General features: G+C 44.3%; 2 protein-coding genes across 2 annotated transcripts; both read right to left on the reverse strand.

Annotated features, from left to right (window-relative positions):
* Positions 1–33,930: 33,930 nt before the first annotated feature.
* Positions 33,931–53,733, reverse strand: LOC106572833 (putative glutamate receptor). The gene is made up of 10 exons (XM_014147356.3): positions 53,452–53,733; positions 50,990–51,067; positions 46,465–46,496; positions 45,315–45,494; positions 41,896–42,122; positions 41,024–41,121; positions 40,309–40,526; positions 36,179–36,398; positions 35,148–35,395; positions 33,931–34,578 (listed from the first exon to the last, which is right to left on the reverse strand). The coding sequence occupies exons 2-10, from the start codon at positions 51,048–51,050 to the stop codon at positions 34,480–34,482; spliced, it is 1,383 nt and encodes a 460-aa protein (XP_014002831.3). The 5' UTR covers positions 51,051–51,067; positions 53,452–53,733; the 3' UTR covers positions 33,931–34,479.
* A 2,443-nt stretch (positions 53,734–56,176) lies between these two features.
* On the reverse strand, positions 56,177–116,033 carry LOC106572832 (1-phosphatidylinositol 4,5-bisphosphate phosphodiesterase eta-2). Its single transcript, XM_014147351.3, has 21 exons — positions 115,870–116,033; positions 110,134–110,377; positions 107,664–107,793; positions 103,237–103,407; positions 101,201–101,294; positions 100,462–100,665; positions 98,632–98,752; positions 90,740–90,911; positions 82,834–82,941; positions 81,331–81,486; positions 80,198–80,296; positions 77,690–77,790; positions 77,443–77,528; positions 75,822–76,007; positions 75,510–75,617; positions 75,173–75,297; positions 74,724–74,808; positions 72,017–72,163; positions 71,239–71,318; positions 64,676–65,060; positions 56,177–59,858 (listed from the first exon to the last, which is right to left on the reverse strand). Exons 1-21 carry the CDS (start codon positions 116,003–116,005, stop codon positions 58,135–58,137), a joined length of 4,662 nt encoding a protein of 1,553 aa, XP_014002826.2. The 5' UTR covers positions 116,006–116,033; the 3' UTR covers positions 56,177–58,134.
* Positions 116,034–139,059: the final 23,026 nt, after the last annotated feature.

The raw sequence follows: 139,059 nt of genomic DNA on the forward strand, positions 1-139,059 counted from the left end.
TAAGCCCATTTTAGCATTGGCAGCGTCATTGCAGGCTTTCACCATTTTAAGGTGGTCAACTCAATGGATTCTCTTTCCAACTCTCTCTATGAATGTAGCCTATAACTTACAATGCTCAGCTTTGTTATTGACTTTGCATGGCATTGCAGATCTCCAAACCATCCACATGAATCATGAAGAAGTTAAAGATGGAGGTGTGTGAACGAGAGGCATGATTACCTGAGAAGGACAAAGTGATAGAGGTCGATTCACCTTCTCCTGACTGATTCTACTACCCACTTACTTCCTTTCATGAGCAGCGAAGATACACTAAACTTAACCACGGTCCTGACATGCAATTAAGAAAGTGTTCAGGAAGTATTCAGAAAGTATTCAGAAAGTATTCAGACCCCTTCCCTTTTTCCACATTTTGTTACGTTACAGCCTTATTCTAAAATGGATAAAATTATTTTTTCACTCCTCAATCTACACACAATACTCCACAAAGACAAAGCAAAAACAGCATTTTAGAAATGTTTGCAAATATATTAAAAATAAAACACAGAAATATATTATTTACTTAAGTATTCAGACCCTTTACTATGAGACTTGATATTGAGCTCAGGTGAATCCTGTTTCCATTGATCATCCTTGAAATGTTTCTACACCTTGATTGGAGTCCACCTGTGGTAAATTCAATTGATTGGACATGATTTGGAAAGGCACACACCTGTCTATATAAGGTCCCACAGTTGACAGTGCATGTCAGAGCAAAAACCAAGCCATGAGGTCGAAGGAAATGTCCGTAGAGCTCCGAGACAGGATTGTGTCGAGGCAATGATCCGGGGAAGGGAACCGAAACATTTCTGCAGCATTGAAGGTCCCCAAGAACACATTCTTAAATGGAAGAAGTTTGGAACCACCAAGACTCTTCCTAGAGCTGGCCGCCCAGCCAAACTGAGCGGTCGGGGGAGAAGGGCCTTGGTCAGGGAGGTGACCAAGAACCTGATGGTTACCCTGAGAGAGCTCCTGAGTTCCTCTGTGGAGATGGCAGAACCTTCCAGAAGGACAACCATCTCTGCAGCATTCAACCAATCAGGCCTTTATGGTAGAGTGGCCAGACAGAAGCCACTCCTCAGTAAAAGGCACAGGACAGCCCGCTTGGAGTTTGCCACAAGGCACCTAAGGACTCTCAGACCATGAGAAACAAGATTCTCTGGTATGATGAAAACAAGATTGAACTCTGGCCTGAATGCCAAGCGTCACTTCTGGAGGAAACCTTGCACCATCCCTACGGTGAAAAATGGTTGTGGTAGCATCATGCTGTGGAGATGTTTTTCAGCGGCAGGGGCTGGGAGACTAGTCAGGATGGAGCAAAGCACAGAGAGATCCTTAATGAAAACCTGCTCCAGAGCGCTCAGGACCTCAGACTGGGGCAAAGGTTCATCTTCCAAAAGGACAACGACCCAGCAAAGCACACAGCCAAGACATCGCAGGAGTGGCTTCGGGACAATGTCCCTGAGTGGCCCAGCCAGAGCCCGGACTTGAACCCGATCCAACATCTCTGGAGAGACCAGAAAATAGCTGTGTAGCGACGCTCCCCATTCAACCTGATAGACCTTGAGAATATCTGCTGAGAAGAATGGGAGAAACTCCCGAAATACAGGTGTGCCAAGCTTGTAGCGTCATACTGTCACATGTGTCGTCGTGGAGAGAAGACCAAGGCGCAGCGGTTATGTGGATACTCATATTCTTTTAATGAAAACACACAAAGCATCCACAGGGAAAACAATAAACAGTACTCACGACAACAGGAACAGTTTTGCAGGCTCACAAAACGCAGTGCAAAAACAACTACCCACAACCCCAAAGAAAAACACACACTACTATATAGGACTCCCAATCAAAGGCAACTAAACACACCTGCCTTCAATTGGGAGTCCAATCACCAACACAACACTTAACACACAAAAACCTGCCACGTCCTGACCAAAACTAATACAATTGCTCCCTCTGCTGGTCAGGACGTGACACATACTCAAGACTGGAGTCGTTGCCAAAGGTGCTTCAACAAAGTACTGAGTAAAGGGTCTGAATACTTATGCATATTTGATATGTAATTTCTTCAATTTTTTTATACATTTGCAAAAATTTCTAAAAACCTGTTCTTGCTTTGTCATTGTCTGTAGATTGATGAGGGAAATAAACAATTTCATCAATTTTAGAATAAGGCTGTAATGTAACAACATGTGGAAAAAAGCCAATTTTTTGTCCATTAAAATAATGTTGAAACTGGTGTTTTGCGGGTACAATTTAATGAAGCTGCCAGTTGAGGACTTTTGAGGCATCTGTTTCTCAAACTAGACACTAATGTACTTGTCCTCTTGCTCAGTTGTGCACCGGGGCCTCCCACTCCTTTTTCTATTCTGATTAGAGACAGTGAAGGGAGTAGTACACAGCGTTGTACGAGATCTTCAGTTTCTTGGCAATTTCTTGAATGGAATAGCCTTCATTTCTCAGAACAAGAATAGACTGACAAGTTTCAGAAGAAAGTCTTTGTTTCTGGCCATTTTGAGCCTGTAATCGAACCCACAAATGCTTCAGGTGCTCAACTAGTCTAAAGAAGGCCAGTTTTATTGCTTATTTAATCAGAACAAGTTTTCAGCTGTGCTAACATAATTGTAAAAGGGTTTTCTAATGATCAATTAGCCTTTTAAAATGATAAACTTAGAGTATCTAACACAACATGCCATTGGAACACAGGAGTGATGGTTTCTGATAATGGGCCTCTGTACGCCTATATAAATATTCCATTAAAAATCAGCCGTTTCCAGCTACAATAGTCATTTCAAACATTAACAATGTCTAAACTTTATATCTGATAAATTTTATGCTATTTTAATGGACAGAAAATGTGCTTTTCTTTCAAAAACAAGAAAATTCATAAGTGACCCCAAACTTTTGAACAGTAGTGTAGTGTATATATATACACACTGAGCAAAAATATAAACGCAACAAGCAACAATTGCAAAGATTTTACTGAGTTACAGTTCATAAGGAAGTCAGTAAATTGAAATAAATAAATTAGGCCCTAATCTATGGATTTCACATGACTGGGAATACAGATATTCATCTGTTTGTCACAGATGCCTTTAAAAAAAAGTAGGGCGTGGATCAGAAAACCAGTTAGTATCTTGTGTGACCACCATTTTTCTAACGCAGCGTGACATCTCCTTTGGAATAAAGTTGATCAGGCTCTTGATTGTGGCCTGTGTAATTTTGTCCCACTCATCTTCAATGGCTGTATGAAGTTTCTGGATATTGGTGGGAATTGGAACATGCTGTCATACATGTCGATCCATAGCATCCCAAACATTCTCAATGGGTGCCATGTCTGGTGAGTATGCAGGCCATGGAAGAACTGGGACATTTTCAGCTTCCAGGAATTGTGAACAGATCCTTGCAACATGGGGCCGTGCATTATCATGCTGAAACATGGGGTGATGGCGGCGGATGTACGGCACGACAATGGGCCTCAGGATCTCATCAAGGTATCTCTATGCATTCAAATTGCCATCGATAAAAGCCATGCCAGTGGCTATCGAAGGTGAGCATTTGCCCACTGAAGTCGGTTACTTCGCCGAACTGCAGTCAGGTCAAGAGTCTGGTGAGGACGACGAGCACGTAGATGAGCTTCCCTGAGACGGTTTCTGACAGTTTTTGCAGAAAATGCTTTGGTTGCGCAGACCCACAGATTCATCAGTTTTCCGGATTGTTGGTCTCAGACGATTCCAGAGGTGAAGAAGCCGGATGTGAAGGTCATGGGCTGGCGTGGTAACACATGGTCTGCGGTTGTGAAACTGTTTGGGCGTACTGCCAAATTCTCAAAAACAAAGTTGGAGGCGGCTTATGGTAGAGAAATGAACATTAAATAACCTGGCAACAGCTCTGATGGACATTCCTGCAGTCAGCATGCCAATTGCACGCCCCCTCAAAACTTGAGACATATGTGGCATTGTATTGTGTGACAAAACTGCACATTTTAGAGTGGCCTTTTATTGTCCCCAGCACAAAGTGCACCTATGTAATGATCATGCTGTTTAATTAGCTTCTTGATATGCCACACCTGTCAGGTGGATGGATTACCTGGGCACCACATTTTAGAGAAACACGTTTTTTGTGTGTATGGAACATTTCTGGGATCTTCTATTTCAGCACATGAAACATGGGACCAACACTTTACATGTTGCCTTTATATTTTTGTTCAGTATATACACACTGTGACGACCCTCCCACTCTGTCTGCCGTATTCTCTCTCTTTGTTCTTGTTTCCTTATTAGGATGCCGGTGGGCGGAGTTGGGAGGGTCGTCAGCTACATGGGAAACACCTGGGCCCGGGTGTGTCCTAGGATATATGAACCTCTTCCACATTCATTGGGGAGACTCTCTCCATGCAGACACCTTTATACATTTTGTTGTGGTATTTTTTGTGGTCTTTTGGTTGTTTGCTTTGGCACCTTTCAACACCCTGCATTATTACATTCATGCATGCAAAACACTCACTTACACTACTGATTACACACACCATTGTTAATTGTAATTAGTTTACTTTAGTTAATAAATATATATTTTCGTATTTCTTGTCTCCACGTTGTCTCCCTTTTGTTACGAGCTTTGAGCCGGTTCGTGACAAGTGGAGGCTCATCCGGGATCAAACTCAAACAAACTAACAAAATATGCAAACAGAGCACCTACAGAACTTAACATGAACTCCACGTTCTCTCCCAAACACAATCCGTTCAAGATCTCGGATGAGCCTCCACTTGTCACGAACCGGCTCAAAGCTCATATATATATATATATATATATATATTATATATATATATATATATATATATATATATATATATATATGTGTGTGTGTGTGTGTGTGTGTGTGTATATATATATATATATATATATATACACACACACATACACACACATATACACACAAACTACATGACCAAAAGTATGTGAACAACTCATTACAAAATCATGGGCATTAATATGGAGTTGGTCCCCCCCTTTGCTGCAATAACAGCCTCCACTCTTCTGGGAAGGCTTTCCACTAGATGTTGGAACATTGCTGCGGGGGACTTGCTCCATTCAGCCACAAGAGCATTAGTGAGCTCAGGCACTGATGTTGGGCGATTAGGCCTTGCTTGCAGTCGGTTTTCCAATTCATCTTAAAGGCAATGGGGTTGAGGTCAGGGCTCTTTGCAGGCCAGTCAAGTTCTTCCACTTCGATCGCAACAAGCCATTTCTGTATTGAACTCGGTTTGTGCACGGCGGCGTTGTCATGCTGAAACAGGAAAGGGCCTTCCCCATACTGTTGCCACAAAGTTGGAAGCACAAAATTGTCTTGAATATCATTGTATGCTGTAGAGTTAAGATTTCCCTTCACTGGAACTAAGGGGCCTAACCTGAACCATGAAAAACAGCCCCAGACCATTATTATTGCGCATGGTGATCTTAGGCTTGTGTGCAGCTGATCAGCCATGGAAACCCATTTCATGAAGCTCCCGATGAACAGTTCTTGTGCTGACGTTGCTTTGGAACTCGGTAGTGAGTGTTGCAACCGAGGACAGATGATTTTTACATGCTATGCACTTCAGCACTCGCCGGTCCCATTCTGTGAGCTTGTGCCACCCTACCATTTCCCGGGTGAGCCGTTGTTGCTCCTAGACGTTTCCACATCACAATAACAGCACTTACAGTTGACCGGGGCAGCGCTAGCAGGGCAGAAATTTTACAAACGGACTTGTTGGAAGGTGGCATCCTATGACAGTGCCACATTAAAAGTCACTGAGCTCTTCAGTAAAGTAATTATACTGACAATGTTTGTCAATGGAGATTGCATGACTCTGTGTTCGATTGTATACACCTGTCAGCAACGGATCCACTAATTTAAAGGTGTGTCCACATACTTTTGTATATAGTGTATGTAGAGATATACTGTATATACACAGTCTACAAAACATTAAGAATACCTGTTATTTCCATGAGAGACTGACCAGGCGAATCCGTTTGAAAGCTATGATCCCTTATTGATGTCACTTGTTAAATCCACTTCAGTCAGTGTAGATGAAGGGGAGGAGACAGGTTAAAGAAGGATTTTAAGTTCGAAACAATTGAGCCGTATTGTGTATGTGTACCATTCAGAGAGTGAATGGGCAAGACAAAATATATAAGTGACTTTGAACAGGCGCACCAGTTTGAGTGTGTCAAGAACTGCAACGCTGCTGGTTTTTCACGCTCAACAGTTTCCCTGTGTGTATCAAGAATGGTCCACCACCCAAAGGACATCCAGCCAACTTGACACAACTGTGGGAAGCATTGGAGTCAACATGGACTAGCATCCCTGTGGAACGCCCAACAAATTGAGGCTGTTCTGAGGGCCCAGTCAAAACTGTTCGCTGCCCTGGCACCCAATGGTGGAACAAGCTCCCTCACGACGCCAGGACAGCGGAGTCAATCACCACCTTCCGGAGACACCTGAAACCCCACCTCTTTAAGGAATACCTAGGATAGGATAAAGTAATCCTTCTAACCCCCCCCCCCCCCCCCCCTTAAAAGATTTAGATGCACTATTGTGAAGTGGTTGTTCCACTGGATATCATAAGGTTAATGCACCAATTTGTAAGTCGCTCTGGATAAGAGCGTCTGCTAAATGACGTAAATGTAAAATGTAAATGTTAAATGGGTGGGAGGGTAGCGGGGACTTCATGTTTTGTACACTCAGTGTATATGAGGATCTGGTATATATGATTTCATGCATCATGTCCAGATAGTACATCATCATTATCTGCCTCAATATGAGGAACCCAGAAACACAACTCTGTAGGTCATAGTGACAGTGATGCAGTCTGGTTAGGGAAATGGAATGTGTAGGTCAGACTATAATATGGATACTAGTCTACATAAGGAACAATTCCCTCACAAAATGAACAACAACCAACCACCCAGAACACTGACAACAGTAATGGAGTGCATAACCAAACAGCCCAACACAGATTCACTCTTTACTGCACTACACAATCATTAACACTCCAGACAGCGGGAGGCCTGGCCTCTTTCATCTCCATGAAGAGGAACCTTGTGTCTTTAATGGATGACCATATGAAATATTTATCACCCCTACATCCTGCCTGCCGAGGTAATTGTCTCCAGCATGCTAACGGTTAGAGAAGGGCAGCGAGCTAGTGACACGCTGGTTTTCAGAGTCAGGGTGGAGGGGCGGGCGGTTAGCGTGGAAAGTGGGGTGGAGCAGTGGCTTAAGGTTAAGGTGCTGTTATCCTGACAGCAGGTAAGTGACGTTTAGTGGAGATTAATGCCGTTCATCAAATACCTGAGCCTTCTGCCCGCCCTCTGCCCGCCCTGGATAGTAGTGAGCGACTGAATATGATGTGAATTGTGGAAAGCCTTTTTTAAAAGGGGGGCAACTTAGATGTTGTGATGAGTCGCATGATCTGTCGCAATAGGTTGAGCTATTGAATAATGTCTCAGTTAAATCAAATTTTACCGTGAAATGCTTTCTTACACGCCCTTAACCAACAATGCAGTTAAGAAAAATATTTACTAAATAAACTAAAGTAAAAAATGAAAGAGCAACAATAAAATAACAAAACAAAGCTATATACAGGGGGTACCGGTACAGAGTCAATGTGGAGGCTATATACAGGGGGTACCGGTACAGAGTCAATGTGGAGGCTATATACAGGGGGTACCGGTAGAGAGTCAATGTGGAGGCTATATACAGACGGTACCGGTACAGAGTCAATGTGGAGGCTATATACAGGGGGTACCGGTACAGAGTCAATGTGGAGGCTATATACAGGGGGTACCGGTACAGAGTCAATGTGGAGGCTATATACAGACGGTACCGGTACAGAGTCAATGTGGAGGCTATATACAGGGGGTACCGGTACAGAGTCAATGTGGAGGCTATATACAGGTGGTACCGGTACTGAGTCAATGTGGAGGCTATATACAGGGGGTACCGGTATTGAGTCAATGTGGAGGCTATATACAGGGGGTACCGATACAGAGTCAATGTGGAGGCTATATACAGGGGGTACCGGTACTGAGTCAATGTGGAGGCTATATACAGGGGATACCGGTATTGAGTCAATGTGGAGGCTATATACAGGGGGTACCGGTACAGAGTCAATGTGGAGGCTATATACAAGGGGTACCGGTACAGAGTCAATGTGGAGGCTATATACAGGGGGTACCGGTATTGAGTCAATGTGGAGGCTATATTGTTCCTTATGTTGCACCCTCGACAACTAATATGATTATTATTATTTGACAATGCTGGTCATTTATGAACATTTGAACATCTAGGCCATGTGCTGTTATAATCTCCACCCGGCACAGCCAGAGGAGGACTGGCCACCCCTCATAGCCTGGTTCCTCTCTAGGTTTCTTCCTAGGTTTTGGCCTTTCTAGGGAGTTTTTCCTAGCCACCGTGCTTCTACACCTGCATTGCTTGCTGTTTGGGGTTTTAGGCTGGGTTTCTGTACAGCACTTTGTGATATCAGCTGATGTAAGAATGGCTATATAAATAAATTGGATTTGATTTGATTTGATATATACAGGGGGTACCGGTACTGAGTCAATGTGGAGGCTATATACAGGGGGTACCGGTACTGAGTCAATGTGGAGGCTATATACAGGGGGTACCGGTACTGAGTCAATGTGGAGGCTATATACAGGGGGTACCGGTACAGAGTCAATGTGCAGCGGTACAGGTTACTTGAGGTAATTGAGGTAATATGTACATGTAGGTAGGGGTAAAGTGAATATGCATAGATAATAAACAGCGAGTAGCATCAGCGTAAAAAAAGGGATGGGGGGACAATGCAAATAGTCTGGGTAGCCATTTGATTAGCTGTTCAGGAGTCTTATGGCTTGGGGGTAGAAGCTGTTGAGAAGCCTTTTGGACCTAGACTCTGCGCTCCGGTACCGCTTTCCGTGCGGTAGCAGAGAGAACAGTCTATGACTAGGGTGGCTGGAGTTTTTGGCAATTTTTAAGGCCTTCCTCTGACATCGCTGACACAAGCTGTGAACTTATCAGTTAAAAGCTGTTAGTGAGCAGATATGATGATTATGCTTGTTTGTTCACAAGCACAAGCTTTCCCATGACAGAGACAAAAGTAGAGCCTGTGTATTTTGCTATAATTAAGCATATTATTTCATTTTGATACATCTAACGACAAACAACATTTTACTGCCATAGCTGATTGAGATGTCTGTGAAGCCACATAGACTTGTTAAATACATTACAACCAAAACAGTGACGACATCTTAACAGGTAGAGACTGCTCTCCCGACTGGTAGAGACTGCTCTCCCGACTAGTAGAGACTGCTCTCCATACTGGTAGAGACTGGTAGAGACTGGTAGAGACTGCTCTCCCGACAGGTAGAGACCATTCTCCCGACTGGTAGAGACTGCTCTCCCGACTGGTAGAGACTGCTCTCCCGACTGGTAGAGACCGCTCTCCCGACTGGTAGAGACCATTTTCCCGACTGGTAGAGACTGCTCTCCCGACTGGTAGAGACTGCTCTCCCGACTGGTAGAGACTGCTCTCCCGACTGGTAGACTGCTCTCCCGACTGGTAGACTGCTCTCCAGACTGGTAGAGACTGGTAGAGACTGCTCTCCCAACTAGTAGAGACTGCTCTCCCGACTAGTAGAGACTGCTCTCCCGACTGGTAGAGACCGCTCTCCCGACTGGTAGAGACTGCTCTCCAGACTGGTAGAGACTGCTCTCCAGACTGGTAGACTGCTCTCCAGACTGGTAGAGACCGCTCTCCAGACTGGTAGAGACCGCTCTCCAGACTGGTAAGGACTGCTCTCCAGACTGGTAGACTGCTCTCCAGACTGGTAGACTGCTCTCCAGACTGGTAGAGACTGCTCTCCAGACTGGTAGACTGCTCTCCAGACTGGTAGAGACCGCTTTCCAGACTGGTAGAGACCGCTCTCCAGACTGGTAGAGACTGCTCTCCAGACTGGTAGACTTCTCTCCCAACTGGTAGAGACTGCTCTCCCGACTGGTAGAGACTGGTAGAAACTGCTCTCCCGACTGGTAGAGACTGCTCTCCCGACTGGTAGAGACGGGTAGAAACTGCTCTCCCGACTGGTAGAGACTGCTCTCCCGACTGGTAGAGACTGGTAGAAACTGCTCTGCCGACTGGTAGAGACTGCTCTCCAGACTGGTAGAGACTGCTCTCCAGACTGGTAGAGACTGCTCTCCAGACATTTTCTGCAAAGAAGCTATTTTTTTCTCCAGCCTCAGCCAGAGAGAGCCACAGGCTCAGAGGTAATTGACCTAGTAAAAGGCCCTGGTATTAGCGGTTTCAGGAAGAGAGAGAGGAGGCGGGGGAGAGAGGGAAAAGGCATGAAGAGAAAGGGGGAGAGCGAGAGAAAGAGAGAAAAAAAATGTGTGTGTGTGAGAGAGAAAGGGAAAGAGAGAGAGGTGTGTAAAAATAACAGAAGGCTCAGTAAACAGAGAGAGATGGCGGCGTGTCAAATGGCTTGCCGTGACTATCTACCCATCCCTCACCATCCAGGTAGCTGGGGGTGCCCACCCCCGAGTGGCGGCCTGTCTGATCCGCTTCCAGACTTCCACTCGCCCTCGGGGAGCAGCGGCGAGTCAGCCTGCGCCGAGCTCGATTTAGCCGCCGCCACGGCAACCACAGCGAGGGGGGCTGCAGTGCCTCTGGAGTCCTGGCTTTCAAAGCCTCTCTCCATCAAAGGGTAGCTGACAACCTGAAAGCCACTGAGTGGGGGGGGGGAGAAAGAGAGAATAAGGAGGGATATAGAGGGAGACAGGACAGTGGAAGAGGGAGGTGGAGGAGAAATTCGAAGGGAGTAAGCCATAGGGAGTGTAAAGGGGAAGAGAAAGAGTGTGACAGAGAGAGGGGGAGAGACACAGATCGAGAGAGAGAGAGAGAGAGAGAGAGAGAAAAAATACACATCCATGTAATGCAACCCTAACCCCAACACTAAACGGGCAAAACATGGGATAAAGAAAATGGTGGAAGCTGTGGGAACATAGCTGTAGTTTGGCACTAGGTTGACATAATGCTAGTGTGTAACGGCTGTCTACGGAAGAAGTGGACCAAAATGCGGCGGAGTTAGGGTTCGTCATTTTTAATGTTACGAACACTATGCAATTAACAAAACAACAAAACTGACAGCCAACACAGTCCTGTCAGGTGCAACAACAGTGACAAGCACAATTACCCACACCACACAACGGAAACGTAGGCAACTTATGTGTGACTCCCAATCAACCACAACCCTCTACAGCTGTGCTTGATTGGAAGTCACACGGCCAAAATTAAATGAAACAATAAAACACTTACTCCCTTCTGCCACGTCCTGACCCAACTACACCCTCTACTGGTCAGGACGTGACATAGTGTCAGAGATGATAAACTAGGGCAGCTGATGTCATAGACCTGCATAGCTCTACAAAAGGGGCATGGGATGGGCAACACTGAGGCTTGAAAGCCACACCGGGACGTCAAAATCGAATGGAGGGCTGGGAAAAAAGTGGACATTCGTAACGTTAGCTAACAGTCTGAGAAGGTAGTGTGCGTGTGGCAAATAAAATTGTCTGTTTCGGGCCTGAACTGCCAATAGCAATAATGTGGTGGTGTAGGCTTTTATTTACATGTAGTAGGAATTGCTAAATCATTTGATTATTGTTGCTAAAATGCCACAATAATCCTTCCAAATATTAGCTGTTTGTTTCACCAGAACATTTTCAAATGTTCGTTCAAATTGTCCAATTGAAATTGTAGGGAAAGCCTTGTTGAATGCACCTCTGGTTTTAGGCGGTCAAGTATGGTCGTTTTTTTATCCAAAATAATTGTTTCCCCAATGCATTTGGAAAGTATTCAGACCCCTTGACTTTTTCCACATTTTGTTACGTTACAGCCTAATTTTAAAAAGGATAAATTATATATTTCTCATCAATCTACGCACAATACCCCATAATGACAAAGTGAAAACAGGTTTTTAGAAATTTTTACAAATGTATTCAAAATAAAAAACAGAAATAACTAATTTACATAATTATTCAAAACCTCAAAATTGAGTTCAGGTGTATCCTGTTTCCATTGATCATCCTTGAAATGTTTCTACAACTTGATTGGAGTCCACCTGTAATAAATTCTATTAATTGGACATGATTTGGAAAGGCACACACGTGTCTATATAAGGTCCCACATGTCAGAGCAAAACCAAGCCATGAGGTCGAAGGAATTGTTCGTAGAGCTCCGAGACAGGATTGTGTTGAGGCACAGATCTGGGGAAGGGTACAAAAAATGTCTGCACCATTGAAGGTCCCCAAGAACACAGTGCCCTTCATCATTCTTAAATGGAAAAAGTTTGGAACCACCAAGACTCTTCCTAGAGCTGGCCGCCTGGCCAAACTGAGCAATCGGGGGAGAAGGGCTTTGGTCAGGGAGGTGACCCAGAACCTGATGGTTAATTTGAGAGAGCTCCTGAGTTCCTCTGTGGAGATGGGAGAACCTTCCAGAAGGACAACCATCTCTTCAGCACTCAACCAATCAGTAAAAGATACATGACAGCCCGCTTGGAGTTTGCCTCTTTGGCCTGAATGCTAAGTGTCACATCTGGAGGAAACCAGGCACCATCCCTACAGTAAAGCATGGTGGTGGCAGCATCAAGCTGTGGGGGTGTTTTTCAGTGGCAGGGACTGGGAGACTAGTCAGGATTGAGGGACAGATGAATGAAGCAAAGTACAGAGAGATCCTTGATGAAAACCTGCTCCAGAGCGCTCAGGACCTCAGACTAGGGCGAAGGTTCACCTTCCAACAGGACAACGACCCTAAGCACACAGCGTAGGAGTGGCTTCGGGACAAGTCTCTGAATGTCCCAGCCAGAGACGAACTTGAACCCGATCGAACATCTCTGGAGAGACCTGAAAATAACTGTGCAACGACGCTCCCCATCCAACCTGACAGAGCTTGAGATGGTCTGCAGAGAAGAATGGGAGATAATCCCGAAATACAGGTGGTGCCAAGCTTGTAGCGTCATACCCAAGAAGACTCAAGTCTGTAATCGCTACCAAATGTGCTTCAACAAAGTACTGAGGAAAGGGTCTGAATATTTATATAAATGTGATATTTCAGTTTGCACATTTTGTATAAATTTGCTAAAATGTATAAAAACCTGTTTTTGCTTTGTCATCATGTGGTATGGTGTGTACAGTGATGAGAGGAAAAAACAATTTAATCAATTTTAGAATAAGGCTGTAATGTAAAAAAAATGTGGAAAAAGTCAAGGGGTCTGAATACTTAACGAATGCACTCCTATTTATTTATTTTGACTAAATAGACCGTATTTAATCATCTTGCCAGCCGCATCCTCCTATTGCCTGTCCGTGCTCTAGAATGTGCTGAAATAGGCAGCCAGCCATCTTGGTCAGGGATAAATTCTCTATTTAATTCTATGGTTGGCATAACATTGGCATAACCTACAGTGGTGTGGGCGTTGGCGGTTCCTTGATGTCTTCCATCATCTTCAGTAGGCTGGCTTGAGTCGTCGATGGGGAGAGATCACAGAGTCTGATAGCAGCTGATATTTGTAAGACTGCTGTCTTCACCTGGAAATAGAAGAGGGATTGAAGTACACGGTTCACAGTTCCCAACAAATTTATTGTCCAATAGTCAGTGTTGGAATTTCAGTTTACTTCCTGAATTGGAATGGAATTGACCCAATCCCCAACCCTGGTAACCGCAAGTGAAATTTGGACATATTCCTATCTGGCGTCCATTTTGTGTGTCACCCATTGTCTTCTCTCCCTCAATCCGCAGTTGCACTTCCTCCTTCAATAATTTTGATAGCATCACCTATCGTGGTATACAAACAGGCTTCAATGAATAATCAAGACCATTCAGTTTTCCATGCACTGCAACGCCAAAGAGACTTCTTTTCAATCCCACTCGACATCCAAAGCCATGCTCCCTTGATCGGGAGCTACACTGAGACAGGTCAACGTGTTATAACAAAAGGAAAGCGACCCCTCTCGCTCCTTCTCTCTTTGTCTCCCTCCCACCCCTGAGCTCCCTCTCTCCCTCCCTTTCCCGTCAGTAGGATAGGTGATTAGCATATGACACTGTTCGGAGTTGTGTCGAAGCGCCTGCCAGGTTCCATCTCATGAATAGATCACATCTACATCCCATCCCCGTCCATTGGTTAGCATGCAGAGCAGACCACTCCATTGGTTAGCATGCAGAGCAGACCACTCCATTGGTTAGCATGCAGAGCAGACCACTCCATTGGTTAGCATGCAGAACAGACCACTCCATTGACACACCCTGCCCTGTTATTTGAAGGAAGTCATCACATCACGTCATGTACGCTCATCTTCGCCGCATCAAATCTACAAGAACAAAAACAAATGCTGCCAGTCTAAGAGCTGGACCCGTATTCATAAAGTGTCTCAGAGTAGGAGTGCTGATCTAGGATCAGCATTGCCTTCCTGACATTCGTGATCATAATCAATACGATTACATGGACCTGATCCTAGATCAACCCTCAGACACGTTGTGAATACGGGCCCAGTAGGTTGTGTGAGGTGCACATGGCATTGTCATGCAGTACGGTACACTGTCTTAGCATTCAATAGCAGACGGCTGTAATAAGATCCATCGTCAGTCTGCTATCTCAGTGCCGAGAAGCCCTATGTGAACTACTATCCGCGTTGGTCATTAGCATTCAGTGCAGGGTGTGATGCACAGTAGTGTTATGATTGGAGATGATCACCCCAGAGTTAGGCGTCTCGTGAAAACAATGGGCAGAGATGAGAGGTAGATCAATAACGTTGGGAGTGATGGCTCCTCGCTGACAGCAGGCATTACAGGGAAGAGACACCAGATGCCAGGACTGTCGGAATCCTAATCGGAGCAATTTACACTCCTGTCAGGTAAGGCTCTTGTTCAAATGAATCAGGTGTAAGTACCCCCCGCCCACCAACACGTGCATGAGTTAATGCACGCACACAACAACAAAAACATACACACACACACACCAAGGTTTCAGTTAGCCGGTAATAGCCGTCTTTTGGCCCCGCAAAAAATGTTAAGTCGATAAATAAAGTTGGCACCGACCAATCGTCTGGGAGAAGAAAAAGCTCATTGCCAAATAATGTATTTTAGCCTATTGATTAAAATACCAGTCGATGAGAGCTGCTGCTGCTGCTCATCAAACAGCTGTTTGTTGCTGCTGAAGTGAAACTTGCTTTTATAAAAAACAGTTTTGATGGCCACAATTAAAAATAGCTACTATTTTTTTATTTCTCAACTGGTAGGTGAAGCGCGCTTCCCATTTGCCAGTCAAATGGATAGGCAACTAGGCAGGCTTCAGCACGTAACACACCACCTTGCAATGAGCTGGAGGCAGAATGCATTTTGAAAACATATACTTCATTGTTAGAAACCCGAACATTTTACAACATATGAGGCATGTCTTACCTTGCTTTAAAGTAGCCTAGCCAAAATCGAACCAAACGTGCAGGCAATTCTTATATAAAGACTTCCATTTGCCATTGAAACCAGTAGCCTTTTCTCTCATGTTCTAATGGTTTTCAAATCAACTATCTTTCATTCTCCAGCAGCCAAAAGGCACAATCCTAGTCTTATTAGTAACCCATGATAGTTGTTGCATCTTTAGATCTCCCCTCTTCCAAAGTGTCTAGAATACCGTGAGGGAAAAAAGTATTTGATCCCCTGCTGATTTTGTACGTTTGCCCACTGACAAAGAAATGATCAGTCTATAATGTTAATGGTAGGTTTATTTGAACAGTGGGAGACAGAATAACAACAACAAAAAATCCAGAAAAACGCACGTCAAAAATGTTATAAATTGATTTGCATTTTAATGAGGGAAATAAGTATTTGACCCCTCTGCAAAACATGACTTAGTACTTGGTGGCAAAGCCCTTGGCAATCACAGAGGTCAGATATTTCTTGTAGTTGGCCACCAGGTTTACACACATCTCAGGAGGGATTTTGTCCCACTCCTCTTTGCAGATCTTCTCCAAGTCATTAAGGTTTCGAGGCTGACGTTTGGCAACTCGAACCTTCTGCTCCCTCCACAGATTTTCTATGGGATTAAGGTCTGGAGACTGGCTAGGCCACTCCAGGACCTTAATGTGCTTCTTCTTGAGCCACTCCTTTGTTGCCTTGGTCGTGTGTTTTGGGTCATTGTCATGCTGAGGGAAGGAGGTTCTCACCCAAGATTTGACGGTACATGGCCCCGTCCATCGTCCCTTTGATGCGGTGAAATTGTCCTGTCCCCTTAGCAGAAAAACATCCCCAAAGCATAATGTTTCCACCTCCATGTTTGACGGTGGTGATGGTGTTCTTGGGGTCATAGGCAGCATTCCTCCTCCTTCAAACATGGCGAGTTGAGTTGATGCCAAAGAGCTCCATTTTGGTCTCATCTGACCACAACACTTTCACCCAGTTGTCCTCTGAATCATTCAGATGTTCATTGGCAAACTTCAGACGGGCATGTATATGTGCTTTCTTGAGCAGGGGGACCTTGCGGGCGCTGCAGGATTTCAGTCCTTCACGGCGTAGTGTGCTACCAATTGTTTTCTTGGTGACTATGGTCCCAGCTGCCTTGAGATCATTGACAAGATCCTCCCGTGTAGTTCTGGGCTGATTCCTCACCGTTCTCATGATCCTTGCAACTCCACGAGGTGAGATCTTGCATGGAGCCCCAGGCCGAGGGAGATTGACAGTTATTTTGTGCTTCTTCCATTTGCGAATAATCGCACCAACTGTTGTCACCTTCTCACCAAGCTGCATGGCGATGGTCTTGTGGCCCATTCCAGCCTTGTATAGGTCTACAATCTTGTCCGTGACATCCTTGGAGAGCTCTTTGGTCTTGGCCATGGTGGAGAGTTTGGAATCTGATTGATTGATTGCTTCCGTGGACAGGTGTCTTTTATACAGGTAACAAGCTGAGATTCAGAGCACTCCCTTTAAGAGTGTGCTTCTAATCTCAGCTTGTTACCTGTATAAAAGACACCTGGGAGCCAGAAATCTTTCTGATTGAGAGGGGGTCAAATACTTATTTCCCTCATTAAAATGCAAATCAATTTATAACATTTCTGACATGCGTTTTGTTGGATTTTGTTGTTGTTATTCTGTCTCTCACTGTTCAAATAAACCTACCATTAAAATTATAGACTGATCATTTTAATGGGCAAACGTACAAAATCAGCAGGGGATCAAATACTTTTTTCCCTCACTGTATATTTTCATCTCCGTCTCATAAAACCGCATATGCGGTGTGCTTTTGACAACGGTGTTTCCTGCTAATTGCATTATGGAATGCACATCTGCGCATAGCCTACTGCCTTGTTTGCATTGCTGCGCTTATAATGTGAAGAACTAATAGTGTTTCAACATTTTAAGCTAAACGCTCTGATCTGTTGCATGAGTTTTTTAACATGCAGCCTAGTCCTACTGGTTGTATGAATCTGGGATCTATCATCCTACAACTGTCCCAGAGTCAGTTTGGAATAGGCTATTTTCTCTCTCAGAACGACAAGCTGACCAATGGAATAGGTCAACTTTTCTACTATGGGGGATTGTAGACTGACATGCAGTTTACTCGTCTTGTTGGCTGAAGAAAAGGTCATGTGGACAGTTACATCTCCAAATTGCGCATCGGTAAAAAGTACGCACGCCATTGCATCATCGAGTTGCATGTTCCGTGAATATGAATGAACATAATCTAAATGTGATTTCTGTCATTCCGAGCACCGTGGGTGGACGCCCTAATCAGGTTACACACCCAATGCACATGGGTCCAGTAAATTCTTTATGTCTGGTAAATTAAAATGCTGCCTGTCAAATGTCCGGCGCCACATTTTCCGAACGGAAACCTTGACCCACACAGGAAATCCAGCGATGGGAGTGATCCCCACTCCCCACCTGTCTCATCCTGAGCAGCAGCAGCCTGCCAATGAGAGGTGACGTCAAGCCTGCTTAAAGTAGATTTCTAGAAAATATGACCTATAATTAATTACATTTAAGTCATTTAGCAGACACTCTTATCCAGAGCGACTTACAGTAGTGAATGCATACATTTCAATTCATTTCCTACATTTATTTTTTATCTCGTACTGGCCCCCCATGGGAATCAAACCCACAACCCTGGCGTTGCAAACACCATTGCAAACACCATGCTCTACCAACTGAGCCACAGGGAAATACTTTTCCTTCCAATGCTTTTTTTATGTTAAAAAGCAACTTTTCTGTGTTGGAATGTTGTGGGCATAACACAACAACAGAATACCAGTCATTAGAACTATTAATGTGAGTAGACAGCTGATTGGCCAGCTCATATAATGAGGCAGGATGACATTCTCTATGAGGAAATAGCAAGCCGGAAAGTTTGAGGTGATGTTTTTGAAGTGGTTTTTTTCTTCATTGGCCACAAATACTATTATAAGATGAGTCCACAATTAGTTTTGGGTATGAGTTAAAAGAATACCAACTTTTAAAAGTGAGATTTTTACTGGACAGTTACTTGATGCCCCAGATCCCTGCCAGCCTGCCTGCTTCCCAGAGGAGGAAGGCCCTTTCCTCCTGGTACCCCACCTCCCCACTCCTAACCCCAGACCTGTCCAGGGTCCTGCCACTAGCCCAACACCAACCAGGTGGGTGGGGGGGTCCAACATCGACCAGGAGTGTGGGGGGCTCAACCTGTGGATGTCTGCAGCGAGCTACACTATGGAATGTGTTAAAACATCTCTCTCTCTCTTCCCCGTTGCCAGTAGGCACACTTTCATCCCTCCCCAAGGACCATAAATAATGCAATACATCCATCCTTCCCTCCGCTATCCCTTCACTTTGTCCCTTCACTGTGTGATTGTTACACGTACCGTAGGGCTGTCGCTCTCTCTGCCATTACCATGCAGGCACATCTGCAGACATCAATAAATGACAGGCGGGGGACCTAGGGGTTACAGTGGAGGGGCTCACTCAGTGTCAGCGTCCGACAGGGCCGACCGACGGGGCCGACCGACGGGGCTGACCGACGGGGCCGACCGACAGGGCCGACCGATAGGGCCGACCGGAGGCTGGAAAGCAGCCAGCTTGGCCTGCCTAATATTTCACCACCTCCGCCAGTCAGTCATCCAGTCAGTCAGTCAGTCAGTCAGTACATTAACTAGCAAGTCAGTTAACCAGCAAGTCAGTTAACCACTCAGCCAGCCAATGGGTTAACCAGTCAGCCAGTCAATCAGCCAGCTAGTAGGTTATCCACTCAGTCAGCCCACCTGCCAGTGGGTTAACCAATCAGTCAGCCAGCCAGTCAGTCTGTCAGTCAGTGAATCAGTCAGCCAGCCACATGGAAAATAAAAAAAGGTCTGAGAGTAACTAGACATATTACTGTATACAGTCCTGGGGTGTGTTCAGAAAGGTCGCAGATTCACAACGTTGCAGATAGAAATGTAACTCATAGAGCTGACAAGATTGTCTGTTCTGTTACAAAGCAAAAAATCTGTTTTACATTATGCATTTCTACCTAAAAGTTCTTAGCGTTGAGAATTCTTGAATATGCCTCAAGTTTGACGTGTGTCAACGACAATGGGATCCACTCCACAGTCTGAGTGGTTTGGAGTACAGTGGTTTGTGATATGGCTGAGGCCAGGGTAACCACTAAGAGAATGCAGTATTTATTGAAAGTACCAAGATAAAGCTTAACAATGGTGCAGTTATAGTTGTCCTCGAACACCAATCAGGAGATGTACATCATCATGGAAGCTCCTCAGATTTTCCTGGGTGGAAAAAGGTTGCCATGCATGCCTGATGATGTCATTGCCATGACAACAGTACAAATCCCAAGATACTGTTATGCCAAGGTGTAGACTCATCATAATTCAAGGCCTAAACACAGCTAAATCAATGACTACTGAGTCTACTGTACAGCTAAATCAATGACTACTGAGTCTACTGTACTGTTAAATCAATGACTACTCAGTCTACTGTACAGCTAAATCAATGACAACTGAGTCTACTGTACAGCTAAATCAATAACTACTTAGTCTACTGTACAGCTAAATCAGTGACTACTGAGTCTACTGTACAGCTAAATCAATAACTACTTAGTCTACTGTACAGCTAAATCAATTACTACTGAGTCTACTGTACAGCTAAATCAATGACTACTGAGTCTACTGTACAGCTAAATCAATAACTACTTAGTCTACTGTACAGCTAAATCAGTGACTACTGAGTCTACTGTACAGCTAAATCAGTGACTACTGAGTCTACTGTACAGCTAAATCAATAACTACTTAGTCTACTGTACAGCTAAATCAATTACTACTGAGTCTACTGTACAGCTAAATCAATGACTACTGAGTCTACTGTACAGCTAAATCAATAACTACTGAGTCTACTGTACAGCTAAATCAATTACTACTGAGTCTACTGTACAGCTAAATCAATAACTACTGAGTCTACTGTACAGCTAAATCAATGACTACTGAGTCTACTGTACAGCTAAATCAATGACTACTGAGTCTACTGTACAGCTAAATCAATTACTACTGAGTCTACTGTACAGCTAAATCAATGACTACTGAGTCTACTGTACAGCTAAATCAATGACTACTGAGTCTACTGTACAGCTAAATCAATTACTACTGAGTCTACTGTACAGCTAAATCAATGACTACTGAGTCTACTGTACAGCTAAATCAATAACTACTGAGTCTAATGTACAGCTAAATCAATGACTACCCGTCTACTGTACAGCTAAATCAATGACTACTGAGTCTACTGTACAGCTAAATCAATGACTACCCGTCTACTGTACAGCTAAATCAATGACTACTGAGTCTACTGTACAGCTAAATCAATTACTACTGAGTCTACTGTACAGCTAAATCAATGACTACTGAGTCTACTGTACAGCTAAATCAATGACTACTGAGTCTACTGTACAGCTAAATCAATAACTACTGAGTCTAATGTACAGCTAAATCAATGACTACTCAGTCTACTGTACAGCTAAATCAATGACTACTGAGTCTACTGTACAGCTAAATCAATGACTACTGAGTCTACTGTACAGCTAAATCAATGACTACTGAGTCTATTGTACAGCTAAATCAATGACTACTCAGTCTACTGTACAGCTAAATCAATGACTACTGAGTCTACTGTACAGCTAAATCAATGACTACTGAGTCTACTGTACAGCTAAATCAATGACTACTGAGTCTACTGTACAAGGTGCAGTGTGTGGGAGACAGGCTCGTTGCTGTCATGTACGGAAGAGGGTAACCTTGGTAACTAATATAACATTCTGTTCCTGCTTTGTCACTGGCTGTGTCAAAAATGACACCCTATTGCTTTTGACCAGAGACTTATGGGTCCTTGGCAAATGTAGGGCACTAACTAGAGCATAGCGTGGTAATGGTCCATCCCAAATGGTAACCTATTCCCTTTCTGGTGCACTACTTCTTGATCAAGGCCCATAGGGCTCAAGTCAAATGTAGTGCACTAAATAGGGCATATGATGTCATTTGGGACACATACACGGTCTTCTTGGAATGGGCCAGAGCCACAAGTCTAGTCTTGTTGAATGGTTTATTCTGGGACAACAAGCTCTCACCCTGTTGTTTACACTCATGTGATCCTTACTGATCTATTAGATGGGCCTATTGGGCTAGGATCAAGGGGGCAGACAGGCTGACTAGGCAATGGGTGCGTGTGTACATGCATCATGAAGAGGTTATTACACCATGCTGTCAGGAAGAGGTTATTACACCATGCTGTCAGGAAGGAGGTTATTACGCCATGTTGTCAGGAAGGAGGTTATTACACCATGCTGTCAGGAAGGAGGTTATTACGCCATGCTGTCAAGAAGAGGTTATTACACCATGCTGTCAGGAAGGAGGTTATTACACCATGCTGTCAGGAAGGAGGTTATTACATCATGCTGTCAGGAAGGAGGTTATTACGCCATGCTGTCAGGAAGGAAGTTATTACACCATGCTGTCAGGAAGAGGTTATTACGCCATGCTGTCAGGAAGAGGTTATTACACCATGCTGTCAGGAAGAGGTTATTACGCCATGCTGTCAGGAAGAGGTTATTACGCCATGCTGTCAGGAAGAGGTTATTACGCCATGCTGTCAGGAAGGAGGTTATTACGCCATGCTGTCAGGAAGAGGTTATTACACCATGCTGTCAGGAAGAGGTTATTACACCATGCTGTCAGGAAGAGGTTATTACGCCATGCTGTCAGGAAGAGGTTATTACACAATGCTGTCAGGAAGAGGTTATTACGCCATGCTGTCAGGAAGAGGTTATTACACCATGCTGTCAGGAAGAGGTTATTACGCCATGCTGTCAAGAAGAGGTTATTACACCATGCTGTCAGGAAGAGGTTATTACGCCATGCTGTCAACAAGAGTTTATTACACCATGCTGTCAGGAAGAGGTTATTACGCCATGCTGTCAGGAAGAGATTATTACGCCATGCTGTCAGGAAGAGGTTATTACGCCATGCTGTCAGGAAGAGGTTATTACACCATGCTGTCAGGAAGAGGTTCTTACACCATGCTGTCAGGAAGAGGTTATTATACCATGCTGTCAGGAAGAGGTTATTACGCCATGCTGTCAGGAAGAGGTTATTACGCCATGCTGTCAGGAAGAGGTTACTACGCCATGCTGTCAGGAAGAGGTTATTACGCCATGCTGTCAGGAAGAGGTTATTACACCATGCTGTCAGGAAGAGGTTATTACACCATGCTGTCAGGAAGAGGTTATTACGCCATGCTGTCAGGAAGAGGTTATTACGCCATGCTGTCAGGAAGAGGTTATTACGCCATGCTGTCAGGAAGAGGTTATTACACCATGCTGTCAGGAAGAGGTTATTACGCCATGCTGTCAGGAAGAGGTTATTACGCCATGCTGTCAGGAAGAGGTTATTACACCATGCTGTCAGGAAGAGGTTATTATACCATGCTGTCAGGAAGAGGTTATTATACCATGCTGTCAGGAAGAGGTTATTACACCATGCTGTCAGGAAGAGGTTATTACACCATGCTGTCAGGAAGAGGTTATTACACCATGCTGTCAGGAAGAGGTTATTACGCCATGCTGTCAGGAAGAGGTTATTACGCCATGCTGTCAGGAAGAGGTTATTATACCATGCTGTCAGGAAGAGGTTATTACACCATGCTGTCAGGAAGAGGTTATTACGCCATGCTGTCAGGAAGAGCTTAAAGGGAGAGAGAGAGAAAGAGCGTGTCAAAGTCAATCAAATTGAGGAAGATCAATGCACAGACTGCCTGGCAGATCCAAGGGAAACCCAGACTCCCAGGTCTCCAGCACTACTTCAAAGTGGTGACACGTCCATTAGAATGTCTAATTCTGATCGCATCGACAGGCCTAAGGCTACCGCACAGGCAGAAATCTGCAGAGGAAATCTAGGCCACAGCTCAGTGAGCGTGAGAGTGTTTGTGTGAAAGAGAGAGATGGAGATAGAGAGAGAATTTTATGCATCTTTCCTTTGAACCTAAAGAAAATAAACATTAGCCTCGTCAATAATATAACCTTTGAGGACTTGAGAGGTAGTGTAGACAGAAAGTTGTTCAACAGGACACAGTACAGTCAAGAAATAAAGCTTTATTTGTTGCTGGACCATTGCCCAAGTGCAACAGGAATTTTGATGACATACCAAGTGGAAGAACTGGACGTTTGCGTCATAAACTCACTGCAAATATAGCAGTGAGTTCATATTGGTGAACTATCGTATTCAATTTCATCATACCAAACAAAATCACGTATTTCCACATTCATAATAATACATTTTCAGACTCTCTCTCAAATTCAGGTCAGAGAGGAGTTACGTTTCCTTTCAATTTTTTATAGAAATACTCGATTGAGGGTCAGGTGGGGCTAAATATCCTACTTTGAAAGTTGGTAGGTACTGTAGGGTAGGGGACCATTTTCACTGTGTATAACACTATTTCCAACAGACAAACAAATTGTTACAATTTGTTTCAATAGAAAGTGTACACAAGGCCTTTGTGTAGCTATCCCAGTTACTGCATCTTCACTGACTGTGTAAGTGCGTACTGTAGGGAGGACATCCGTAGCGTAGCACATTTACTGCAAACATTCAGGAGACTATTACTGATTTGTGCCTTAGAATTCATCATATTGTATCTAATATATAGCGCACATGTGAAACAGGGTTTGAGCATTGTCCTTCAGCCTATACTCAGACAATAAGACTTGCAAAACGTCTCCCTCAAAACGACTCCCTCAAAACGTCTCCCTCAAAACGTCTCCCTCAGTTCACTTCCATTCCTGAGAATGTGTAACAGATAGTAATTAATCAATAGTTAAAGTATCATTGTGACTTCCACCAACAGCAACCCGAGACTAGAGAAATCCATTCAAAATCACCTCAGATGAATCTTTTTACGGTCAATTCGTAAATTATTTTCTTCTCGTTTTTTTTTTTACTACAGTATAACAATGTCACTTTGAAATGGACTCAACTTTAACATTAAAAGCAAGAACACCTTTAAATGATCTAAAAGAAAGGCATCTGGCAACACAAAGCATCCCGGAGTAGGAGTGCTGATCTAGGATCAATTATCTTTTAAATCATAATGAATGAGAGAGGGTATCAGCAGCACTAGATCCTAGGATGCAGTGCCCCGGATGGTGCTCTCAGTAGAAATACAACAGCGACCCCCAGTGGCAATTTGGATGAATAGCAGCTAAATAAATGTTTTAACTATGAGTTCCTCAAAACACGTATGTATTAATGAATCCTTTACTGCTATTAGCCCACAGAAGCATATTGAATAACAGAGACAAATAATACATCAAAAGGAAGTGTCTGTCCTATATCTGAGAGAAACAGGGACTAAACAAATTGCATACAGTATACTTCCATACATTTTTTTAACTGGTACCAGGGCTACCTTTAGACGAGTCTTGTTGGGCTTGTGGGCCTAACAAGACTCACGAACACAACAAACACAAATGTACAGTACCAGTCAAAAGTTTGGACACACCTACTCATTCAAGGGTTTTTCTTTATTTTTACTATGATCTACATTGTAAAATAATAGTGAAGACATCTGTCACACCCATATCTGTTTCACCTGTCCTTGTGATTGTCTCCACCCCCTCCAGGTGTCTCTTATTTTCCCCAGTGTATTTATCCCTGTGTTTCCTGTGTCTCTGTGCCAGTTCGTCTTGTATGTCTTTCAAGTCAACCAGCGTGTTTTCCCATACTCCTGCTTCTATTCTCTTTTTGCTAGTCCTCCCGGTTTTGACCCTTGCCTGTTTTCTGGACTCCGTTACCGCCTGTCTGACCATTCTGCCTGTCCTGACCTCGAGCCTGCCTGCTACTCTGTACCTCCTGGACTCTGAACTTGTTTTGACCTTTTGCCTGTCCATGACCATTCTCTTGCCTACACCTATTGGATTGATTAATAAATATCAAAGACTCAAACCATCTGCCTCCCGTGTCTGCATCGAGGTCTTGCCTTGTGCCTTTATAACATCAAAACAATGAAATAACACATATGGAATCATGTAGTGACCAAAAAAGTGTTAAACAAATCAAATATATTTTTGATTTTAGATTCTTCAAAGTAGCCACCCTTTTCCTTGACAGCTTTGGTATACACTCTTGGCATTCTCTCAACCAATTCTCTCAAAATGTTTTTACAATAGTCTTGAAGGAGTACACATATGCTGAGCACTTGTTCACTGCGGTCCAACTCATCCCAAACCATCTCAATTGGGTTGAGGTCGGGTGATTGTAGAGGCAGGTCATCTGATGCAGCACTCCATCACTCTCCTTGGTCAAATAGCCCTTACACAGCCTGGAGTTGTGTTGAGTCATTGTCCTGTTGAAAAACAAATGATAGTCCCACTAAGTGAAAACCAGAAGAGATGGCGTATCGCTGCAGAATGCTGTGGTAGCCATGCTGGTTAAGTGTGCCTTGAATTCTAAATAAATCACGAGAGCCAGTTTCATCATAGTGCTCGCTGGTTTTTGCGACTGCAGTTGAAGAAACTTTCAAAGTTCTTGACATTTTCCAGATTGACTGACCTTCATGTCTTAAAGTAATGATGGACTGTCATTTCTCTTTGCTTATTTGAGCTGTTCTTGCCATAATATGGACTTGGTCTTTTACCAAATAGGGCTATTTTCTGTATACCACCCCTACCTTGTCACAACACAACTGATTGGCTCAAATGCCACTCCCACAGGAGGGGGTTGGCCTGTTTTATGACTTAAATACCTTGCAGAAACTCTTCCTTTGGCTCTGTAGAAATGGAAGGCTGAAAATCCTTTGTTACACAGAGAGACTTTGCAGCCAAAACGCCAACATCCAAAAGTAGATAATGAACCAATATTTCTAACATGAAGAATGTGGGAAATGGTCAGTGGGGATTGAAAGAACAATCCTGTCGAAGTGTTTCTTATTGTGATGTCATTAAGGATGTTATAACCAGATAACTGAGGGTGTACGCATTCTAGTTGTCAGGTTTGCATCTAAATGTTGTATAAAATATAAGATTAAGTATGACAATACTTGTGTGAAGACAGCAATGTGATTTTAGCCTTCGAAATGAGATAATGGATGAATAATCAACCATTGAGACCAGAGAATGTGAGGCCGTGGTCCACATGTTGAAATGGTGACAAACTTTGTTAACCAGACCAAAACATGCACTGTCTGCAGCTGACGAGAGGGAAGGGCAGATCCCTCTGAACACCGTGTGGTACATCTGAAGTATCTATTCTAACGAACACTCCAGAACAAAAGAGTATTCATACAACTAAGGACATTGTGACCTCTGGTGGACTATCAGAGACTTACATTGAACCATTTTCCATAGACGAATCGAGTGGTTTCAACAGAGAGACGACAGAGAAAGAAATGTATGCATAAATATATATTGCATTTCTTTTCCGAATGAACGGTCGTTCATGTTCAAAGTATTCATATTCCCATGAGCGTAGCTTCCAAATGTATGTACGAGAAGTTGACTCTGTCTCTCCCTCTCCTTACATACCCCATCACCTTTCCATTGCGTAACCAAACGGTCGTTCTTTTGTTAGTCCACTAGAGACCTGTTTTCATTTTATTATGTAGGTAATCAATAACCTATGCTGTGTTTGTTTACGTATTACGTGTGATGATTTAGTAAATAAATAACTAAGCCAATTTGTGTATCGCTGATTCATCACTTAGGTTACGGTTCGATGCAGATATCCAAGGATTATTGCGACGTTCAGAATGAGACTGATGATGATGAGGTGATGAGGTAATAATTCATAATTGACTGTTGATGTAAGAGATATTTAGATACTCTTTAGAGTTTAATTCGGGAGATAGTAACTTGGTAAACAACTGTTCCCGTGGTGCCCCAAATTCCTAATGAGTTAATTGTTACATGATGAATTTAAATCAAGTAATAATTAAACCTAAGTAGGTAATGAATAGATAAATAGCAGTCATCACATTAATGGTACTGTACGTGTTCGTGTGAGTCTCACCTTTCCATAGATGGGTCACAGTGTGTTCTGTTCCGATGCTACAGACAGAAGTTGGCAGATTGACTTCAGACGAGTCCTGTGATGCTTGTCGGGGGGAGGGGTCATAGAGCAAAACAGAGAACATCATCGTGTTCATGAAAGTCTCTTCTTTCCATAGGTGGGGTCATATTAGTGTAGTCCAAACTGTTCAACTGTGTAAGTGCCTACCGTTTTCGTGAGAAGACCGATTTTCGGATGTCTCATGGTCTGACAAACATCGCTGTAGCTTGGCCACCTTCCACTGCAGATGCGGAAGGCCACCATTGGGGGATGCGGTGGATTGAGACCAGTGGTGGTCAGTGCTGTTTTTTCATGAGCATGGCCTTATTTCTATTACAGCATATTGGTTGACTCACCCAGTTCAAATCAAATCAAAGTTTATTTGTCACGTGATCCGAATACAACAGTGAAATGCTTACTTACAGGCTCTAACCAATAGTGCAAAAAAGGTATTAGGTGAACAATAGATAAGAAAATATATAAAAACAACAGTAAAAAGACAGTGAAAAACAGTAGCGAAGCTATATACAGTAGCAAGGCTATAAAAGTAACGAGGCTACATACAGACACTGGTTAGTCAGGCTGATTGAGGCAGTATGTACATGTAGATATGTGTAACCGATGTGAAATGGCTAGTTAGTTAGCGGTGGTGTGCGCTAATGGCGTTTCAATCAGTGACGTCGCTCGCTCTGAGACTTGAAGTAGGGTTTCCCCTTGCGTTGCAAGGGCCGCGGCTTTTGTGGCGCGATGGGTAACGATGCTTCGTGGGGTGTCAGTTGTTGATGTGTGCAAGGGTCCCTGGTTCGAGCCCGGGTTGGGGCGAAGAGAGGGACGGAACCTACACTGTTACATTGATGCTGTTGACCCGGATCATTGGTTGCTGCGGAAAAGGAGGAGGTCAAAGGGGGGTGAGTGTAACCGATGTGAAATGGCTAGTTAGTTAGCGGTGGTGTGCGCTAATGGCGTTTCAATCAGTGACGTCGCTCGCTCTGAGACTTGAAGTAGAGTTTCCCCTTGCGTTGCAAGGGCCGCGGCTTTTGTGGCGCGATGGGTAACGATGCTTCGTGGGGTGTCAGTTGTTGATGTGTGCAAGGGTCCCTGGTTCGAGCCCGGTTGGGGTGAAGAGAGGGACGGAACCTACACTGTTACATATGGTTAAAGTGACTATGCATATATGATGAACAGAGAGTAGCAGCAGCGTAAGAAAAAGGGGTTGGGGGGCACAAAATGCAAATAGTCTGGGTAACCATTTGATTACCTGTTCAGGAGTCTTATGGCTTCAGGGTAAAAACTGTTGATAAGCATTTTTGTCCTAGACTTGGCACTCCAGTACCGCTTGCCATGCGGTAGTAGAGGTAAAACGAGTCCTATATCGACATAACCTGAAAGGCCGCTCAGCAAGGAAGAAGCCACTGCTCTAAAACCAAGATAAAAATACCAGACTACGGTTTGCAACTGCACATAGGGACAAAAATTTTACTTTTTTGAGAAATGTCCTCTGCTCTGATGAAACAAAAATAGAACGGTTTGGCCATAATGACCATCATTATGTATGGAGGAAAAAGAGGGATGCTTGCAAGCTGAAGAACACCATCCCAACCTTGAAGCACAGGGGTGGCAACATCATGTTGTGGGGGTGCTTTGCTTCAGGAGAGACTCTTCACAAAGTAGATGGCATCATGAGGAAGTAAAATTATGTGGATATATTGAAGCAACATCTCAAGACATCAGTCAGGAAGTTAAAGCTTGGTCGCCAATAGGTCTTCCAAATGGACAATGACCCCAAGCATACTTCCAAAGTTGTGGCAAGATGGCTTAAGGACAACAAAGTCAAGGTATTGGAGTGGCCATCACAAAGCCCTGACCTTAATCCTATAGAAAATTTGTGGGCAAAACTGAAAAAGCGTGTGCGAGCAAGGAGGCCTACAAACTGACTCAGTTGCACCAGCTCTGTCAGGAGGAATGGGCCAAAATTCACCCAACTTATTGTGGGAAGCTTGTGGAAGGCTACCCGAAACGTTTGACCGAAGTTAAACAATTTAAAGGCAATGCTACCAAATACTAATTGAGTGTATGTAAACTTCTGACCCACTGGGAATGTGATGAAAGAACTAAAAGCTGAAATAAATAATTCTCTCTACTATTATTCTGACATTTCACATTCTTAAAATAAAGTGGTGATCCTAACTGACCTAAAACAGGGAATTTGTACTAGGATTAAATGTCAGGATTTGTGAAAAACTGAGTTTAAATGTATTGGGCTAAGGTGTATGTACATTTCCAACTTCAACTGTATATATCTTGGTATATATTTTTTTTATTTTAATTTCTATTATTATTATCATTATTGTGTTTTGTGGTTGAGGGGTGGGGGGAGGTTGATGGGGATGGGGGAGGTGCTGGGGGTGTCCTATTGAGGCCCAAGGGACCTATTGGGGAGGGGATTATTCATGGGGCACATTCAGTCATAGTTTTGTTTATTATATTATTATTTTTAAAAAATCTATTATTATAACAGTTTACTGTGATTATGGATATGCACTCATGTTGACTATATATTTATTTTTCTCCCAGAGTACACATTTTTGATTTATTATTGTTATTTTATTGTTACTACTGTACCTACATTCTTAAAAACTAAAACAGAAAAAGTGTTTAAAAAATGTTGGAAAAGCCATAAGAGGATAAAGCACGATGGGATGGGGGATTGAGGGATGGGTAGAAAGAACAGTAGAGGGCTCTGAAAACTATTATTGTTGAAACAACCACTTCCTTTTGTGACTAGAGTCTAATACTTCCTGTGGCACACATCAGAGGGCATGATAGGTCACTAAAATTATTCTGAATCCCTCCTAATTTCCTTAATTTTGTGGCTAGAGTTAAATACACTCTGTGGCACACACTACTGGTCAACATGAGCTACCAAAATTATTTTGAAGCGTGCCAGGCCTTGCAGTCCCAAGATAGAAGGGGGGTGGGGGGATTTCAGCAGACAAGAAAATAGCCCAATTTTTGTAGCTCATGTTGATCAGTAGTGTGTGCCACAGAAAGTATTTTACTCTAGCCACAAAATTAAGGAAATTAGAAGGGGGGAGGGAGGATTTCGGCAAGGCCATTTTCTTGCTTGCTGAAATTCCCCCCCCCCCCCCTTCTATCTTGGGACTGCAAGGCCTGGCACACTTCATAATAAGTTTTGTGACCTATCATGCCCTATTAGACTCTAGTCAAACAAGGAAGTGGTTGTTTCAGCAATAATAGTTTTCAGAGCCCTCTACTGTTCTCTCTACCCATCCCTCAATCAAACCCTTTATCCTCTTATGGCTTTTCCTACATTTTTTAAACACTTTTTCTGTTTTAGTTTTTAAGAATGTAGGTACAGTACTAATAATAAAATAACAATAATAAATCAAAAATGTGTACTCTGGGAGAAAAAGAAAGTTCAACCCCAATGTAAAATGGGGTTTATGGATATAAATATGAACTTTATGGGCAGAGTATAGGAGCTCAGTTACTGAGTGGTCTGCCTGGCAACAAAGGGATTGGATATGCTCGGTCCCGCGAGCGCGCCCCTCCTTCTTTTTCTTCTTGAATGAATATGCTATTGTCCGGTTGGAATATTATCGCAATTTTACGTTAATACCATAAAGATTGATTTTAAACAGCATTTGACATGCTTCTAAGTACGGTAATGGAACATTTTGACTTTTCATCTCTCGTTCTGCGCTCGCGCGTCATGCCTTTGGATAAGTGATCTGTACGCACGAACAAAATAGAGATATTTGTACTTAAATATGGATTATTTCAAACAAAAACATTTCTTGTGGAAGTAGCAGTCCTGGGAGTGCATTCTGACGAAGATCGGCAAAGGTAAGAGCATATTTCTAATACAAATTCTGAGTTTAGGTTGCCCCGAACTTGGCGGGTATCTGAATAGCTATATGCTATCACGCTAATAGCTCACCGTGATGGCTGAGCTATGTACTCAGAATATTGAAAAGGTGCTTTCTCCGTAAAGCTATTTTAAAATCTGACACAGCGGTTGCATCGAGGGGTAGTCTATCTATAATTCTTAAAATAATTGTTATATATTTTGTCAACGTTTATGATGAGTATTTTTGTAAATTGATGTGCACATTCACTGGCAGTTTTGGTGGGAATACATTTTCTGAACATCATGCGCCAATGTAAAATGCTGTTTTTGGATATAAATATGAACTTTATCGAACAAAACATACATGTATTGTGTAACATAATGTCCTAGGAGTGTCATCTGATGAAGATCGTCAAAGGTTAGTGCTTCATTTAGCTGCGTTTTGGGTTTTACTGACACATGTCCTGTTGATAGCGTGTACCGCGGGTGGGACGCTAGCGTCCCAGATGTCCCAGAGATGTTATAGCTGTGTCGTTGTATACTTGTGATTATAATCTTAAGTGTAACATCATTTTGTTGGGGAAAACTGAAATGCCCATCAAATTTTTCCCCCAGTTTGCTGAATGTGTTCTGAAGGAGGAGTCGATTGTCTTTTCAAATACAAAGATGTTAACATTATGAGGGAAGAAATAGCAGTCACTCTCCTCCAAAACACTGGTATGTTCAATTTCTAATTTAATATAATTGTAGATAAAAAAAAAAGCATTTATATGGATTTTAAGGTTATCTTTGATCCAACTTCTGACTAGACGGCCACTAAAACACATGTATTTAAATAATTGTGTTACAAGAAACCTATACTATTCCCCTGTTCCCTGTTTGCTCAGAAAAAGACATGTATTGATATATAGACTACTTGACATTATGTTTTGCTAGATGACCTGAGCTAACTGTGCCACTTCGGTGGGGAGGTGGACAATAATGAGGAAGACACTAACTGGGTAATTGCTTGTTCACTTCTAAAAGGCACATTTTTAGGAGCACAAATTTGTATGAGCAGTAATATTTCTAGAGGTAGAATCATCAGCTTTGTCTGATAATGAAATAATTGTAATTCAAGAAAATGTATTTAATGTTTTTAATATATTAACATTTTTAATCATACATTTCAGATTGGTTGTGACCGCTGCCCACGATGGTTCCACCAGTCCTGTATGAAACCCATCCCATCATTGGAGGATTATGTCTGCGCTGCCTGTCAGGACTAGGTTAGGCTTGAGTTCCAGGCAACGGTATCACCTGGAAAACTTTCCATAAAAAGTTAACAAAATGTTCAGTCGAGCTGTTGCAGCTTTCCAATATTTGTTTATGTTATTTATTGTCTTTTTATATTTGATTTATTGTAATTTTATATCTTATTATGCAAAGATCAACATGTATTTCTTATTTAATGTTTAACAAAATTAACTTTCTGTGATGTTTTTGTGTTAGTGTGACAATATTTATGTATTATCATTATTTTCTTAAACATTACAAAACGTTCCTAATATAAAAGTTTGTTTCTTTGTACTCTAATTCTTTCTGTGGCACACACTACTGGTCAACCTGAGCTACCAAAATGATTCTGAAGTGTGCCAGGCCTTGCAGAGAATTTGGGCAGGCAAGAAAATAGCCTTGCCGAAATCCTCCCCCTTTCTAATTTCCATAATTTTGTGGCTAGAGTCAAATACTTTCTGAGGCACACATCAGAGTCAATTACTTTCTATAGAACAAACTTCACGTCAGGATAGGCAACTGAAATTAATAATGAATGTATGTGTGTTATATTAAACATAGAGGAGGGAGTAAAATGTAGGCAAGCAATAAACATTTCAGAACAACTACTAGTGGAATCAGAGATGCCACATTTTGGAAAAGAGATTTAATTATAGACTAATACACTTGAAACAAATAGCCAAACCGAAAACTGCTGCCTCCACTACGATCAAACCGATATAAAAATAAAAAAATTAAATGCAGCCTAACGTGATCAAAAAATTCCAACTAGCAAACAAGTCGCAGCAATGAAGAATTGAGTGCGTATGCATTCATGCGAAGGGGGGGGGGGGGATTCTGGCAGGGGGGAGCTTGTCGGCACAACACCGGCGTCCCTCCAGAGTGGTCGTGAAACATCTTTTAGAAAACACTACTGAAGCGGCAATATTCATAGAAGAAGAAAAAAAACGGTATGAAACCTAAAGTGCATGTTCATTCCCCCTTCCTTCCAGAAGCAACATAGAAGAAATGTAGGCCTATCAATCCATACCATTTTGTCTTTGCTTTCTATCCATCCAAATAGTTTTGAGAGAGAGGTTAGGTGTGAAATCATGTGACAACCAACATCTTAAAATCATGTCTAGGGATTTATTTGGTAGACAGTTAAACATTACACAGAACAGTTAATGAAACAACTTAAAAGCCAATCAGATGTGATTTAGTACAACATATTTTGGCAGTACAACAACAAAAAAGCTGTTCATATCAACAACAACAAATAGGCCTACAATAACATACGCTTGCATATTCATCTGGAGGTTAGTTGAAAAGCCTGTATCAACTTAATATTTAATCACTGTTAGTTAATTTATGCAGTGGCCCATGTCGTCTGAGGACAGGAAATGCTATTGTTGCTGTTTTCTTTAGTGGCTTAATAATACCTTTTCAGAGTGGAATCTATAGTGGAATCAACTCTAGTAAGAATATATTCTAACAAGCCTTTGTATTTACACGTAGGGAACTTGATAGCTTTGTGGTACGTTATGAAACAGAACATATAGCTGTAGATACACTGTGATAGGGAAGATACTGCTGCTCTCAAGGACACGACCGGATTTACACGGTCTTATTTGCATATCCAACTCTATGGTGTTGTTAGGAACCAGCCAGTGAAACGCATCCCTTACGCTTTGCTCTTCTCTGACGTCTCTGTGTCTGCAGTTGTCCTACGCAATCCCAAGCGCTGACTCAGTTCTCCCAACAACACTGAGCAGCAGGATTTCTGTGGGGAGAAGAGGGGAGAGGAGAGAGAGGGGGAGGAAAGAAGAGAGGGGAAAGGAGAGGAGAGAGAGGGGAGGAGGATAGAAGGAGAGAGGGGAGAGAGGAGAGCGAGGTGAAAAGAGAGGGGAGGAGGATAGAAGGAGAGAGGGGAGAGAGGAGAGAGGGGAGGATAGAAGGAGAGAGAGGGGAGGATAGAAGGAGAGAGAGGGGAGGATAGGAGAGGGGAGAAGAGAGGGGAGGAGGATAGAAGGAGAGAGGGGAGAGAGGTGAGAAGAGAGGGGAGGATAGGAGAGGGGAGAAAAGAGGGGAGGAGGATAGAAGGAGAGAGGGGAGAAGAGAGGGGAGGAGGATAGAAGGAGAGATGACAGAGAGGGGAGGATAGGAGAGGATATAAGGAGAGAGGAGAGAGAGGGGAGGATAGGAGAGGAAAAAGGTGTGATGAGTAAGAGGAATTGTTGGAGGAAAATTATTGTATTGGCTTTCAATATTCATGCGTAGATTTGAAAATCGCAATAAACAGAACATATTTTTAAAAGGTCCATTCTTTATCCGCTCCTCATGTCCCCTTACCTTCTGGTCCTTGGCTTGACTGCGGGCCTTGGAGGCAAGCTCCAGGAGGGCCATGAGGAGTCCCAGGCCCAACCCCAGGGCCAGGAGCAGGAAGAGGCCCCTCAGGAGGTGGGGCTGGAGGGTATGTGGGGCTTGGCCCCCCTTTGGCAAGCAGCTGCTGGCCCACCACTTACTCTGCAGGAAGGCCAACTCCCCAGACTCACTCAGTTGCAGTATGGCCACCGTTATGTTCTTCATCATTGGAAAGCCTGACAGGAGAGAGTGGGATGGAGGAGGGGGAGAGGGATGGAGGTGGGAGGGAGAGAGACGGGAAGGAGGGTGGGAGGGAAAGAGACGGGGAGGAGGGTGGGAGGGAGGGAGAGAGACGGGAGGAGGGTGGGAAAGAGATACAGGGAGGAGGGTGGGAGAGATACGGGGGGAGGGTGGGAGAGAGAAATACGGGGAGGAGAGAGAGATACGCGGAGGAGGGTGGGAGAGCAAGGAGTTAGTGTGTGAGTATTTTATGTGAGAGAGAAGGGGGTCAGTGTGTGTATGTGTGTGTGTGTATCAAGTAATGAATCACACTTCAAATACTCACCACCACAGCAGACCACCCATAAAAACACAAAGACAACATTCCCAATGTTCCTTTATTGACAGGACAGCGTTCCATTTATCATGCCCATCTATGGGGGGGTACCGTGGACCCAGCTGCTAGGGGCTCACCTAGGGGGTACCGTAGACCCAGCTGCTAGGGGCTCACCTAGGGGTACCGTGGACCCAGCTGCTAGGGGCTCACCTAGGGGTACCGTGGACCCAGCTGCTAGGGGCTCACCTAGAGGTACCGTGGACCCAGCTGCTAGGGGCACACAATGGGGTACCGTGGACCCAGCTGCTAGCGGCTCACCTAGGGGTACCGTAGACCCAGCTGCTAGCGGCTCACCTAGGTGTACCGTAGACCCAGCTGCTAGCGGCTCACCTAGGGGGTACCGTAGACCCAGCTGCTAGCGGCTCACCTAGGGGTACCGTGGAACCAGCTGCTAGCGGCTCACCTAGGGGTGCTGCAATGCTGTACCCTCTCATGGCGATGACTTCGCTGCTGCGGATCAGGTTGCAGTACCGAGCCACAGCCAGGTCCAGAGACGCTGCCTCTCCAATAAAGGCGTAGTTGCCTTCCTGGGTGCGTCGATTGCCCTCTTCCACTGAAGCCACACAACTCTTCTTCCTCTCCATATGCTGGTAGATGCGTCGGTAGGTGGGGTTGTTGGAGTTCTGGAAATGTGAGCGAAATGGGAACCGTAGAAATGCAAAATTGATAAGATTGATTTAGGCTGATGTTGTTGAGACATAAGCCGTTCTAGTTCAAGGTGTACACTTTCATCAGGAAACACACCATGGAAGGGAACGTACAGAACTATGAACAGGTACAGATAAGAAAATACATTTATTGACTTCCATTACGGAGCCAGATACCTGCCAAAAGGTTGAACATATGTATCGTTAGAATCGTAAGAAAATCCATATGTAAACTGTTAGGATTGTAAGAAAAGCCATGCGTTAAACATGAAACGTAAACATTCAAATAGATCTGGAAACGTACATATGTTACGACTATGAATTAACATTTACACGTTCAATTCTTACTTTCTGTCTCCCTTTACTTGGTTACAAATCTTTTTTATGCGTACAAACATTTGTCAGTAATGTGGCATCTGCAAAGGACATGAACCGAACATAGCTAGTCGAAGTTAGCTAGTCAATCAACCAACTAAAGGACATGAACTGAATGTAGCTAGTCAAAGTTAGCTAGTCAATCAATCAACTCTAGCCCAGATGTTAGAGTTGCTTTGCAGCTTCCAGTTTAATTTCCAAAATAAAAGTCTAGAGCTTATTTTAGAACTGCATTCAATAACGACGTTATACTAGTAGATGACGTAGTGTAGGCTTAGGCCTTCAGCAAATTACTTGTGTGAGAATGATAAAGACACAGAAGAGTCTAGAATATCCGCCTGAGCTGCAAAATAGAAAGTAAATTTGATTAAGGCTAGGCCTATTCCGCAATCTAAATATGCCATGCTGCTTGTGTTATTTAACGGCCAAATAATTGCATAATTTATTTTTATAGCAGTGTGGGGCTACTGTGGTGCTCATGTAACCTAATGAATCACACTGTTTCCAGTATTTAGGAGCATGGATTGTAGGTCTTATATTAGGCATTTTGACTGTTGTTTTAGTGAATTCCACTCTGCATGTAGACTTGCTATATCCATTTGCGTTGCACAATCCCATAACGCAGAGGCTATATCCATATCAATAAATGAGAGAAAACAATATATTGATTAAGTCTTGGCTATAACCTGTCCTGAGTAAAATAGCCAAGGGGTCCTAAATGGTCAAGATGATCTATAGCCTATTCTTATTGCCAGATCTTTCCATAAATCAGCCTCTGCATGTGCTTCTTCAACTATTTTGTTTACAATGTATTTAGAGGCTTGTGAGATAGGGTCTCTTTTTAAGGGGAGCCCTATAATACAAACTGTTATTAAACACAGAGTGCTAAAATTATTCCACAAGACACCATTACCCCCTACATGATAGCCTTAATTGCAATCCCTACAAGCTGAAGGCTTATTTTAATTTTTTTTGGGATAGGCCTAAATTAAACATTTTATTATTAAAGTGATAGGCTAAGAACTATGGATAATTTAGATCATTACACACAAGGATTTCAATAAACTAATGGATAAGACTGTTCTAATCTCTTTGATTTAGTTCCTATTGCAACTCAGACAAACGACTGAATGGATGACATACTGACATACTGACTGGCTGAACGGATGACATACTGACTGGCTGAACGGATGACATACTGACTGGCTGAACGGATGACATACTGTCTGGCTGAACGGATGACATACTGACTGGCTGAACGGATGACATACTGACTGGCTGAACGGTTGACATACTGACTGGCTGAACGGATGACATACTGCCTGGCTGAACGGATGACATACTGCCTGGCTGAACGGATGACATACTGACTGGCTGAACGAAAGATTAATTAGATGTTCAAATATCTTGGAATGATGAGTTGCATGCTCTGCACTTTGTCTAGAAGGCAAATAGTCCTACATTACGGTATAATGACTATGGCTGCATGCCTCCATAAGGGCATCTTCTGAGGCTGAGGGGTGCTTTTGCGAAGACGCATGGTGCCGTGGTGCTGCATGGAGATCACAAGCTCTTCAACTGGGCAATGGTGTCGTGATGGAGGGAAGAGCCTATACGGAGACTACCTAAGACCACTGCAACAGAGTTATTGTAAAGTGTGGGAATTAGCTTATGCCAGACTCAGCCAACGTTTATCCTCTCCCTTGTTCATTTCAAAGTCTCATATAAATCAAGTCATATTGTTTAAAATTCATATTAACCCCCCCTACTGAATATGCTTTGGCAAGATTTAGAGTGACGGCAAAAACAGATACTACTGGTTATGCTTCATTATTCCTGGTAGATACTACTGGTTATGATTCATTATTCCTGGTAGATACTACTGGTTATGCTTCATTATTCCTGGTAGATACTACTCATTATGAATCATTATTCCTGGTAGATACTACTCATTATGAATCATTATTACTGGTAGATACTACTCATTATGAGTCATTATTCCTGGTAGATACTACTGGTTCTGCTTCATTATTCCTGGTAGATACTACTGGTTCTGCTTCATTATTCCTGGTAGATACTACTGGTTCTGCTTCATTATTCCTGGTAGATACTACTCGTTATGAATCATTATTCCTGGTAGATACTACTCATTATGAATCATTATTCCTGGTAGATACTACTCATTATGAGTCATTATTCCTGGTAGATACTACTGGTTCTGCTTCATTATTCCTGGTAGATACTACTGGTTCTGCTTCATTATTCCTGGTAGATACTACTGGTTCTGCTTCATTATTCCTGGTAGATACTACTGGTTATGATTCATTATTCCTGGTAGATACTACTGGTTATGATTCATTATTCTGGTAGATACTACTGGTTATGCTTCATTATTCCTGGTAGATACTACTCATTATGAATCATTATTCCTGGTAGATACTACTCATTATGAATCATTATTACTGGTAGATACTACTCATTATGAGTCATTATTCCTGGTAGATACTACTGGTTCTGCTTCATTATTCCTGGTAGATACTACTGGTTCTGCTTCATTATTCCTGGTAGATACTACTGGTTCTGCTTCATTATTCCTGGTAGATACTACTGGTTCTGCTTCATTATTCCTGGTAGATACTACTGGTTATGATTCATTATTCCTGGTAGATACTACTGGTTATGATTCATTATTCTGGTAGATACTACTGGTTATGATTCATTATTCTGGTAGATACTACTGGTTATGATTCATTATTCTGGTAGATACTACTGGTTATGATTCATTATTCTGGTAGATACTACTGGTTATGATTTCAGACAGAGCCCAGAGAATGGGATGGTACCATATTGAATTAGTCATATGTTGATAAGGTGCATGCAGGGGATGTCCACGTCACCCAGAGATTTGTCCATGCTGTAGAGAGACACCTAGCATACTGAAACTTCACTGTTATAGGCATACTACCGGTAGTGTTATCTAGACCTGCTCTGGCAAATAAATTCATGACGTTAGTTACCTAAATGTGAAGTAAACTCAACTGAGGAGTATTAAAGAATGGAGACTTAACTTGAAAATGTGCAGGATACCTATTTCTGGTTTCCCTGGCTTTTTAATACTGTGTTATTCTTGTTCAGGTAGCACTCCTCATAGGCCGTTTGGTGTACGTTTTTTTTGTTGGTGAGATGAAACTGTCAAAACTCTGAAAGGTATTATTGTACGTCAGAATTGCTACACAACATTTGTTCAAGCCTAAAATCTTGGTCCATAATCACAACATGGTGTTTTTTATGTTCACAGATGAAATTTCATGTTTGCGTTTCACGCATGGCTTTTCTTACGATCTTAACACTTTACATATGGATTTTCTTACGATCTTAACACTTATGGATTTTCTTACGATCCTAACAATACGTACGTTCAACCTTTTGGCAGGTATCTGGCTCCATACTACATTGACGTTTACTAAGGAATAAATGTGTGGTTTCTTTTTCTTTTTAAAGCAACACATACTTTGAAGAAGTTGAACGTGGATCCCCCTTCGACTGTTCCGTAGTCGATCACGTCCTGTTTGGCCAGCTCCTCGAAGTTATTCACCGAGACGTGTTTGGAATCCGAGCGAAGCATGGCGTTAAAGTTGCTGAAGTAGAAGGCCAGGAGCACCACTGCGAACACCCACCAGACGGCGCTGACAACGCGACCAGACAGGCCTTTAGGGTGTGGGCCAGCACCTGAGAATGCAAAACACAAACATACATTATGTTTCATTTAATTATATGACTGTAACATAGAAATGGGACGGAAAACATATAGGGAACTTTTCTCACTCCATTGCTTTCATCTGGACTACACTAGAAAGGGTGCAAACTTTCATGTCTTCCTTATCCGTCTTAGTTTTCTCTTAAACTGAGCAATGTAGAAAAATATTTTTTTAAATAACTTAAAGATTATATAGATTTCTCATGCATGTAAGAGTAATAACACCTGCTGCGTTGAGACAATCCTTGTCTACATAGCAGGAACATAAACCCCTGTCCAGACTGGCGGACATATTTAGTGTACCCACAGTAAAGCAGATTCTATGGTGTTCTAGACTCTTCTAGTCTTCATAGTAGGAACAGAAACCCCTGTCTAGACTCCCTTATCCAAAAAGGCATGGCTCCCTTTTACATGTGACTTGGAAGCAGCGGTTTGACTCCGGGTGCGATTTGACTCATAGCTGCGTTACCTTGCAGGGTCAGGGCTCCAGTGATGTACCAGAAGCTGTGTAGGAGAGTGAAGCTGTGTTCGTCTGTCTCGGGGTCTGCCCACTCACAGGGGCTTATCCTGGGGTGAGCAGAAAAACAAAGGGAGCATTGAGATCTATCTTCTTCATTTTCTGGACAGCGGCCAAACCACATTCTTACAAAGAATGAATTAGCAGTGCAGTTTCTACTTCCGTTGACATACTTTTAACTACAATCTCCCACGCTATGGTTTGTATACTTGATGGACGTAGCTTATATGTTCCATGGCATTACGCATCATTTCTATGTTGACATATTTTTATGCAAGGGATGAATCCTAACTTCTATTTATATGCAAGTCAAATTCTCATTTAATCTCATTGACTTCAAAGAATGACTAAGTTAAATTCGATTTAAGTGGAAGTTAGGATTCCCCCCGAAGTGCCTAGTGTGGATAGCTAGCTAGGGGTTTGATTTGGAATGGGGCCAAGGAGATAATGATTTTTCACCTGATCACCAAATAAATGCAGAGGCCCGATTTGATGATCTAGTTTTGTTGGTGGAGTTTAAACACTTGATCGATGTATACATCATAGAAGAGTGTAGTTGTCTTTTGGACAGCTGTTTTTTAAGTCAAGACTTTTGTGTTTTTTAACGTAATATGTAATTGTTGTACTGTATGTGTGTTTATAGTTTTGTTTAATGTTGCATTAATGTATGTAAGTTGTTTTGTCTGAAACGTTGTTCCCCCTGCTGCTATTGGACCAGGTCTCTCTTGGAAAAGAGATGTTATCTCAATGAGAAAAACCTGTATAAATAAAGGTAAAATAAAAACATTTAAAAAATAAGGCCGGAGATGATTATTTTAGCTTACCTAGCCACCAGATATATGCAGAGGCCGGTCACCAGGAAGGCCAGGAGGATGCCCACCCACATTTCGGTTGAGAAGGGGAAGAGGAAGCTGAGGGAGTGGCTCTCCTCAGAGCCCAGGTCCCTGCTCAGGATGAAACCAATGCCCGTCTGCATGAAGGGAGTGCTCATCTCCACCCCCTGCTCCCTGGTCGCTGTGAGGGTCAGAGAGGCAACCGCCAGTTCGGCCTCCTGAGAGACAGGAGGAGACAAGAGCACGCACGCACGCACGCACGCACGCACACGCACACACACACACACACACACACACACACACACACACACACACACACACACACAGGAGTAGGTTCAAAACAAACAGGAGTAGTGACACAGTGTGAATGAGTACTGTATATCGTCAGGGGCGACAGGTAGCCTAGTGGTTAGAGTGTAGGGGCGGCAGGTAGCCTAGTGGTTAGAGTGTAGGGGCGGCAGGTAGCCTAGTGGTTAGAGTGTAGGGGCGGCAGGTAGCCTTGTGGTTAGAGGGGGGAGGCAGGTAGCCTAGTGGTTAGAGTGTAGTGGCGACAGGTAGCCTAGTGGTTAGAGTGTAGGGGCGGCAGGTGGCCTAGTGGTTAGAGTGTAGGGGCGGCAGGTAGCCTAGTGGTTAGAGTGTAGGGGCGGCAGGTAACCTAGAGGTTAGAGTGTCGGGGCGGCAGGTAGCCTAGTGGTTAGAGTGTAGGGGGGTCAGGTAGCCTAGTGGTTAGAGTGTAGGGGCGGCAGGTAGCCTAGTGCTTAGAGCGTTGGACTAGTAACCGAAAGGTTGCAAGATCAAATCACTGAGCTGACAAGGTAAAAATATGTCGTTCTGCCCCTGAACAAGGCAGTTAACCCCCAGGTCAAATAAAAAAAATTACAAATAAAGTCTGAATGATGCAACCAATCCCCCAGCATCCCGTATACCACATTCTGTCCAATCCCCCAGTGTACCGTATACCCTTCTGTCCAATCCCCCAGCATCCCGTATACCACATTCTGTCCAATCCCCCAGCGTACCGTATACCACCTTCTGTCCAATCCCCCAGCGTACCGTATACCACCTTCTGTCCAATCCCCCAGCGTACCGTATACCACCTTCTGTCCAATCCCCCAGCGTACCGTATACCACCTTCTGTCCAATCCCCCCCAGCGTACCGTATACCCTTCTGTCCAATCCCCCAGCGTACCGTATACCACCTTCTGTCCAATCCCCCCAGCGTACCGTATACCCTTCTGTCCAATCCCCCAGCGTACCGTATACCACCTTCTGTCCAATCCCCCAGCATACCGTATACCACCTTCTGTCCAATCCCCCCAGCGTACCGTATACCCTTCTGTCCAATCCCCCAGCGTACCGTATACCCTTCTGTCCAATCCCCCAGCGTACCGTATACCCTTCTGACCAATCCCCCCAGCGTACCGTATACCACCTTCTGTCCAATCCCCCCAGCGTACCGTATACCCTTCTGTCCAATCCCCCAGCGTACCGTATACCACCTTCTGTCCAATTCCCCCAGCGTACCGTATACCCTTCTGTCCAATCCCCCAGCGTACCGTATACCACCTTCTGTCCAATCCCCCAGCATACCGTATACTACCTTCTGTCCAATCCCCCCAGCGTACCGTATACCCTTCTGTCCAATCCCCCAGCGTACCGTATACCCTTCTGTCCAATCCCCCAGCGTACCGTATACCCTTCTGACCAATCCCCCCAGCGTACCGTATACCCTTCTGTCCAATCCCCCCAGCGTACCGTATACCCTTCTGTCCAATCCCCCAGTGTACCGTATACCCTTCTGTCCAATCCCCCCAGCGTACCGTATACCCTTCTGTCCAATCCCCCAGTGTACCGTATACCACCTTCTGTCCAATCCTCCAGCATCCCGTATACCACCTTCTGTCCAATTCCCCAGCATCCCGTATACCACCTTCTGTCCAATCCCCCAGTGTACCGTATACCCTTCTGTCCAATCCCCCCAGCGTCCCGTCTACCCTTCTGTCCAATCCCCCCAGCGTACAGTATACCCTTCTGTCCAATCCCCCCAGCGTACCGTATACCCTTCTGTCCAATCGCCCCAGCGTACCGTATACCCTTCTGTCCAATCCCCCCAGCGTACCGTATACCCTTCTGTCCAATCCCCCCAGTGTACCGTATACCACCTTCTGTCCAATCCCCCCAGCGTCCCGTCTACCCTTCTGTCCAATCCCCCAGTGTACCGTATACCACCTTCTGTCCAATCCCCCAGTGTACCGTATACCCTTCTGTCCAATCCCCCCAGCGTACCGTATACCCTTCTGTCCAATCCCCCCAGTGTACCGTATACCCTTCTGTCCAATCCCCCCAGTGTACCGTATACCCTTCTGTCCAATCCCCCCAGCGTACCGTATACCCTTCTGTCCAATCCCCCCAGTGTACCGTATACCACCTTCTGTCCAATCCCCCCAGCGTACCGTATACCACCTTCTGTCCAATCCCCCCAGCGTACCGTATACCCTTCTGTCCAATCCCCCAGCGTCCCGTCTACCCTTCGGTCCAATCCCCCCAGCATACCGTATACCCTTCTGTCCAATCCCCCCAGCGTACCGTATACCCTTCTGTCCAATCCCCCCAGCGTACCGTATACCCTTCTGTCCAATCCCCCAGTGTACCGTATACCCTTCTGTCCAATCCCCCCAGCGTACCATATACCCTTCTGTCCAATCCCCCAGTGTACCGTATACCACCTTCTGTCCAACCCCCCAGCATCCCGTATACCACCTTCTGTCCAATATCCCCAGCATCCCGTATACCACCTTCTGTCCAATCCCCCAGTGTACCGTATACCCTTCTGTCCAATCCCCCCAGCGTCCCGTCTACCCTTCTGTCCAATCCCCCCAGCGTACCGTATAGCCTTCTGTCCAATCCCCCCAGCGTACCGTATACCCTTCTGTCCAATCCCCCCAGTGTACCGTATACCACCTTCTGTCCAATCCCCCCAGCGTACCGTATACCACCTTCTGTCCAATCCCCCCAGCGTACCGTATACCCTTCTGTCCAATCCCCCAGCGTCCCGTCTACCCTTCGGTCCAATCCCCCCAGCATACCGTATACCCTTCGGTCCAATCCCCACAGCGTACCGTCTACCCTTCTGTCCAATCCCCCCAGCGTCCCGTCTACCCTTCTGTCCAATCCCCCCAGCGTCCCGTCTACCCTTCTGTCCAATCCCCCCAGCGTACCGTATACCCTTCTGTCCAATCCCCCAGCGTCCCGTATACCCTTCTGTCCAATCCCCCCAGCGTACCGTATACCTTTCTGTCCAATCCCCCCAGCGTACCGTATGCCCTTCTGTCCAATCCCCCCAGCGTACCGTATACCCTTCTGTCCAATCCCCCCAGCGTATCGTATACCCTTCTGTCCAGGCCACTCACCCCTCGGACCACCTCCCCAATCATCCCCAACCAGTTGCCGCTCTCGTCCTGTTGCCCGTATTTTCCATCCTTCACCAGGTGCACGGTGTACTTGAAGTCCAACTTTTTGGCAATCTCCGCTAGCAGGTCAATGCAGTACCCCTCCAGCTCAGACCCTTGGGTCATAGTGTATGGTTCTTGCTGGTGGGAGTGAATCCGACAAGTGGATCATATTTTAAAACATGCACACTAGCATAGAGTTACATAAAATTAGCAGAGTGGCTATGTCATAGACCCTCATAAGACAAGAATATGCTGATAATGGCAGCCATCTTGGTCAGGGATACATTCAAATGAGTCTAATTGATGAATGAATGGCAGTGTTCTATTTAAATCTATGTATACCAGTAAATCAACTGTTTTGTCATGTTACAATATTGAGAGCATAACGACATGGGGACTGGCCACGAATGGCTCCCTAAAATGGTGGAATCTAGTGTATGACGTCAAATATGAACGCAACATGCAACAACTTCAATGAATTTACTGCGTTACAGTTCATATAAGGAAATCAGTCAATTTAAATAAATTCATTGGGCCCTAATCCATGGATTTCACATGACTGGGGCAAGGGCGCAGCCAATCAGAATTAGTTTTTCCCCACAAAAGGGCTTTATTACAGACAGAAATACTTCTCAGATTCATCAGCTGTCCGGTTGGCTGGTCCCCTATCAAAATTATCAAAATTTCTGGGATCTTTTATTTCAACTCATGAACCCAACACTTTACAAGTTGCATTTATATTTTTGTTCAGTATATGATCAGCTGCTTTTACACAGCCATCCTGAGAACCCAATTCTGTCTACACTCGCATGTCAGATTTGCGCATTCACACCGCTGTATCCTCTGAAATAGCACACAGATGCAATACTAATTTCCTGCCATTGAGAACCACATATGAATGTGGAATAAAATTGGAACTCAAAAGATCAGATTCTATGTGTTTTTTTCTATTTAAACATTATGGGGAAGAAGACTAATAGGTATCAGATCTTTCAATACATCGGAATTGGGCTGCTTGTGTAAACGCAGCCACAGTGTTGTTTGAACAAGTGTACTCAATTAAACTAATTTTGACAAGTATTAGCATGATGTATATATAATATCTTACCAATATAGTGGTGACGGATAACACCGGGGGCCCTGGAAGGACAAAAATAAAACATGAGAATCTCCACACACTGCTCTTCAGTGTGTCTGGGTAAATATATGAGAGAATGCCAAGAGTGTGCAACGCTGTCGTCAAGGTAAAGGGTGTCTACTTGAAGAATCTCACCTTTAAAATTGATTTTGATTTGTTACTACATGATTCCATCTGTCATTTCATAGTTTTGATGTCTTCACTATTATTCTACAATGTAGAAAATTGTAAAAAATAATGAGAAACCCTTGAATGTGTAGGTGTGTCCAAACGTTTGACTGGTACTGTATATGTATGTGCATGAAATGAGTTGCAAAATGAATATGAAATATAGTCAAGACGTTGACAAGGTTAAAAATAATGATTTTTAATTGAAATAATAATTGTGTCCTTCAAACTTTGCTTTGTCAAAGAATCAGCAATTACAGCCTTCCAGATCTTTGGCATTCTAGTTGTCAATTTGTTGAGGTTTCACCCCATGCTTCCTGAAGCACCTCCCACAAGTTGGACTGGCTTGGCTTGATGGACACTTCTTACGTACCATACGGTCAGGCTGCTCCCACAACAGCTCAATAGTGTTGAGATCCGGTGACTGTACTGGCCCTCCATTATAGACAGAATACCAGCTGACTGCTTCTTCCCTAAATAGTTCTTGCATAGTTTGGAGCTGTGCTTTGGGTCATTGTCCTGTTGTAGGAGGAAATTGACTACAATTAAGCGCCGTCCACAGGGCGTTGCAATATGGAGCGATAGCTTTCCTTCTTCAAGATCCCTTTTACCCTGTACAAATCTCCCACTTTACCACCACCAAAGCACTCCCAGACCATCACATTTCTCCACCATGCTTGACAGCACTCAAGCACTCCTCCAGCATCTTTTCATTTTTTCTGCATCTCACGAATATTCTTCTTTGTGATCTCAACACCTCAAACTTAGATTCGTCTGTCCATAACACTTTTTTCCAATCTTGCTCTGTCCAGTGTCTGTGTTCTTTTGACCATCTTAATCTTTTATTGGCCAGTGTGAGATATGGCTTTTTCTTTGCAACTCTGTCTAGAAGGCCAGCATCCCAGAGTAGCCTCTTCACTGTTGACGTTGAGAATGGTGTTTTGAGGGTACTATTTAATGAAGCTGCCAGTTGAGGACTTGTGAGGCGTCTGTTTCTCAAACTAGACACTCTAATGTACTTGTCCTCTTGCTCAGTTGTGCACCGGGGCCTCCCACTCCTCTTTCTATTCTGGTTAGAGTCAGTTTGCGCTGTTCTGTGAATGGAGTAGTACACAGCGTTGTACGAGATCTTCAGTTTCTTGGCAATTTCTTGCATGGAATAGCCTTCATTTCTCAGGACAAGAATAGACTGACGAGGTTCAGAAGAAAGTGCTTTGTTTCTGGCCATTTTGAGCCTGTAATCGAACTCACAAATGCTGATGCTCCAGATACTCAACTAGTCTAAAGGCCAGTTTTATTGTTTCTTTAATTAGCACAACAGTTTTCAGCTGTACTAACATAATTGCAAAAGAGTTTTCTAATGATCAATTAGCCTTTTAAAATTATAAACTTGGATTAGCTAACTCAACGTGCCATTGGAAAACAGGAGTGATGGATGCTGATAATGGGCCTCTGTATGCATATGTAGATATTCAATTAAAAACATTTTTTTAAATCAGCCATTCCCAGTGTTGGTTCCGTTTTTCTGTGCTCCGTTTTATTTACTTAACAAATAAGGAACACTCAAAATGTGCACTTATAAATCATAACAATTTTAATCAACATACAGCTGTAGACAGAAGTCAAAGATCAAACATCACACATACAACTGATGTCTCTCCTGAGTTCTGCCCCATAGGAAAAGTCCAAGTTGCTTTTATCATGCTTGTAGTCAACCCCCTGTGATGTCACTGCATATGTCATTACCTGCTACTCCTCAGACCAAGCCCATGCATACACAGCTATTCAAACTTGCAAGAGATACAATAGTTCCAGTGTTTTCTAAGGCCTCAGCAGTAAATGTCCACTCCCCCAAGTTGAATAATAGAGGTATGTCTGACTAGCCTCTTATCTCTTCTACTCCCCTGCAGGGCTCTTTGTTTATCTTCAAAATGCTTTCTCACAGACCTCCATTTCTTTATAAGAGGCAGAGACTTAAGAAAAGACTGTGGAACAATTCTAAAACATAACAATGAAAAAATAAATAATAATTAAAAAAAAATATATATATATATATATATATAGTTAATCTGTAGTCGAGGACCCTATAAATGTAGAGGAGGAGGGGTCCCATAGCCCCTCCCCGTCTATTAATACAACATATAATACATTTTTATAATACATCAAACATTTGGTGCAGCCATATCATGACCCCAATTTGACCCCATCACCAGCTACAATAGTCATTTACAACATTAACAATGTCTACACTGTGTTTCTGATCAATTTTATGTTGTTTTAATGGACAAAAAAAGTGCTTTTCTTTCAAAAACAAGGACTCTTATAAGTGACCCCAAACTTATAACAGTAGTTTTAATATAAACTGAGCACAAAAAGAAACGTCCTCTCATTGTCAGAGATTACTTTCTCTTCCATTTTGGGGGCAATGCAGGGGGACAGTAACGGGGTACCACAGGGCTGTGTTTCAAACCCCCTGTGGTGAGATTAAAGTGTGGTCCTACCCACCCTGCTATGCCCTAAATACATGTTCTGGAACCAACCCCCCCTTCCAACCCCTCCACCAGAAGAGGGAAAGTCACCCTTTCCAATCCCCCTCCCTCTTTTAGACATTATGCATGGCGCTCAAACTTGTTTTCCTTGCCGTCGATTGACTGTGACCAATGCCATTTCAGCGTGTCCGCTTCAGGACCTAACAAGCCCTGCCAAAGTTGGAGGCGGGGAAGCGGAGGTGCCGGCGCAGTCGGGGTACTCCCTTGGTATCATATGGTGTCAGTGACACACTGACACGCATCAACAGTAATTTGTAAAAAGACCGCTGGCATTGACCTACAAGCCCACGGAGAGGCCGGTCATTTTGCGGGCTTGCCCCGAGCCATTGACTTCAAGCTCAATTGATTTATTATACTCTTTTGTTGGCCATGGCAGGCATCCTCTCAGATGACTTGTGAGAAATTGTTGGCTGCCAGATCTGATGCTACCCTGGTGCTTTGAACGTGGTTCCAGCCGTCCAGCCTCGGTCAATGGGAAGAGTCAGATGTCGAGACACAAACCATTTTGGGGTGCCTTCCCACAGGCTAAAACATGCTGGGATGCTGGAGGACTTTCAAAGGCTGGTTCTATTAAAGCTGCACTGCTCTAGAAGAGGCTATTGTCTGTCACAGCAGTATGTTTTCTAAATGTATTCATTTCATTCAACATTTTCCCCCAAAATGTCTATAAATAACCTAAGATATCTCAGAGGCGTCTTGACTACTTATACTATAAGACCACTAGGGGTCACTATAGTAGAATGGTTAACGAGTACCCTGCACAGTAGCAGGGAAAGGGGGATACCTAGTCTGTTGTACAAATTGTACAACAATGCATTCAACTGAAATGTGTCTTCCGCATTTAACCCAACCCTTCTGAATCAGAGGAAGTGATACTGGGAGATATTGTTTTTAATAAGGGACTCAGCCTGGTCTCATTGACTAGAAATAAATGTAAATCTGGGACACTCAAATTAGTATGATATGTTAAGGCTATTTATCAACTTTTCAACTACTTAGCATGTTAGCTAACCCTTCCCCTAACTCTTTATTAACCTAATTCCTAAATTTAACCCTAACCTAGCTAACATTAGAAAGTTAACCACCAAGCTAAAGTTAGCCACAAATGAGAATTTGTGACATATCATTTGTGTTACAAATTCGTAACAAATTGGCCCCAACCACAGATATAGGATCTAACTTCACCATTAGGATTATTACCAACCCGACCCTGGATTTATGGCAATAATAGCAGCTTTACAGGGAATACCTGTTCCTAGGAATACCTGCTCCTTCCATGACAGACTGACCAGGTGAAAGCTATGATCCCTTATTGATGTCACTTACTAAAACACTTCAAATCAGTGTAGATGAAGGGGAGGAGACAGGTTGAGGAAGGATTTTTAAGCATTGAGACATGGAATGTGTATGTGTGCCATTCAGAGGGTGAGTGGGCAAGACAAAATATTTAAGTGCCTTTGAACGGGGTATTGTAGTAGGTGCCAGGCGCCTTTGGTTTGAATGCGTCAAGAACTGCAACGCTGCTGGGTTTTTCACACTCAACAGTTTCCCGTGTGTATCAATAATGGTCCACCAAAGGACATCCAGCCAACTTGACACAGATGTGGGAAGCAATTGAGTCAACATGGGCCAGCAGCCCTGTGGAACGCTTTTGACACCTTGTAGTCCATGCCCTGACGAATTGAGGCTGTTCTGATGGCAAATGGGGGTGCAACTCAATATTAGGAAGGTGCTCCTAATGTTCTGTACACTCAGTGTATACCATGTGATACATTTACCTGCAGTGCAAACAGCTAGCAGTGCCACCACACACACAACCGATCCGGTAAACGCTTTCATGTCGTCACCTTCTGAACCTGAGAATTAAAAGGTGAAAACACAGATCTCATTGACAAAGTTAAATTGTATAATAGATTTTTACATAATTTATTTTGTTGATTAGAAGCTCATTCATTTCAGTTTGTATCAAAAGATATGCGAGTGTAATATAAACTTGAACATTGTAAGCTGTGTGTCAAACTAAGTTAAGCAAACTGACAATTCCTCTAGAAATAATAATGATACATGTCCAGAGGTCAGATGGGAGTTATACATAGTAAAATATATACAGTACCAGTCAAACATTTGGACACAACTACTCATTCAAGGGTTTTTCTTTATTTGTACTATTTTCTACATTGTAGTATTGTGAAGACATCACAATTATGAAATAACACATATGGAATCATGTAGTAACTTTAAAAAAAAAGTGTTAAACAAATCAAAAGATATTTTATATTTGAGATTCTTCAAAGTAGCCAGCCTTTGCCTTGATGACAACTTCGCACACTCTTGGCATTCTCTCATCCAGCTTCATGAGGAATGCTTTTCCAAAAGTCTTGAAGGAGTTCCCACATATGGGGAGCACTTGTTGCCTGCTTTTCCTTCACTCTGCAGTCCTACTCATAATGCAGCACTCCATCACTCCCCTGCTTGATAAAATAGCCCTTACACAGCCTGGAGATGTGTTATGGGTCATTGCCTGTTGAAAAACAAATGATAGTGCCACTAAGCGCAAACCAGATGGGATCGCTGCAGAATGCTGTGGAAGCCAAACTGGTTAAGTGTGCCTGGAATTCTAAATAAATCACTGACAGTGTCACCAGCAAAGCACCCCCACACCATCACATCTCCTCCTCCATGCTTCATGGTGGGAACAACCCATGCGGAGGTCATCCTTTCACCTACTCTGCTTCTCACAAAGACAAAAATCTCAAATTTGGACTAAGACGAAAGGACAGATTTCCACCGGTCTAATGTCCATTGCTTGCGTTTCTTAGCCCAAGCAAGTCTCTTCCTTCTTATTGGTGTCCTTTAGTAGTGGTTTCTTTGCTGCAATTCGACCATGAAGGCCTGATTCACGCAGTCTCCTCTGAACAGTTGATGTTGAGGTGTGTCTGTTACTTGAACTCTGTGAAGCATTTATTTGGGCTGCAATCTGAGGTGCAGTTAACTCTAATGAACTTATCCTCTGCAGCAGAGGTAAGTCTGGGTCTTCCTTTCCGGTGGCGGCCTCATGAGAGTCAGTTTCATCATAGCGCTTGATGGTTTTTGCAACTGCACTTGAAGAAACTTTCAAAGTTCTTGACATTTTCCGTATTGACTGACCTTCATGTCTTAAAGTAAAGCTGGACTGTTGTTTTGCTTTGCTTACTTGAGCTGTTCTTGCCATAATATGGACTTGGTCTTTTACCAAATAGGGCTATCTTCTGTATACCACCTCTATCTTGTCACAACACAACTGATTGGCTCAAACGCATTAAGGAAAGAAATTCCACAAATTAACTTTTAACAAGGCACTCCTGTTAATTGAAATATATTCCAGGTGACTACCACATGAAGCTGGTTGAGAGAATGCCAAGAGTGTGCAAAGCTGTCAAGGCAAAGGGTGGCTACTTTAAAGAATCTAAAATATGTTTTCATTTAACACTTTTTTGGTTACTACATGATTCCATATGTGTTATTTTAGTGTTGATGTCTTCACTATTATTCTACAATGTAGGAAATAGCAAAAATAAAAACCCTTGAATGAGTAGGTGTCCAGACTTTTGACTGAAATGTATATATATTTATTTTATCAGATTGAGGGTAATATTGGCTCAGGTTATAGCAATCGGATTTCATGTAGGACTTTTTAACAAATGCTTTTTTGCTAACCAAGCTTTCCAAATTGTGTATTGGGACTCACTGACAGAACACACCTAGAGATTGGGTTGTAGTTACAACACATCTGGTTCGTCACAAGGTTCAAATTCAACTTTATTTCAAATAAAAACATTGGACATCCTACACCAGAATTTCCCAATAAATTCCAATTTGGGGGTCATAATGCAAAGGAAATGTAATAGACCATGCCTCATCTCACGGCACATAAACTTCAACAATAAGGCACGAGGAGGTGTAGTATATGGTCAATATACCACGTGTAAGGGCTGATCTTAGGCACGAGAGCAGTTAAATAATATATGGTTTTGTCATCCCCGTGGTATATGGTCGAATATACCACGGCTGTCAGCCAATCAGCATTCAACGCTCGAACCACCCAGTTTATAATTATTAATAGATGACACATGGAAGAGAATGTTTCTAAATGTTTTTTAGTAAGTACAACAGCAATAAGATGCTGCCAATCAAAATTCACTGTAAAAGTAAATAGTACTGTCTGAATAATCTAGGAAAAAGTCCAACAAGGATTCCTTACCTTAGATGTTCTGTCCTACGTGGTAGAGAAGTGGAAGGATGGAAACAAAGTAGTGAATGAAGAGGGCCGGTTGGGAGCATTTTAAAGAGAGGGGGGCAGATATCACACAACCCACATTTATAAAGGGGTTGGACATGGAAGGACGACAGCGAGTGGCATCCCAATAAATCTCTGCTTTCTCCCAAAGTGTGCACTTGTTCACTTCCCTTGGTACAAATGCTAGCTTAGCAGCTTTATAGAGTGCTACACATCAAGATGGCCAGGTTACATAAGAGAGAGCCCCCAACATCTCCCTATTTAAGTCAATGTGTAACAATCCAGATGGATAGGCATGTTGTCAGGTTACCGAAGAGAGCCCCCAACATCTCCCTATTTAAGTCCATGTGTAACAATTCGGTAATAACTGTACTTGTATTATCTGTAGACTGAATCCCGTCTGTACACTATGATCACAACTTAACCAAGCAGCAGGCCACTGTGACTGGTTCTCTTATTTGGAACTACAGGCTGTGAGTCTTGGATTGCTGCACACTAGCAGCTTAGAGTGATGCATATCAAGATGGCAAGGCTTGTTTTTGTCAGGTTACACAAGAGTCCCTCTCATCCTGCCTTATTGGCAGCCAAGGGAACAGATACTGTTCCCAGAAATCAGGGGGGAAGAGCGGCGCAATGAGGGGCAGATTTCTGACCTTGACGAATCCTTTGGGAATCATCAGGAGGTTGGAACCAGAGGGAAGATATGTGGTCACTGAAAACAAGTGTCCTATTCTTTAAGCTAACTCTAAAAGGAGTTATTTGCAGAACAACAGTGCTAGAGGGAGAGATATCTGTTTGTAGAATAATTATTTTGAGGAAGTGGCCAGAGTTAGTGCAGAATAACAGATCTAAAAAATCTTGATGAGGTAACAAGTTGTTTTTTCTGTCCTAGAAGTTAATTGGTAAAGAGCTGAATGAAGGGTCAACCTGTTTATTTTGGTATTGGGCCGAGTTAGCTTGTTCGGTTAGTTCATGTTAATCCCCTTGACAACATCCAAGAGACTTGAATTACTCCACTATTCAATAATCAGAGAAGTACTTAGTTACCCAAGCAGCCCATTCAAATTAACTAAATAGATTAACACAGGGCAATTAACTCGTCTTTTTCATGTTGTATACTTTAAAAGAACGCCTGGGACTCTGGCAACAGAAGGTGAATTCATATAGAGTTCAGTCTTACAAACTTTATTTACTTAATTCCATACATCTCTATTTTTTCCACAGAAATCCAAAAGTTGTGAGCTCGGAGTTATGGGGGGCTGGAGTTTGGTGTGAGGCATTCAAGCCCCGGTGACACTATCATTCCCTCAGTTCAGTAGTGACTCAAAAGGGCTCCAGATTGAACCATGGCCAACCGACTTGATAAATACGGTTTGAAGAGGGGAGTCGAAGTGCCCTTGGAATCCTAATGAAGCAGTCTTTTGTGAAGCCTTTCCCAGTACAAAATAAGCGGCCTGGCTATAGCCAACAGCTCCACCAGAGGTGTCCGTTGCCTTGGCAACGCCAGACTAAAAAAATGTTGACGGTCGACTGTTGTCCGTTGAGTGACAGGTCAGCAGAGCGAAAGTATAAACAAGGCTTTAACCGTCTAAACACTAGGCTTCTGGTGCTTTGCCGAATGTAGCATAACCCGTTTCTCATCCTTTAGCAAGCAAGGCATTAGTTCCTGGATGTCATTTGAAGCCTTTTGATGGCCTTGAGGGATTTAAGCCTTAAAAAGTTGTAGTTCAGTTAAAGTGTGATGACAACATTTTATCTTCCAAAATCTTGGGGTCGCAAATGTAATAGAAAGGACGATGTTAATTTAAATATATATAGTTGTTCCAGAACAATGACTTGGTCCACAATACATGGGCATGTATTGTGGACCAAGTCATTGTTCTGGAACATTTCAGGGAGTGTGATGAACTACGCCAATGAGGTTGGGAGAGGTGATGGTTGGTCAACACAGTCCAGGCAGGAAGTTCATAATGAGGTAGGGAGAGGTGATGGTTGGTCAACACAGTCCAGGCAGGCAGTTCATAATGAGGTAGGGAGAGGTGATGGTTGGTCAACACAGTCCAGGCAGGCAGTTCATAATGAGGTAGGGAGAGGTGATGGTTGGTCAACACAGTCCAGGCAGGAAGTTCATAATGAGGTAGGGAGAGGTGATGGTTGGTCAACACAGTGCAGGCAGGCAGTTCATAATGAAGTTGGGAGAGGTGATGGTTGGTCAACACAGTCCAGGCAGGTGCCATAACCGGCATCCACGTCTTCGGAGCCCAGGGTACAGTGGGTTAACTGCCTTGCTCAGGGGCAGAACAGATTTTTATATTGTCAGCTCAGGGATTCGATCCAGCAACGACACCGGTGACCCCGCACATTGACTCTGTGCCGGTACCCCGAGGAAATATAGCCCCGATATTGTTATTTACTGCTGCTCTTTAATCATTTGTTACTTTTATTTTTTTCTTACTCTTAAAGCATTGTTGGTTAAGGGCTTGTGTTTTAAGTAAGCATTTCACTGTAAAGGTCTACACCTGTTGTATTCGGCACGAGACAAATACAATTTGATTAGGCCCAACGCTCTAACCACTAGCCTACATGGTGCAACCATGTCAACTTTTGTAGGGATAAGTTCAACTGGCTGCCCATTTTGTTGGAATATAAATCTCCGGTCCGAACACTGAGACAAGAGTGCGACGTTGAATTAACAAAATAAGCTTGTTTAATATACAGGAGCTTTATTCAGTTCATAATTACATCTGTTTTTTACTTCAATATTCTTCCTAACGTTTAGCAGAGAACTGGCATGGCAGTGCAAACAGTACAGAACAAATAAACATGCTTGGATATGGGATCAATGCTATCTGGTTGAGTATCTACAAAGACAGTGTAACCAATCAAGCTTCAACAGCCTGAACACTGAGCAAGACAAGAACTCGTCGACAGATCAGTTCCCATATAAAAAACGTTTTTGTATAATAAAATAAGAGAGACGTACATAAGTGTTTAAAAAGCATGCAGTCAAATAAAAAACAGGTAACGGGAGTAGAGTCTTGATGGTAAAAACAACATTCCCACTGTGTTGTCTAGAATAAAATAACAGTTTTCTAAATCGCTGGCAGCTCACTCAAATCACACTTCACTGTACTCACAATTTTTAAAGTTGGATTTAAGACTTTTTAGGGAAAAAAAATAATTGTTGCCATTTTCTCTTATTCTTTTCAGTAAAGACTCCACATTGACTAAACAACAATCTGAAAAAAAAAAATCCATAATCTGCAATATATTACACTTGTTTAAGTTGTTTAAAAATGTTGCTAGCACGTTTGGGCTACTGGTGATATATAATGAGTTAACACAGTATTATTCAATCTTAAAAGTCATGCTCAAGAACTTTGGCGACTAGTATGTATTTTATAAACCTCACACTTTGGGCTGGATGTGTCAACATGTAAATCATACATGCATGATCTATGAGAATAATTACTGTCTAACCTCAAATTTGCCACGAAATCTCTAGTTTCAAAGCTGGAAGGTGTGCGGTGCCATTTTCCCTACATTTTTCCCCACATGGGTCAGCCCCCTAGCAATTCAAGTTCAAGCCAATGAGCTTCAGCCCCTCGCCATTTGAGTGACAGCTAGCAAGATGCACACACAGCAGAGAGAGAGCTAAGACGTGATGCACATATCTGCACGTGTCGTAATACGCAATTTTCGGGGACCAGTTTTGTCTCATGAGCGCTACTTTCAGAACTACTGGCTCAATAAATATGTAAAAAAACAAAAAACAGAACATCTCTACACATTTTAAAAGTACAGTATATACATATCGTTAAAATTTGAAGTTTAAAAAGGGTTTTAGAATAGTAAAACTCCACTAATGGTTGTCTATTGCTACTTTAGGATCAGCTCAACTCACAATGAATACTCAAAACATAACAAGTCTTTGAACCTAGACAGTCAGGCATATAACAACTTGGAAGTCACTGTGTACCTAGACAGTCAGGCATATAGAAACATGGACGTCACGGTTTACCTAGACAGTCAGGCATATACAAACATGGAAGTCACTGTGAACCTAGACAGTCAGGCATATACAAACATGGAAGTCACTGTGAACCTAGACAGTCAGGCATATACAAACATGGAAGTCATGGTTTACCTAGACAGTCAGGCATATACAAACATGGAAGTCATGGTTTACCTAGACAGTCAGGCAGGCATTGCTTTTCCAATCACATTCCAACGTTCCTCATTTGGTGCAAACAAATGAGTGCATTGGTAAAGGATGCTTTCATTAGACAACTCATTGCTGTTTCTATTATTTCTGAGCAATTATTTGGTGTTTGTTGTGACCATTGTAGTAAAAATGACTAGTCCATCCTTTGTGACCAGCTAGGCATTTGCTGTGTATAGGTGTTCATAGTTGATGTGAGTTACTGAGCAGTGAACACATTGACCAGAGTAAAACTGTGCTTGTGACTGTCTGGAAGTAGCATTATTCTGCTTGATTAAATACATTTAGAAAGACATCCTATCAAGATATACAGAATGTCATTTCTTTAAAAATTACAATTTACCTTCCTAGAAAGCTGGATGGAATTTTAAATGAGTTATGCTTCAGTGTCTCTCTCACGCTCAGTTCCAAAACAAGTCTGATTCTCAGAGCTTGAGCATGAAAAAGACCTCGTTGTTGTCAGAGTTCAGGGAGGTCTGGGACAGTCTGTTGGGGGGCCCTGGGGGGCTGAGCTGGCTCAGCAGGTCCAGGCTTGTGCAGGGGCTCTGGGCTACGCAGCACGCCCCCTCCGGGTTCCCCCGCTCCTCCATGGGGCTACCGCCACCGCTAATGCTAGCATTAGCAGCACCAGTAGCAGGGTGGGACTGGTTGAGACCCTGCAGCCTCTGCCTCTCTTGGGCCTGCTTGGCCCTGTTGGCGATGTAGCGCACCCTGCTCTGGCTCCGGGACGACGTCCTCCGTAGCAGGGGCTCCTCCTGAGGCTCCTCCAGGGGTACCTGGGGGGCGAAGTCGTGAGCTGTCAGGGGCTCCACGTCGGTCAGCCTCCTCAGCTGCTCAGTTAAGTAGCTGGGCGGCCGGGGCCTCTGGGGATTATGGTTAGGGTAACCCTGCCTCAGGTCGTTCCGGGAAGGCCTAATGATGAAGCTGCGGGTGATGCTGCGGTACTTGCTGTCAAAGTTGCAGGCAATGTCATCCGACGTCAAGTCCCCCAGGCTCTTAGACATAGAGGCCACGGTATCCAGGGGGCTGGTGGCGGCAGCAGCAAGGGCTGCTGCAGCAGAGGGCTTCTTGGCTGGAGGGGAGGAATGCTTCAGCCCTTCCATGTAGAGGCGGCTCCAGGTGTGCCTCCTCTGGGTTATTCTGCTGGGTGAGTCCACTGGAGGCTCCCTGGGGGCGCCGAGGGGCCTGGGCTGCAGTTCGTCTTCTGGTTCCCCCAGGTGGCCCTGCAGGAGATTGGGGTTGGACTTGCTGACCTGCAGCGTCTCGAAGGAGGCTATGGCAGAGCGTGGCCGGTTGACCCAGGAGGGTGGGTCCGGGAAGATGTTGTCGCCTGGGGAGGTTCCGTTGCTCAGACAGGTGAGGCTCTTCCTGGCCAGATTGGGCAGGGACAGGTCAATGACGGTGTCGTTGGACGATATGCTGGAGGATGAGGACACGCTGTCTCTGTGGCTGCCTGGCTTGGGCTCCAGCTTGCTCCACAGCCGGTCGTTCAGGGTGGCGTCGATGCACACCTCTGGCATGGCTGATGACTGCTGCTGCTCCCCAGCCACCGCCTGCACGTGGTCCTCGATTTTGGTCATTCTGACAGGCGTGTTCAACGGGCTGCTGCCAAACAGAGCTCTCAGGGACTGGACTTTCAGAGGGCTGGCGTATACAGAGGGGTAGGCGAGAGCAACAGGGGACTCTGCAGTTGGCTCAGTCTTAAGCTCGGCATCGTCCTTTGTGTGGCCTGACTGAGTATACGGTGCTTCCGCTCGGCTTGGAGAGTGCTCCATGAGTGACGAGGTGCCATCATCGACCCGGGGGTCTCTGCTGTACTGTGAGGGTTTCAGGTCTTTGGGGTCATGTGTCACAGGGGCCGAGGTAGTACTGTGATGGGCAGGTGGTCTCTTGTTGTCCACCCTACCATTGACGGGACCCTCCTCCCCCCTACCGTTGACAGGACTGTCCGCCTCACACTTAGAAGCCGGGGATGAGGTGAAGATGGTGATTGCTGTGGATATAGGGAGCGGTAGACGTGGGGAGTGACGCGTGGATGAGTGGTCTGCTGGAGTGGAAGAGGAGTGAGTGAGATGGCGGTCCCCCAGTTCATCAGAGATTGGTGCGAGCAGTCGAATAGGGGGAGCTGGTCTCTGCACTGTGGAATGGTCTGGGGGAGGGGAGAAGAGAAGCACAAGATCTGTAAGCACAGGACTACATTCATTATCAACAGTCAAAATGGTAACTATAAGTAGCATACTGTACGTATAGTATCATTATGTGGGTCTTATGATGCATACAGCACATACAGTCGTGGCCAAAAGTTTTGAGAATGACACAAATATTAATTTTCAAAGTCTGCTGCCTCAGTTTGTATGATGGCAATTTGCATATACTCCAGAATGTTATGAAGAGTGATCAGATTAATTGCAAAGTCCCTCTTTGCCATGCAAATGAACTGAATCCCCAAAAACATTTCCACTGCATTTCAGCCCTGCCACAAAAGGACCAGCTGACATGTCAGTGATTCTCTCGTTAACACAGGTGTGCGTGTTGACGAGGACAAGGCTGGAGATCACTCTGTCATGCTGATTGAGTTCAAATAACAGACGGGGAGCTTCAGAAGGAGGGTGGTGCTTGGAATAATTGTTCTTCCTCTGTCAGCCATGGTTACCTGCAAGGAAACACGTGCCGTCATCATTGATTTGCACAAAAAGGGCTTCACAGGCAAGGATATTGCTGCCAGTAAGATTGCACCTAAATCAACCATTTATCGGATCATCAAGATCTTCAAGGAGAGAGGTTCAAATGTTGTGAAGAAGGCTTCAGGGCGCCCAAGAAAGTCCAGCAAGCGCCAGGACCGTCTCCTAAAGTTGATTCAGCTGTGGAATCGGAGCAACACCAGCACAGCGCTTGCTCAGGAATGGCAGCAGGCAGGTGTGAGTGCATCTGCACGCACAGTGAGGCGAAGACTTTTGGAGGATGGCCTGGTGTCACGAAGGGCAGCAAAAAAGACCACTTCTCTCCAGGAAAAACATCAGAGACAGACGGATATTCTGCAAAAGGTACAGGGATTGGACTGCTGAGGACTGGGGTAAAGTCATTTTCTCTGATGAATCCCCTTTCCGATTGTTTGGGGCATCTGGAAAAAAGCTTGTCCGGAGAAGACCAGGTGAGCGCTACCATCAGTCCTGTGTCATGCCAACAGTAAAGCATCCTGAGACCATTCATGTGTGGGGTTCCTTCTCAGCCAAGGGAGTGGGCTCACTCACAATTATGCCTAAGAACACAGCCATGAATAGCGAATGGTACCAACACATCCTCCGAGATCAACTTCTCCCAACCATCCAGGAACAGTTTGGTGACGAACAATGCCTTTTCCAGCATGATGGAGCACCTTGCCATAAGGCAAAAGTGATAACTAAGTGGCTTGGGGAACAAAACATAGATATTTTGGGTCCATGGCCAGGAAACTCCACAGACCTTAATCCCATTGAGAACTTGTGGTCAATCCTCAAGAGGTGGGTGGACAAACAAAAACCCACAAATTCTGACAAACTCCAAGCATTGATTATGCAAGAATGGGCTGCCATCAGTCAGGATGTGGCCCAGAAGTTAATTGACAGCATGCCAGGGCGGATTGCAGAGGTCTTGAAAAAGAAGGTTCAACACTGCAAATATTGACTCTTTGCATCAACTTCATGTAATTGTCAATAAAAGCCTTTGACACTTATGAAATGCTTGTAATTATACTTCAGTATTCCACAGTAACATCTGACAAAAATATCTAAAGACACTGAAGCAGCAAACTTTGTGGAAATTAATATTTGTGTCATGCTCAAAACCTTTGGCCATGACTGTACAAGAATATGATGTTTCACACTAAACATAACTGCAATTCAACATATGCTTATGGGATCAATCAGCATCCCGGAAGTTCAGATTTACAGCATGATTGAAAAAAAAAAAAAAGGCAATGTGTTCCCTCTTTAGCGGAGACCGCATTCACGGTAAAATCTGAAATGACCTTTACATTTTTAAAAAAATCGGGGAATCTGTAACGTTTAAACTATAAAGACTGAATAGAGCATTAAAATGGGACCTTGATGGATAGATGCCTAAATGACCAATATTCATTCTGATGAATTGCGTGCATACACTGATGACCAGGAAGATTCTGACCTGAAAACATAGCAGTATGGTAACAATGGAATGGGAATTACCAGCAGTGTAGTTATGAGCGTAATGATGATTCACACAAGTGAGACTCCATGTGCCCCAAAACACAGTCAAATACTCCCAAATCCTTCTCGTGAAATCTGTGTCCCTAGCTCAACCTCGACATGCTGGCCCTAACACAGTGCAAAGTGTGTTGCGACAAAGTGTGTTGTTAAACCCCATCTGTGACTCTGACTACCTGGGTCATATTCATTAGTGCATAACGTAGAAAAAATGTTTTGCAACGGAAATCAAAAACAAGTGTTTCCTATTGGAGAATGTCTGGTACAGTAGTCGCTGATACAGTCTGCGTGCACGGTGCTTACAGAGACTGGGGGAAGGGAGTGAAGGAGGGGTTATGAAGACAGTCAAGGTACAGTGAATGAGCAGAAAACAGTGGGTGAGGGTGCAGACATTCAAGGGTTCTCGTTACCTGGCTTTTGTCATCCCCTCAATTCTGCACTAGGAACAGAGAGAGCGTGCAAAAGGGACAGAACAAAGGAGGTTAGCACAACTGGATGAACGAGAGAACAGTGCAGAGGAGAGCGCTGAAGCAAGAGTGCGTAGAGTAATTTGAGAAAATTGATAAAGTATCAGAATACTACTCAATTACAAGGGCAAAACGATCAACTTCACAATATCACGTTTCTAAACTATTTAAAAACCATGTCTACAACAGATAGTCCACTGAAATATACTGTGCTGTGAAAAGACAGTACAACTTACCACAAACTAATTACAGACAGTAACACAAGAGAGCCTCTGTGTTCAGTGAAAGGGTAGCAGCTGAAGCTGAGTTTAAAGATTGAAGAGAAAAGTTGAGAAATATTCTGACAAGTAATAGAATAGAAATACATTGTGCTAAATGTATGGTGACCATCCTTCATTGTAACGTCGCCATAAATCTGAGACCCAAAGGAAGAAACAACCTCCCCCCCAAAAATGATCCAACTTGTGATTTCCTTTGATGTAATGCACTGAGTGGGAGATACTAAGTCTGGGTGAGCAGGGGTGAGAGGACAGCTTGTGTTCATCATGGTTTGGACAAGGAGGGGTGGAGGGCTCCCCCGGGTCAAGTCATATGATGGTTTGGCTCTTTCACTTTTGGGGGAGATGTTTTATGTTCATTGTTACCAAGGGGTTGAGTTCTAGAGTGATATGGGGCCTTTCTGCAGTCAAACAAGTTGGTTTACATTCCATAGAATAGTGAATTTCGCATTATTTGTTGTAATTTTTTTTACTTGCTGTACTTTTATCTGTTGGGCACAGAGTGATGAAATATTTTTCTTACAACTCATTACTAGTTTGCTACACATTATTACAATTATGCACTGCCTTTTAGTACCGTTGAGCTTATCAATTCTAGTAACGATGGGTATTTAGTGGCAATTTATGTGCTAATGAGCTAAAGTAAAATTTGATTGTGATGGGATCAGCATTCTTCAACTCTGACTACGAGGTCTGGAGCCTGCTGGTTTTCTGTTCTACCTGACAAATAATTGCATCCAGACTGTGTCCCAGGTCTAAATCAGCCCTGTCCACGCCTTGGTTAGAGGGGAACAATGGAGAGGAAAGGCTGTGGAACTGAGGTCCAGAGTTGGTCTAGACAAAAGGGTGACTGAGTGGTGAGGGAACCAGGGGTCTAGAACACGAAAGGTAACTTTTGATTGGTGGAAGAACCGGAGGTCTAGACAAAGGCTGATTTTGATTAGTGAGGGGACCTGGGGTCAAGACTACAGTATCGGCTCTCTGAAGGATGGGTCCTCTGGGGGGACTGCTCACAGCACATGGCTTACAACTAGGGGATCAGCACTGCACAATGGGCTCACTATGGCAGCTATAAGGGACTGCTATGGGTGCTTCTAAGACACCTCTATGGGTACTACTGTGGACAATGCAATTGCAGATCCACCTTACCGGAAAAGAACATAGGGGAATTACTGCGCAGCTCGTCCATCTTCTGAGCAAAGAGGAGGTTCATCTCGCGCTGCAGGGTGCCCACGGCACGCCTGCCGCTGTCAAGGACCCCTCGCGGAGGCAGCATAGGGGCCAGCTCGAGGCTCCCCAGGCTCTCACAGCTGCTGCGACTGTCACTGAGCAACAAGCTGTCACAGTCGGAGCTGCTGATGGTAGTGCCAGGGGCCGGGCTGCAAGCACTGCCATAGTTGGGCAGCGGGGCGCTGCTCCGGCAGTCGGGGGTGAGCATCGCAAGCGGGGAGATAGGAGGGGAGGGGAAGCGCCGGTGGGGCATGACGCAGGAGCAGGCGTTCCTCTCAGCGGGGTCAGGGTGAGCCTCAGTGGGACAGGTGTCCAGAGTTTGATGGGCTCTGGCCCGAGACCTGGGAAAGGGGATAGGTCAGAAGAACGCCTGGGGCTGGAACAGGGGCAGGGCCTCCACTGTGGGCTTGGACTGGGCCAGGGACTTATCAGGCTGGGCTGCGACCAGGGCCTGCGGTTTGGGCATTGGCTCGGGTTGAACCTGCCTGAAGGGAGTGGGACAGCGGAAGGCTCTCTCAGGCATCTCTGTCCACGCCTTGGTCCTCTCTCCCCATTTCTCCTCATCCTTGAACTCCCTCTCCTCTGGGCTTTCCTTGGAGCTAATTACACAGATCATGCAGTTGGAGGACACCCCCATCCTGCCACTGCTGTTGAGGGCCACGCGGGCAAACACTCCATATTTCTCATTCAGGGAGTCGTGGCAGTGCAGCCGATTGACCTGCTTTAGGGGCTCGCTCACGGAATATCGGAGGAAGCGAGGTGAGCCCTTACCTTTGCCCTCGTCGGGGAGGAAAGCCTCGTTGGTGCCGTGGTGCCTGTTGGTGCCTTGGCGTGATGCGGCGGGGGCAACGGCGGCCGTAGTATCCCAGGTGCCCTGGTGGAGCAGCGGGGGCTGGGAGGAAGCAATGAGGTGGCTGTCCTCTAACTCCCGGTCCTCGCTGGTGCCTTCTGAGCGGTAGTCTTTGGTGTCGATGGCGATCTCGGGGAAACCCTTCTTGACCTTGGGCAGGACCTTGGTGGGCGCGCTGGCCGTGCGGCGCAGCAGGTGGGCGCCGAACGTGTGCTTATGGCTAAGCTGTGCAGCAGCATGGCTGTCGAGAGAAGCCTGCTTTGGGTTTCTGTGAAACAGCCCTTTGATGCCGCTGGTCACCTTGCCCTGAGAACAAGAGATGAGACAAACTAACATCATGAACTGGTTCACAATAAGCATTTAACTGAACATACAGTACTGACATACAGGGGGGGAGGTCACCGTGTACAGAGTGAGGGGGGGAGGGGGGTCACCGTGTACAGAGTGAGGGGGGGAGGGGGGTCACCGTGTACAGAGTGAGGGGGGGGGGGGGTCACCGTGTACAGAGTGAGGGGGGGGGGGGGGGGTCACCGTGTACAGAGTGAGGGGGGGGGTCACCGTGTACAGAGTGAGGGGGGAGGTCACCGTGTACAGAGAGGGGGGGAGGTCACCGTGTACAGAGTGAGGGGGGGAGATCACCGTGTACAGAGTGAGGGGGGGGAGGTCACCGTGTACAGAGTGAGGGGGGGGAGATCACCGTGTACAGAGTGAGGGGGGGGGGGTCACCGTGTACAGAGTGAGGGGGGGGGGGGTCACCGTGTACAGAGTGAGGGGGGGAGGTCACCGTGTACAGAGTGAGGGGGGGGAGGTCACCGTGTACAGACTGAGGGGGGGAGGTCACCGTGTACAGAGTGTGGGGGGAGAACACCGTGTACAGAGTGAGGGGGGCGAGGTCACCGTGTACAGAGTGAGGGGGGCGAGGTCACCGTGTACAGAGTGTGGGGAGGTCACCGTGTACAGAGTGAGGGGGGGAGATCACCGTGTACAGAGTGAGGGGGGCGAGGTCACCGTGTACAGAGTGAGGGGGGCGAGGTCACCGTGTACAGAGTGAGGGGGGCGAGGTCACCGTGTACAGAGTGAGGGGGGCGAGGTCACCGTGTACAATGTGTGGGGAGGTCACCATGTACAATGTGTGGGGAGGTCACCATGTACAATGTGTGGGGAGGTCACCATGTACAATGTGTGGGGAGGTCACCATGTACAATGTGTGGGGAGGTCACCATGTACAATGTGTGGGGAGAACACCATGTACAATGTGTGGGGAGGTCACCATGTACAATGTGTGGGGAGGTCACCATGTACAATGTGTGGGGAGGTCACCATGTACAATGTGTGGGGAGGTCACCATGTACAATGTGTGGGGAGGTCACCATGTACAATGTGTGGGGAGGTCACCATGTAGATAGTGAGGGGAGGTCACCATGTACAATGTGTGGGGAGATCACCATGTACAATGTGTGGGGAGGTCACCATGTAGATAGTGAGGGGAGGTCACCATGTACAATGTGTGGGGAGGTCACCATGTACAATGTGTGGGGAGGTCACCATGTACAATGTGTGGGGAGGTCACCATGTAGATAGTGAGGGGAGGTCACCATGTACAATGTGTGGGGAGGTCACCATGTACAATGTGTGGGGAGGTCACCATGTAGATAGTGAGGGGAGGTCACCATGTACAATGTGTGGGGAGGTCACCATGTACAATGTGTGGGGAGGTCACCATGTACAATGTGTGGGGAGGTCACCATGTAGATAGTGAGGGGAGGTCACCATGTACAATGTGTGGGGAGGTCACCATGTACAATGTGTGGGGAGGTCACCATGTAGATAGTGAGGGGAGGTCACCATGTACAATGTCGGGGGAGTTCACCATGTACAGGGTTGAAGGTGTGATGTAGAGATGGAGATCACAATTTGACATTCACCGATCGAATTAACACTGCTGTAACACTCTTTGCACTGAGACAACCATTATGACTGGTGTGTGTGTCTGTTCATTTCAAAATGCTTGCCTTTCAGCACATGATGTGCAGCAACCCAATGTCATCAAGTAGATCCAAGTGGAATTACACCAAGACTGAGTGCCCAAGGCATTACAGTACAAATGATGCCAACTGACTAATACCACAAACACGGAGCTTTGCACCCCCCTCCCCAACACGCCCTCCTGCAAGATCCGAGCAAGTCTGACAGAGTTCATGCTTTATGACGTTAACACATTAATTTTTTTCTTCATTCAAGTGGCTTACACAGTAGGAACTGTATACCCCTGCAGTGCTCCTTGCTGGGAATCTCCTGAGTATGGATAAAATACCCCTAGTCCCCTGTGTTTGTGTCCCTCTCTCTCCCACACCTCTCCCTCCCTCCGGCGCATGTTAGTGACATTGGATCTACTTTGGGTCGGTGGAGGATACTGACGAGTCAAGCTGTCACAATCATGTTCGCAACTCATGTTCAGCATGAGTTAGCCTCTACGGGTGGACGTTATTGCCTTGCGGGTGCAGATGGGCGAAATTATTGGGGTGGCAGGGAAGGAGCATGTGGCACATGCAGGGTGCTGACTGGATTTCACTACACCTGGGTTCAGAGTGGCGCCTTCAGGACTCCTAACAATTTTCTGCCTCTAAAAGCAGCGTTTGGACAAAGAAGGTTCAACTGAAATCACAGAAAGGACAGAAAGAGAGAGTGTGAGAGGGGGAAGGGACAAGGAGCGAGAGAGGGGAAGGGAGAGTGAGACAGAAGGGAGAGCAAGAGGGGGCGAGAGAGGGAATAGGGAGCGTGAGCGAGATAGGGAAGACGGAGCGAGAGCGAAAAGACGGAGCGAGAGCGGGAAGAGGGAGCGAGAGCGAAAAGAGGGAGCGAGAGCGGGAAGAGAGAGAGCGAGAGCGGGAAGGGAGAGAGCGGGAAGGGAGAGAGCGGGAAGGGAGAGAGCGGGAAGGGAGAGAGCGGGAAGGGAGAGAGCGAGAGCGGGAAGGGAGAGAGCGAGAGCGGGAAGGGAGAGAGCGAGAGCGGGAAGGGAGAGAGCGAGAGCGGGAAGGGAGAGAGCGAGAGCGGGAAGGGAGAGAGCGAGAGCGGGAAGGGAGAGAGCGAGAGCGGGAAGGGAGAGAGCGAGAGCGGGAAGGGAGAGAGCGAGAGCGGGAAGGGAGAGAGCGAGAGCGGGAAGGGAGAGAGCGAGAGCGGGAAGGGAGAGAGCGAGAGCGGGAAGGGAGAGAGCGAGAGCGGGAAGGGAGAGAGCGAGAGCGGGAAGGGAGAGAGCGAGAGCGGGAAGGGAGAGAGCGAGAAGGGAGAGCGAGAGCGGGAAGGGAGAGAGTGAGAGCGAGGACAAAGGTTGAGAGAGAAGTGAGAGCGAAGGGAGAGCGAGAGCGAGAGAAGGGAGAGCGAGAGAAGGGAGAGCGAGAGAAGGGAGAGCGAGAGAAGGGAGAGCGAGAGAAGGGAGAGCGAGAGAAGGGAGAGCGAGAGAAGGGAGAGCGAGAGAAGGGAGAGCGAGAGAGGGAGTGTGAGACGAGAGAGTGGGAATTGAGGGAGAGTACAGCAAATAGATGAACATACAGTCAGAGCAGACAAAGAGGAGATCTGGAAACAGGACGAGATATGAACAACAGTGTGGTCATTACAGTAGTGTTGATGACAGAGACAATAGAATGCAGTATAGAAATAAAAGAAGAATGGCAAGTTCACTAGGAGATAGGCATAGTTAGACTATCGAAGATGGTTTCAGTTCTCTAGTAAACTAAAAAAGAAACGTCCCTTTTACAGGACCCTGTCTTTCAAAGAATTTGTAAAAATCCAAATAACGTCACAGATCTTCATTGTGAAGAGTTTAAAAACACTGTTTCCCGTGCTTGTTCAATGAACCAAACAATTACTGAACATGCACCCGTGGAATGGTCGTTAATTAGACACTAACAGCTTGCAGATGGTAGGCAGTTAAAGTCACAGTTATGACAACTTAGGACACTAGAGGCCTTTCTACTGACTCTGAAAAACACCAAGAAAGATGCCCAGGGTCCCTGCTCATCTGCGTGAACATGCCTTAGGCATGCTGCAAGGAGGTATGAGGACTGCAGATGTGGCCGGGGCAATAAATTGCAATGTCCGTTTTGTGAGACGCCTAAGACAGCGCTACAGGGAGACAGGACGGACAGCTGATCGTCCTCGCAGTGGCAGACCACGTGTAACAACACCTGCACAGGATCGGTACATCCGAACATCACACCTGCGGGACAGGTACAGGATGGCAACAACAACTGCCCGAGTTACACCAGGAACGCACAATCCCTCAATCAGGGCTCAGACTGTCCGCAATAGGCTGAGAGAAGCTGGACTGAGGGCTTGTAGGCCTGTTGTAAGGCAGGTCCTCACCAAACATCACCGGCAACAACGTCGCCTATGGGCACAAACCCACTGTCGCTGGACCAGACAGGACTGGCAAAAAGTGCTCTTCACAGACGAGTCCCGGTTTTGTCTCACCAGGAGGGATGGTCAGATTCGGGTTAATCGTTGAAGGAATGAGTGTTACACTGAGGCCTCTACTCTGGAGCGGAATCGATTTGGAGGTGGAGGGTCCGTCATGGTCTGGGGCGGTGTGTCACAGCATCATCGGACTGAGGTTGTTGACATTGCAGGCAATCTCAACGCTGTGCGTTACAGGGAAGACATCCTCCTTCCTCATGTGGTAAGCTTCCTGCAGGCTCATCCTGACATGACCCTCCAGCATGACATTGCCACCAGCCATACTGCTCGTTCTATGTTCTGTATGTGACTTCCTTTAAGACAGGAATGTCAGTGTTTTGCCATGGCCAGCGAAGAGCCCAGATCTCAATCCCATTGAGCACGTCTGGGACCTGTTGGATCGGAGGGTGAGGGCTAGTGCCATTCCCCCTAGAAATGTCCGGGAACTTGCAGGTGCCTTGGTGGAAGAGAAGAACTGGCAAATCTGGTGCAGTCCATGAGGAGGAGATGCACTGCAGTACTTAATGCAGCTGGTGGCCACACGAGGTACTGACTGTTACTTTAGATTTTGACCCCCCCTTTGTTCAGGGACACATTGTCACATGTCTGTGGAACTTGTTCAGTTTACCTCTCAGTTGTTGAATCTTATTTTCATACAAATATTTACACATGTTAAGTTTGCTGAAAATAAACACAGTTGACAGTGAGAGGACGTTTCTTTTTTTGCTGAGTTTAGATAGACTATTGCAAGATGGTTTTAGTTCTCTAGTAGATAGACGATATAGTTTCAGTTCTCTAGAAGACAGACTATGGAAAGATGGTTTCAGTTCTCTAGTAGATAGTCAGACTATTGAAAGATGGTTTCAGTTCTCTAGTAGATAGTCAGACTATTGAAAGATGGTATCAGTTCTCTAGTAGATAGTCAGACTATTGAAAGATGGTATCAGTTCTCTAGTAGATAGTCAGACTATTGAAAGATGGTTTCAGTTCTCTAGTAGATAGTCAGACTATTGAAAGATGTTTCAGTTCTCTAGTAGATAGTCAGACTATTGAAAGATGGTTTCTGTTCTCTAGTAGATAGTCAGACTATTCAAAGACGGTTTCAGTTCTCTAGTAGAGAGACTAGAATATAGTTTCAGTTTTCTAGTAGAGAGACTATATAATATGGTTTCAGTTCTCTAGTAAAGAGACTATTGAAGATGGTTTCAGTTCTCTAGTAGTCAATTGTTTCATTTGATTCAAAGTGCATTGATTGACTCCCGGTAAGAACACTTTGGATAAGTGCAAACTGTAGTAGAATATGCCTACAGTTTTCCAATACCTATTCAATTAACTTTTCTGGTTCAATGCAAGATGTTACGACAGTCTAAAAACATTAGATTTATCCAAAGTCGACTGTTCATCAATTTAGAGCGACTTGAGTCATTAATCTGAAAATCCTATATCATAAATACAAGTTCATATCACTGCCTGGCTATAGGGAGAGTAGCATCTGGCTTGAAGAAAATATAATCACTATTGAGGCGACTGTAATCTATATCTGTCCCCATTTAAAATGTGCTAATTGTGAGAACGGTGGCGGCTGCAGCAGCTGCCACTCAACTGTAAAACACAGATGACACAGCTGGGCTGTCTGGGCCGTGGTTGGCTGCTGCTAAGGACACTTCATTACTTAATTAGGCACCTCTGAATAATTATTCTCTATTGAGCTGCAACCGGGGCAATTAGAGAGAGCTCCTAATTGAATAGATATTTCAATTATTATATTTATTTTCCAGCTTTGGCACAATCCTTCATCTGTATAATAATGGAGATTTGTTTCCTTTCAATAATCACCATCTGTTGATGACTAGTGGGAAAACTCACTTCAATTCTATCTGAAATATTGTGTTGAAAAGTATTTGGAGCAGAATATATATTTTTTTTTTTTAGAAGTCCAATGTAAAATGATTGAGAGACGCACAATTAAAAAGTGGTCCAATTAAAAAGGCCTTGTGGGTGAAATACCATCGTCACTTCCCTTACTACCTACCTTACCAGTGATGTCATGTACAGACACATGAACAAAGATGGAGGCCGCCTCCATACCTTCCAAATACACGTGACGATAACCTAAAAAAAAAAGCATACACACAAAATATGACAATGAGCCCAGCGACATGGAAAGAGAACCATGTTTCATATCTCAGGACACTATGTTTGAAGATCAATGAAACAACCATGAAGTACTACTAAAATCAGAGAAGGTCTCAAAAGTTTTCAAATAGCACAACACTCAAACTGTTCACAGTACAAATAACAAAACTACGAACAGCTATATCAACTACAGTACGAACACATATACTGAACTGTTCCCAGTTCATAACATAACACTAGTACACAAACTGCTAACAGCTATATACACACAGCCTATACTAGGGTTACCCTACTGACAGCCAGGGGTCAAATTTGGACATAAAAGATACCAGCTAATCATCTCCAAGTGATTAAACTTTGGGAAGCCTGATCTAAAGTATCCCCACGTGTAATAGAAAGATATATTGTATATAAGCAAGGTTTGAAATGATTATGTTTTAGTCAAATATATCTTCTTGGGCTTCTTGCGGTCAATTTGTAGTCTAGAAATTATTTGTAATTATGTTCCAGCCCCCTGACCAGCCGCTCAAGAAACAAAATCGTGCCGCGGCTGAATCTAGTAGGATGATCCCTGCCCTATACTAACAGGCCAGTTGAGTGTCCGGTGGCAGAACAGTAGTGGTCGGGGGTTTGCTGGATTGAAGGAAGATGTAGGTAGGTAGGTAGGCAGGCACCTGGTATCATGCTGTTGAAGGCAATGGTGCGCTGGCCAATGAAGTCCTGGCCGATGGGGTCGTGGTCCCACACCAGGAAACGTACCAGCGCCAGCTCGGGCATGTGCAGCGTGAACACCAGCGTCTCCTCCCACATGGGGTTAAAGCCTGGAGAGGAGAGAGGGAGAACAGGCAAGCGAGGAAGAGAAAAAGAGACAAAGGGAGAAAGACAGATTGAGATGGGCAGTGAGTAGGAGATATATGGACAGAGAGAAAGAGCGAGCAGCAGAGAGAGCGAGAAAGAGCGAGCAAGAGAGCGAGCGAGAGAGAGCGAGCAGGAGAGAGAGCGCGAGCGAGCAGGAGAGAGAGCGCGAGCGAGCAGGAGAGAGAGCGCGAGCGAGCAGCAGAGAGAGAGCGCGAGCGAGCAGCAGCGAGCGAGCGCGAGCGAGCAGCAGAGCGAGCGCGAGCGAGCGAGCGAGCGAGCAGGACAGAGAGCGAGCCAGCGAGCGAGCAGGAGAGAGAGCGAGCCAGCGAGCGAGCAGGAGAGAGAGCGAGCCAGCGAGCGAGCAGGAGAGAGAGCGAGCCAGCGAGCGAGCAGGAGAGAGAGCGAGCCAGCGAGCGAGCAGGAGAGAGAGCGAGCCAGCGAGCGAGCAGGAGAGAGAGCGAGCAGGAGAGAGAGCGAGCAGGAGAGAGAGCGAGCAGGAGAGAGAGCGAGCAGGAGAGAGAGCGAGCCAGCGAGCGAGCAGGCGAGAGAGCGAGCAGGAGAGCGAGCGAGCAGGAGAGAGCAGGAGAGAGAGCGAGCGAGCGAGCAGGAGAGAGAGCGAGCGAGCGAGCAGGAGAGAGAGCGAGCGAGCGAGCAGGAGGGAGAGCGAGCGAGCGAGCAGGAGAGAGAGCGAGCGAGCGAGCGCGAGCGAGCAGGAGAGAGAGCGAGCGAGCGAGCGCGAGCGAGCAGGAGAGAGAGCGAGCGAGCAGGAGAGAGAGCGAGCGAGCAGGAGAGAGAGCGAGCGAGCAGGAGAGAGAGCGAGCGAGCAGGAGAGAGAGCGAGCGAGCAGGAGAGAGAGCGAGCGAGCAGGAGAGAGAGCGAGCAGGAGAGAGAGCGAGCGAGCAGGAGAGAGAGCGAGCGAGCAGGAGAGAGAGCGAGCGAGCAGGAGAGCAGGAGAGAGAGCGAGCGAGCAGGAGAGCAGGAGAGAGAGCGAGCGAGCAGGAGAGCAGGAGAGAGAGCGAGCGAGCAGGAGAGCAGGAGAGAGAGCGAGCGAGCAGGAGAGCAGGAGAGAGAGCGAGCGAGCAGGAGAGCAGGAGAGAGAGCGAGCGAGCAGGAGAGCAGGAGAGCGAGCGAGCGAGCGAGAAAGAGAGAGCAGGAGAGCGAGCGAGCGAGAAAGAGAGAGCAGGAGAGCGAGCGAGCGAGAAAGAGAGAGCAGGAGAGCGAGCGAGCGAGAAAGAGAGAGCAGGAGAGCGAGCGAGCGAGAAAGAGAGAGCAGGAGAGCGAGCGAGCGAGAAAGAGAGAGCAGGAGAGCGAGCGAGCGAGAAAGAGAGAGCAGGAGAGCGAGCGAGCGAGAAAGAGAGAGCAGGAGAGCGAGCGAGAAAGAGAGCAGGAGAGCGAGCGAGAAAGAGAGCAGGAGAGCGAGCGAGCGAGAAAGAGAGAGCAGGAGAGCGAGCGAGAAAGAGAGAGCAGGAGAGCGAGCGAGAAAGAGAGAGCAGGAGAGCGAGCGAGCGAGAAAGAGAGAGCAGGAGAGCGAGCGAGCGAGAAAGAGAGAGCAGGAGAGCGAGCGAGAAAGAGAGAGCAGGAGAGCGAGCGAGCGAGAAAAAGCGAGCGAGAAAAAGAGCAGGAGGGAGAGCGAGAAAGAGCAGGAGAAAAAGAGAAAGAGTAGGAGTGAAACAGAGAGAAAGAGAGGAGGAGAGAGAAACAGAGAGAGATAGAAAGAGCGAAACAGAGAAAGAAAAAGAAAGAAAGAAAGAAAGAAAGAAAGAAAGAAAGAAAGAAAGAAAGAAAGAAAGAAAGAAAGAAAGAAAATAGGAGAGAAATTGTAGGAGAGAGAAAGAAAGAGCAGGAGAGAAAGAGTAGAGGAGAGAGAAGGAGAAAGAGCAGGAGAGAAAGATTAGAAGAGAGAGAAAGAGAAGGAGAGCAAGAGAAAGAGCAGGAGAGAAAGAGTAGAAGAGAGAAAGAGAAAGAGCAGGAGAGAAAGATTAGAAGAGAGAGAAAGAGAGCAGGAGAGAAAGAGTAGAAGAGAGAAAGAGTAGGGAAGGGAGGGAGGGAAAGAAAGAAAGAAAGAAAGAAAGAAAGAAAGAAAGAAAGAAAGAAAGAAAGAAAGAAAGAAAGAAAGAAAGAAGAGAGAGAGGTAGGAGAGTAGGAGAGTAGGAGAGAGGGAGGTAGGAGAGAGGGAGGTAGGAGAGAGGGAGGTAGGAGAGAGGGAGGTAGGAGAGAGGGCGAGTGATGGAGGAAGAGAGAGTAAGAGAAATGGAAAGTAGAGGGAGGGAGGGAAAGTAGGAGAGTGGGAGAAAGAGATACAGAGAGAGAGAGGAGGAGTTAGAGAGCCGGTCTCAGCAGTCATAAATCATTCAGGTATGGTGTGTCTGCAGACCAAGTGGTGCTAGCAGTGCACTGCGCCGGTGCTAACCTCCTCAATTATACGACACACACAAAAATTAAACCGACGACTTAACCCAACCTATAGGACATAGTAGCCGGTGCAACACACATTTAGCCAACGTATTATTCAAACATACTCACCATTGTCATCCACCACCCTGGTCTGTTCCTTACAGCAGTCCACTGGTAGACCAATGATCTCCACCTCCACAAAGGGGTCAATAATCTGACAAGGCAGATGGAGAGAAAAAAGTTAGAGGCTTCAACAAACCAAGTAGTAGCAGTAGCACTAATAGGGACCACATGCGGCTGGTGGCACCTTAATTGGGGAGGATGGACTCATAGTAATTGGCTGAAACGGAATAAATGGAATCCAACACATCAAACATGTTTTCCATGTGGTTGATACTATTCCATTCCAGCCATTATGATGTGGTCCTCCCCTCACCTGCCTCCTGTGATGGGGACATTCCGTGTGAATTTGACACACAAATGATTGAGGTTTTGGATATTCCTCAAAATAAATCCGTAGAAAGGTCATTTGGAGAAATCGGTATTGAATTATTTGGGGGGGATAAATAAATAAGGACCTCTCCTCGGTCCCCCAGCATAGAGTCTTTGGGCTTTGGCAGCTGTTGCCCACTGATGATCTTCAGCACCAGTTGTTTCTTCATCTGCCCTGGAAATGGATCCTCTATCATGGGGTTAAAGGCACCTACAGGAGGCAGGGAGGGACAAAAAGACTTAGTCTTTCCCATGGTAGATACCTGGGTCATATTCAATATGAACAAAACTAAAGAAAAACAAAACTGAAACAGGGAGGCTGAACTAAGAAACGCTCATTTTCGTTTTCTGTTGCAAAAACGTTTTGCTACGGTGTGCACAACCCTTTAGCTATCAAATCAATGTGAGGAGGCTGCTGCCCACCTTCACACATACAGGCCGGCTTCAGGATGTAGCCACAGTTGCCGTTGCTGTTGAACTTGGCTCTGTTCAGCTGGAGCACTCTCCCCTCTGACTGGTAGTTCAACGCCACTGACAACCACACAAATCAAAACATTTCCAATTAGTGAAAAAAACAACAAAAAACATTTCAACTACACTTTTAAAATCAGAAAATATTTGGGCAAATGGATCAAAATTCGGAGGGAGCCATTGGAGAATTCACTGGCTAGCGTGGGGCTCAATATTACCAAACATGTTAAAAGTTTAAATCTGGAAATGGATCCCCCCCAGTACCCAGGTGGCATCCAGCATTCCAGAAGGGCTGGGGATTGAAGTTGGAAGAGTCCACACGGTAGGAGGAGGGGTAGACGCGCGAGAGCTGCCGCTGGTTGAAGTGGATGAAGGTGGCGGCTTTCTGCTGCATGATCTGGTGGGCCTTGGTCTCGCTCAGAGAAGACACCTGCCAACTGAAGCTGGCGGCTGGAAGACACACACACACACACACGAGACACACACACCCTTTATTTTGGCTTTGGGGATAAAAACATATCAACACATGTTATTCATATCTTTCATTGCAGTGACAAAATGAGACCACTGTCTGGACACTAAAGACAGATACTGCACGTTTCTCTATTCCTACTACTGTATCTTTGGGGCCAGTGCCTGTACAATGAAGCAGGTACAGGTAGGGAGACGGGGCCAGTGTCTGTATAATGAAGCAGGTTCAGGTAGGGAGACGGGGCTAGTGTCAGTATAGTGAAGCAAATTCAAGTCGGGAGACGGGGCCAGTGTCAGTATAATGAAGCAGGTTCAGGTAGGGAGACGGGGCCAGTGTCAGTATAATGAAGCAGGTACAGGTAGAGAGACTGGGATAGTGTCAGTATAGTGAAGCAGGTTCAGGTCAGGAGACGGGGCCAGTGTGAGTATTATGAAGCAGGTACAGGTAGCGAGACGGGGCCAGTGTCAGTATAGTGAAGCAGGTTCAGCTCAGGAGACGGGGCCAGTGTCAGTATAATGAAGCAGGTTCAGGTAGGGAGACGGGCCATTGTCAGTATTATGGTGCAGGTACAGGTAGGGAGACGGGGCTAGTGTCAGTATAATGAAGCAGGTTCAGGTAGGGAGACGGGGCCAGTGTCAGTATAGTGAAGCAGGTTCAGGTCAGGAGACGGGGCCAGTGTCAGTATAGTGAAGCAGGTTCAGGTCAGGAGACGGGCCAGTGTCAGTATAGTGAAGCAGGTACAGGTCAGGAGACGGGGCCAGTGTCAGTATAATGAAGCAGGTTCAGGTCAGGAGACGGGGCCAGTGTCAGTATAATGAAGCAGGTTCAGGTAGGGAGACGGGGCTAGTGTCAGTATAACGAAGCAAGTTCAGGTAGGGAGACGGGGCTAGTGTCAGTATAACGAAGCAAGTTCAGGTAGGGAGACGGGCCAGTGTCAGTATAGTGAAGCAGGTTCAGGTCAGGAGACGGGGCCAGTGTCAGTATAGTGAATCAGGTTCAGCTCAGGAGACGGGGCTAGTGTCAGTATAATGAAGCAGGTTCAGGTAGGGAGACGGGGCTAGTGTCAGTATAACGAAGCAAGTTCAGGTAGGGAGACGGGGCTAGTGTCAGTATAACGAAGCAAGTTCAGGTAGGGAGACGGGCCAGTGTCAGTATAACGAAGCAAGTTCAGGTAGGGAGACGGGGCTAGTGTCAGTATAGTGAAGCAGGTTCAGCTCAGGAGACGGGGCCAGTGTCAGTATAATGAAGCAGGTTCAGGTAGGGAGACGGGCCATTGTCAGTATTATGGTGCAGGTACAGGTAGGGAGACGGGGCTAGTGTCAGTATAATGAAGCAGGTTCAGGTAGGGAGACGGGCCAGTGTCAGTATAACGAAGCAAGTTCAGGTAGGGAGATTTTTTTTCTCCCTGCTCACCTTGTTTCTCTATGTCGGAGACGCCCACTGACTTGGTGTATTTGACCAGGTCTGACAGAGCCCTGGTCAGCTTCATGGTCTTCTTCCTGCAGGAGAACAGCCAATGAGCCAGAGGGACAGTTCTATGGTACATCTATGCTTACAGTAGAGCGTCTCCCAGTACAAGTGTTTTTCATGTGTACTGTAACTGTGGTGCAGGTATAACATGTGTTTATGGTAACAGACCATGTCGCTCCGGTAACAGCACCTGCTGTGATGCAGGGGGACGCGGGAGGTGCTGCTGGTGCTCTCCTGGTCTGTGTCGGTGTCTTCAAGGCTGTTGGTCTTCTTCAGCTTGACAGCCTTTTTCTGGAAGGAAAAGGTCAAATACAGTCACAACAGCACTATAGACCTAGGCAAGTATACAGTATTACTACATCCCATACAGTATTACTACATCCTACATCCCATACAGTATTACTACATCCTATCCCTATACAGTACTTTACTACAGAACTAGTGGACTATGTAGGGTCTAGTCTGAGTCTAGTCTGCCATGTCAAACACATGGATCTAAAAATGGGCCTGTGGAGACAACAGGAAGCAGGGACACCTGGACAGGAGTGAAGACACCAGGAAGCAGAGACAGCTGGATAGAAGTGGACACAACATTCTGTTCTGCTCCAAAACATTTCACTGGGCCCTAACTGAACACGACCCCAGAGAGACGCACTGAGAGAGAGAGAGAGAGAGAGAGATGCACTGGTAATGGAGTGAGAGAGAGATCATCCATTGTTTCCAATCAAGATCAAGGATGATCAATGGAAACAGGATGCACCTGAGCTCAATTTCAAGTCTCATAGCAAAGGGTCTGAATACTTAGGTAAATAAGGTATTGCAGTTTTTTTTAACACATTTGCAAAAATGTCTAAAAACCTGTTTTTGCTTTGTCATTATGGGGTATTGTGTATAGATTGATGGGTAAAAAAAACAATTTAATCAATTCTAGAATAAGGCTGTAACAGCAAAATGTGGAAAAAGTCAGAGGGTGTAAATACTTTTTGAATGCACTGTAAATATTTTATATCAACGAATTGGCGAGGGCATTAATACAGTCCGCAGCACCTGACCTCACTCTACTAGAATCTGAAGTCAAACGTCTACTGATGATCTGATGCATCTGTCCCCAACCAAGGAGGGCCTACAGCATCACCTAGATCTTCTGCACAGATTCTGCCAGACCTGGGCCCTGACAGTAAATCTTAGTAAGACAAAAATAATGGTGTTCCAAAAAAGGTCCAGTTGCCAGGACTGCAAATACAAATTGCTTCTAGACACCGTTGCCTGACAGCACACAGAAAACTATACCTAACTCAGCCTAAACATCAGCGCCACAGGTAAGTTCCACAAAGCTGTGCAAGAAGGGCCTTCTACACCATCAACAGGAACATAAAATTAGACATCCCAATTAGGATCAGGCTAAAAATACTTCAATCAGTTACAGAACGTATTGCCCTTTATGGTTGTGAGGTCTGGGGTCCACTCACCAACCAAGAATTCACAAAATGGGACAAACACCAAAATGAGACTGCATGCAGAATTCTGCAAAAACATTCTCTGTGTACAACATAAAATACCAAATGCATGCATGCAGAGCAGAACTAGGACAATACCAGCTAATTATCAAAATCCAGAAAATAACTGTTAAATACTATAACCACCTAAAAGTACTGATCCCAAACAAAGCCATCACCTACAGAGAGATGAACCTGGAGAAGAGTCCCCTAAGCAAGTTGTCCCTGGGGCTGTGTTCACAAACACAAATAGACCCCACAGAGCCACAGGACATCAACACAATTAGACCCAGCCAAATCATGAGAAAACAAAAAGATAATTACTTGACACATTGGAAAGAATTAACAAAAAAACTGAGCAAACTAGACTGCTATTTGGCTCTAAACAGAGAGTACCCAGTGGCAGAATACCTGACCACTGTGACTGACCCAAACCTAAGGAAAGCTTTATCTATGTACAGAGTAAGCATAGCCTTGCTATTGAAATAGCCTGTCTTCTCTTGAGAGCCAGGTCTGACTATGTGCACACTGCCCACAACATGAGGTGGAAACTGAGCTGCACTTCCTAACCTCCTGCCAAATGTATGACCATATTAGGGACATATTTCCCTCAGGTTACACAGATTCACAAAGAATTCTAAAACAAATCCAATTTTGATAAACTCCCATATCTACTAGGTGAAATGCCACAGTGTGCCATCACAGCAGCAAGATGTGTGACCTGTTGCCACAAGAAAAGGGCAACCAGTGAAGAACAAACACCATTGTAAATACAACCCATATTTGTTTATTTATTTTCCTTTTTGTACATCATTAAAACAATGTACATAGACAAAATATGACATTAGAAATGTCTCTATTCCTGTGACATTTCTGTTAGTGTAATGTTTACTGTTAATTTCTGATTGTTTATTTCACTTGCTTTGGCAATGTAAACATATTTCTCCCATGCCAATAAAGCCCTTTGAATTGATTTGAGAGAGATGCACTGGGAAGGTGGACAGGAGAGGGGAGAGAGAGATATGAACTGTGAAGGAAGAGAGAGATGAACTGTGAAGGTGGAGAGGAGAGAGAGATGAACTGTGAAGGTGGAGAGGAGAGGGAGATGAACTGTGAAGGTAGAGAGAGATGAACTGTGAAGGTGGAGAGGAGAGAGAGATGAACTGTGAAAGTGGAGAGGAGGGGGAGGGGGTGATGCCCACCTTGCGTTTAGAGAAGCTGCCCATGAAGGTCCTACCCAGACGCTTGTTCGTGCTGGGGTTGGCTTCGTCCCCTATTTCTGCACCATCATCACCTTTACCCTGGAAGAGAAAGAGAGTACAAACACTTTATATACATAGACTTTACATACACAAAATACCACATATATTGCTGAGAGTGGTAGAATAAGCCTAGCAGAATATAGATAGAAATATTTTGTGTGGCAGACTACATTTGCAGTGGGTGAGCGTGTGGCAGAGTACATTTGCCGTGGGTGAGCGTGTGGCAGACTACATTTGCAGTGGGTGAGCGTGTGGCAGACTACATTTGCAGTGGGTGAGCGTGTGGCAGACTACATTTGCAGTGGGTGAGCGTGTGGCAGACTACATTTGCAGTGGGTGAGCGTGTGGCAGACTACATTTGCAGTGGGTGAGCGTGTGGCAGACTACATTTGCAGTGGGTGAGCGTGTGGCAGACTACATTTGCAGTGGGTGAGCGTGTGGCAGACTACATTTGCAGTGGGTGAGCGTGTGGCAGACTACATTTGCAGTGGGTGAGCGTGTGGCAGACTACATTTGCCGTGGGTGAGCGTGTGGCAGACTACATTTGCAGTGGGTGAGCGTGTGGCAGACTACATTTGCAGTGGGTGAGCGTGTGGCAGACTACATTTGCAGTGGGTGAGCGTGTGGCAGACTACATTTGCAGTGGGTGAGCGTGTGGCAGACTACATTTGCAGTGGGTGAGCGTGTGGCAGACTACATTTGCAGTGGGTGAGCGTGTGGCAGACTACATTTGCCGTGGGTGAGCGTGTGGCAGACTACATTTGCCGTGGGTGAGCGTGTGGCAGACTACATTTGCAGTGGGTGAGCGTGTGGCAGACTACATTTGCAGTGGGTGAGCGTGTGGCAGACTACATTTGCAGTGGGTGAGCGTGTGGCAGACTACATTTGCAGTGGGTGAGCGTGTGGCAGACTACATTTGCAGTGGGTGAGCGTGTGGCAGACTACATTTGCAGTGGGTGAGCTTGCCTGTTGTAATGGAACTAATTGAAAAGTCTCAATAGTGCAAAGAACTACAAGAAACATTTCAAGTAGCATTTGAACCCAGGTCAGGTCTACAGAGCCGTGGGTGTTACCTTGGAGGGTGACTTGTTGGTGGTCTTTCCCGAGGGGGGCTGAGCAGCGATGGTGAAGCTGTCGGGGTCCTCCTGGTCACGGATCTTAGACTCCTTCATCAGGTTGTCCAGCTTCTTCTTAGCCACGTTCTCCACCTGCTTCCTGGTCATGGACGTCTGGAGGGAGAGAGGGGAGGGAAGGAATGGAGGAGCAAAAATAAACAGTGAAGAAAAAAAGGGCTGTTACTGATACTGAAAACAGAGCAATAACCAGAGCTAGCTAATTGCCTTTTCTGATTGACAAAAGGAATGATTGGTCATGCAATATGTCAGCAATGACACTAGATACACAATAACATTGATAGAAAACGGTTGCAGTTGAGGGAAGACAACACTAATATCCTTAAATAGTGCACTATAGGGAATAAGTTGCCATTTGAAACGTGTACAAATTTCATTATATAACATATTTCATCAGTTGAGAACTTCTTGATGAAAATATGCCTGGTGACTTCCAGATCCTCATAACTGACTGATAGAAGACAGACATGAAGGGGAGGTGGGTAAGAGTGGTGGGCGAGTAACAGAAAGGTTGCTGGTTTGAATCCCTGAGCCGACTAGGTGAAAAAAACTGGCGATGTGGCCATGAGCAAGGCCCTTAACCCGAATTGCTCCTGTAAGTCGCTCTGGATAAAGTGTCTGGTAAACGACTAACATGTAAATGATGCATAATGGATGTCACACTGCATTTTGTGTGACATCCTGGAGAATTGGATTACTGTTCATTATGTACTATATAATATGTTTCATATGTAAAGGCTGAAATGACACCATGGGTATGAAAGTTGAACATGCAGCCTAATTTAATTTCAAAATGGTTTAAAAGCATTTGCATGCTTCTACCACTAGGTGGTGAAGTTTACCACAAACCGACTCCCAGTCCTCTCCACGTGCACATAAGCAACGCCTTGAGATGTACTGTAAGTAAGCAGCACATTTCAGCCTTTTTTTAAATCAAGCTGGATGTACATAGCAAGCTCTATATTCCAGTAATCATAATAGTTTCCATCAGAGCCATACATGTAGGCATATGGCTCTGGTTTTCATTCCACAACTCCTTTCCTTCAGGTCCATTAACCTGAAAGGTCTTGATGACAACCATATTGTCATATGATTGGGTAAGGAAAGGGGACGAGGAGATGTCACCATTGAGATGTATTGGGACGTAGCCTTAAAAACAGAGCTTTATGACAGCGAAGACGAGACATGAGCAGGGAGCCCCAACGCACAGTGACTGATGCTTAATTCAGACTACATTCATCAAGAACAAACAAACAGAAACGAGCACACACACATTTACCAGAACACAATGGTACAATATAACAGCAACAATCAGACAAAGATAGTTTCTAGACTCCAATTGGCATCAAACATCCAGCACAATATACAGTAGAATAGAATAGATACAGCAATAGAATAGAATGGCCGGAGGGATAGAGAGAGGAAGAGGAGTAGGGTCCTTACGGCGCCATTTATCAGTTTGCAGTCATCCTCCATCTCGTCAGCACTGTCTTCATCCGTCACGTCACCCTCTTCGTTGTCTTCGTCGATGTTCGATGGGAGCTTCTTTCCCTGGCAGACAAATGTGCCGTTAATACATGGGTCATATTCATTAGGCACCAAACGAAAGAAAACGTTCCGAAAGAGGGAGGGACTCTCTGATCACGACCAATACGAATCGCACGGTTTCATATTCCATTGCAAAGAGTTTTAACAATAGCATCATTTTATGGGAAGAAATCACCCTTGGGCACAGATCTATGACCAGTTAATACTCCAGTAAGTACTGGACCTTAACCTTTAGGGGGTGGGGACACAAAACTGACCTTAAAAATCAGCGTCTTGTGTGGGGAAACTTTACCAGGACTCCATTCAATGGCCTCTGTGTGTGTCGGGGACAATTCCAATTCTCTTTAAAACTTTTCAATAAGGAAAACGTAGAATTGGGTTTACTTTCTGAATTGTTTGTTAATGCTTAGGAGGTGGCTTTACAACACATTTACCCAATCTAAACCATTAAGCCCCCCCCCCCCCCCCCCAGAGTGCTTCAGGTGTAACCGCAGTAACAGCTACAGCTGCCACCAGGAATTGATCCCAGACCAGTATATCTGGGTAGAGTTCAGAAAGTTCACGTTCAAAATGTTGTAAATAGAAATATAATTCATAAAGATGACAAATGCTCATTCTCCTTGACAAAGAATGTCTGTAGGTTCTACATGGGTTTCTATTTGTCACCGTTCTCAACATGGCTCCATTTTGTTACATGTTTTTAGCATGTTGTTAAGTAACAGTTTGATTGAATGACAAACGGCTCTGCTAACCACAAATACCTCCATAAGAGGGGGACAGAGAGAGAGAGCCGTGTTAAACATGTCAGTGTGCTACTGGTATGGAGTGTTTTTACAACCATCATAGGAAATCCATTCAGGTGCACCCCCCACCCACTTATAGTTTTGTCTGCGTTTTTCAGTGAACTGTCAACTGTAACGATCCACAATCAAAACGAGATTGTAAAACTGCAGTGAACATCTGTCCCCTCAGCTCGTTCCAAATGATCTTGTAACAGTTATTGTACCATCACACGCAGCTCTACTGGGCAGCGGCCACATGGCAGTCAGTATATCACACAAGGCAGACTACAGAACTGGGGCCTGGATTCACTGCAGCGGGGCCTGGGCCCCAGACTCCAGATGGTGGAGGGATACTCAGCCTCAGTCTGTTAGACACACGTCTCCGTACCCCCCCCACCAAAAAAGCTGGATAGCAGTCGGCCATATTGATTTGGCCAGTCACCATCATTTCATGATCAGAGGGCATGAAGGAGATGATTACTACCGAAGCCCACTAGGGCCAAATCAGAGTGAATTTTTACTTCCCGAATAATGAGGCCGACTGTCAGGGGCCGACGTGCTGAGGTGAGACTGTGTAGTAACTAGCGCTGCAAAGTGAGACTGTACTCAGAACAAATCAAATTCTATTGGACACACATATTTAGCAGATGATATTGTGGGTGTAGCGAAATGCTTGTGTTCCTAGCTCCAACAGTGCAGTAATATCTAAAAATTCACAACACACAAATATATAAGTAAAAGAATGGAATTAATATGTAAATAAATATTAGGACGTGCAATATCGGAGTGGCATAGACTAAAACACAGTAGAATACAGTACATATGAAATGAGAAAAACAGTATGAAAAAATAATTTGTGTGGTAACTAGCGCTGCGAGGTGAGACTGTACTCAGAACAGTGTGGTAACTAGCACTGGGAAGTGGAGTGCTCATTGACCCATAACCGTCTGACGTGGACCGATTTGTCACGACCATCCACTAGCCTAAAGTCAGCTAGATTGAACAATTTCCATAAGGCAATTCTAGGTCTTGTGGCATATTTTGGTTAAACTATCCCCAATTCAATGGAATTGCAACCCTCTGCATGAACAGTGCAATCTTCCATCACATGTGCAGTGCACTCACTCTTCCATCACATGTACAGCTGATTCTCAAGATCTTGCACACTAATGAGATGCTATTGAGCCCACACTACTACACTGTCTGAGCCAAGGACAACATGCTTTCTGGTAAGTTATAATTATAATACTGGGTGGGGTGAATATATGTTGTGTGACATAAAGTATTTTTTGTTAACTAGTAAATAGTAGCCTACAGCAAAGTGTGTTTAAATCATTTCTAACTTGTTAACAATTTCTGCTGGCTAGTTTTTGCTGCAATGTGGGGTTTAGTTTGCTTGAGCCTGCTAACTGAGGAGTGTTAATTCACCTGTTTCCATACATGTTTCATTTTAAAACATTTATCTTACAAAGGAGTTGTTTAATCTAACTGCTTAACTATTTCTGTACATGGAATTGTATTATTTATTTTTTACTCATTTGTTTCTAATCTTTACAGGAAAATGCCACGGGAACTATCCGATGTGTGGAGACATTTCACTGCAGCTGTGTACATTAGCAAAAGGTGTGTACATTTGCAAATACCGTGCAAAATCATATGTGGAGAATGCAACAAAGATGCAGAATCATCTGGCCATGTGAATAAAGTTCCCTCATCGCTCACAACAAGCAACCTCTGACAAAAGTCCCTCTACTTCTATTCAAGGTGAAAATGATGAATCAGACACCTTATCCATAGCAACAGCTCATGGTCGTCCTGGAATCAAAGGTTTTTTGACTGAATGGAGGAACATAGTCAGAATAATGCTGATTAATGTCTTGCTCGAGCTGTGTATGCAACTGGTTCACCTCTGATGCTCACAGGCAAAGTGTATCGGAAGAGATTTCTGAATGTTCTTCGCCCAGCAGACACCCCTCCAACCAGACATGCTTTATCTACTCATTTGCTGGATGCAGAGTTCAATAGAGTTCAAGTGGAGGTCAAGCAAAACAGAGAAAGCAGACGGTATTGCAATCATCTCTGATGGGTGGTTGAATGTTCGTGGGCAAGGAATAATTAACTACATCATCTCCACCCCTCAACCAGTATTCTACAAGAGCACAGACACAAGGGACAACAGACACACCAGTCTCTACATTGCAGATCAGCTGAAGGCAGTCATAAATGACCTTGGACCACAGAAGGTATTTGTACTGGTGACAGACAATGCTGCTAACATGAAGGCTGCTTGGTCTAAAGTGGAGGAGTCCTACCCTCACATCACACCCATTGGTTGTGCTGCTCATGCATTGAATCTGCTCCTCAAGGACATCATGGCACTGAAAACAATGGATACACTACAAGAGAGCAAAGGAAATGGTTAGGTATGTGAAGGGTCATCAAGTTATAGCAGCAATCTACCTCACCAAGCAAAGTGAGAAGAAAAAGAGCACCATCCATTGGGGTGGTGTCGTCATCATGTTTGACCGTCTCCTGGAGGTGAAGGAGTCTCTCCAAGAAATGGCCATATCACAGTCTGCCGATATGGACAGCCCCATCAAGAGGATCCTCCTGGATGATGTATTTTGGGAGAGAGTGGAAAGCAGCCTGAAACTCCTGAAACCTATAGCAGTAGCCATTGCACGGATTGAGGGAGACAATGCCATCCTGTCTGATATTCAGACTCTGCTTGCAGATGTAAGAGAAGAAATCTGTACCGCCCTGCCCACTTCACTGTTGCTCCAAGCAGAAGAAACCGCAGTTCTGAAATACATCAAAAAGTGTGAAGACTTCTACCTGAAGCCCATACACTCCACAGTGTACATGTTGGACGCCAAGTATGCTGGCAAGAGCATCCTGTCTGGTGCAGAGATCAACAAGGCCTATGGTGTCATCACTACCGTGTCTCGCCACCTTGGTCTGGATGAGGGCAAGGTTCTTGGCAGTCTGGCGAAGTACACTTCCAAGCAAGGGCTTTGGAATGGAAATGCAATATGGCAGTCGTGCCAACATAACTCATCAGCCACCTGGTGGAAGGGACTTTGTGGATCTGAGGCTCTTTCCTCTGTTGCCTCCATCATCCAACAAATCCCACCAACATCAACCACCTCAGAGCGCAACCAGTCATTGTTTGGGAACACACACACAACAGGCTGACCGATACAAGGGTTGACAAAATGGTGGCCATCCGGGGATATTTGAGGCTTTTGAGACTGACAACGAGCCATCCTCAACAAGGTTGGAAAGTGACAGTGAAGATGAGGCCTCAGAGTCTGATGTTCAAGAGGTGGACATTGAGGAGGTCCAGGGAGAAGACATGGAAGCCTGAGAGGAAGACAACCAAAGCTTTAGTTTCTAGACTATCATTTCACAGATGTATGTTTAAAATGTTTTTGGGAGATGCGATGGATCATTCAATATTCCCTTTCTTTTGTTGTTCAGTGAAATAATCCCATCTGAAGAGTTACCTCATTTAAATAAAGTTACATTCGTAAGTAAATTGTTTTCATTTCAATTGCAAGGATTTAATCATTTGCAATATCTACTTATGATAAGGTAAAACGTTTATGTTTCTGTCTCCATACGATATGGTAAATACAGTTGAAGTTGGAAGTTTACATACACCTTAGTCAAATACATTTAAACTCAGTTTTTCACAATTCCTGACATTTAATCCTAGTAAAAAATCCCTGTCTCAGTTCAGTTAGGATCACCACTTTATTTTAAGAATGTGAAATGTCAGACTAATAGTAGAGAGAATAATTTATTTCAGTTTTTATTTCTTTCATCACATTCCCAGTGGGTCAGAAGTTTACATACACTCAATTAGTATTTGGTAGCATTGCCTTTAAATTGTTTAATAACTTCCCACAATAAGTTGGGTGAATTTTGGCCCATTCCTCAACACAGAGCTGGTGTAACTGAGTCAGGTTTGTAGGCCTCCTTGCTTGCACACGCTTTTTCAGGTCTGCCCACACATTTTCTAGAAGATTAAGGTCAGGGCTTTGTGATGGCCACGCCAATAATATGACTTTGCTGTCCTTAGCCATTTTGCCACAAGTTTGGAAGTATGCTTGGGGTCATTGTCCATTTGGAAGACCCATTTGTGACCAAGCTTTAACTTCCTGACTGATGTCTGGAGATGTTGCTGCAATATATCCACATAATTATCCTGCCTCATGATGCCATCTATTTTGTGAAGTGCACCAGTCCCTAATGCAGCAAAGCACTACCACAACATGATGCTACCACCCTCGTGCTTCACGGTTGGGATGGTGTTCTTCAGTTTGCAAGCCTCCCTCTTTTTCCTCCAAACATAACGATGGTCATTATGGCCAAGCAGTTCTATTTTTGTTTCATCAGACCAGAGGACATTTCTCCAAAAAGTACGATCTTTGTCCCCATGTGCATTTGCAAACCGTAGTCTGGCTTTTTTATGGCGGTTTTGGAGCAGTGGTTTCTTCCTTGCTGAGCGGCTTTTCAGGTTGTCGATATAGGACTCGTTTTACTGTGGATATAGATACTTTTGTACCCGTTTCCTCCAGCATCTCCACAAGGTCCTTTGCTGTTGTTCTGGGAATTCTCTGTACTTTTCGCACCAAAGTACGTTCATCTCTAGGAGACAGAACGCGTCTCCTTCCTGAGCGGTATGACGGCTGCGTGGTCCTATGGTGTTTATAATTGCGTACTATTGTTTGTACAGATGAACATGGTACCTTCAGGCATTTGGAAATTGCTCCGAAGGATGAACCAGACTTGTGGTCTACAATTTCTTTTTCTGAGGTCTTGGCTGATTTCTTTTGATTTTCCCATGATGTCAAGCAAAGAGTCACTGAGTTTGAAGGTAAGCCTTGAAATGCATCCACAGGTACACCTCCAATTGACTCAAATGCTGTCAATTTGCCTATCAGAAGCTTCTAAAGCCATGACATTTTCTGGAATTTTTCAAGCTGTTTAAAGGCCCAGCCTTCTGACCCACTGGAATTGTGATACAGTGAATTCTAAGTGAAATAATCTGTCTGGCTAAACAATTATTGGAAAAATGATGTGTCACGCACAAAGTAGATGCCCTAACAAACTTTCCAAAACTATAGTTTGTTAACAAGATATTTGTGGAGTGGTGTAAAGACGAGTTTTAATGACTCCAACATAACTATGTAAACTTCCGACTTCAACTGTATATCCAATGCAAAAAACATCTACAATGAAATGGTATTAATAAACTCAGCAAAAAAAGAAACATCCTCTCACTGTCAACTGCGTTTATTTTCAGCAAACTTAACATGTATAAATATTTGTATGAACATAACAAGTTTCAACAACTGAGACAAAATGAACAAGTTCCACAGACATGTGACTAACATCAACAGAATAATTTGTCCCTGAACAAAGAAGGGGGGGGGGGTCAAAATCAAAAGTAACAGTAACAGTCAGTATGGACTACACCAGATTGCCAGTTCTTGCTGTGAGATGTTACCCCACTCTTCCACCAAGGCACCTGCAAGTTCCCGGACATTTCTGGGGGGAATGGCCCTAGCCCTCTCCCTCCGATCCAACAGGTCCCAGACGTGCTCAATGGGATTGAGATCTGGGCTCTTCGCTGGCCATGGCAGAACACTGACATTCCTGTGTTGCAGGAAATCACGCATAGAACGAGCAGTATGGCTGGTGGCATTGTCATGCTGGAGGGTCATGTCAGGATGAGCATGCAGGAAGGGTACCACATGGAGGAGAATGTCTTCCCTGTAACGCACAGCGTTGAGATTGCCTGCAATGACAACAAGTTCAGTCCGATGATGCTGTGACACACCACCCCAGACCATGACGGACCCTCCACCTCCAAATCGATCCCGGTCCAGAGTACAGGCCTCGGTGTAACGCTCATTCCTTCAACAACAAACGCAAATCCGACCATCACCCCTGGTAACACAAAACCGCGACTCGTCTGTGAAGAGCACTTTTTGCCAGTCCTGTCTGGTCCAGCGACGGTGGGTTTGTGCCCATAGGCGACGTTGTTGCCAGTGATGTCTGGCGAGGACCTGCCTTACAACAGGCCTACAAGCCCTCAGTCCAGCCAGCCTCTCTCAGCCTATTGCGGACAGTCTGAGCACTGATGGAGGGATTGTGCATTCCTGGTGTAACTCGGGGAGTTGTTGTTGCCATCCTGTACCTGTCCCGCAGGTGTGATGTTCGGATGAACTGATCCTGTGCAGGTGTTGTTACACGTGGTCTGCCACTGCGAGGATGATCAGCTGTCCATCCTGTCTCCCTGTAGCGCTGTCTTAGGTGTCTCAGTACGGACATTGCAATTTATTGCCCTGGCCACATCTGCATTCCTCATACCTCCTTGCAGCATGCCAAAGGCATATTCACGCAGATGAGCAGGGACCCTGGGCATCTTTCTTTTGGTGTTTTTCAGAGTCAGTATAAAGGCCTCTTTAGTGTCCTAAGTTTTCATAACTGTGACCTTAATTGCCTACCGTCTGTAAGCTGTTAATGTCTTAACAACCGTTCCACAGGTGCATGTTCATTAATTGTTTATGGTTCATTGAACAAGCATGGGAAACAGTATTTAAACTCTTTACAATGACGATCTGTGAAGTTATTTGAATTTTACGAATTATCTTTGAAAGACAGGGTCCTGAAAAAGAGACGTTTCTTTTTTTTGCTGAGTTTATTAAATTTACATATATTCCCTTTAATTCCCACCTCTGAATATTCCCCAAAATGTGCAACACTATCCACGCCTTCCTTTCGCTGATGTGACAGGTTAAGTGTCCACGCCAGCAGGCTTTTTGCAGGCTGCAGAACCATGATTGTTGAATCAGGTTTATTACGGTTGGGAAGGAACAAAAGCCTGCACTCCCAGTAGATCTCTCTGGGACAGAGGGTGGAGAGACCCCTGGTCTATAAGGATAGACTGGCTGCTGAGGATCAGACTTCTGTGTGTGTGTGTGTGTGTGAGAATTCAAAGTATTTACCTTGATGAGTATCTTCCCTTTGAGGGTGTCTGGGGACGGCAGGCGGCCCCGTTCATCTGCCTTGATGGCCGAGAGGTCCAGTTTGTCTCCCATCACCTCCACCAGGTACTGAGCCATCTTCTTCTGCTGGGGGACGCTGCAGTGGTTCTCAAGGGACAGGATCACTGGGTAGCTGACAGAGACAGACGTGGGTTACACAGAGACGCCGATACGGCCGTGGGTTACCATCACTACGAGACTTGAGGACAAAGACACAGATACTGAATGGGCAACTTTGATGGGGGTGGGGCTACAAAATCTGAATTCATGAGGGGCCGCAGTGCATACACACCACCCCCCCACTAAGTTTAGGTAGCTGGCCACTAAACTAACTTACCAATCTAAAAATTGTTAGCTATCATGGTTAATTGTGTGAATGTCAGTGACTGGCATACAGTTTCAAACGGAAAACTGCTGATGCACAAAACAAAATCGTAATGGCACCTTGTGTATTCTACTATTCTAACTCTTAACAGTAAGTTGAGACCCCTAATCTAGATAGTTCTACATCTTTGGTACAGCCTTGGCAATGGGTTCTCACTATTCAGACACTTGACAGCACAGCTATGGGTTCTCAGTTTAATTCTGATGTGATCACCCTCAACCCCTCTAAAAAGTCAACAACAAAAATGAACAACATTCTTTGTTGTAAGTCGAATACATTCCTGGCCGTTCTTATCAATTATCTACAGAATGCATTGTACTAGAAGAATAAAAGGCGCACACAGCCCCCCATTGCTTTCTGTTACCTGTGGGTCTATATACAGTCTCTCGTATACAGTTTGCATGCATTCTGATAGGATTATCACCTACAGCAGCACCGCATCTCTGATGAGGTCTGTGTGGGTGTGCAGGTCATGTGGAAACACTCGCTCGCTCCAGTGAGCCCATAGGAGTACAATACAATGCATCATTGAGCAGTGTCTTTCAACAAAGATCCCGGGGACTCACTGTGTAGTCTATGATTGCTTTGATTCTAGCGGAGCATCAATTTGTACGCTTGCTTGGTTCAAGGGAACCAATTCAATGAGAGAGACTGAGGCACTGAGAACAACTTATAAGTAATAGGAATATTCTGAGGAAACCATATTTAATAGTTTATGACTTAGAAATAACTATAATTCCCCATGAGCCTTGTTCATCCGGCACATAGCATACAGTGCCTTCAGGAAGTACAGTATTCACACCCCTTTACTTTGTCCACATTTTGTAGTTACAGCCTGAATTTAAAATGTCTTGATATTTTATGTCACTCATCTAAAACACAACACCCCATAATGTCAGCAGAATTTAGCTTTTAGGAATGGTTTGAAAATGAAAAACATTAATAAGCTGCAATTTCTTCAGTTAATAAGTATTCAAACCCTTAGCTATGACAAGCCTCAATATGTTCAGGAGTAGAAAGGTGCTTAACAAATCACATAAGTTGCATGGACATTTCTGTGTGTTCAGTAATAGTGGTTAACATGATTTTTGAATGACTACTCCTAATCCCGTGTGGCTCAGTTGGTAGAGCATGGTGTTTGCAACACCAGGGTAGTGGGTTTGATTCCCACGGGGGACCAGTACGGAGAAAAAATTAATGAAATGTATGCATTCACTACTGTAAGTTGCTCTGGATAAGAGTGTCTGCTAAATGAATAAAATGTAAATGTACTCCATCTCTGTACCCCACACATACAATTATCTGTAAGGTCCCTCAATCAAGTAGTGAATTTCAAGAACAGATTCAACCAAAGACCAGTGAAGTTGTTCAATGCCTCACTAAGAAGTGCACCGATTGGTAGATGTGTAGGAAAAAAAAGCAGACACTGAATATCCCTTTGAGCATGGTGAAGTTATTAATTACACTTTGAATGGCGTATCAATACACCCAGTCACTACCAAGTTACAGGCGTTCTTCCTGACTCAGAAGAGGATGGAAACTGATCGGTGATTTCACCATGAGGCCAATGGTGACTTTAAAACTGTTACAGAGTTACAGAGAGGCTGTGATAGGAGAAAACTGAGGATGGATCAACATTGCAGTCACTGCACAATATGAACCTAAATGACAGAGTGAAAAGGAAGCCTGTACAGAATACAAATATTCCAAAATGTACATCCTGTTTGCAACCACACACTTAAGTAATACTGCAAAACATGTGGCAAAGAAATGAACTTTATGCCCTGAATACAAAGCGTTATGTTTGGGGCAAATCCAAAACCACCATGGCCCATGTATTGCCTTATCTCCCTTATCCTACCTCATTTGCACACACTGTATATAGACTTTTCTATTGTGTTATTGACTGTACTTTTGTTTATCCTATGTGTAACTCTGTTGTTTTTGTCGCATTGCTTTGCTCTATCTTGGCCAGTTCGCAGTTGTAAATGAGAACGTGTTCTCAACTGGCCTACCTGGTTAAATAAAGGTGAAAAATTATACTTTTTTAAAATAAAAAACTAAATTATCACTGAGTACCACTCTTCATATTTTCAAGCATGGTGGTGGCTGCATCATGTTATGGATATGCTTGTTATCGGCAAGGACTAGGCAGTTTTTTTTTGGATAAAAAGAAACAGAATAGCGCTAAGCACAGGAAAAATCATAGAAATCAGACAACCAGGTTTTCCCTCTATCAGACACAGGGAGACTAATTCACCTTTCAGCAGAACAAAAACCTAAATCTACACTGGAGTTGCTTACCAAGACAGCATTGAACGTGCCCGAGTGGCCTAGTTACAGTTTTGACTTAAATCATCTTGAACATCTATGGCAAGACCTGAAAATGGCTGTCTAGCAATTATCAACAATCAACTTGACAGAGCTTGAATTTTACAAAGAATAATGGGCAAATATTGTACAATCCAGTTGTGCAAAGCTCTTAGAGACTTACCCAGAGGGAAGGGGGGAATACTTAGTTAAATTAGGTATTTCTGTATTTCATTTTCAACACATTTGCAAGAATTTCAAAAAAAATGTTTTTACTTTGTCATTATGTAGTATTGTGTGTAATAACAAATGCATAACATATTTCAAGCTGTAGAAACAAAATGTTGAATAAGTCAAAGGTTACGAATACTTTCTGAAAGCACTACCTCGAGTAAACTTTGTTTGGACGTCGTAAAGGACCATTTGCCGACGCTGAAAAGATAAAGCTAGCTAACGACCTCCTTTTCCACGTGGAAAAGACTGACAGACTTGCTAGCTACGTTAGCTAGCTGGGATTTTCTAAAATAAATCTGCCTCCAGAAATAAAAGCTTCTCCCAAGTGGGTGTGACACCTACTTCCGTTGCCTGCTGCACTGCTGCTTGGATTCCACCTGGCGATCTGTTCACCGTCTGCCCTGGCCTGTCTGCCCTGGCCTGTCTCCCCCTGTGTGGTAGAGGTACACCCGCTACACTCCTCTCTCTCCCGAGCTTTTGCTCACCTCCAGCACACACGCACTGCTGGGGCAAGTGACTGAACTTACAATGGCTAGCTCCAAGTTGTTATATTTTTCTCTTGTGCGTTATGCTATTTGCCTCATGACTCCTGGTTGCTTTGTTGACTATAAACTTGCTTGTTTACCCAACCGTGGGACAGACTGTTTGTTCCCACACTCGGGACTCTGACTATTGGCTACACGGACTTCTGGCCTCCCATCCTATTCTAACCACCTCTCGCCGGCTTTCTATTCATGTTCCCTGATGAAATTGCTGTACAATATGATCGAATACACATTCAAATGTTATAAATCAACACTGCAGAGCTCTCCCTGTCCTCTGCCATGCCCTGGTTGTATTACTGCTGATTATATCTGGAAATGTGCATGTACACCCTGGCCCATCTACTGTTGCTAGCCCCAATTCTGACTTGTGCTCTAATATCTGCTTCACTCATTTCTGGTCTCGTAAAAGCCTGGGTTTTCTGCACATTAACACTAGAAGCTTATTACTTAAAACTGATACATTTAAAGTGTGGGTTCACAGCTCCAATCCACATTACAGGAGACATGGTTAAAAAATAGTATTTTGAACACCAATGTTAACCTTTCTGGTTATAACCTTTTTCAGCAAGACATATCTTCCAAAGGTGGTGGAGTGGCAATCTTTACCAAGGATCACCTTCAGTGCTCGGTTGTCTCCACCAAGTCTGTCCCCAAACAATTTGATTTGCTGGTTTTATGCATTAAAACGTTCAAATAACTCTGTTGACTGTTGCTGGGTGCTATCGTCCTCCATCAGCCTGTACCCTACCTGCCCTAAGCTCTCTCCTGGCCCCTTACACCAAGTCTGAATTTGTCCTGCTAGGTGACCTAAACTGGGACATGCATAAACCACCTGACCAAATCCTAAAGCAATGGGACTCCCTAAATCTTTCTCAGATTATTACCAATCCCACAAGGTATGACTCCAAACACCCAGAAAAGGCTACTCTCCTTGATGTTATCCTCACAAATAATCCTGATAGGTATCAGTCTGGTGTTTTCTGTAATGATCACTGTTTTACAGCCTGTGTTCGTAATGGCTGCTCAGTGAAGCAACTTGTCCTGATTGGTCATAAACGCTTGCTAAAAAACATTAATGAGCAAGCCTTCCTTTATGACCTGGCATTAGACCTTTTTTGATATTTTCAGTGGTATCATTAACAAATACGTGCCCATAAAGACAATGAGTATTAAAAACTGGTTCGAATGTGAACTGGCAGAGTTACTCCACCTCAAGAATTCAATTTGGCAAATCGCTCAGCATACGCATACTCAGGCTGACTGGCTCTCGTTCAGGCAAATTAGAAACAAGTTCACTCAGGCTATCCAGAAGGCCAACGTTAGGTACTTTAAGGAGCAGTTCTGGAAAACTTAAAGACCTGGAGAATAAACCCTCCTCCTCACAGCTGCCCATGTCCCTTAATGTTGATGATGTGGTTGTTACTGACAAGGACCACATGGCTGAGCTCTTTAACTTCTTGCTATTTCTGACTTTTGTTACTCCTCTTCTTGGCTGCTAACTGTTTGAAATGATTTGTCTGCTGGGCGCTGTTCTCAGATAAATCGCATGGTTTGCTTTCGCCATAAAGTATTTTTGAAATCTGACACCATGGTTGGATTAACAAGAAGTTAATCTTTAAACCGATGTATAACACTTGTATGTTTCATGAATTTTTATAATGAGTATTTATGTTTTTGAATTTGGCGCTCTGCAATTTCACTGGATGTTGGCCAGGTGGGACGCTAACTTGACCTCAAAAAACATCTGGGTCAGATGGATTAGACCCTTTCTTCTTTAAGGTTGCTGCCCCTATCATCGCCAGTCCTCTCTCTGACCTTTTTAACCTGTCTCTCCTCTCTGGGGAGGTTCCCATTGCTTGGAAGGCAGCCACGGTGTGTCTTTTATTTAAAGGGGGAGATCAAGGTGATCCTACCTTTTATAGGCCTATTTCTATTTTGCCATGTTTACCAAAAGTGTGTAAAAAAAAAAAAAGTTTTTTTTAAATAATAAATAAATAATCAACTGACTGGCTTTCTTGATGTTTATAGTATTCTCTCGGGTATGCAATCTGGTTTCTGCTCAGGTTATGGATGTGTCCTTAAAGGTCCTAAATGATTTCACCATTGCCCTTGATTCTAAGCAACGTTGTGTTGCTATTTTTATTGACTTGGCCAAAGCTTTTGATACGGTAGGCCATTCCATTCTTGTGGGACGGCTAAGGAGTATTGGTGTCTCTGAGGGGTCTTTGGTCTGGTTTGCTAACTACCTCTCTCAAAGAGTGCAGTGTATAAAGTCAGAACATCTGCTGTCTCGAACACTGCCTGTCACCAAGGGAGTACCCCAAGGCTCGATCCAAGGCCCCACGCTCTTCTCAATTTACATCAACATAGCTCAGGCAGTAGGAAGGTCTCTCATCCATTTATGTGCAGATGATAATCTTACCCTCAGCTGTCCCCTCCCCAGATTGTGTTAAATGCTCTACAACAAAGCTTTCTTAGTGTCCAACAAGCTTTCTCTGCCCTAAACCTTGTTCTGAACACCTCCAAAACAAAGGTAATGTGGTTTGGTAAGAAGAATGCCCTCTCCCCACAGGTATGATTACTACCTACCTTTAGAGCTTGAGGTAGTCACCTCATACAACTACTTGGGAGTATGGCTAGACTGTACACTGTCCTTCTCTCAACACATTTCAAAGCTGCAGGCTTAAGTTAAATCTAGACATTGTTTCCTCTACCGTAATCGCTCCTTTTTCACCACAGCTGCCAAACTAACCCTGATTCAGATGACCATCCTTCCCATGCTAGATTACAGAGACGTGATTTATAGACCGACAGGTAAGGGTGCTCTCGAGCAGCTAGATGTTCTTTACCATTTCACCATCAGATTTGCCACCAATTCTCCTTATAGGACACATCTCTGCACTCTATACTCCTCATCTCTGTATACCCGTCGCAAGATCCAGTGGTTGATGCTCATTTATAAAACCCTCTTAGGCCTCACTCCCCCCTATCTGAGATACCTACTGCAGCGTTCATCCTCCAAATACAAACACCCGTTCTGCCAGTCACATTCTGTTAAAGGTTCCCAAAGAGTGGTCTAAGGCACTGCATCGCAGTGCTAGCTGTGCCACCAGAGATTATGGGTTCGAGCCCAGGCTCTGTCACAGTCGGCCGCGACCGGGAAGCCCATGGGGCGGCGCACAATTGGCCCAGCGTCGTCCGGGTTAGGGAGGGTTTGGCCGGCAGGGATATCCTTGTCACATTGCACACTAGTGACTCCTGTGGCGGGCCGGGCGCAGTGCACGCTGACCAGGTCGCTAGGTGTACGGCGTTTCCTCCGACACATTGGTGCGGCTGGCTTCCGGGTTGCCTGTGCGTTGTGTCAAGAAGCAGTGCGGCTTGGTTGGGTTGTGTTTCGGAGGACGCATGGCTCTCGACCTTCGCCTCTCCCAAGTCCGTACGGGAGTTGCAGGGATGAGACAAGACAGTAACTACTACCAATTGGATACCCCGAAATTGGGGAGAAAAGGGGGGTCAAATGATTTAAAAAATATATATTTAAAAAAAAGGTCCCCAAAGCACACAAATCCCTGGGTCGCTCCTCTTTTCAGTTCGCTGCAGCTAGCGACTGGAACGAGCTGCAAAAACACTCAAACTGGACAGTTTTATCTCCATCTGTTCATTCAAAGACTCACTCATGGACACTGACAGTTATGTCTGCTTCGCGTGATGTATTGTTGTCTCTACCTTCTTGCCCTTTGCGCTGTTGATAATAATGTTTGTACCATGTTGTGTTGCTACCATGTTGTTGTCATGTTGTATTGCTACCATGCTGTGTTGTTGTTTTAGGTCTCTCTTTATGTAGTGTTGTCTCTCTTGTCGTGATGTGTGATTTTATTTTTAATCCCAGACCCCGTCCCTTCTGGTAGGCCGTCATTGTAGCGAAGAATTTGTTCTTAACTGACTGGTCAAATATGTCTGGTTAAATAAAGGTTAAATAAAATACAAATTAATACCATATCTGGAGTATATGAGAAAGCCTAAGGTAAAGTAGGCTACATCTGAAAGATATATTGTTACCATTAAGATGTATGAACGACGTTGGTAGGCTTAGCTATTGTGTGCACGACAAAAAGATCTGACCAATATCTCATGAAAAGCCACGCGGAACGCAATTGAATTCACCGCCTCATTCCCTCTCATTCTCCCATACAAGCTCAGGATGAAGGAAAGGCATTAAAAGATGGTATGTGGGAGAGAAATGTAAAATCAACCTCATGTTGCTATAAAAAAACTTTTTGATTTATATAGGTATTTTTGTTAGGGAGTTAACCTGAGAAGCTAGCTAGGATGTCTGTGGACAAAACAAGATTTAAGAACTCAGAGGAGGACATTCTTACTCGTTTCTCACAAAGGCGTACTTGTTGATGGTCTCGATGACGTCTTTGAAGAGGATCTTGGAGGTGAGCGTATAGCCGTGGTGCACGATAGGGTCGCCGTCCTGCCCGTCCCAGCAGTCCACTGCAGTGGAGGGAAATAACAATAATGGCGTGACCATGAGAAGGTAGTATACTCAAAGCTAATTAATACCCCCTGTTAATCCTTCAGCTCACAAACAAGGGACCCATTACATTCTCTGACTGAAGACAAGACAGACAATATTTGTACCAGTATGTAACCTCTAAGTACAGTTGAAGTCGGAAGTTTACATACACTTAGGTTGAAGTCATTAAAACACGATTTTTCAACCACTCCACAAATATCTTGTTAGCAAACTATAGTTTTGGCAAGTCGGTTAGGACATCTACTTTGTGAATGACACAAGTAATATTTCCAACAATTGTTTACAGACAGATTATTTCCCTTATAATTCACTGTATCACAATTCCAGTAGGTCAGAAGTTTACATACACTAAGTTGACAGTGCCTTTAAACAGCTTGGAAAATTCCAGAAAATGATGTCATGGCTTTAGAAGCTTCTGATAGGCTAATTGACATAATTTACATAATTTGAGTCAATTGGAGGTGTACCTGTGGATGTATTTCAAGGTGTATTTCGAGTCCTATATTGACATAACCTGAAAGGCCGCTCAGCAAGGAAGAAGCCACTGCTCCAAACCTGCCATAAAAATGCCTGACTACGGTTTGCAACTGCACATGGGGACAAAGATTGTACTTTTTGGATAAATGTCCTCTGGTCTGATGAAACAAAAAAAGAACTGCTTGGCCATAATGACCATCGTAATGTTTGGAGGAAAAAGGAGGAGGCTTGCAAGCCGAAGAACACCATCCCAACCGTGAAGCACGGGGGTGGTAGCATCATGTTGTTGGGGTGCTTTGCTGCAGAAGTGTCTGGTGCACCTCACAAAATAGATGGCATCATGAGGGAGGGAAATTATGTGGATATATTGAAGCAACATCTCAAGACATCAGTCAGGAAGTTAAAGCTTGGTCGCAAATGGGTCTTGCTAATTGACAATGACCCCAAGCATACTTCCAAAGTTGTGTCAAAATGGATTAAGGAGAACAAAGTCAAGGTATTAGAGTGGCCATCACAAAGCCCTGACCTCAATCCCATAGAAAATGTGTGGGTAGAACTGAAAAAGTGTGTGCGAGCAAGGAGGCCTACAAACCTGATTCAGTTACACCAGCTCTGTCAGGAGGAATGGGCCAAAATTCACCAAACTTATTGTGGGAAGCTTGTGGAAGGCTACCCGAAACATTTGACCCAAGTTAAACAATTTAAAGGCAATGCTACCAAATACTAATTGAGTGTATGTAAACTTCTGAACCACTTTGAATGTGATGAAAGAAATAAAAGGTGAAATAAATTTACATTTTATTAATTTAGCAGACACTCTTATCCAGAGCGACTTACAGTAGTGAATGCATACATTTCATACATTTTTTACATACTGGTCCCCCGTGGGAATCGAACCCACAACCCTGGCGTTGCAAACACCATGCTCTATCAACTGAGCCACTCTACTATTATTCTGACATTTTAAATTCTTAAAATAAAGTGGTGATCCTAATTGACCTAAGACAGGGAATTTTTAATAGGATTAAATGTCAGAAATTTTGAAAAACTGAGTTTAAATGTATTTGGATAAGGTGTATGTAAACTTCCGACATCAACTGTATGTGCACTGGTACACGCTTGCTTGAATAAATGTTTTTTTGGGGGTGCATGAGTGCACGTTATTCAGAGAACGGCGCCTTCCACAGACCTTCCACGCAGCGGCAGCCGGCCTGCAGCACCCAGGCGTACATGTCGAGGCGGGACTGGGACATGAGCTGGTCCCCCATCAGGTAGGTGTTGTGGGACGAGGCGATGAAGTAGTTGCAGAGCGGCTGAGACATGTCCTGGGTCACCACGTTGTGCTCTGGGTTGAAGATGTCCCCCGCCGGGCTGCGCATGTAGCTGGTGAAACCTGGGTCACAAAGCAAACAGAATTTAAAAAAAATTAAATACAAAAAAAACCAAAACATTCTGCAACCAATAACATCCAGGTAGTCGCCTCCCCGTTTGTCCGTTGTTGTCCGTTTGGCGCCTAATGAACGCAACCATTAAGACGACCACATAGAAGCCATCATTCAGGTTGTCTTGGAGAGACGTTGTAGACGGGGGATGGGATTGGAGAGACGTTGTAGACGGGGGATGGGATTGGAGAGACGTTGTAGACGGGGGATGGGATTGGAGAGACGTTGTAGACGGGGATGGGATTGGAGAGACGTTGTAGATGGGGATGGGATTGGAGAGACGTAGTAGACGGGGATGGGATTGGAGAGACGTAGACGGGGGATGGGATTGGAGAGACGTTGTAGACGGGGGATGGGATTGGAGAGACGTTGTAGACGGGGATGGGATTGGAGAGACGTAGTAGACGGGGGATGGGATTGGAGAGACATGCGACACTCGACTGATAAAAGGACAATAGAAAGGGGAACCAAGAAGAGAGCTCTTACCATCAATACCCAGAACCCCCTGCATCTGGTTCTCGGGGCATGGCTCAAATTTGTTCACAATCTCAAGGCAATGGTCTTTGGTCACCTTCGTCATCTACAAAACAGAAAAAGACAAGAACAAACGCACAATAAACAAATAGTTTTAAAAAAATGCAGATTGACTACAGTAACTAATAATCAAATCCCCCAGCATAACAGTAAACATTGGGAGAATTGGTGAAGATAAATTCCTGTTAATCCAATGAAGACATGTCCTCATATGCGGCTTCTAGCCCCCATCCCTGTGCTAAAATCCAATTGTCCGCCTGACAGCTGGCTTTTTAAACTGGCCGATTGGTCGATCTGATACCCATCCATGTCAATCATCGTCAGGCCGACCCAAAATGGGTGTGGGGGGGGGGGGGGGGGGGCAGGGGGATGACACTCACTTTGTCGCAGTGCCAGGTCCCCCCCCAGTTGAGTGCTGCACACTACTAGATCTGGGAGACAGAGGCTTTGACTAAGTAGCTTGGACTACTGACGGAGATGGGAAACTGCCGTTTCAAGGACAGAATGAGAAGCTAGCTAGCGAAAAGGTTGTGCCACTTTCCCATGGTCACTTACAAACATTAAGGATCTGACATCAAACTGCTTTCTGACCGCGCTTTTGCCCCGATTCCCGATCACAAGAGGCTAAAGGGCTTTTTAAAAAGTGGGTAAATGTGGATAAATGGGTTTGGCTAACGAGTGAGTACAGTGGAGACACTTTGGGTATTGTGGCAGAAAATGGTGATGAGATGGGAGAGTTAATGCACGCACACATACACAGCGAGAGAGAGAGCTAGTAAACACAGTTAATCAGAGAAACCAAGGCAGGCTGTAGCTAATGATGCCAGCAGAGAGAGGAGCTGGAGACCGCCCAGCTGCATCCTGTTTGATATAACTCACCTAGTTAAACCACAACAAACCTCCCCGACAAAGTAGGGAGTTGTGGAACATCAAACACAATTAGCCCAAATAATATACCCCAGCTTCTGAAATGGGCAGACTAAACATCAACTGGGATCCAAACACCAAAGAAATGCATTTTCTCCCCGCTTCATTTTCTTCACTGCAAATTAGCCCAAAAAGCACATGCTCATTATAAAAGCACAGAGCTAATTCATTCATTACCGCCCCTTTGATTTAGTTTTTACCGCAGAACCATTAGATAGGTGATCATATTTTATTTTAGACACCCAAAGCCTTTATAATTGGCACTGCTTATTCTAATAGCCTTGTAGGGGTCTTTGTCTGCACAAACCCACCACTATTAAGCCTTTGTTTTAGGCCCTAATAGAAAATCCATGAAACGACTGTGTCGGTCTGTCACCTAGCGGAGTCTCTATGGGGGTGAGTCACAACAGAAGATCCCTCCTCGTTTAGTTAGCTTGCAGGGCTAAGTGGGATGTCAGCAAAAATACCTCTCCTCTAACTTGCAGTAGCAAGAGCTTTTCCACATTGATAAGTTGAACATTATACACTTTAGATAAAGCTATATTGACTCTGTTACTAGCATACCACTTAGAATGACAAAATGTAGTGGATAACCATTCCAAATGGGATGCATGTATACAAAAGTGATGGTATTTTCTTCAGTCAAGTGTCTATTCTATCCGTTTGGTCTATAATGGTTGAAACGTCTTTGTCAAGGCTTAGAGTCAAAATGTCAAACAGCTTTTCACTGCAATTCAATAGTAATATTCTGTGCCATATGCATAATCTGTTGAATGGAAAAATTGTGACACATGGAAACAGGAAGGAAGGGGGGCAAAAAACTGAAACATTGTCCCGACAAGTGTATCCTGATGCTGCCATTATTGAGACTCAAATCTTAAAAATCAGGTGTTTGCATCAGAGTAAAGCAATTACAAAAAAAAGTGGAGTCACAGAAATATCTTAAAGGGGTCCACCGAAGTGTGCAGTGTGTGTAACCCCGGGTGTGTATGCTAGCGTGCATGCATGATCGCACATGTGTGTGTGCCTGTCTGCATACACTCCAGCTCTGCTCACTGTACCTTCTGGTCCAGCTCCAGGAAGCGGGCCAGGTTGCTGGTGTCAAGGTGGTCCATGTGGTTGCTGTAGGTGAGCATGAGCAGGTAGAGGTCACGGCGTGTCGACATCATCTTGTAGAAAGAACAAAACTCCTCAAAGCCCAGGGTGCCCTGGTTGTCGTCAGTGTCTGCCTCCTGGGGAGAAGAGTGTAAATAGTTAGTCCAGGTAACCATTAATTATCTGCACTGACCTTATGTTGCACTCACTATGCATATTCACAAGAGAACATACTATTTGCACACACTCACACAAATACAAAACACACACTTGCATACCAACAACAAACACAAAGGCTGCTGCTACTCTTGTTCTTTATTTTACTCTTATTATCTATCCTGATGCCTAGTCACTTTACTCTTTCTTCATGTACATATCTACCTTAAATACTTCGTACCTCTGCACATTGATCTGGTACTGCCTGTACATAGCTCCACATTATATACTGGAGGTACCAGATCAAAGTACCAATCAAAAGTTTGGACACACCTACTCATTCAAGGGTTTTTCTTTATTTTTACTATTTTCTACATTGTAGAATAATGGCGAAGACATCAAAACTATTAAATAACACATATGGAATCACGTAGTAACCAAAAAAAGTGTTAACTCAAAACATATTTTAGATTCTTCAAAGTAGCCACCCGTTGCATTGACAGCTTTGCACACTCTTGGCATTCTCTCAACCAGTTCACCTGGAATGCTTTTCCAACAGCTTTGAAGGAGTTCCCACATATGCGGAGCACTTGTTGGCTGCTTTTCCTTCATTACGTGGTCCAATTCATCCCAAACCATCTCAATTGGGTTGAGGTTGGGTGATTGTGGAGGCCAGGTCATCTGAAGCAGCACTCAATCAATTGCTCTCATTCTTTGTCAAATAACCCTTACACAGCCTGGAGGTGGGTTTTGGGGCATTGTCCTGTTGAAAAACAAATGATAGTGGGACTAAGTGCAAACCAGATGGGACAGCGTATCACTGCAGAATGCTGTGGTAGCCATGCTGGTTAAGTGTGCCTTGAATTATAAATAAATCACAGACAGTGTCACCAGCAAAGCACCCCACACCATTACGCTGCCTCCTCCATGCTTCACGGTGGGAACCACACATGCAGATATTGTCACGTCCTGGCCAGTATAAGGGTTAATTGTTATTGTAGTTTGGTCAGGACGTGGCAGAGGGTATTTGTTTTATGTGGTTCAGGGTGGTGTGTTAGTTAGGAGGGCGTTTGATTTATTATTTCCGGGTTTTGAGTTATGGTCTATGTTTATGTATTTCTATGTGTAGTCTAGTGAGTGTGTTTCTATGTTGAGTTAATTGGGGTGGACTTCCAATTGAAGGCAGCTGGTTGGTGTTGCCTTTGATTGGAAGTCCTATATTAGTTGGGTGTGTTTGTCTTGTATTTGTGGGAGATTGTTTTTGCATTGCGTGTTTTTGTGAGCCTGCAAAACTGTCATTGGTCGTGCTTATTGTTTTGTTTTTCGTGTTCAACGTTCTTTAATAAATTAAGAAAATGAACACCAACTCTGCTGCATATTGGTCCACCTTTTCAGACGACGATTTCACTATATCGTCCTCTGACGAAGAAAGCCGTGACAGATATCATCCATTCACCGACTCTGCGTCTCACAAAGACACTGTGGTTGGATCCAAAAATCTAAAATATGGACTCCAGGCCAAAGGACAGATTTCCACCGGTCTAATGTCAATTGCTCGCGTTTCTTGGCCCAAGCAAGTCTCGTCTTCTTATTGGTGTCCTTTAGTAGTGGTTTCTTTGCAGCAATTCGACCATGAAGGTCTGATTCACGCAGTCTCCTCTGAACAGTTGATGTTGAAGTGTGTGTTACTTGAACTCCGTAAAGCATTTATTTGGGCTGCAATTTCTGAGTCTGGTAACTAATGAACGTATCCTCTGCAGAGGTAACTCTGGGTCCTCATGAGAGCCAGTTTCATCATTGCGCTTGATGGTTTTTGCGACTGCACTTGAAGAAACTTTCAAAGTTTAATATGGACTTGGTTTTTTACCAAATAGGGCTATCCTCTGTATACCACCCCTACCTTGTCACAACACAACTTAGTGCGTTTGAGCCGATCAGGAGGAAAGAAATTCCACAAATGTACTTTTAACAAGGCAAACCTGTTTTTTCGAAATGCAATCCAGGTGACTACCTCATGAAGCTCGTTGAGAGAATGCCAAGAGTGTGCAAAGCTGTCATCAAGCCAAGGGTGGATACTTTGAAGAATCTAAAATATATTTTGATTTGTTTAACACTTGTTTAGTTACTACATGATTCCATATGTGTTATTTCATAGTGTTAAAGTCTTCACTATTATTCTACAATGCAGAAAATAGTAAAAAATAAAGAAAAACCATTGAATGAGTAGGTGTGTCCAAACTTTTGACTGGTACTGTAGCGCTAATCTTGTGTATTTGATTCCTTGTGTTACTACTTCCTATTCTGTTGTTACCTCTGCATCGTTGGGAAGGGCTCGTAAGCAAGCATTTCACCGTTAAGTCTACACCCGTTGTATTCAGCGCATGTAACATAACACTTGAATATTGACCCAGTACAAACCCAAACATCGGCACGCTCAACAGAGAGGCAAAAAGAGCACCTGGCAGAAACAACGTACCTCTGTGTCTCAACACTGAACAGGAAGTCAAATCTCTCGAGGGAGAGGGGTAGAAATTGACTTAATGTGGTACACTAAGTGTAGCAAGAATGCTTACACCCACCCACACAAACACCAAGGTCCAGATTGGTCCCTGGTGTGTTATCGTGTGTTACACCGGAGGCCGTCTGTTTTCCTACGCACCATATGGGTGACACCCCCAAGGGGGGCAGGGCTTAGTGCAGCTAGCTACGCCACAGGCTGGGGGTGAAGGAACTGCCACAGGCGCCAGCGCTAACAGACTAACAACATGATAACACAGTGCTAACTCACTAATCTTAGCAGGGCTGTCAAAGGACCATCTGGATCCACTAGGCTGTGGCTGGGAGTTTGTAGCTAATAGCATAGCCTGTTTGCTAAGTGAAAAGTCAAAGGACCCTTCCATCAGACCTTCTATAATGTGTTTAGAGGAGGCGGATAGAGGATACAAGGAATCTAGGCAGGATAAATTGAGGAGGAGCCCAGGAGTCATTGTGAAAAAGGCACATCAGCAATTTCTAGGTGCCTCTCAATTGCCTTTCCTGTTATATAGTTTCCTGTGACAAATCTGTCCCAAATTTCATAACAGTCACGACGACACATCCCCATTCCCACTAAGTGAGACCTGTTTGAATGCAAACTTTCAAGACAGTCTTGACCGAGGTTGTTACATGAACTCAATTTAAAAGTTGTGAAATAATGAAGCCACAGCTCACTCTTTTTTTCACCATGACTGGCTCATTTGGAGAAAGCAGTCTGGTCCTTTCTTGGACCTGAGCGGATGCCAACAGGGTGAACAGGACGTATATCCACACAGACTGTGCCAAGCTAGCTAAGAAATCAAGGGTACATGTCATTTTCATAGGCTTTATGGTTTCAGTGAAGCATATTGGCAACAAAAGGGCCATCTTCTCTTTCATAGGATAAAGAATCACTAAATATCTCAGAAAGGAAAGTATACAACGGGTTTTGGACTATTTAAAACCACCAACCCACGTTGATTCAATACCTTGATTTGTTGACATTTTGTCTGCGTCCTACATGGCACCCTGTTCTCTATGCACTACTGAGCCCTGCTATCATTGATAACACTCCTCCCCCTCTCTCCTCCTTCCCACTCCTCCCTCTAGTAATTAGAGTGTTGGGCCAGTAACCAAAAGGTTGCTGGATTGAATCCCCTAGCTGACAAGGTAAAAATCTGTTGTTCTGCCCCTGAGCAAGGCAGTTAACCCTCTGTTCCCCAGGCGCCGAAGACGTGGATGTTAAGGCAGTCCCCCCCACCTCTCTGATTCAGAGGGGTTGGATTAAATGCAGAAGACACATTTCAGTTGAATGCATTCAAGTGTACAACTGATTAGGCATCCTCTTTCCTCCTCCTCCTCTCCCTCCCCCCCTCTCCTCCCCCCTCTCCTCCCTCCTCTCCTCCTTCCCTCCATAAAAGCCGCCTGTAGCCTTTCTAATTCTAAATGGACTGTGTATTTTGCTTCTAAGTGCTTTGAGATTCTTTGTAATGAAAAATGTTATAAAACCGAAATTATTCTTATTAAAATATGACCGTAGCATTGTCCTGGCTGGTCTAGTTGTAATGCTGCAGCCTCTGGCACACGTCTACATTGTCGGCATGGTTTGGAATCCGGGCCCTTTGACCTCTGTCTATCACCACTGTGATCCTCGCTATCTGTTCAATAAAGTCAGAAAATACCTTCAAAATATATACACATAAAAAATATGACTGTAGTGTACCTTAAACATTTGCTTGACTTTCTGGCGGGGCAGGTTGACGTTCAGCTTGTGTAGGAGGTGCAGGACCTCGCCGATGCTCAGGCTTCCATCGCCGTTCTTATCCGCCTCAGCAAACGTCTGCTTCAGCCACGTACAAACCAACCAGGGGTTACGGATAGATAACACACACAACAACAAGCCCTGTGAAAACCTACTTACAAACCAACCAGGGGTTACGGATAGATAACACACACAACAACAAGCCCTGTGAAAACCTACTTACAAACCAACCAGGGGTTACGGATAGATAACACACACAACAACAAGCCCTGTGAAAACCTACTTACAAACCAACCAGGGGTTACGGATAGATAACACACACAACAACAAGCCCTGTGAAAACCTACTTACAAACCAACCAGGGGTTACGGATAGATAACACACACAACAACAAGCCCTGTGAAAACCTACTTACAAACCAACCAGGGGTTACGGATAGATAACACACACAACAACAAGCCCTGTGAAAACCTACTTACAAACCAACCAGGGGTTACGGATAGATAACACACACAACAACAAGCCCTGTGAAAACCTACTTACAAACCAACCAGGGATTACGGATAGATAACACACACAACAACAAGCCCTGTGAAAACCTACTTACAAACCAACCAGGGGTTACGGATAGATAACACACACAACAACAAGCCCTGTGAAAACCTACTTACAAACCAACCAGGGGTTACGGATAGATAACACACACAACAACAAGCCCTGTGAAAACCTACTTAGGTTATACTTTATTTTAAATAGTCCTTTGTGAGAGATCTGTGCCATTAATTATGCACAGGTGGTCACATTGATGCGATTAATCAGTCATTGATTGATCACGTATAGACTGCAACAGAAAGTGTACAGCTAGCGTGTTTCACAATGTTTAGCATAGGTCGTCTAAGTGCATCTCGGTTCAGAGCCCAAAACAGTTGTGAAACAACGCAAAACCTGTTTCTCTAACACAGCTCTTACTCCCCGCAGCAGAGTCTAATTTTAACACAAGCCGTCTGTGTGCGTCTGACAGAGACAATGTGATAGGAGGTGGAAGCTTTTGGATGTACCTTTCATCAGCACATCAGGCTCGCTGGAATGCCGAAACCGCAGTGTGTGTACGCATGTCTGTGTGTGGGGAGAGAAATAACTTGTGTGTGTAAGAGCGAGTGCACTGTGTGTGCACACCCATGCTTACATCATTATTAATTATCACCAACCGATTCAAGTATAGAAAAGTCCTCACCAAAAATGTAGGGGAGAAGCAGTTCTCCAAACCCACAGTTCGGTACATATTGCGGTTTTGGGGTCATGGTTAATTTCAGTTTCAGTACAGCGGGAAAATGACATGCCAAAAGTTACTCTAGTTATTTTTCTTTTCATTTTAGAAAAAGTGTTGGTATTCCTGACTCCATATATGATCATGAATCATATAACGCCTGATGAGCTCACCATCAGGAATAACACTTTGGTTTTTCTTGAATGAAAACACGATTAGTCAACAACACTAAATTAAAAGTGCAATATGCGTGTGAAATCCATGGCACAGACATTGTATAGGCCTATGCTATAAGGTTTTCTTACAATGAGAAAAATATGTGCACTCTCATAAAGGGGTGTGTCTGTATCACGGTTCACTTTCATTTCCCCTCTGGGGTAATGTGATGGGCTGTCACTGAAGTAGCTCTGTAGACCTGGGAGGGCCACACAACGTTGCATTGGCCAATTCATTGACAACTTCGGCTTTAGGGTACTAACTGTTTGCTGAAAACGGGTGTGGGAGGAGGAAGTTCGTAACGTGGTTCGAGCACTTTCACACGAGGTGTTGAAACCCCTTATTCTACTCAACCACCGAGAATGGCCACATATCCGCAGGTATAAAACATATCCATCGCTCTTGTAATTAATTTAGAGCGGGCAGAATCAGCTGTGGAGGGTTGCTTGAATACTGCCCTCCGGTGGTAGGAATACTGAGGTGATGTCAACATGTATTATTATGATTGTTTTAAAGGAATAGCCTGAAATGGTTTTGTCAGTTCAGATTTACTCATTTACACAACGTAGGCATAGCTTATATCACCTAATGTTATTATTATTATTATTATTATATTTTTTTTATGTATTCACTGGGGTTCACAGTGTGGACCAAACCGAGGTCCCGGTACTGAACGGTTTAGTACGAATACGCGTGCAATTACACCCCTACAAAAAAAGATATATGGTACTTTAATTCCTCTCCTGACCCGAATAGAAATCCAATTGACCTGTGGGTCGTATTCACAAGGCAAGGGAAGAAACCGGGAGGGACCATCTGAACTTGCCCAATTACAAGCGCTCCTTTTCTGTTGCAAAGACGTTTTGCTACAGTGCATGACCCTGACCCTGCTCTCCAATGACTTAAACCCATGCCCAGAAAGAGCCATACATGCACAGGTAAGGATATTGGTCGCGGGTGCGCTGCCTCTTGGCCAGGCTGTCCTCGTCGCTGATGCCTGCCACCAGGTACTTGAGGCCGGTGATCCAGGTGCGTGCTTCCTCGCCCGTACTGGAAACCAAGTCCAGGGACTCCAAGCGCTCTCCATAGTACAGGCTGAAACAGCAGTTGGGATCAAAGCTGCCATCAGAGTAGCGCTGGAAGATCTCCGACTGCTTACCCTCGCACACCTCTCGGATGGAGTCGATGGAGACTAGGGAGCAAGGAATCAAATGGTTAGTTCACCATCACTCTGAAAAAGTGAAACAAACTCTGACCGTTGAATTTGGGCCTTAACGCCACCATTTTCACACTCCCAACTGGAACACGTTAAAAGACGGGGAAGTATTCGAGGGAAACCAGAGGCACTTCAAATGTAGCTTATTAAAACTTAGAGAATCAGGAAGTCACTTGACGGAGCAAATCCATTTACATAACCCTTATATTCATATTATATTGAGTTCATTCCATTTGGTGGGATTGGAATTATTTTAACCCGGTTTGGTGTATAACGAGTCTGAAATGCAGCGGGCAGCTAAATCGTTCGAGGCACAGAGCGGGATGGAAGCTTAACTTAGAAGTCTTTATTACGAGACTTAGGCAATATGATATGGCAAAAAAAAATAATTGCTACGATTTAGCTTGCTGTGCCCGGAGAGCTATGTTATTAAGATGAAAATCTTGTGGGATAGTAATGACATTTTACAGGAAATTCATTAACATGTAGCTTCTTTTCTCCAAACAGATTGAATGGACATATACAGTCGCTAGTGAGTCTACACACCCTTCCAGTCTTCACATTTTTTCTGCCCTGAAATACCATTTAAAAAAAAAAAGGGATTCAATTGGGATTTTTTTTCCCCCTACAGAGCTACACAACCTACTCCACATTTTCAAAGTGAAAGAAATTTGCGAAAATCTTCCAAATAATAACAAAACAAAAAATGTGTTGATTGCTTATGTCTTCTGACTCCAGAGTTAATACTTCGTGGAATCTCCTTTGAGAGTCGTTACAGCTGTGAATAAGATTCTACCAACCTTTAACAACTGTCAGGGCAACATACAGGTAACTGCCAAAATAATGCAAACACTTGATTAAATGAGGGATAAAAGGTATATTGAAAGCAAGTGCTTCCACGCATGTGTAGTTCCTAAGTCTTATCCAGAGTGAATTTAAAAAGCAATTAGGGTTAAGTGCCTTGCTCAAGGGCACATCTGATTTGTAACCTAGTCGGATCTGGGATTCGAACCATCGACCTTTCGGTTACTGGCCCTATGCTCTTAAAATCGCTAGGCTACCTGCTGCACTAATTAAGCATTAGCATCCAGCTTAGGATCATGTATAAAAATGCTGGGTAGGCCATTCATTTGGCTACCATGGCTATGCCCCCATCCACAGGGCACGAGTGGTCACTGAATGGTTTGATGAGCATTAAAACAAATAATGTCATATGCCATGGCCGTCACAGTCACCCGATCTAAACCCAAGTGAACCCTTTCTGGAGTGGTGCCTGAGACAGTGTTTTTCACCACCATCAACAAAATGCCAAATTATGGAATTTCTTGTGGAGAATAGTGTCACATACCTCGACTAGAGTTCCAGACACTTGTAGAATCTATACCAAGGGACAAAGAAGCAGGTTCTCTTTTTTTTGTACTTTTACCTCTTTTTCATGATATTCAAATTGGTAGTTACAGTCTTGTCCCGGGTCTGTAGTGACACCTCAAGCACTGCGATGCAGTGCCTTAGACCACTGTGCCACTCAGGAGGCCCATTGAAGCTGTTCTGGCTCATGGTTGCCCAACACCCTAGTAAGACACTATGTTGGCGTTTCCTTTATTTTGGCAGTTAACTGTATATCCATCGTTTTTGTCAAAATTGCTCAAGATTAGTCAATTTGGTTGGCAGATTTAAGTCAGGGCTGAGACTGGACCATTCAGGAACACTCAATACTTATTGGAAAGCCATTTGTGTGATTTTTGCATTAAAATTTGTAATTTACCCTCTCAAAAAGGAAAACTATCCCAGGGATAGGTTTTTAGAAGACTACGGCGGGTTTTCCGCTAACATTTAACCTGGGCTTTGCCCCTATCATATATTTATTTTGATCCTGACATACTTCCCAGGCCCTGCCATTGACAAGCATACCCATAACATGATGCTGCCACAACCACACTTAAAATACGAGGATTTCACTCTGTGTTGTGTTGTATTGGATTTGACCCAAGCTTGTAGTTTTTTTAATTTAGGCCAAAAAGTTCATGTCTTTGCCGTGTTGTCTTGCAGTATTACTTAACGGCCTTGTTGCAAACAGAATGGATGATTTGGAGTGTATTTTTTAAACACAGGATATATGTTGTGCTAGTTCTACGTAACTATTTTTCATCAGCTTTTCTTATTATTTCCCGACATGAGGTATTCTTATGTATAATATATTAGTGTTTGAAACACCAAGTCCAACAACCTAGTCCAAACTTAATTTGATCAATTCCAAAACGTATATTATTCATTAGATCTACTTCATATTTTCGATCAGTTACTTTCAGTGATCATGTCTTATGTTAAAAAGATGTAGGTCTTCTATTATTTGCCATTTTGACCCACTAGCAGACATTGCTGAGCACAGTGCTCATTCCACTAGTAGTCAATGGAGGTAGAACTACAAGCATTGAATGATGATGTATGTGCTTCTAGCATTGAAGGTTGTGCCCATGACTTTGTTGATGGTGGGAATGGGTAGTCTCATCTTTGAACGTCAATTTGCCCGACGGTTTTGAAATCCATTCATCATGATCCATTACACCTCATAACGCAACAAACTGCTTAATACATGCTTTTCTTTCTTCAAACATGCTGATAACGTTGAGAAAAATTTGTAATTCGCTCTGGATAAGAGCGTCTGCTAAATGACTAAAATGTAAATGTAAATGTAAAAAGTATCATAAAGTCAACAAAAAAATTGAATTACCCACAATCCTCTAAAAACAGCCACATGGCAAGTAGTTGCAAAAACTTTCAATTTAGAGTAAATATGAAAAATGTGTAAATTAAACAGTATATTAAATTGAATTTACATTTTAGAATGTCATGGTTTAACACAAAAACTAAGGTATTAAGATAAAGTTAAACCATAAACCTGCATTTTTATGTGAAAATCATAGAATTTTTGGGGTCCTATTTGCTAAGTCGCTGAATATATTTTTTTTACAATGCAGATTTCCTCCTTTCACTTTGTCATACAGGTCAGTAATGTAGAGTGCATGCAATGTTGATCCTCTGTATTTTTATGTAATGTGGAAGCAGCATCATGTTATAGGTATGCTTGTCACCAGCAGAGATTGGGGAGTTTGTCAGGATCAAAAGAAATATGAAAAGGAGCCAAGCCCAGGTAAAATGTTAGCGGAAAACCCACCGTAGTCCTCTGAAAACCTAACCCCGGGACAGAGTTTTATTTTTCAGCAAGACAATTACACATATTTCAATGCAAAATACACACTAGAATGGCTTCCCAAGAGGAGTTCAGTGTTCCTGAGTGGTCCAGACACAGTCATGACTAAAATGTGCTTGAAAATCTGAGACAAAGTTTAAATATTGCTGTCCATCAATGATACGCAATCAAATTTTCTGAGCTTGAGCAATTTTTACAAAAACAATGGATATATGTTGTTCATTCGGGAAAATATTCTATAATTTTCTTTCACTTTGAAAATGAGGAGTAGTGTAGATCTACGGAAAAATCTAATGTAATCCCTTTTATTTTTTTTGGGGGGGGGGGTGACCATTTTCAGTTCACCTTACGCGGTGACCATTTTGAGTTCCCTGTATGTGGTGACCATTTTGAGTTTACCTCAAGCCCATTCAATTTTCTGACACCTAAAAGGTGAGTAGTGTACGACTTTCACGTTGGCCTGTTTTCAGGAAGATTGACTCAGTCGTAAGTAACCTTTTGGAATGATGATCACCTCATTTGTTTTCTAATTATATATGTATGCATTCTGTCTGGTTCCAAGGAGCTCTCTCCACATCATTCTTCTATATGCCAGCACCTGTTAAACATGCATAATCCCCTTGGAAAGACTAACTAGCAGGTCTATAGGTCATCCAACCTGAGAAAAAAACAATCAGTCCAAAAGCCGGGAAGATAAGACACGAACTTCAATGTCCCCAAGGGGGAAAATCGTCCTGTACACAAAAGACACTGTATATTATACACTCAACATAATACTAACACTGCACATTACCCAACATACACATTGTTCCCTTCTCATAATAAAATCGTTAAAGAGATGGGTGGGGCTAATGCTTTAGAGGGTGTGAACAAAGCTGAATGGGTGTAGACAAAGAACAGCTCTCCAGTAGATGTACCAAAATATTCAAGGGACATTTTCTCAAAAGTGGAGTAACAAGTTGATCAACTTTCAAAGCAGAATTGCTTTCCCATTGTTCCTCAACTGCAGTGTATGATACCATTTTGTAGCTCCAAGTCTCTACTTTATCCAATGTAAAAAACACAATTTCAAATGTTGTTGCATACAACCGAAACGAGGTCAGTCACACACACACAACACATTTCCCTTACATTCGGGCAGTGTACGTGTAACTGATGTGAAATGGCTAGTTAGTTAGCGGTGGTGCGCGCTAATAGCGTTTCAATCAGTGACGTCACTCGCTCTGAGACTTGAAGTAGGGTTTCCCCTTGCGTTGCAAGGGCCGCGACTTTTGTGGCGCGATGGGTAACGATGAATGAATCTACAAATAGAATAATACAATAATGTTTGTTGATGCATTTCAGTTAAACTGCATAGACAGAGAGAGTGTTAATATTAGAAGTCTCAGCTCACTGCACCCCAGTAACCATGGCAGTCTCAGCTCACTGCACCCCAGTAACCATGGCAGTCTCAGCTCACTGCACCCCAGTAACCATGGCAGTCTCAGCTCACTGAACCCCAGTAACCATGGCAGTCTCAGCTCACTGCACCCCAGTAACCATGGCAGTCTCAGCTCACTGCACCCCAGTAACCATGGCAGTCTCAGCTCACTGCACCCCAGTAACCATGGCAGTCTCAGCTCACTGCACCCCAGTAACCATGGCAGTCTCAGTTCACTGCACTCCAGTAATTATGTGTCCTGTACAGGTGGGTCAGTAGAGAAATGGTTATATACTGTATACTGATCGAGAGAAATAGTTATATACTGTGTCTAGTGACAGACTTCACAGCCAGTTTTACACATTTTACTGCCTTAGATTCAGATCTGTATTAAATAATACATTTTAAATGTAAAAAAAAACATCAAATCAATGTAAAAAAAAAAAAAGAAGCTGTCTTGACAATGTTTATTCATTGTTAATTTGTTTCAAGTGAATCCTAAATGATTCCTGTGCTGTTTGGGACTACAGTAATAGGCTTAGTGGGAGAGATGGAAGTGCTGATTGTTGATGTGAGACAGCATAAAAAGGACTTTTACGTTGATATGTATACCAAACCAACCGCGGAAATCATTAATTCCTTTTAATTCCAGGGCAACACAGAAGTAGGGAAGTAAAATGTGAGACACTGGATGAGGATCAGTCAGTCAGCCAAAGAGATTTACTCTTAGACTTGTCATTCAAGCACAATTAAAACAGATAGGTCTCAACTCCTGTTAATTCCCAGTCTAAGCAGGTCAGCCATTCAGTCAGTAAACGCGACAGCAAAACCACTCACTCTTGGCCTTCTCGTTCTTGCGCGAGGGCCGCCAGCGGATGCAGGACTTGTGTTGGTCCAGGTAAAAGTAGCGCACCAGTCCTCTGGACCCGCCGCGGAGCTTCACCATCTGGGTCCCTGTCTGCATGGAGCTCATGCATTTCTCCACTGGAGAGAGAAACACAGAGAGATGGGGGGGTTAGAGTATGAGAGAGCTGTTACATGAGTCGTTGTTCCTGCATGTGTATGACGTGTGTAGAGCACTTTCGTGTGAGTGAGTGTGCGCGTTCATTTGAGTCTCTGAGATAATGAGGGATACCATGCACTTGCATTGGAGTAGGTATGTTGTCGAGCACCAATTAAATAATTCCAGTCTGGAGCTCAAGCAGATAAACATTTACTCACATAAACACGCACAGTCTCGCTCGCACGGTCTCACTCGCACGCACACAAACACACAGGAATATGGCTGTCATAGCCACCAGTTTTTTTGCTTGGTAGGAGTGAATGAGTAGACTTCTCCCCAAAATCCCCTTAACCAGAAACATAGTGCAGTTCACAGCATGTTAAAGGGGAAATTAACCAGAAACAGTGCAGTTCACAGCATGTTAAAGGGGAAATTAACCAGAAACAGTGCAGTTCACAGCAAGTTAAAGGGGAAATTAACCAGAAACAGTGCAGTTCACAGCATGTTAGAGGGGAAAACATGGACCAGTTGTTGTTAGCTAATGGAATCCATCGGTTTGTGTAGGATCCAGTGTTGAAGACAGGTGTCGAGGCCAGAGCGCTTGTTAAACACTGAACATACTTCAAGAGGAAAATGGGTAACACTGATGCAGACACTCATGTAAAGAGAGAGGTACCAAAATATCACTCCCAAATTCAGTGCATTATTTTGGTTTCAGTTTGACAGCTCCTTCACAGATAGCCCAGTTAATGGCATCCATATTAAGCTGGTTCTGTGCCACATTTCTAGGCCTACACAGCCCTTGGCTAAGGCGGAGGTTTCCAATTACAGATTCTCAACTGTCAGGTGTCAAATCACATCATATTGATCAATCAAATCCCATTGATCAAATCACAACATATTTTAATAATATATTACCATTGGTTACTAATCATAAACATCTTCATTGACATTTGCTTAGGAGTCGAGGGTAAAACAGAAATGGCCAGCTCTCCAACTTGATCTATATATGGGGTATAAGTAATAGACATCCCACTGATGAATTGCTCTAATTGGCCATTGATTTGGCTTCCCTGGGCTCTCATCGGGCAATAGTGAGAATGGGCACCCGGGGCCCAGGTTAATTCAGTCCCGAACCCCAAACAGCCCATTTCCTCTAGGGCATAACGCAGGACACAAGCCGGATCGCTACTTACTTCAAAGTGCTTTACCAATTACTGCTCCGTAGATGCTAATGATACAGGCTACAGTGTATGGCACTATACTGTTAACCTCACGTGCCAGCAATAAGCTGAACAAGACCCTACTATTCTGTGTATTTAACCCAGAAAATACAGTCATATGGCCAACTCTCTCTCTACTGCTGTAAGTGGTGCTAACTGAGATCAACAGATTAGACTGTGGGAAGTCTATAGAGATGAGAACATTGAGAAACACTTTATCAGGCATTACATCAGCTAAGACTCCAGGTGTTCTTCTGACTTGTGTCTTTGTGTTTTTATTGCCTAGTCTGTCTGCTGCCAGTGAAAACCGTTGTGTCCTCCCCTCCAGGGATCAATAAAGTTTCAATCATTTCATTCGCTGTACATGGATAGAAGAACATTTTAAATACTACCAACTTGTTCCAACTAGACCTGGATATATCAACAACAACAAGTCAACACGCCGGGCTATGCAAACAATACAACACCTTTATTATTGTGGATGTTCATATTATTCCAATGTCAGGCTATTTAAGAAAAATAGAAACAGACCACCCATTGACCTTCATTGGAATTCCCATTCTAGTCCTATTTCTATAGTGTATTCATGGTAGCCTAGTGGTTAGAGCGTTGGGCCAGTAAACGAAAGGTTGCTGGATCAAATCCCTGAGCTGACAAGGTGAAAATCTGTCGTTCTGCCCCTGAGCAAGGCAGTTAACCCACTGTTTCCCGGGTGCCGAAGACGTAGATGTTGATTAAGGCAGCCCCCCCGCACCTTTCTGATTCAGAGGAGTTGGGTTAAATGCGGAAGACACATTTCAGTTGAATGCATTCAGTTGGACAACTGACTAGGTATCCCCTTATGTGCAAGTGGTTGAGAGCTCTTTATTGGCAGGACCTCTGACTGACCTGTGGGTTACCATGGCGCCAACCCAGAAACAAAAATAACAGACGGCAAGAGGGAGGAGCCTCTCTCTCTCACACTCTGAGCTTGATCAATACCGTCACTCTGCTGCACACTACCCATAGGCTACCAGTGCTCACTCATCTACACACACAGTGTACACACACAAACACACACACACACACACATCACCAGCGGAGCATGAATAATAAAATAGGCCTGTATTCCCCCCTGTCCCAGTCTGAACTGTGACTGCCTCTTCAGCTCTGAATGTGTCCAGAACAGTTCCACATTTAATAAGGAAGGCCGTCTCCTTCCAACCTTTCTGGAAGTGCTTGAACAACATCTGCTGCAGGACTACCATCACAGTCCCATGGTGAAGACCAACAACTGCTGCAGGACTACCATCACAGCCCCCTGGTGAAGACCAACATCTGCTGCAGTGCTACCATCACAGCCCTCTGGAAGACCAACATCTGCTGCAGTGCTACCATCACAGCCCCCTGGTGAAGACCAACATCTGTTGCAGTACAACCATCACAGCCCCCTGGTGAAGACCAACATCTGCTGCAGTGCTACCATCACAGCCCTCTGGTGAAGACCAACATCTGCTGCAGGACTACCATCACAGCCCCCTGGTGAAGACCAACATCTGTTGCAGTGCTACCATCACAGCCCTCTGGTGAAGACCAACATCTGCTGCAGTGCTACCATCACAGCCCTCTGGAAGAACAACATCTGCTGCAGTGCTACCATCACAGCCCTCTGGAAGACCAACATCTGCTGCAGTGCTACCATCACAGCCCTCTGGTGAAGACCAACATCTGTTGCAGTGCTACCATCACAGCCCTCTGGTGAAGACCAACATCTGCTGCAGTGCTACCATCACAGCCCCCTGGTGAAGACCAACATCTGCTGCAGGACTACCATCACAGCCCTCTGGTGAAGACCAACATCTGTTGCAGTGCTACCATCACAGCCCCCTGGTGAAGACCAACATCTGCTGCAGTGCTACCATCACAGCCCCCTGGTGAAGACCAACATCTGCTGCAGTGCTACCATCACAGCCCCCTGGTGAAGACCAACATCTGCTGCAGTGCTACCATCACAGTCCTCTGGAAGACCAACATCTGCTGCAGGACTACCATCACAGCCCCCTGGTGAAGACCAACATCTGTTGCAGTGCTACCATCACAGCCCCCTGGTGAAGACCAACATCTGTTGCAGTGCTACCATCACAGCCCCATGGTGAAGACCAACATCTGCTGCAGTGCTACCATCACAGCCCTCTGGAAGACCAACATCTGTTGCAGTGCTACCATCACAGTCCCCTGGTGAAGACCAACATCTGCTGCAGGACTACCATCACAGCCCCCTGGTGAAGACCAACATCTGCTGCAGGACTACCATCACAGCCCTCTGGAAGACCAACATCTGCTGCAGGACTACCATCACAGCCCCCTGGTGAAGACCAACATCTGCTGCAGTGCTACCATTACAGCCCTCTGGAAGACCAACATCTGCTGCAGTGCTACCATCACAGCCCCCTGGTGAAGACCAACATCTGCTGCAGGATTACCATCACAGCCCTCTGGTGAAGACCAACATCTGCTGCAGTGCTACCATCACAGCCCTCTGGAAGAACAACACTGCATCACAGACTGCATCCATCCCTCAACACCCTGCCTTCATCTTAGCTCTTCATATCCCCTGATACAGGTAGCTACTCCAGGACAGTCAAAATCTATGCTACTGTGTGTGTGTGTGTGTGTGTGTGTGTGTGTGTGTGTGTGTGTGTGTGTTGTGTGTGTGTGTGTGTGTGTGTGTGTGTGTGGTGTTAGAAGTCGACAACCCCAGTGGTGCCCCATGATTCCCCTGCAGATGGACTAATTAAGTCAGCTGAGAAGAGTGGAGAGGGGGGAGAGAGGGTTAGAGAGAGGGGGAGAGAGGGGTGAGGGTTAGAGAGAGGGGATTAGAGAGAGGGGGTTAGATAAATTGGTAGAGAGGGGTAAAATAGCAGAGCAGAAAGCCCTCTCCGCCCACTGCCGTCATGATGCCCATGTTGGATTTTTAAGAGGCAGACTAATTTAAATCTGATCTAACGAAACTCTTTAAAGTGAGCCACATTCTGATTGCACTGTACAGAACAGCATACAAAAATAGGAGAGAGGAAGGGGAGACAAAGATGGGTGAGACGATGCCGTCAAGGAGTTATGATAGAAGGAAATACCGTCGGCATGGGCAGATGGAATGTGTCAATAAATTGGTTGTTGGGTCATCCACAGTCTACTGTAAAGTGCACAGAACACCACATCATTCTACATGGCTGGGGTCACTTCAGTTGAATTCCTTTGTTGACTTAGACATGGGATTTCTCCATAAGAATGTGATTCAATTGTATCCAGTGCAATTGGCTGGAATTGACCCCACCCTGATATTCTGCAATGGGAAAAAGAATACTGCATGTTTTTCCAAAGTGGCTATGACCCACCTCAAAACATTTGAAACATCAAGGCTATTCACAGCTCATGGAAGCCTGAACAATCAAAGGTCTTGTAATCAATTAGGCAATAGTCCAGAGGGACTTCTCTCCTCCAGAGGGACTTCTCTCCTCCAGAGGGACTTCTCTCCTCCAGAGGGACTTCTCCAGGACTCCTCCAGAGGGACTCCTCCAGAGGGACTTCTCCAGGACTCCTCCAGAGGGACTCCTCCAGAGGGACTCCTCCAGAGGGACTCCTCTCCTCCAGAGGGACTTCTCCAGGACTCCTCCAGAGGGACTCCTCCAGAGGGACTTCTCCAGGACTCCTCCAGAGGGACTCCTCCAGAGGGACTCCTCCAGAGGGACTCCTCCAGAGGGACTCCTCCAGAGGGACTCCTCCAGAGGGACTCCTCCAGAGGGACTCCTCCAGAGGGACTTCTCTTGCTCTTTCCCTCTTGGAGTTATGCAGCAGCTCTAAGAAGAAGCAGCTGGTGGATTTGCTGCTAGTGGAGCAATTATGGACAAACTCGTCTACCTGGGTTAGATACACATAAAGGAGGACGATAACATCAAGGAACCTGTAGGAAACGTTGCACAATGTAACTCCACTGCACAGAAGCACTGTAGGTAAGAACTGGGAGGTGTTTTAAAAAGAAGTTAAGGAAAATAAAACGTGTTCTAGCTGTGTGTAAAATGCAGGGTTTCTCCAGCCATCCCTCTTGGGAACACACAGGGGGCGCACATTTTGGTTTCAGCTTAATGATTCAGGTGGGTAGAATCAAAATGTGCCCCTCCCAACAACAAAACAATTGTCCCTCAGGAATGTATTGTAAAACACTGGTGACAAATGAAGGTTGAGGTGAGATGCTCCTGCTAAGAGATAACAGGCAGGTACAGTGTGGCAGAGAAATACTGCAGTAGTACTGTAGCAAAGACTTCCTCTAACAGGCGGAGTTAAACCTCAGGGGTCGCCCAGCGACTGGCCACTCCAAACTAACCCTTTATTGGGTAAGAGGTCGCCCAGCGACTGGCCACTCCAAACTAACCCTTTATTGGGTAAGAGGTCACCCAGCGACTGGCCACTCCAAACTAACCCTTTATTGGGTAAGAGGTCGCCCAGCAACTGGCCACTCCAAACTAACCCTTTATTGGGTAAGAGGTCGCCCAGCGACTGGCCACTCCAAACGAACCCTTTATTGGGTCCAGAGCTGTTGCTATGGAAACACACTCAGAGTTATACAGTACAAGGAGAAGAGGACAGCAGCATAGACTAGTGATAGAAATACAGTCTCATGTCATGACTGTGCTTGATGAGCCTACTTTACAGTGATAGAAATACAGTCTCTGTGCTTGATGAGCCTACTTTACAGTGATAGAAATACAGTCTCTGTGCTTGATGAGCCTGCTGTATACAGAGGAAAGCCAACAACGAAATGGCACCGCGGCCCAGAAAACTTGGAACAACTACTGAAATTAAACAGATCAATTGTTATGGTATTATCCCTATAGTAACCATTTAACACGCATATTTGTCTTAATTTCATTGATTGCAATTACTGGAGAATGTCAGAATCACATATGTACAACGTACAAGTGGAACAACGTGCCAGAGAAGAAGGAAAACAATCAAATCTCTGAGGGGGAGAAATCACTATGTCAAAAAGGTCTGATTTAAAATACACAAGTGGTTTGTTTGTTTCACCTTCATCCAAACAGAAACGTAAAAGCTACTGAGATTCTACAGATATTTTTTTTATGATAAAATAAAAAAAATAAGCTGCTCGCTTGAAAACGAATCAAATTAATTACATTGATCGTCAACAACAATAAAACAATTACAAAGACAAAAATAACAAAGACATTTTTTTGTGATGACTCTACATGATTATAGTGAAACACATTACCCCTTGACCTTGATTGGTAACAACACTCAGACTACTACTTGCCGTGTGAGGGCTTAACAGCTATTTACGTTGTTACAATTGAAGCCAGACAACAGGTGACGGACACATTGACACATTTTCCGCCAGGAGGCAGCTGAGAATGAGGTCAGAGGTCAGCTGGTGTCAACCTTAATGCTGTTAAAGAAACCATAGTGACGGTTGTCTGGTGCCCCAGAGGGAGTGCAGTCTGGGTGGAAGAAGAGCCCAGGAGAGCTGGTGCCCCAGAGGGAGTGCAGTCTGGTGGAAGAAGAGCCCAGGAGAGCTGGTGCCCCAGAGGGAGTGCAGTCTGGGTGGAAGAATAGCCCAGGAGAGCCAAAGGGGTGGAGTCATGTTGTCCTTAGTGCACTCTGTCAGAGCAGACTAGAGCACTAGGCTAAGCTCGAGGGGATTGCCTGGAGTCCATATGTCACACACACACACACACACACACACACACACACACACACACACACACACACACACACACACACACACACACACACACACACAGGTGTCTGTCACTGAAGTTAAAAGCAGAAACCAATAACAAGGCTCATAGGAGAAGTTGTTCCATCACAGTCCCTCTGACCCACTCACTACAGTCACCTGGTAGAACAGTGTTTGAACCTAGTACCATGTCTCACCAGGGCTGCATAGCAAATAAGTCATGTGCCAACAACATCTAGTACCACAATCCTGAGACACACGCAGAACTAAGTTCCCCATTCGGTTTCAACAACAAATGTCCTCCAGGACACTAGCTACTGTATCATCAATCGTCTACCTACTTCCAAATGCCATCCATCCATCCATCCATCCATCCATCCATCCTTACCCATGTCTCCCAGCCTCCACTTGGAGAAGGACAATATGCTGCTGCCAATCCAGAAGAGCTCTTCCACCAGGCGGGACAAGGCGGCATGTTGCTGGCTCTTACACACAACTGTCTCCTTCACGCCCCTCTGGACGGGGGCCTGGTCCGTAGTTGGGCATGGCTCCTGGGCTGCCACCGCAGACCGCATTAGCACAGAGGACACGGGAAAGGACACGGGAAAGGACACGGGAAAGGACACGGGAAAGGACACGGGAAAGGACACGGGAAAGAGGCCGCGCGTCATCACTGAGTCGCTCATGGCTGAAGGATGGCGGGTACCCGCCACCGGTTCACCGTTTGCGTCTCTCAATGCGAGATTGGATGCCTCCGGCTACATTCACTCAGGTAGAGTTAGGTCTATGTTCCGTCTGGCTGGCAAAGCCAACGTAAATACAACAAGGACATATAAAGGATTGACCGAGGTCAAAATGAGGGAAAATGTTTTGTTATGATTTGCATGTATGTATGCTTCTATTGTCCTTGTAGAGTTCATTAGTATACAGCCACTGTTTCCTTGGTATAGTTCATTAGTATACAGCCACTGTTTCCTTGGTATAGTTCATTAGTTTACAGCCACTGTTTCCTTGGTATAGTTCATTAGTATACAGCCACTGTTTCCTTGGTATAGTTCATTAGTATACAGCCACTGTTTCCTTGGTATAGTTCATTAGTATACAGCCACTGTTTCCTTGGTATAGTTCATTAGTATACAGCTACTGTTTCCTTGGTATAGTTCATTAGTTTACAGCCACTGTTTCCTTGGTATAGTTCATTAGTTTACAGCACTGTTTCCTTGGTATAGTTCATTAGTTTACAGCCACTGTTTCCTTGGTATAGTTCATTAGTTTACATCACTGTTTCCTTGGTATAGTTCATTAGTATACAGCCACTGTTTCCTTGGTATAGTTCATTAGTTTACAGCCACTGTTTCCTTGGTATAGTTCATTAGTTTACATCACTGTTTCCTTGGTATAGTTCATTAGTTTACAGCCACTGTTTCCTTGGTATAGTTCATTAGTATACAGCCACTGTTTCCTTGGTATAGTTCATTAGTTTACAGCCACTGTTTCCTTGGTATAGTTCATTAGTTTACAGCCACTGTTTCCTTGGTATAGTTCATTAGTTTACAGCCACTGTTTCCTTGGTATAGTTCATTAGTTTACAGCCACTGTTTCCTTGGTATAGTTCATTAGTTTACATCACTGTTTCCTTGGTATAGTTCATTAGTTTAGAGCCACTGTTTCCTTGGTATAGTTCATTAGTTTACAGCACTGTTTCCTTGGTATAGTTCATTAGTTTACAGCCACTGTTTCCTTGGTATAGTTCATTAGTTTACATCACTGTTTCCTTGGTATAGTTCATTAGTATACAGCCACTGTTTCCTTGGTATAGTTCATTAGTTTACAGCCACTGTTTCCTTGGTATAGTTCATTAGTTTACATCACTGTTTCCTTGGTATAGTTCATTAGTTTACAGCCACTGTTTCCTTGGTATAGTTCATTAGTATACAGCCACTGTTTCCTTGGTATAGTTCATTAGTTTACAGGCACTGTTTCCTTGGTATAGTTCATTAGTTTACAGCCACTGTTTCCTTGGTATAGTTCATTAGTTTACAGCCACTGTTTCCTTGGTATAGTTCATTAGTTTACAGCCACTGTTTCCTTGGTATAGTTCATTAGTTTACAGCCACTGTTTCCTTGGTATAGTTCATTAGTATACAGCTACTGTTTCCTTGGTATAGTTCATTAGTTTACAGCCACTGTTTCCTTGGTATAGTTCATTAGTATACAGCGACTGTTTCCTTGGTATAGTTCATTAGTTTACATCACTGTTTCCTTGGTATAGTTCATTAGTATACAGCCACTGTTTCCTTGGTATAGTTCATTAGTTTACAGCCACTGTTTCCTTGGTATAGTTCATTAGTTTACAGCCACTGTTTCCTTGGTATAGTTCATTAGTTTACAGCCACTGTTTCCTTGATAGACTGCAGAGAGTTAGTAAATCACAATATCTGCTAAACAGCCTTTTTAGTAGCCAGCTCTCCTACTGTCCAAGTGATAAACAGGTAGGCAATAAGCAGAAGACCTCTTATTTTCCTCTCAGCTTCTCGTCAATATCCCTCCATCTCGGATGACAACAAGGTGCACCTGCATCTTTCAGCAGCGAGACATTATATCTCATTTGTTTCTTCAGCTGGGCTTCAAAAGGCTGCCTCTCAGACGAGGGAGAAGGGAGATGCGGGTGCAGCAGTAGTGAGAGAACTGTGCAACATCTCTCTAATCCAGGTCTGAGGGATTTACTTAACGTGTGGCGAGAAAGAGAAAATGGGGGAGAAAGAGAGAGCGAGAGAGACGCAGAGAATGAACAAAGCACCCTAATAGAGATGTAAAAAGTATTGTTTTTCCTGCGCACCAATTAAAATGTCTTATTCATCCCTGAAAGCGTCTCCTGTGGGGCTATCAGAGGGAATCAAAGTGACGACACTCGCACACTAACACACTTCCTCCAGCCGAGGGGAGACAAACACTCCTTTTAACTCTCTCGCTGTCTCAGAGTAAGGCAGTGGTATACAGGATCATTATTACAGCTAAATCTCCAGTTACCTTCAATGGAGGGGACTACCTGTATAAACACCTTGCGTCCCGTTTTGAACCCCCCCCAAAAGTATAAATTTAATGGCCTACTAAAATTAGCGTACAAAGACATGATAGGATACTAGTATGCATCTTCAGCAGAGGTGCTTATGAAATGACTTGAAAGATGCTAAATCTTGCGGGAAGAGAGGTTACAAAGCCTTACATCTGACAAGGCAACATGTCACACCTACCACTGTAAAACAGTTGGGACTCCTCTTCCCTTGTTATATAAAGAAATCCTTACAACCTTAGTGAGAAACACAGAAGACAAACAGTAGATTATTGAAGTGATATCGTGAATTCAAAATGCCTCCGTTAAATCTTCAACCAGCAGTCAGTGTAATTAATTAGGGTGATTACAAGTGTGTAATCAGAGTGATCGAGGACATCTTCCCATGCATTACGTCTAGATAGAGCAGCAATATAGTATTTTTCTATTGCAATGTTATCTTTTGCCATTTTCTCAGCACAAAAGCTGACAGAAAATTGAATACACAACACATACTCAACTATTAAATAACAAACAAAACTGATTGTCTTCATAATATAGACTGACTATTAAAAAAGTGGATTTTAACTTGCATGTATAGTAAGTAGCTTTCCACGAGCCTTGGCTTGTGCGAGTCGGATTGGCTCATAGAAGCCCATCTCCTGTTTCTGTAGCATGAGGCAGCTTGATGTACCAGTACACTCCCTGAATAAGACACTAGCTTATCACAGGGCCTTATCCCCCCCAATATATCTATATTGGCCGATGTACTAGTTTCACTGGCCAATGAAGTTTCTCTGGCCAGATCATCCTTTGGGGGGCTTCAATGTGGAGCCACAGAGTCATAAGCCTTCAGAAAGAGTGTATTATAATCTCATCAATGATAGGTCTACAGTAAGAGAAAGCCAGGGGGCCATTCCCATTGCATCAACTCACTATAAGGGGCACTTCAATTACAGCTTAACAGCCAGCCAGGGGTGGGCAGGCCAGTAAACTGCCCTGGGGCAGCATGCCAGCTATAGACATATTCAATATGGTGCCAGCTCCCTGCCAAACTAAAGACTGCCGCCAGGACCATTATTTTCCAGTTGCTGTGACACAATATAACAATGCATATCTTGTTGAGAATAGTGAATGTAGTTCAATGATAACCTGAATACAATGTATTCTACACCTACAATGTATTCTACACCTACAATGTATTCTACACCTACAATGCATTCTACACCTACAACTTTAAGTGTAATCCAGAAGGCTACAACTGATGACAACAAACAAAGGGCAGCTCATTTAGTATTTACAAGACAAATTGGAATTAACATATTGGCTTTCTCTTGAAAACAAGATTTTAAGGGAAATTGTGTTTTACCTGTAATGTATTTTGGAGAGTAATAATGTACATCTGCAAATAGCCCACAGCTTTGCCCTGTTGCGCAGTATAAACTGCATTTTGAAGTATATAGTATGACTCAACTTGGAGTAAAGCAACATATTACGATAGTCAACTTCTGATGTTTTGATGGTTCGCCTGTTTCCCAAACAAACGTTGGTGAAGCTGCACTTTAAAATTGAATCGGATGACAACCAACAAAAACATGAAAGAAATGATATATAAATACCATGAATTAACGTTAACTCACCTTGGCCTTTTGGTCGATTTCGACGCGTTGGTTTCACGGCTGAGCCTTTGGGACATTTTATCCAACTGACTGAAAATAGGTGGTCATCCAATTTAAGGTAGCGTCTTTTCCCCTTGGGCCAAGTCGCACAAATACGACATTTCAATGGCTTATCATTGAAGTACCACTGAGAGTCTGGTTCTTGGCAACTTGAACCCTTTGACATAATTATGTCTCAAGTCAAGTGACTGGGAAATTGATAATGCAATCACTATCCCACACAAAGAATGTCAACTAGAGGGGGAAAACGTTCCTAATTGCAGCTCAAGAACGGCAACAAGGGCAATACGAAGGTTATAAAATGTAAACGGTGACAAACAATGCGACACAACTTGTTTTGGAAATCGCGCCGTTTTCAATCAAGTAAAGCTCGAAACACCAGACTACGTATCCTTATTTGACATTGTTATATTCCTACACTGTCACTTGACCCAAAAACGTGTTATAGCGTACTTTGTGAATTTATTAAAACAGTAAATAAAACCCCCAACACAAACCGAAAATGGCTCATAGTGTTTAACTATCCCTTGCAGCTATCCACAGACTGTCCCTCTCCAAAGGCAGGTAAATCACACGCAGGAGATAGGAGACGTGTGTAGCAAACAGAACAAAACAGAGCTCCTGTAATTTATCCTGAAGGATGGGAGGCAGAGTGGATGCTTCAGTGACCCTCACGCTGAAACGGCGGGAAGCCTCCCCGCAGGCCCCTTGGGGGAATGGAGTGGCCCACTGAAGCAAGTTTACAGTACACACCACCTCTAAAAGTGAAATCTCTCGCTGTGCTTTGACACAATTTCATCATTTGGGCATGATAGTAAGGTTATGGTCTCCAAACCACCTATTGGCAGAAATGTCTACATGTGTCATCTAATTAATAATAACGGAAAGGTTGCTGGATCGAATCGCTGGTTCGAATCCCAGAGTCGACTAGGTGAAAAATCTGTCGATATGCCCTTGAGCAAGGCACTTAGCCCTAATTACTCCTGTTAATCACTCTGGATAAAACCGACTAAAATGTCAAATGTAAAATATGATTGTTTACCCGCATAGGCTACGTCACACTTATAAGATAAATAAGCAAACCCCATTCACCCACTGACGCTCACTAACCGTGTAGAGAACATTATGGCTATGCTGTGCTTAGTATTGTATAGGCACACTGTAGTAGGAATCATTTCAGAACCATGGCTAGCGCAACAGCAGTGTCCAGCTTGTTTCAACAGCTTCCTTCCCATGTTTCCTTTTCAAAAGACAGATCGCCATCTAACCAAATCAGCCCTCGTGGCCTTTTGCATCCACCCCAATGGTCCAAATGTGGAATCCGTACCCTTGCCAATATCATGGACAGTAACGGTTTGAGAACATCCCAAGATTTCAAAGACACATACACACCAGGCAACTCCTCTTTTTTAGATTTACAATTTAGCTAGGTCAGCTATGCTGGCCTATGGAGTCCCTCGGGAAACCGAACTACCAAACCATCCAATGAATAGATGTATAAATTAATGATCTGGCCTTCCCGAGAAGACTGATCTCTTTGATAAATAAACAACTCTTGGAAATCGCATTCTGTGCTAACCATAAATAAAAACGTATGGTCCACAGATATATGTGAATCTGAACAACCCTTTAACTGGAACAGAATATGGAAACATATGACCTTGGCATCCCATATTCTGAAACATCAAATTATATGTTTTAAGTTGGTTCACAGGCTGTATTTAACACCAAGGAAACATTTTATGATGAAATTGGCCCTGAACTGTTTACTGTGTACCCTACATTTGATGGGCAACCTCGGTTGCTGGGTGGAATGTGGAGGGGTGGGAGGGAGGCATGCTTTCTTCGGGTCGGGTGGGGGGGGCTCAGTTTCCACCTCATTTTGTGAGCAGTGTGCACATAGCCTGTCTTCTCTTGAGAGCCAGGTCTGCCTATGGCGGCCTTTCTCAATAGCAAGGCTATGCTCACTGAGTCTGTACATAGTCAAAGCTTTCCTTAAGTGTGGGTCAGTCACAGTGGTCAGGTATTCTGCCACTGTGTACTCTCTGTTTAGGGACAAATAGCATTCTAGTTTGCTCTTTTTTTTTGTTCATTCTTTCCAATGTGTCAAGTAAGTATCTTTTTGTTTTCTCATGATTTGGTTGGGTCTAATTGTGTTGCTGTCTTGGGGCTCTGTGGGGTCTGTTTGTGTTTGTGAACAGCTTGCTTAGGGGACTCCTCTCCAGGTTCATCTCTCTGTAGGTGATGGCTATGTTATGGAAGGTTTGGGAATCGCTTCCATTTAGGTGGTTGTAGAATTTTACATCTCTTTTCTGGATTTCGATAATTAGCGAGTATCGACCTAATTCGGCTCTGCATGCATTATTTGGTGTTTTACGTTGTACACAGAGGATATTTTTACAGAATTCTCAGTTTGGTGTTTGTACAATTTTGTGAATTCTTGGTTGGTGAGCGGACCCCAGACCTCACAACCATAAAGGGCAATGGGTTCTATAACTGATTCAAGTATTTTTAGCCAGATCCTAATTGAAATGTCAAATTTTATGTTCCTTTTGATGGCATAGAAGGCCCTTCTTGCCTTGTCTCTCAGATCGTTCACAGCTTTGCGGAGGTTACCTGTGGCGCTGATGTTTAGGACAAGGTATGTATAGTTTTTTGTGTGCTCGAGGTCAACGGTGTCTAGATGGAATTTGTATTTGTGGTCCTGGCGAGTGGACCTTTTTTGGAACACCATTATTTTGGTCTTACTGAGATTTACTGTCAGGGCTCAGGTCTGGCAGAATCTGTGCAGAAGATCTAGGTGCTGCTGTAGGCCCTCCTTGGTTGGGGACAGATCTAGGTGCTGCTGAACACCCTCCTTGGTTGGTGACAGAACCACCAGATCATCAGCAAAGAGTAGACATTTGTCTTCAGATTCTAGTAGAGTGAGGCCGGGTGCTGCAGATTGTTCTAGTGCCCTCGCCAATTCATTGATATTGTATATGTTGAAGAGGGTGGGGCTAAAGCTGCATCCCTGTCTCACCCCACAGCCCTGTGGAAAGAAACGTGTGTGTTTTTTGCCCATTTTAACCGCAGACTTATTGTTTGTGTACATGGATTTTATAATGTCATATGTTTTTCCCCCAACACCACTTTCCATTAATTTGTATAGCAGACCCTCATGCCAAATTGAGTCGAAGGCTTTTTTGTAATCAACAAAGCGTGAGAAGACTTTGCCTTTGTTTTGGTTTGTTTGTTTGTCAATTAGGGTGTGCAGGGTGAATATGTGGTCTCTCTCTCTTTCTCTCTCTCCCTCATACACACACACCAGAGAGAAAGAAAGAGAGAGAGAAAGAGCGAGAGAGAGAGCGAGAGAGAGAGAGAAAGAGAGAGAAAGAGAGAGAGAGAGAGAGAGAGAAAGAGAGAGAGAGAGAGAGAGAGAGAGAAAGAGAGAGAGAGAGAGAGAAAGAGAGAGAGAGAGAGAGAGAATGTCAGTTTCTCTGCTACATCATACAATATCTGTCTAGTTGTTATCCCAGCTCTGGAACAAACGGTTTCATACAACCCCTTAAGGTGGGTCTTGACAGCCACACACCATCCACAGTGTGCAGATTGAGGAAAACAAAGCATCTCTCACTGGGGGAATCTGGACACGTACCGCTTGTTGGATGGAAAATAATCCATAACTGATCCACTGCATTCCTTTCATGCAAGCTACAGTACAACTATACTCCTACCGCCTCCGTGATCTTGTAGCATTGGCCAGTGTTCCTCAGTCCTTTCCTGGGGGCGCCATTTTGATTCTAACCCAGTACTACCACATCCTATTCCTGGGGGCACCATTTTGGTTCTAGCCCAGTACTACCACATCCTATCCCTGCGGGCACCATTTTGGTTCTAACCCAGTACTACCACATCCTATTCCTGAGGGCACCATTTTGGTTCTAGCCCAGTACTACCACATCCTATCCCTGAGGGCACCATTTTGTTTCTAGCCCAGTACTACCAGATCCAATTCCTGAGGGTACCATTTTGGTTCTAGCCCAGTACTACCACATCGTATTCAACATTTTAAATCACCCTGATTTATTGAAACAGGCGTGTTAGTGCTGGGCTATAACACATTTTCCCAAGAGAGCTACTTTGAGAAGTGGATTGAGATGCACTGACATCAGCACTCACTCAGACGTTCCAGAAGACGATCATTCTAAAGACTCTCTTTCGTAACTTCAACACATTCGCTGCCCATTCCATCTTCCGATTACACGAGGTTACGAGTGCCACCCAAAACAAACAAAAGTGGAGCACAAGGTGACTAGAGAAAAAGAAGGCGGAAATGAACTGCCTCAATAAAACATCCCCCGATATCGAGGCGGTCGGACTTGGTGAGGCGGCGCTGAGAGTGACCTAGAGATATCATTAAGTCATACCAGACCAGCCTGAGGCGGCGGAGAATAAAACCAATCCATCAACCACCTGTCAATATAATTAAGATTGAGGAAATGTTTATATTTTACACCGGCGTGCTGCATTGTTGAAATTAAATACTGGCGTTACTGTACAGATGTCGGATCTTAACTTGATCACTCTTTTCTTTGGCTGAGAATTTTCCGGATTCATCAGGAAATTATAATGAGCCTTGTGATTGGCTAAACATTTACAGTTCTCTTTCTCTCCGTTTGCGGGGCAGTCGAATCATTGAGACCAGGGCTCACAATCTTAAGAGAATGTTGTCTCTCGCTCGCTCAAATGCTATAGACTAAGGTCCTATTACTATTACTCAAATGTACAAAACATTTATCTGAAATGCAGCCATACACATCAACAACCGTGGCTTGATATAGCTTAATAACACAATATAGATACGGGTGTCTACTAGGCTATGACATACAAGAGTGTCGTGTATCTTAAGGTTATGAATGAACTGTCAACATGTTGTTTAATTGTGTCTTGGGGTGGTCTAGCGATTCTGCCTTCAGGCCTACCGTTTTGGCGTGAGTTCGATTTCAGCACAAGACCTTCTGGCAGAAATAATGCAATCTCCAGATTGAAATGATGTAGTTAGAGACATTTCAAATATGGACAGGGTCATTTTGTCACGCCCTGACTGTAGAGATCCTTATTATTCTCTATGTTTGGTTAGGTCAGGGTGTGACTCGGGTGGGGAAGTCTATGTTTTCTGTTTCTTTGGTTTTTGGGCCGAGTGTGGTTCCCAATCAGAGGCAGCTGTCTATCGTTGTCTCTGATTGGGAATCATACTTAGGCAGCATGTTTTCCACCTGTGTTTGTGGGAGGTTGTTTTCTGTTTAGCATTCTGAGCCTGACAGAACTGTTCGCTTTCGTTTTGTTGCTTTTGATTATTCTTGTCGGAGTGTGTTGTGAATTAAAGTATCATGAACACTTACCATGCTGCGCCTTGGTCCACTTCTCCTTCCAACGACGAGCGTTACACCTTTCTTATTTTCCTTGATAAGAGATGACCATACTAGACACTTTTGGATAACAATAATAGTAAACAAATAAAATAACAGTACACCAACATTTGGTTCCCATTTCTACAACGTGGCGGCTAAATTGCCACAGTAGATTTGCCGTGGTAAACAAGGAAATATTTCATTTCTATTGAACGGAATGCTTGTCAAATAGATAAATCACCTTTAGTCTATTCAAAAAGGTCTAAGTTGTTCTGATGACAATACCAACCAGAGGGCAAACATCCAGTATCTTGAAAGACTTTGGTTGCAAGCAGGACTAAGGCAGAGAGGAAGAGGAGAAGCCTCACTCTCGTTATAATAAGCCCAATGTGTTTCTACAGGCTTAATATGCAGACCTAACGCCTCGATCACTACTACGGCGTCATTGCACAAAATGCTGGGCATCGTCATCTGGATTCGTGTGCAACAAAAGTTCAATATTCACCTTCTGCTACCATTTCTGTTAAGCCTTCTACGCATGCAATTTTGATGCATACGTTCGATAAATCCAACGTATGCACCACATAGAACGTACTGTGACTGCCTCTGCAACGCAATGCTGCAAGGCAAACGCAGTGTTTCATTGGAAATTAATGTACTTCTGGTGTACCAAAACACAATAACGCTGTCTGTGTGATCAGGGCATAAGCTTGTCGCCTGCCTTCCTGCCTTTGGGATGACTCCCATTGTTAGGGCGGAGACATGAGCATCTCGTCTTTATATACAGATCTCTGACTAAGGTAACGCCGACATCATCTTTTAGGGAGCGGTCGAGGTGACCAATAATGGTTGCCATTGAGATCAGCTACTGTTTGTGTTTCCCTGGCTAAATTTAGGAGCTGATTTGGGCCATCAGTTGATGGACAGATGTAGGCCTACTGTAGATCGATAAACCTCCCCCAGTGTGGATGCTCGCCAATGTTTTATAGTTAGGCTATGTATAATTTGCAGAGGTGGGTCGAGTACTGAAAATATGTACTTAAGTAAAATGAATTAGATTGTAATTTACAAAAGTAAAATTTGCCTTCTTTAGAAACTACTTAAGTAAGTGTAAAAAGTATCCAGTCAGAAAAATACTTAAGTACTAGTTACAAATTGAGTTTGGTCATTTTTTACACCTCATGGTAAACTGTGACAGCAAAGCAAAAGGACAACAACTTAGTACAGTGTATTATTAAAGCCTGCCAGCACCATCTTGCAGATGTCCCCCAGCACAGGTAGTCTCCAATGAAGACTGACATCAAACAAAGTTTCTAGGCTGTACAGTTTCAATTAGGGTCATATAATGTTCACTTTTAATATCTAGCAATGTGTAACATTTCCTAAAAAGGTAAATGGTACTTGATAAAATTAGAATCATTTTACAATTTCAATAACATTAATGAAAATGTATTTCACAATATAATTTAAAGAACTGCTGCAGGAATATTTTCGTCCTGCGACGAAACGGGTCAAATGAAGATCTGACTTCTGTAGCTGTAGGCTGCGTTCTTCCATTTGTGGGAAAGGACCACTGGGTTGGATTTATTATTGCACACCATAGAAAAAACGTAGCAATATGTTGCAACAGAAAACGAGAATTTGCATTTCTTATTGGACAATGTTTCAGTCCGTTTTATTCCGTTTGGTGCCTAATGAATACTACCGAGCTTACGATGCAACATGTCATTGAAAACAAAGACGTTGGTTTATTTAACTATACCTGAATAGGCTACAATGAGCTAAACTATGTGGCCAGATTTATAGGCTGAGTTGTGAATGGATTTGTTCCTCATTAAAAAAGTACAACCTTATTAAGCAGGAATTAAATGAGAACCCATGCCGCCTGTAATTAGACTGCAGTACAACCTCTCTCTCTCCCTCTCTATATCTCTCTTTGTGTCTCTGTCTTCTCTCTATACATCTCTCTATACTATAGCCAAACTAAAGAATAATGTTGCAATGCATCTGCCTGTTGATGATTCAACGTGTCAATGTTTTAATTGTATCTGTCCCTCACAATAACTATACCCCCTACCTCTTTGTCACTTCCTGTTTCTGTCTCTCTCAGGAATTATGTTGGGAGATATGTCATTTGCATATTACATTTAACAGCAAATCTCCTCCATGTTTGTCAGTGTTGGTTCTGCTAAAACCGCCTGTTTGGTACGCATTGTGGGATTTTAAACGGTTTTGGTGGGGCCTGGATAGGAAAAACTCAGACTTAGGTTTATATTTCTCCACAACACCCCTCATCTCTCTCTCTCTCTCTCTCTCTCCCTCTCCCTATTTCCCCCTTCACCCTCCACCCACAATCCCGGCTGCAGATTAGGACTTGGGCACTGCTGGAGAAATGATTGTATGAATCATTACCAGACTATATCAGCGTGAGACACACATGTAAAGACATGCCTGTCAGGCCTATTTGACACTATGGGAGATCATTTAAGACATGCCTGCCAGGCCTATTTAACACTATGGAAGATCATTTAAGACATGGCTGCAAGGCCTATTTAACACTATGGGAAATCATTTAAGACATGCCTGCCAGGCCTATTTAACACTATGGGAGATCATTTAAGACATGCCTGCCAGGCCTATTTAACACTATGGGAGATCATTTAACTTAGACATAGGAGGCAGTATTTTCATGTCCGGATGAAAAGCGTGCCCAAAGTAAACTGCCTGCTACTATAATTGGTAGATTTGGATAGAAAACACTCTACAGTTTCTAAAATTGTTAAAATAATGTCTGTGAGTATAACAGAACTGATTTGGCAGGCTGAATGATGTGTCGATGAACTTACTTAGCAGGGTCTTATTTATTAGGCCAGCAAATGGAGGAAAACGGACTGAAACAGGGAGGAAATACCTGAGCTTGTCCAATAAGAAACACTTGTTTTTGTTTTCCGTTCCAAAACATTTTGGTACGTTTTGCTAAAGTGCTAAAGCGTGGCCTAATGAATACAACCCTGGTAAGATAGGTAAAACTGGGCCTCCCAAGTGGTGCAGTGGTCTAAGGCACCAATTGGCCCGGCGTTGTCGGAGTTAGGGGAGGGTTTGGCGGTTTTTTTTTTACTTGGCTAATTGCGCTCCAGTGACTCCTTGTGGCAGGCCGGGTGTCTGGGGATTGACTTCGGTCGTCAGTTGAACAGTGTTTTCTCTGACACATTGGTGCAGCTGGCTTCCGGGTTAAGCAAGCGGATGTTAAAAAACTTCTCTAGGAAAGGGGGGCAGTATTGAGTAGCTTGGATGAAAAAAAAGTAAAATGCCTGCTACTCAGGCACAAAAGCTAGAATATGCATCTAATTATTAGATTTGTATAGAAAACACTCTGAAGTTTCTAAAACTGCTTGAATGATGTCTGTGAGTATAACAGAACTCATATGGCAGGCAAATACCTGAGACAAATCCAACCAGGAAGTGGGAAATCTGAGGTTTGTAGTTTTTCAAGTGATTGCCTCTCCAGTATACGGTGTCTGTGGGGTCATATTGCACTTTCTAAGGCTTCCACTAGATGTCAACAGTCTTTAGAACCTTGTTTCAGGCTTCTACTGTGAATGGGAAGAGAATAAGAGCTGATTCAGTCATGTGTCTGGAAAACTGGCAAGAGCTCAAACATGCGCGCGGCCGTGAGAGCAAGCTGCCTTTCCTTTCAATTCTAAAGACAATGGAATTGTCCGGTTGGAATATTATTGCAGATTTATGATAAAACATACTAAAGATTGATTCTATACATCGTTTGACGTGTTTCTACGAACTGTAATGGAACTATATTGACTTTTCGTCTGGACTAAACTCACGCACTTAGTGAATTTGGAGTGCTGGACTAAATGTGCGAACAAAATGGAGGTATTTGGACATAAAGATGAACTTTATCGAACAAAACAAACATTTATTCTGGAACTGGAATTCCTGGGAGTGCATTCTGATGAAGATCAAAGTTAAGTGAATATTTATAATGTTATTTGTGACTTCTGTTGACTCCAAAATGGCGGGTATCTGTATGGCTTGTTTTGATGTCTGAGCGCTGTACTCAGATTATTGCAAAGTTTGCTTTCGCCGTAAAGCTTTTTTGAAATCTGACACAGCGGTTGCATTAAGGAGAAGTTTATCTATAATTCTGTGCATAACACTTGTATCTTTTATCAAAGTTTATGATGAGTATTTCTGTAAATTGATGTGCTCATTCACCGAAAGTTTTGGAGGCAAAACATTGGATATAAATATGAACTTTATCGAGCAAAACATAAATGTATTGTGTAACATGAAGTCCTATGAGTGCCATCTGATGAAGATCATCAAAGGTTAGTGATTAATTTTAGCTGTATTTTTGGTTTTTGTGACGCCTCTCCTTGCTTGGAAAATGGCTGTGTGGTTTTTCTTGTCTAGGTGCTGTCCTAACATAATCTAATGCTATGCTTTCGCCATAAAGCCTTTTTGAAATCAGACAATGTGGTTGGATTAACGAGAAGATTATCTTTAAAAAGGTGTATAATACTTCTATGTGTGAGAAATTTGAATTATGATATTTTTGTTGTTTTGAATTTGGCGCTCTGCTATTTCATTGGCTGTTGTCGAGGTGGGACGCTACCGTCCCATATGTCCTAGAGAGGTTTAAGAAGCGCGGCTTGGCGGGTCATGTTTCGGAGGACGCATGACTCGACCTTCACCTCTCCCGAGCCCGTTGAGGAGTTGCAGCAAATGAGACAAGATTGTAATCACCAAACATTTAAATAAGATAGGTAAAAAATACATTCCCACTGGATGGATGAAAGATCAGAGGATCAGAGCAGCGAGGCCACTGCATACCCGTACATAGGGTTACCATGCCAACAGAGAGCAGAGTTTTTGTCTGCCAGATGGCATGGTGGCACAGATATGGAGATATGGAGGCCTGCTGCTTAGCTTTCCTGGGGGGATGAGCTTTGTGTGTGTGTGTGTGTGTGTGTGTGTGTGTGTGTGTGTGTGTGTGTGTGTGTGTGTGTGTGTGTGTGTGTGTGTTTGAGGATTCAGGGGATTCAGTCTTGGCTAATCTGCGGTATTGACTGCACACAAACTATTTCACCTCAAAATCCGGCTCCAATCCTGTGTCCCCTTTCGTTCTAGTTAAAGCAGACCTGGATGAACTGTGGTTAAACATACAGTATGCAGAGGACATACAGTTGAAGTCGGAGGTCTACATACACTTAGGTTGGAATCATTAAAACTCGCTTTTCAACCACTCCACAAATGTCTTGTTAACAAACTATAGTTTTGGCAAGTCGGTTATGTAACGGCTCTCGTAGTGCAAAGAGGACCAAGGCGCAGCGGGTTGCATGTTCATCATAATATTTAATAATAATTAGTGAACACGAAAAACACAAGAAAACAAAGAACGACAGACCGACAGTTTCACAGGCTAAATAAATAACAGCAGTGCGAAATACAACTACCCACAAAATCCCCAGGTGAAAACAAGCATCTAATATATGACTCCCAATCAGGAACATAGTGGATTTGAACTGGGGTAAGACTGGAATGGAGAGTGTAAAGCCACGTTGGGACTGTTCCATAGTGGATTTGAACTGGGGTAAGACTGGAATGGAGAGTGTAAAGCCACGTTGGGACTGTTCCGTAGTGGATTTGAACTGGGGTAAGACTGGAATGGAGAGTGTAAAGCCACGTTGGGACTGTTCCGTAGTGGATTTGAACTGGGGGTAAGACTGGAATGGAGAGTGTAAAGCCACGTTGGGACTGTTCACGTAATACACATTCTCACCTTCCCTGCCACGGTTGCCATGAACACCACACCTGGCTTGACAAACGACTGTAGAACAAACCCAAAAAACGGTGAGGACATAATATGATAGAGAATATAGAATAGTCAGTTCATTCTCGAGGGGAAACTGACTACTCAAGGTGGTA

This window comes from Salmo salar, chromosome 15 (genome assembly GCF_965601325.2).
Source record: "Salmo salar chromosome 15, fSalSal1, whole genome shotgun sequence".
Taxonomy (NCBI): Eukaryota; Metazoa; Chordata; class Actinopteri; order Salmoniformes; family Salmonidae; genus Salmo; species Salmo salar.

Coding starts and splice junctions, on each gene's coding strand:
- LOC106572833 (XM_014147356.3), bottom strand. CDS start 51,050: ATGAAAGCGTTTACCGGATCGGTTGTGTGTGTGGTGGCACTGCTAGCT. Junction 45,495..46,464: donor TATCCGTCACCACTATATTG/GTAAGATATTAT, acceptor CACTCCCACCAG/CAAGAACCATACACTATGAC. Junction 36,399..40,308: donor CCACGTTCAACTTCTTCAAA/GTATGTGTTGCT, acceptor TCACATTTCCAG/AACTCCAACAACCCCACCTA.
- LOC106572832 (XM_014147351.3), bottom strand. CDS start 116,005: ATGAGCTCCATGCAGACAGGGACCCAGATGGTGAAGCTCCGCGGCGGG. Junction 80,297..81,330: donor CCAACAAGTCACCCTCCAAG/GTAACACCCACG, acceptor TTTCTCTTCCAG/GGTAAAGGTGATGATGGTGC. Junction 65,061..71,238: donor TACATGACATCACTGGTAAG/GTAGGTAGTAAG, acceptor TCTTGTTCTCAG/GGCAAGGTGACCAGCGGCAT.